This window comes from Pholcus phalangioides, unplaced genomic scaffold, assembly GCF_987345545.1.
Source record: "Pholcus phalangioides strain wild (caught in Gottingen) unplaced genomic scaffold, Ppha-v1.0 ptg000002l_1, whole genome shotgun sequence".
In the NCBI taxonomy this organism is placed as follows: Eukaryota; Metazoa; Arthropoda; class Arachnida; order Araneae; family Pholcidae; genus Pholcus; species Pholcus phalangioides.
The window spans coordinates 7942497-8063503 of NW_028301595.1; the positions used below are offsets into that span (position 1 = coordinate 7942497).

Consider the following 121007-nt stretch of genomic DNA (forward strand, 5'->3'; position numbering starts at 1 on the left):
GAAAGCTTTTAGAGATAAAGTGAATGCTCTCAGAAATATTCAGATCATATATTCAACTTTAGACACAGTTACGTATCCCCAGCGACGAGCCAGGAGGGATGGCCAATTGTGTATGATTGTAGGATTGTCCCGTATTTTACGGGACATTCCAAGTTTTACCATATTATCCGGATTTTGGGAGGAGTGATTATTCCCCACCCTACTTCTGGATCCACGGATAGATTCAACATTGTGTAAAATATATGTAAGGTGGGGGACACCAAAATCATTTAAATGTTTAGGGCCTACAAACATCTTATTCCGGCCCCGTCTCCGGGCCCATGCGTTAAGACACGACACTCCTCATCATATAGTTTTTAATTCACGACGAAAATCCTGCAAGAAAGAGCATCATGTTTTGACCCGCATCGAAATGACAGGCTCGACCCCGAGATAAGATTCCCGAGTTCGAATTCGATTTCGTATGTCCGTGTTTTTTATTTTATCGCGTTTTCTTCTGTCGACTGGTCACTTCCTCCGTTGGTGGTTGCGGTCCCTTTCATATCCGGTAACAATTTCGACGTACAATCATTTCAATAATTCGGACTTCCTTCGAGCTCTCATTCAACTTCCTCGATCCAGTCATCATCATAATAACAGTGAAAAATAATAATGGACATGCTTCTCCTTGGTGTGGTGGTGGTGATCGGCATATTCGTCGGGGGCGGACGCGGTAAGAGGAATCTTTTGTATATATTTGATCAATTTTTCGATTTCATGTCTGCAAATAATTTTGTGTATGGGATGTAGTTCAGAGGCCTATTTATCGAGGGGACCAAAGGGCCTTAGCGGGCTTTATGTAAGAGAATCATTAAAAACCATTTGAAATCGTTAAACCTGAGGGTATAGCTTACAGGAGGTAAAACAATAAATCTGATTCTGCCTAAGAGCGAGGAACTAACTAGGACAGTGAGTGACCGCAAGCATGTGAGTGACCAACGGTTGAGGAATGAGAAAGATGCTTTTGAAATTTCTGTTCATGAAGAAACAAAATTGTTCAGACGTGTTAGTACAGTCGGCCCCCCATATTCGCGGGGGTTACGTTCCGAGGTGACCGCGAATACGGAAAATCCGCGAATAACCGAAACCATGGTTTTTCTTGTATATCTCGTTTATTGAACAGCATGAGAAAAGCAAGGTAACGTAGAGGTACATAAGGGAATGTAAAAGAAGGTACAAAGATTGTTGGCGATGTTTTCTGAAAGAACATTGTGATTTCTGTTTGCCGTTTCTTCTTCATATGATCAAGTATGTTGGAATATGATGACAAGGCGTCCTCTACCAATTTTTCTACATGTGAAGAGCCTATCATAAAAGGATTCTATGTCATGAAAACAATCTATTGCTAATTTGAACGTGCGAAGCCCTTCCGCTATGTTACTCATGGTGTGAACTAGTTTTCTACTTCTTCATCTGGTACCGCTTCAGTTTCAGGAGCAGTCAACTGCATTAATTTCTTCTCGGTCAATACCTCTGCATTGCTATTAATTAGCTGTTTCACTTCTATATTCGTATCATTGAACCCTTCTCCACCCACCTGTTTCGCTAACGTGACAGTCTTTTATAGTCTCTTCAGTTGGCTCTGTAGAAATGGTTGTGTCCTTTAGCGCACATTGTGGCCAAAGGTTAATTCACCCCGAGGTGACTATTTCTCTCTTGGGAGCTGCCACGGCTCTAGTAATGACAGTAATGCCATTAGCGAGCCATCCTAAACATGCACAACTCAAATTTTGTAAACAAAACACACATGAATGACGATTTCTGATTGTTGCAAAAAAAAAAATTCCAATAAAAAAGGGGAAAAAAACCCCGCGAATACGGAGGGGGGGGGGGCGACTGTAATGGAAAACAGAAGAATCGAATGGAAATTGCTTCAGCGCTTTATACCCCAGAAAAAATGCTGAAACCACGTAGTATGTATATATATTCTCAGGACATAGCTGATGATATGCTACCCAAAAACCCCAACATTATAAATATTTACATAATCGAGAGACACTAACCAGAGATGTTTGAGGTACTGTTGAACCCTCATCAGTCATATAACCATAATCAAGAACGTCAAAGAAAAAGTTATAATGAAGACATGACACATACCATCTCTGTATTGTAATAACATCAGTTTCAACACGACACGAACCCAATGCACCATTTTATGCAAGCGCAAATTATGAATAAATGAGAAAAATTATTAATTGCGAAAAAAAAAAACAAAAAAAAAAAACATATAAATGCCTCTGAATTGCGATCACAGCATCCGCAATATCAAACAAAACTGATATTAAATTGATAAATTGTTTGGAAAAAAAATCAAAATCATGAAAATGTTCTGAAAATTACATCAATTCGTCACCCAATCCACGCTCAGCAAGTCCATTGGCCTAGAGTGTACTGTGGGGATTCTAGGGTCATAATAGACAATTTCTCTAAGATGCGGGTGTTCAGAAGATCGTAGCCTGTCAAAATGAGCATTGGCAAGCGCCTTGATATAGTCCAAGATTAGTGGTAAGTCAAGATCTTTACGGATGTTTTTTCCTCTGACATACCAGGGAGCTCTGGTAAACTGACGAAGAATGATGTTCTGCTGTGTCTGTAAACGTTTCATATTTGCAAGACTGGCATGAGCCCACACTGGGGCAGCATATGTCAGAATAGGACGAATAATAGTTTTAAAAAGAATTACTTTATTCCTCAACGTCAGCCTGGCCTGTGGGAATGTGATTCTGGATAGCATCCCAACTGCTTGTGAGGCCTTATTTCTTACGTACATCACCTGAGGAGAAAATGAGAGCGACTTATCTAGTATACAACCTAGATATTTGACTTGGAGTTTTCTTGTCAACACCGTATTGCCGATGTATATGGGAGTTCTTGGAAACTTGTACCGTCTTGTGAAGAGAATATATTGACATTTTTGATGATTCAACTTTATATCGTTGTCTTGGCACCAGTCCTCAACGTCTTCAGTTGATTCTTGTAAATTTTCAATACATTTTTTCCCTTTTTTGTGATTGGTCAACAGGATGGCATCGTCAGCAAATAGACCAAGCATTCCGCGCTGAGGAGCTGGGAAGTCATTGATGTATAGCGCAAAGAGCAGTGGTCCCAAACAAGAACCCTGCGGGACAGACGCTCTTATTGGTCTAACAGTTGAGAGACAGTTGCCATTTTTGACTTGGAATCTTCGATTGGAAAGGTAACTGTTTAAAAAGATGATGAAATAGTCAGGCAAACCCAGGTCAATTAGTTTGGATAATAAGATCGTGTGATTCGTTTTGTCGAAGGCCTTACATATATCCAGACAGAGAGCACAGACATGTTCCTTGTAGTTGAACGCAGTCATCACGAACTCGGTAACTCTGTGCAGCTGAGTAACGCAAGAATGCCCCCGCCTGAATCCGTGCTGCTCACTTCGAAGAATGCTGTTGAAGGACAGGAAAGCGTCAAGACGTGAAATATAGATACGTTCAAAGACTTTAGAAATGTTACTGAGTAAGCTGATAGGTCTGAAGTTTTGAGAGAAAAGTGGGTCAGTTCCAGATTTATGAAGAGGTTTGACAATAGAAAGTTTCCAGACATTAGGAAAATAGCTTGTCTGAAGCATGCTATTAAATATATTAGTGAATGATTTGAGGATAGAAAGAGGAAGATTTTTAAGAGCGAGATTTGAAATTTCATCATGACCAGAAGCTTTTTTAGTTTTGAGTTTGTTAATCATGCCCCTGATTTCGTCAACATTGGTCAAACCGGCAGCACCCATTCCGCGCAAGGCATCCGAGCGAACTCTATCCAGGAATTCTTGCACTTTTCTATGATGAGCTGAAGCAATACTTCGAGATTGCAGACTGTTTGGCATGAATTGCTTTTCATAGTTATCAGCAAAATTATTTCAGGCCGTAATTCTTCCGAAATGCCAAATCTGTTTTCTTTTGCCTTAATCTTCCTGGTAGAGGCTTGAATAGCTGTTTTAATTTGTTCAGTCACATCAACTACTGCATTTTCAATACAGTTCGTCGTCAATTCCGCTGAGTTCCACACTGGTAATGTTTCCAGCGTAGAGCGGAAGATTTCCCAGTTGGTAACCAGTTGATATGGAATATCCTTTGGTCTAGTTATATCGATGGTGAAAATAATAGGGTTGTGAGTTGAATTAAGTTTGGCAGTTGTTTCGAAAAAGATGTTGTGCCTAAAGTTTTTGGATATTCCATAGTCCAGAACATCGGGTCGATAAAATCGACTAGTAGGATAATTGGTTGGAATGTTCGATGAATGAATGCACAAGCAATTATTCCTACAAAATCTTTCTAGAACTCTACCTTGTGTATTTGTGGAATGGCTGAAGAATGTAGGGCTTTTACAGTTCTAGTCGCCAGCAATTAGTACCGGATTGTTGATATTAACGAGATAGTTTAGGAGATTGATATCAACATGGTTATTAGGTGGTTTGTAAATTGCACAAATGGCTATTGGTGATCTGTTGATGAAGATGTTTACTGCCAAAGCTTCCATTTCAGTTGAAGAAGGAATCGAAAGTTTTTGGTGAGGAATGTCCTTTTTAACGAACACCGCAATTCCACCACCCCTTCCATGTAGACGGTCTTCACGTAAACAGATAAAATTAGAGATATTGGAAGTATGAGAAGGTTTTAAAAAACTTTCACAAACCAGTGCTACATCAATTTGTAGGTCATAGAGTAACTGTTTGAATTCTTGTAGTTCCTGTTTAAGCCCAGTGGCATTCCATGCCAGAATTTTCAGCGGTTTGCTGATAGTTGACACTGGTGTATTAATTTTTGAGCGCTGAAATAAAACCAATCAGAATTTGAATAAGGTTATGAGCCTTATCTTCAGAAATGCCCATATTGACCAAAAGTTCTCGCACAACATTGGAAAAGTTCTCGATGTTGTTCTTCTGTGAATTCTCCACTGTTTCATTAGTAGTTGAAGACATACGAACTGAATGTACAGACTCATCAGTGACATCAGTTTCATCAATGACAAGATAAGGTTCTGGCATTTGCCTGTTTACAGAATTATTATAAGATTTGGAAAGTTCAGACGGCTTAACTATGTGATCGCCGAAAGAATCATCACGATTATTAAGATGTTTGTTGAATTCATGAATTACATCTGTGAAATTAATTCCAAATTGATTATTTTTGTAATCTAATATTTTCACTTCCTCGGCTTCGTTATACTTTCTGTTCAGCTCCTCGACCAGTTCGGCTTCCGTGAGATGCACTTTGCCTATTCCAAGAATATGTGGTCCCTTTAAGACTTCGTCTACAGAACGTTGTAATACCAACGGGATTGTACTAGCCTTGACCCAAGGATTTGACTCCGTTTTAGTAGACAACTTATTTTCAGAAAAGTTGTTTTCCCCATTTCTGTCTTTTCCTCGTTCTAAAACTACGTTATTTCCTACGCTGCCTAGAAGGGGGAAATCTCGAAGCGAAGGTGGAAGCTTGGAGATGAAGGTTCTTCCAGATTCACCTGTGGAAGCAGGTCTGGCAGGGCACTTAGAATACGTTCCTGTATGAGGGCTTCCACAGAAGTAACACTTTATCTTGTTCAGATCTCCCTTAACCAAGCAGCTTCTAGTACTGTGTCCTTCTGAACAAAATGCGCATATGGTTTGATTATGGCAAAAATAACTTGTATGTCCGAATTTCATGCAGTTTCTGCATTGCAAGGGAAAACGATTTCCTCTATATCTTTCAATCTCTATTGGAACCCCGTCGATGTCGACCAAGTTTGCAATTTCTTTAGAGTTGATCGGAACTTCCACCAAGAAGAGCGGGAGTACTCTTCCTGAAGTATAGTTTTTGAGATTGCATAATTTTATCACATCGAATCCTTGTTTTGATAAGTCATTAGTGATGTCAGAGTGGTTAACATTTGCTGGTAGACCACGTATTACAAATTTTAAGGACCTTTCACTATTCATTTGGTACGTATGATACTCGAACCTGTTATCGTCCAAGAACCTTGTGACGTTCCTGTGATCATTTTCACTAAATAAATTTAACATATTTTCTTCCAAAATGACGTTTTCAACGTAGTCGGGGATACCTTAAATTTTTTTTCTTCAAATGCTTGTCATTAAAATTTTTGCATGAAATGAACATTTTTGGGAACCAAAAGGTCTAATGAGCGTCATAGTATTTTTCCAAATTTGTTTGCAATGAAATTTGGTTTTTATTTTAACGGTTTTTCGAAAAAATGAAATTTCAATTCAGATTTTCTGTCTGAAATTTGTTTTTTTCCTGACTATGAACAGAAATAGTTTTTTTCGTCACAAAGTTTCAAAAAATTATAATTATTAATTACGTATTTTGATTGAACAAAATATAATTAAGATTAGTTAAAAAGTTAATTAATTGGAAATTTACATTAATTACAAAAAAAAAAAAAAATGCTAAACTGATGCCCAATTTTGCCAAACTTCGAAAATATGTTATTTAAGTGTAGCCAGTCATCATATATTGAAAAATTGTGTGATTTGTGGTCACGAATGGTAAGAGCGGTCAAAAATGGGTTAACATGAATGTTTTTATGGGGTTTTTCCATTGACCAAATGATTTCAATTTTTTCCAATAGCCGTCGAAATTCCCAGAATTTTATTATCATTATCTTTATTATTATTTTTTTTTTTTGTGGTTCTGTTTTACAGTGGGGGAAAAATTGCTGCCGTGGTCGGTTTTATCCACTTTAGTCTATGGTTTTATCGGTCAGAATAGTGGCGCCATCTGTTGTGGAAATTGGAGAAAGTTACGTCACTAAGGCCTCCTCCCTTCTCAGTTTTCGAATCTACGTGGGGGGGGGGGGGGGGTTGAAATCTCTTATATAGACAGCGCCCTTCCTCTTGCTGTGAAGATCAAGAGTAAAAATTTCATCAAGATCGGAATAAAACTGTAAATTTGTATGAATCACACACACACACACACATACACACGCGGAGAGAGACACACTTCCTTATATATGCTATCGCCAAAGCCTGAAATTGTCCAGTTCGTGAAGTGGTCGGCCAGATCGCGAATTGACCAATTTCGTTGTAAATTGCCCCGGCCAATGTCCGGATTCCGGGCATAGGCTAGGCAACCAAGCTGCAGGAGAGGTGTTGTGTTCCATCAGGACAACGCCAGGTCACACACGTCTATAGTAACTCGCCAGAAACTCCGGAAGCTTGGTCGGAAAGTTTTTGATGCATCCACCATATAGTCCAGACCTGGCACCAAGCGATTACCATGTTTTTTTTGTACTGCAAAACTTTCTTAGTGATAAGAAATTGGCAGCAAGAAAAGATTGTGAAAATCGATTACTAGAGTTTTTCGCCAATAGGGACCAAGGCTTCTATGAGAGAGGCATTATGAAGCTACCTTTAAAATGGCAACAAATTATAGAACAAAACGGTGCATATTTGACCAAAATTGGTAATCCGAAATACGTTAAATAAAGTCTTGAAGTTCACGTAAAAATAATGGATTTCTTTTTCCCCAATCTAATATATAGATTTCCGTTGGTCCCGGTTTCTCATTACCCTTATAATGCGAAAGCAATATACCTATGTTTTTTTAGGGTGACCATACGTCCCGTATTTCCCGGGACAGTCCCGGTATTTTCTGTATTTTTGGTCGTACCGACTTTTTCGCAAAAGTGTCCCGGTTTTTCCCGTATTTTACACGACGCTTACTTGAACTTTTATTCTTTATTGAAGTCAAAGATTGAAATTATTTTTCAACTAATAAACTATATTATGATAATTAAAACTATAAATGAGAATATTTATCTCCCACATTTGTCTTGGTGAACGTTTTTTTCGTGAAATTCATTTTAATCCACTGCAATTTGCAGTAACGTTTCATTTCCTGCCATTGTGATTTTACCGTAATTTTAACAATATTTGGCAACTTTGCTCGGTTTTGGCGTCATTTTTGGCGATAATTGGCGATGTCCCGTATTTTACCGTATTTTAAATCTCAATGTCCCGTATTTCTCTCGAGGAAATATGGTCAGCCTACCTATGTTGATATTTACATGCCATGTACTACAATAACAGGAAAAAAAAAATTAATTTAATTCTTCTCAGTGATTCAGCAGTTTCAGCAATAATTAGCAAATTCTACATAAATTCAATTTTTTAGATACAATTATGTCCCGTATTTAGAATCGTATTTTTCCCGTAATTTTTATTGTTGACATATGGTTACACAAAGAAGAAGGTCTAATTTTCTATTTTAAACCATGTGCATATTCTTGTAGTTACAATTCAATTGCAAAAATTCAATAATTTTTCGGTCAGTTGGTATAAAATTACCAAATCTACCTGCGGATCACCACCTGGGCCATCGTCGTGGACTACTTCTGGGCCGCGGACCGTAAGTTGAAAAATGCTGCTATAGAGTATGTCTGGAATGATCTTGGGAGGCAATTTTGTAGTGTAGTTCTTTAACACCCCCCCCACCTCCTAGAATGATCCAAGAACTGAAAACAACGTTTCTGGATGAATAGACCGACTGTAACAGGGACGCCTAAACAGTCTGATTTCCAGTATAAAATCACGTTGTGTGACCTGTATAACACAGTGAGAGGGCACTATACCAGGGCTACATTAGCAAGGGCTCTCTCGCCACAGAGAGCACCAGGTCTACAACGGCACAAATATTCAAAAATTACACTTCATTCGGAATTTGAACTATAGATGGTGCAATTAAAAACTGACACACAACACTATATAGGTACTCAGACTGTTAGGTACACACACGCACACACTCGTACTTCCGGCACAACTCCACCGGCGGTAGTAAATTGCCAATGACACCCTTCGCGCGTTGTGCGATCTCAGAAAGGAAATTCAAGGAAATGAAGGAAAGGCAAAAAAAAATCTATTGCCAGATACCTTCGCGGGAGTGTACTCAACAACTTCCCAAAGTTTCATGGTGATCGGATGAATGGTGTAGTAATGCATAAAGGACAGACAGACAGCCATACATTCGTTTTTATATACAGGGTGATTATAAAAAAACTATCCCGACATATGGGCCCCTAACTATCATACCATTCACAGAAACTGAATGAAATTTTGGCATAAGGTATTTTGAGGTATGCGCTCAAGAATGATGTGGAAAACAACAGTGTCACTCTAACAGTTACGGTTACAGTGAGAAAATTTCGAAAATATCAAATGGCAACACCAAGTTTTTTGTACTGGAATGCGATCTCCATTGTGAAAAACCCTAAATAGCGTTCGAACGGCAACTGTAGCATGAAAATCACCGGCGGTAGATAGGCTAAAAGTGAGGACAACCAATAAGGATAGAGAAGCAGCATAAAATAAAGCATTTTATTGTGTTTCACAAATTTTCCACATGACCTTGTGGAGGACTAATCAGGCTGGGAAACTAATCAGCCGAAGAAACGGTGTGACGAATGAGACGAACATTAATGCTTTGGGGCACGGCAAAGTCCTTTTTACTTTTTCCTTGCCTAGCTCCGGGGATTTTCGTGCTACAGGTACCATTCCAACGCTATTTAGTGTTTTTCAGTATGGAGATCGCATTCCAATACAAAAAACTTGGTGTTGCCATTTGATATTTTCGAAATTTTCTCACTGTAACCGTAACTGTTAGAGTGACACTGTTGTTTTCCATATCATTCTTGAGCGCATACCTCAAAATACCTTATGCCAAAATTTCATTCAGTTTCTGTGAATGGTATGATAGTTAGGGGCCCATATGTCGGGATAGTTTTTTTATAATCACCCTGTATGTATCATAGTACTTTACCTCAGTACGTTGTTTTACCTCAGCCATGAATCGACGGCTGAAACTTTACAAACGTTTCGGACATAGAATGGATTGAAGAACTATGATTTGCTTATTTCCAGTGATTTCCTTTCGTGCAGTGTCCTCTATCAACAAAAAATTTAACTAATTTTCTCCTCTGCATCAAAAAAAAAATCCCCTTCGTGAGAATGCATACAATATTCAAATTTACAAATTCCTGCAATTTTTATGAATCTTTAAACTATTTACGAGAATTTATGTAAATAGTATGTATTATTTACATAAACACGAAATACATAGTTACAATGTATTCAATATCATGATCTTGCACATCGAAAAAATGTTAAACTATATTGTAATTCTGTAGAGAGAGAGAGAACCGCGTTTTTCTCAACCTTTCCGAACCCAAGGACCAGTAAAATTTCTAAAATAATTTCTAAATTAACTGTTAGAGTGACACTGTTGTTTTCCACATCATTCTTCAGCGCATACCTCAAAATACCTTATGCCAAAATTTCATTCAGTTTCTGTGAATGGTATGATAGTTAGGGGCCCATATGTCGGGATAGTTTTTTATAATCAGCCCGTATATAGACTACTAGTTATATCGACGTAAGGGAGAGGAGGGGCAAGTGGAGATCGGATGAAACGGGATTATTTTCATTTAAGGATGAATCGGGAAAGGACGAAACAGTACCTAACCTTTCAGAGTAAGCACGTGAATTTGATGGGAAGGAGCTTTCGGCTAGTTCGGGGGCATGTTTGTACCTCGATGAATTGACACTGCGACAAACTAACATTACTAACATTAACACACTCTCACTCTGCCTGAGGAGGGCCCCCACGGTATGCTTGAACACAGTGTAAGGATCTAACTCGTACATGTTCGGCCCATGTCTCGCGGGCCAAATGTGGCCCTCGGGGTCATCTGGCCTACGACCTCAAACGTAATTTTGCAAAAATGAATTGAGTGACGTTTTTCCAGATAACTTAAGCGACCCGTGGTGCATTTGTTCTACATCACTTGAATGGCCGTTACATATTACCAGATCACTTAAATTGCCTTTGGCACATTTATAGATCACTCAAGTGTCCTGTGGCTCATTCCTAAATCACATGGTGACCCGCTGCCCAGTTCCAGAGCACTTAAGCCGCTTGCGGCACATTAATAGATAAGTGATCCGTGGCACAGCTCGATAACACTCAAACGGCCCTCGGCACATTTTCATATCATTAATCAACTTGCTGCGCTGCTCCAGATCGCTTAATTAAGTCTCCCGCGACACGTTTTCAAATCAATGAAGTGGCCCACACACACACCTTCTAAAGGTTGAACACCCTTGATCCAAGTTTTGGAATTACTGTAATATGCATGCGTACATTACTCTGTGTATCCAACTTCTACGTATGCTGTTTCATGTTTTTTTCCTCAGCCCAGCAGTGCGAACCGGGGTTCGCTGACAGCTGTTTCTCGGGAGTGGAAAGCGACTTGACGTATATGTTGAACATCAACGAAGGACTTGCAGCAAACCTAACTTATTCGGCGACCCACGAATTATGCCTGTAAGCAACAATTTTCTAATTCATACCATATGTATATTTGAACATGAAAGCTATCCGTTTGATTGCTGCATCATACAGGGTGTCCCATAAATTCGTAAATAGTTTAAAAACTCATAAAAATTGAAGATATCGGTATATTTGATTGCGGTTTACGAAAAAGTTATTCTCTCAAAAGGGATTTTTTAGAAATAGAAAAAAAATTCATATTTTTGTCGATAGAGAACGCTGCGAGGAAGCAAATCAATGGAAATATGCAGATCAGAGTCCTATAAAGTTCAGGGTGTACGATTAAAAGCTCATGTAATCGTACAGTCATGCAACAAACAGCTCCTTTCTGGATTTTCCTATTTTTTTTTGCTGGAGCTTACTTACATAAGGTTTTCATTGTGATGTGGACATTGGTGTATATAAAACACTATTGGTGGAGTTGTTTTACCTCAGCCACGAATGACCGGCTGAAGCTTTACGTAGGTTTCGGAAACACAAGAGATGACAGAAAGGTTCAGGTCCGATCACTCCAGCCGGACTGGCTTACAGCACGAAGACGCGTGGTCCAGGACCTGGTCTGGCCAAGGCGGAGGCTCACCCGAGCCAACAAGCCAGTGAGGGAAGACGTGGTCACGGACCTGGCCACGGCGGAAGGCTCACCCGAGACAACAAGCTTAGGAGGGAAAACGCGTGGTCCAGGACCTCACCTGGCCACGGCGGATGGCTCACCCGAGCCAACGAGGGAAAACGTGGTTCAGGACCTGGCGCCTGGGCACAGAGAACAACAAAGGGCTCACTACAAAGACATCATAAGAGCTCATCGATGTAAATTTTGTATAATAGAAATATTTAAATTTGTGTATATGCCTTTTTTTTAAATAACGTGTTTATATATTCATGTAATGTATTTTATATGCATAATAAAGCACCCGACATCGTCCAGCCCCCTCATCCGGGGCAATAATTGACAATGATCGATAGAGCCTGGGTGGTGCACGGTATGAAATGAAATGAAATGGTTTACAGCACTCTCTATCGACAAAAATTTAAACTAATTTTTTTTTTGTTCCAATTAAAATCCCTTACCGTGAGAATAACTTTTTTCGCAAACCGCATTCAAATATACCGATATCTTCAGTTTTTATGAATTTATGGGGCACCCTGTACATCGAAACTTATCTTTTGTAATTTATTTTTATATGATAGGGCCATGGACGACGCTCTGAACTGCACTTCCGACGTCATCGACAGCGACTGCAGCGGAAGCGAAGGCAGGGACCTGTTCGATTCGTGGCTGTCGGCCATCAGGGCCTCCCAGCGTTACGTCTGTGACTCGAACCACCAAAAGATGATTGGTAAGAAAAACGCTCAACAAGACATGTTATTATGATATTGCTGCGAAGGGTAGAAATCTGAAAAGGCTTGTGAACGCACGCAAGGTACGCGTGGCATGCGATTGTTAGAATAGAAGAACGAGATTCTATAAATAAGACTCGTCCAGTAGAATTCGAAGTGAGAACACGTACGTTTGGAAGGTTGGCTGTAGTTTTAGCAGGGCTTCTGGTTGATGTAAATGACACTTTTGTTCTCAAATCTTCGTTCCTGTGAGTTTTTACCCATCTTCAAGTCCCCGGCGAGGAACCCGAGAGTTACGCGCGACGGAACGATCTGGTGACAGAAGTTCGACGAGCCCCTGCGGCGCAACAATATTTTTGATCCCATGAGGACATATTCACAACTATGTGCACTCACTTAAAAAATAATTGGTTATGGCTATACATCGGTGCGACATGCAAGCGCGGATCCAGAAGGGGGTGGGGACGATGGGGGGGATCACCTTTCCTAAGATCCGAATAATATGGGAGAAATTTATCTGTCCTGTAAAATACGGGATGATCCAATACACCTACACAAAAAGTCGCTTCTCCGACACATCGCCCTGGATCCGCCTGCCTTCGTTTCATTCGCAGTTGAAAATGCCTGCCTCCTCACTAACCTGGTTCTCCGCTTTCTAGGTGACTCTTTTGGCCACTCACATGGTTAAACACACTTTTGGCCATTCACATGGTTGCACACATTTTTGGCCTCTCACATGGTTGCACATTCTTTTGGTCACTCACATAGTGTAAAATACTTTTTTGGTCACTCACCTGCTTGCACACTTTTTTCGTCACTCACATGATTACACACTGGTGACTCACATGGTTGCGCATTCCTTTGGTGACTCATACTTTCACACCGTCTTGGCAACTCCCATGCTTTCACACTCTCTTGGTAACTCACATGCTTTCACACTTTCTTGGTCATTCGTTTGGTAGTTCACTAACCTTGTCGTTTGCTCTCTAGGCCACTCTTTTTGTCACACACACATGGTTACACACTCTTTAGGACACTTTACAGTAAATCGCCTCCTCGATGCAAAGGAGGATCCGCAGGTGTAAAAAGGATCTGCACTCCTTGGCGGATACAAGCTCTTTGCGAAAGGAGGGAAGGGGCGGATTTGTAAGAGGTTGTATATAATGGATGCTCCCCGTGATCATCCCCCCCCCCCCAATCAGCCTATGATTTCACTAGAGCAGTGGTTCTTATCCGAGGATGATGCCACTCTTCGCTATGCATACGAAGGTTTTCAATGGAAGGCTGATGCGAAGATGAATTTAGGAAAGAGAGGAAGTTCAACTGTTCTTGCAAGGAATCGAACCCACGTTCTCTGACTTGCCGGCCACTCACACGGCAAAGCGAGAGGACATGGGTTCCTTCCCTCCCCCCATGGTCAGTTGAATTTCTCTCTGTCCTAAATTCATCGTCACATTAGCCAGCTGTTGAAAACCTTCGCAGTGGTTCTTAACCTGAGGAATTTGCCCCCCCCCCCCTCCACCACTGCTAGAATATCCTAAGGAAGCCACGGGTGAAAATCAAGAGAGAAGGGAGCCATGACCAGGTCCGTCTGAGAGCATCATAGGTACCGGGCCAAGTTATTTTTACCTACTTACCTGCGTAGAAATACCTGCCTTCCAATTCAAAATCAAAAATTTACCATTCGAAAATTGATATAAATCTGATTATTATGAGGGCCTGGGTAGGCTCATGCGTTAAGACGACACTAGCATGGCAGGTGGTTGAGGGGGCCCACAGAGAGCTGTATTTGAAATTCGGCTGTGTGTGTGTGAAGAAATACAGCTTTTGAGTGAAATAAAGGTGTGGAAAAAATGTGACCACTTTTTCAGAATTTAGCAAAGCTGCCCGTGTATCATGGAGCACACACTGTCCATCCGAGTCATACTAGGGCAGAGACGCCGGCATGAGGAAAACATTGAGGGGGGGGGAGTTGAAAATTGGCATTCGTACCATATACAGGGTGTCCCATCAAGACCGCCCAAACTCTGCGCAGCCAGCTTCCTCGCTTGGAATATATAAAAAATGCCCAAAGAAAACGAACCATAGTTTTCGAGGAAAATGCTAAAGAAAAGTATGACGTCATATCCGGTACAAAGGGGGAAAAAAAAACTTTATTGGAAACATCGGTAAAACAGTAAAACTTCGTAACAGCCGTCACTGTCCGAACTAGGGCTATGACGGACAATCGAATAGATGGATAACAGAAATCTCTTAGTACATATGTACAGTAACGTGGTTTCACCGTGGGCTTGGGGCGAAAATTAAAATAAAATTTCTTTCGCAATTTTTCTCGAAAACTATGGGTCGTACAGTTCTTTAGGCATTTCTTATGTATTCCAAGCGAGGAATCTGGCTGTGCACAGTTTGGGCGGTCTTGATGGGACACCCTGTATATGGGACGAATGCCAATTTTCAACCCCCCCCCCCTCAATGTTTTCCTCATGCCGGCGTCTCTGCCCTAGTATGACCCGGATGGACAGTGCGTTAAGATGGCCCATCATACAATGGCAGCTTTGCTAAATTCTGAAAAAGTGGTCAAATTTTTTCTCACCTCACTCAAAAGCTGTATATCTTCACACACACACGCAGCTGAATTTTAAATACAGCTCTATGTGGGTCCCTCAACCACCTGCCATGCTAGTGTCGTCTTAACGCATGAGCCTATTCAGGCCCTCATAATAATCAGATTTATATCAATTTTCGTATGGTAAATTTTCTATGGTAAATTGGAAGGCAGGTAAGTAGGTAAAAATCACTTGGCCCGGAACCTATGATGCTCTTGAGACGGACCTATATATAGACATGGCTCCCTTTTCTCTTCATTTTCACCTGTGGCTTCCTTAGGATATTTCTGTAGTGGGGGGGGGGGGTAAAATTTTTCAGGATAAGAACCTGAGTATTCGAAAGGTACACTCGGAAGACGCATGTCAATATTAATGTCTTATATATATAAATATATTGTCATAGTATTATATCATTTGTGATTGGAATATTTACGATTATTACGATTATTTAGACTATTTGTTTTTTGTTTGGGGAACGACAGCTATTTTTCAGAAGATCCGCTGTTGGAACGTGAATGATTTCTTAGTTTGCACCAGGGAGAACGCCAATTTGGAGCACATCAGAGACCTCATGCACGCCGAGCTCGACGACGATGAGTGCCGGTGAGTCAGTTGCGTTAATCATGTTGTTGCACACGAGTGAGAAAGTGATAGTCGTCGCGGTCGTTTAGAGATATTGGACGATGATTCGCAGATCCATTTTGATAGCAATTGGCAGCTTAAATCAGTGTTCTTCAATTGCATTTTGTAACTTTCTCCGGCACGACCACGCCCTCCGGGTCCATTGCAATAGCGACAGAGCCTGGTCGTGCTCGGTTCATTCCGTTCAGTGTTCCGTAACCACTGGTCCGCGGATCGGTCCGTGGGAATTTCCTGCCGGTCCACGAAAAATTTCGCTGAATTCTTGAATTTGCCGTAATATTCATTATTGCGGGGTGAGAAGAATGTTTTGAAATTAGTATTTATGTGAAAAATGGGTATTTAATGTTCAGCAGTGTCAGTAAAAAATATCACAGAAACAACGCTGAAGCTACTTATTGTTACGAAAATTATGTAAATAGTCCTTATTTATTGTCATGTTTCGCCTGTAAATAGTCGTTTCCTTGTGTAAAAACGAAAATAACGCGTTTTCCAGTATATCGTGCCAAGTTGGCGACGAATTTGGCGAGTTTCGTTTGGTAACAGCACTGTGGTTCCGATGACGTCATGACACCAAGAAAAATTTATAGAAAGGAAAGAATGGGATCTTATATGAAATATAGCTCCGGGGATTACACTATGAGAGTTTTATGAAAGTTCTTTTTACAAAACTTGAAAACCGGAGGGATTTATGCCGGGGCCCCGCTCGTATGGGCTGTTTGCCGGCTTCAGAATTGGGCCCCCCCCTTAGGGACCCTTGTGAAGGGAAAGACTAGGTAGCAAATGAATGTATTTTGTGAAGTGCATGTAACCGCTCTCAGGCCGGGACTACACTATTAATGTTTTGTAAAAGCTCTTTGTTAAAACTTGAAGAATTCAACCAATAAGATAACCGGTTGCATTTGCTCGAATGCAACTGATGCGCTTATTGGTTGAATTTTTCAAGTTTTATAAAAGATCTTTTATCGAACTTGAAAAATACCACCAATAAGATTATTGGTACATTCTAGAAAATGCAACCGATGACCCTATTGGTGGCATTTTTCTAGTTTTATAAAAGCGCTTTTATCAAACTTAAAAAATACAGCCAATAAGACTATCGGTTTCATTTGCGCGAATGTAACCGGTACGATTATTGGTTGAATTTATAGTGTTATCCCGACCTTAAGACAGCATTACACTATGGAAGTTGAATAAAAATTCTTTTACAAAACTTGAAAAATGCAACCAATAGTCGTACCGGTTACATTCGCGCAAATGCAACCGATGCTCTTATTGGCTGAATTTTTTAAGTTTTATAAAGGAACTTTTATCAAACTTTCATAGTTTAAAACTCGGCTTTGGAGAAACTTCTCGAGTTTCCCCCCCCCCCCCCCCAACCCATGTAATAAGCGCGTGCCAAGCAGAAAGTTGTTATTGAAGAAAAAAGAAACAAATTCTTAATGTACGCACGAGAAGCCAGCTTTAAGATGCTCCCTGTTTTAGATCGTATAGTCAAACCTCTACTTGTGAATACGTGCAAATAGCTGTTACAAATAAATCTGTGACGTCCTGCATTTCGTTTTGTTCTTTACTGATTTCAGGAACTCGACATTATCCGGGGAGTAGTATATGAAATTTTTCAAGAAAGAAACTGCGGGTGCCAAACTAGTACTAACAAAACGGAAGTGCGAATCTTTTAATTTGTACATTGGGGGTGCCATAGATGAGACTATGATAGCTCATATATATTATGACAGGCATGCGAGAGGGTAGATCGGATGAACATTTTGTAAGGACTTAGTTTGTTGTGTTGACCGACGGAGCCGAGTTTATATATTTTGCTTAAGGGCCCCTTTGGCTTTCTTGATGACTTCAGAGCAGTGATGTGTCAATGGAAGACGTTTGTCAAGATTACTCAGTGTCAGAAAGACAAATTACGTTGCCTTGGACATTGAGAATGAAACGAGTTCGAATTCTGAAAAGAAACACGCATAAGTGTTTCTTAAAGTACAGAATTTGAGCAATATTTATGCGCATTTCCCTTCTACTCCAAAAAATATAGGGAAAAATATTTATTCATAACAAAAATATAGGATTCTGCTTCCACCTATCGAATAAAAGCAAAACTATCTGTTATGATTTTTTTTTTCAAGTGAAATTGGCTGTTGGTTATGAAATGGTGTGCGGTATGAAAACGAACGAAATGAGTTATGATACTATATATTATTTATTTTCATGCTGCGCGCACAGGTATAAATTTTATGCTCCGAAATACCGGTTACAATGTTTTTATGTATGGCCGCAAAATCAGTTTTTGTAAACACCAAAAATTGGTATTTCGGCCTAGTATACAGTATAAAAACAAGTAATATATTTTGCATCACAGCACATATTGTTAATTTTCATGCTTCACACCGGTTTAAAACCAACAACCAATTTCACTTAAGGATAGCCCTAGTATTCTACAGGGTGGGCATAAAGTCCGTAGAAACTTTAAAAATGAATAAAAACCGGGAAAATAACCGAAATAAAAAAAAACGGTTTGCAGGGTTAGCATCACTAGGTCACGGGAATTTTTTTAAGACAGGAAAAAAATAAAAAAAAACAACCGATAGGTGGCGCTGACATACGCAAGTCAAAGAAAAGATACGCAAATAACGAGCAGAATGCCTTTAAATCGTTTATTACAGCAGTATGTGTCCCACATGACCACCACCACAGCAGATACATATAACACATTGCAGGAGAGTCACAAATCCAGCAGCGGCAGTGTGCAGCAGGTCCACATACACGGTGTACAACGGTGAACTGATTGTGGATGCGCAAGTTCTTATAACCGTCTTATTTGCATATTTCCACCGAAGTCGCTTGTACCAGTGCCACCTATCGGCTGTTTCCGAGTTTTTTTTGACTGTCTAAACTAATTCCCGTGACCTAACGATGCTAACCCTGCAAACCGTTTTAAAGTTTCTACGGACTTTTTGCACACCCTGTATAATACAGATGGGAAAGGGGGGGGGGAAAGACTTAATTTTTTCTCCTCCGTAACTGCCTTTGACTAGAAGGAAGAAATTTTCCTGTTGTGCTTCTTCACAATGCGTGAGCAAGGTTTCCATATTTTGGTGAGTTCAGAAATTGTGTGCGCAACGCAAGTATCACTCGCGAATAAGTCGGTTGGATGCTTCGTTTCATTATCCGTCTTGATGTGTACTTTCACTCCTCTGATTTTGGTGGTAGAGTTCTGGGGCAACCCCTTTTCCAGTGTATTACTACTGCTACTACTACTACTCAACCGTACATGCACCTCGTACACATTGCTCTGGGGGAAATTTCTAACGAATCGGTTCAAGCCGGAATGTGTGTTTTGCGTTTTTTTCCCCGCCATCTGTCTTCCATATTTTGAACACCCTTTCCTCGTGGTAAATATGCATTAATCCGTCTTGTTCTTTTTCTGTGTCCAGGGGGCTTCGTACCGTGTTCGAGGCTTGTTACAAGATGGCACAAGTCGGTTCTTGCCGCGAACAAGAAGGCATCCAGCAGGAGTTCCAGGGTCTCACCACAGCTTTCTTCGACGCGTCCCCATGTCGGCGATCCGTCGACAACCAGGACGGAATCCGTTCTAGTTCGGCTTCTCCGAACCAGGACGTAATACGTTCTAGTTCGACTTCTTCGTCACTCGACGTCGCTACTTTGATGGCTGTTTTCGCCATATTGCTCACCAGCAGTCGCCAACTGTGATCGAGGATAAGGACAGATTATGGACGTCTACTCACGATCCTGTTTCAGTGGGAAAACCGGTGTCACATCATCATTGCATGTCGGATTTAACAGCCCCAACACGGCTGTTCAGAAAGAGTTTATTATAAGTTTTCAATCAATAATGAACAATAATTGACTGTTTAATTGAAAAAATCAAATAAACATCATGCAAGTATCTATTGTTGATTTCTCTTTGTTATCATTTAATCGATTTAGGTTACTACGTGTTACAAAGGAAGAAAAATTGTTACTGTGGTATATTGGTTATATAGTTCCAGTGTTTTTATTCTCATCCAGGACTACCAACTTTTCTCTTGAAAGTTCATCTCGGCATCAATATCCATGCCCTCCCCCCCACCTCCACTAGGTTAGGCTGGATATTCTCAATATCTTGTTCTCAATGTATATTCTCTGGGAAGATTCTCAACATTTTTTCACGGTGTACATCACATATGCTCAACCCATGGCTTTCGGAGTCCTTTGATGAGGCGCTGTGACCCGCTGAAGATTTACAGATAACTTGAAGGACCTGGGGTGCTGTTTCAGATCACTTAAATAACCGACAACACATTCTCACTCTAATTATGTTGTCCGTGGCACATTTAAAGATCACTCGAGTGACCTGCAGCACATTTAAAGGTCATTTAAGTGATCCACAGCACATTTATCGATCACTCAAGGTGACCGGAGGATCTGTTGCAGACCACTCAAGTGACCAGAGGCGCTGTTCCAGATAACTTGTGTTTCGCGGAACATTTCCATATCACTTAAGTGAGCAGAGGCACATTTATAGATCATTTAAGTGATCATTTACGAATCACTTAAGATCTCACATATCTAGATTCCTTAGTTACCCGCAACACGTTTTCAAACCAACGAAGTAGCTCGCACTCTCAAAAAAGTCGAGTGCTCTTGGTGTGAATTCAACATGGGGGGCGGGAACGCCTGGCATAGGGTGGCAATCGAAGATCTCAGTCTAGACGCCCTTCTCCATGATGCGGGGGGGGGGGGCATGTGTTGATATTCCCGAAAGTCTCTTTCCTTGGAACGGACTTAAATTCCTGACGGTTTGCCTAGGATGTTTCCGCCTTGCCTGGGGATAGAACTGCATAGCCGAAAGTTCACATCAACCCCGCGACTGCTATTCGAACGTGCGAAGCAGGCTCGAGTTCCAGAGGAGGTTGATGGTGATCAAACCTCCTAAAAACGAGAAATAGTATGCAAAACACTGGTTCTTTCCTATAAAATACGGGGCGAGTGATTACCATTAGACTCTCACGACATACAGCCTTGGACCCACGTTTGCTTCGCAGTAGCTCCATGCATTCCTAAAACTTTTTGATTAGCAAGGAATTGTGAAATGTGGAGTCGACTCACATTGATATATATATGACATGACCACCTATTAATATCAAGAATAATCAAATTGTGGAGTGGACATCGCCTTGGCAAGCTGGGAGGGACCCATTAAGATTCTAGAGACATGGATACGGAGTCATGCTGACTAGAGCTGACAGTACAGTTGAGAGTTGTTAAAGATTGCGTGGCGGTAGTGGGGAGGTCTATAGATCGGAATGCTTTGGACACACTTGTGGTAGTCCTCCCCTCCCCTTCGGTTTTGGACAATCAGTTGCACCATTACTACTACTCAACCGTACATGCACCTCGTACACATTCTTCTGCCGAATTTCTAAGGATGAGCACATAGTGCGGTAACCAAGAGGTGCGGGAGTGCATAATAGAGACTAGCGGCGAAAGCAACTGTATTGTTTTGTTCTACACCGCACACACTCGAGAAGCGAGGTGAAGGAGAAAAAGATGTCACTCAACGAGGTGCGTGACTTGAACAAATCTGTTTGTTTTAACTTCGATTTGCTGATTACTCCGTTTCTCCCTTTTTTTTTCCTTCCCTCTTCTGCGGAGGGATCATCATCATCCCGCCCTTACATTTCAGAACCCCCCTTTTCGGCCATTTCCTCTATCTTCCTCCTCTTTTACTCTGTGCGAACATCTCTTCCTCCCCCTACGCATTTTTTCCTTCCCAGTCGCAATTCTTGGAACTCGTGCCTCTTCGTTCCACTATGGACGCAGCCTAACGAATCGGTGCATGTCGGAATGTGTATTCTGAGTGTATGTATGGACTCTAACGTATTTTTCGTGTCAAAGTTGTGCTTGTTTCGTGTTCTTGCTGCTGGCACCTGTCGTCCATATTTCGAAATGAAGATGATAATTATTCGAATTTTCATGTTATGAAAGTATCGTGTTGAAGGCATTCTGCTCCGCTGCAGAATGTTGATCGGCCGAAGCCGTAATCGCGTTCACCTCTCCCACCAGTTGACAAACTGCGCAGTTTCTGAAATATTGCCAAATAATCATTTCATTTTGTAAGTCTAATGAAATCACTCATTTTATACATGACAACAGCGCGAGCACGCACGCACGCCGTGTGCGTGCGTTTAGTAGTAGAAGTAGTAGTGGTTATTTCGTACTGACGTCAGAAATATAAGGTGGTCACATTAATGTGACTTGACTGTTTATCTGCTCTGTGATGAAGTGTACAATAGCCCAATGTAGTATTAATACAATAATTACGTATGAATAAGGTGCCTAGGAAGAAGAGCGGACTCATCATTTGCCATTTTTGAACATAAAACTGGTTTTTGCCGCTTCAAATGATGTCTAATCTATATATATAAAATTGATTTTCTGTGTGTCTGTGTGTGTGTGTGTGTGTGTGTGTATGTTCTCTATACAAATCTACAATTTTAGATCGATCATCACCAAATTTTGCATATATATACCAAATGGGACCCGACTTGAACGATAGGCTACTTTAAAATTTCGTCAGACCAGGGCAAATGCCCCAAATGGGCAAAAAACTGTCCGGCAACAATGGTTTTTGGGCCTCAACAATCACTTTCCGAACGTTTACTTTGGTTACCGTGGTTCCCTAGCAATGCGTTTCAGACGTGTTTATGTCTTTACAATGGTTTGTCACTTCTTTAATGCTGTCAGTTATGTATAATATTTTATGCCTTTATAATGGTTTGCCACATTTTCAATACTCTCAGTAATGAGGCTTTTTGAATAGACGTCATAATCATCACCATCATCGCTTTGAGGGTCAGGAAAAGGGTGATCCTCACAGAAATCACTATTAAAATTGCCGATTTAACTGCATAAATACGGAAATTTAGTGGTGGGGGGGGGGGTTTCCTGCCACATCAATAATTTTAAAAATTAAATTTAATTCTCGATTTTTGAAATATTGAATTCACTTGGAGATACGAAGCCCAGAAAATTAAAAATATGAATAACTTGCCGGATCTACTTTTGAGTTTGATATCCATGTAATAACATTGATTTCACCTTTTTATTTATATCTTCTCAAGCATGAAAATTAATGTCTCCGTATTGTCTTTTGATATTTATTTGCATAAATTCATATAGTTTAGGATGTTTTTAAAATTAGTTTTGGGCCCCGTAAAGTGCATCGAAAAAATTCCACAGCTTTAATTTAGCATTTTTGGAAGCTCAAACAGGCAGAAATAGATAACTTGAAGTTCAGGGGGAGGGAATCGAAATACCTAACACCCATCAAAAAAAAAGGGGGAGGGGACTATTCATTTCTATGTTTCTTTAAATTTAGATTTGTTTATTTCATGAGTCGCGCAGGACGTCGCCATATTGGTTATCTTTAGACACGGTTTGCATGTCCCTCAAGGAAAGAGGGAGATATCGCATGATCCAAAAAGCCTCATTGAAGAAAACCCGGGCAGCGCCGGGTATTGTAGCTAGTCTATATGTATAAAATTGATTTTCTGTGTGTCTGTGTGTGTGTGTGTATGTTCTCTATACAAATCTACAATTTTAGATCGATCGTCGCCAAATTTTGCATATATACCAAATGGGACCCGACTTGAACGATAGGCTACTTTAAAATTTCGTCAGCCCAGGGCAAATGCCCCAAATGGGCAAAACACTGTCTGGCAACTATGGTTTTTGGGCCTCAACAATCACTTTCCGAACGCTTACTTTGGTTACCGTGGTTCCCTAGCAATGCGTTTCAGACGTGTATATGCCTTTACAACGGTTTGTCACTTCTTTAATCCTGTTAGTATATGCATGATAGTTTATGCCTTTATAATGGTTTGCCACATTTTCAATATACTCTCAGTAATGAGGCTTTTTGAATAGACGTTATAATCAGCATCGCTTTGAGGGTCAAGAAAAGGGTGATCCTCATAGAAATCAGTATTAAAATTGCCGATTTAACTGCATAAATACGGAAATTTAGTGGGGGGGGGGGGTTCCCTGCCACATCAATAATTTTAAAAATTAAATTTAATTCTCGATTTTAGAAATATTGAATTCGCTTGGAGATACGAAGCCCAGAAAATTAAATATGAATAATTTGCCGGATCTACTTTTGAGTTGGATATCCATGCAATAGCATTGTGATTTCAACTTTTTATCTATATCTTCTCAAGCATGAAAATTAATGTCTCCGTATTGTCTTTTGATATTTATTTGCATAAATTCATATACAAATACAAATACAAATACAAATACCCGTGGGCATAATGGGCCCCGTAAAGTGCATCGAAAAAATTCCACAGCTTTAATTAAGCATTTTTGGAAGCTGAAACAGGCAGAAATAGATAACTTGAAGTTCAGGGGGAGGGAATCGAAATTCCTAGCACCCATCAAAAAAAAGGGGGTGGGGACTATTCATTTCTATGTTTCTTTAAATTTAGATTTGTTTATTTCATGAGTCGCGCAGGACGTCGCCATATTGGGTATCTTTAGACACGGTTTGCATGTCCCTCAAAGAAAGAGGGAGATATCACGTGGTTCATAAAGCCTCATTGAAGAAAACCCGGGCAACGCCGGGTATTATAGCTAGTCGTTGAATAAAATTAAGACGGGGAACACTGATCGATTATATATGTAGCATTCACGTCACACTTGCACTCAAAGATGGTGGGTAAGTCAGCTTGGGATTTCAAGGAGCCTGATTTCATTTCTGGGGCATAAGCTAAGGCGCTTAGAAATGAAAGCAGACCCATCGTCCTCCATCTCTGAATATAAAACTACTACTACTACTGCTTAACCGTACATGCACCTTGCACACATTCCTCTACGAAAATGTGCGTGTTATGAACCTAACGTGACATTTGTTTCTGTGTAATGCTTGTTATGTCTAGTGCTGCTATCTGCCATCAGATATTCTAACTGTGAGTGAAGTGCAATGATTGTACCGTGCAATAACTGTACCGTTGTAGGCCTGAATATAAAACTGGTTATGCCACTCCAAACGACGTCTAACCGTTAAAAAGAGGGTGGGTAGGGGAACTGCGATAGGCTATAGCGATAAAACTTCACTCAAAGATGGCAGATGAGTCAGCCTTGGGGTTTCAAGGAGATCTACGTATGGTTAATCGCACATGCAAAAAACAATGAAGATCATTTTTCAATGAGAACTTTTTATTGGAATGAATTGGGAAGCGAGTTTTCCGTGGCGAACAAGGAACTTGAACTTCATACAAAAAAAATGTCTTCTTAAACGTATCTTCTTAATGTATCTCAAGACGGGCACCCACAGGTTCGAAACACTTCCGACGCCCCTGTTGCCGATGCTGTATCGAGACGAGACATTCGCCACAACACACTTGGTGTCAAACTCTGGTTGCTTTAAGATATCCCACGTCGATGATGGATTTCTCCGTGAAGGGGCTGTTGCACGACCACCTAGATAACTAGGTTATATAGGAGGTCGTGGCTGTTGTCGATGCTGTATCGAGACGAGACATTCGCCACAACACACTTGACGTCAAACTCTGGTTGCTTTAAGATATTCCACGTCGATGATGGATTTCTCCGTGGAGGGACTGTTGCCGATGCTGTATCGAGACGAGACATTCGTCACAACACACTTGGCGTGAAACTCTGGTTGCTTGAAGATATTCCACGTCGATGATGGATTGTGCAGCGGAGGGACTGTTATCAATGTTGTATCGAGACGAGACATTCATCACGACATACTTGGCGTCAAACTCTGGTTGATTGAAGATATTCCACGTCGATGATGGATTTCTCCGCGTAGGGGCTGTTGCCGATGCTGTATCGAGACCAAACATTCGTGACGACGTACTTTGTGTCAAACTCTGGTTGCTTGAAGATCTTCCATGTCGATGATGGATTGAGCAGCGGAGGGACTGTTGTCGATATTGTATCGAGATGAGACATTTGCTCTCACTATATCGGTGGCGATGTTTCCTAGAACGAGTCGATTGTCCTCGACGTCGGATCGCGTCGGCGGCGCCGTCCACGCCTTTATCTGGGAATTGGAATCGGTAGAGACGCGGAGCGACCCCCTGCTTCCGCTGTCTGGCTGCGATTCCGGAGACAAGGGAAGGCTGTACCGTCTCTGCATCTTCGCCGTGGGCAGTTCGCCGAGTTTGGCCTGCTGCGACGGGTCCGGTGACTTGACGACGACGCTGCTGTTGTGGTTCTGCTGGTCCCTCATCATCGCCTCTCTCGCTGTCAGAGACGAGTGCGTCCTCTTGACAGCGCGTCCTCTAGACTTGAAGCTGCGTTGCTGGAAAGACCCAATGGAAACATTAAATTGTAATACAGTGAAACCTCACTACAACGATACTCGATACAACGATAAATTCCTCTACAACGATATTTTTTTTCAAATCGTATTTGAAATTGCCTATAGTCCAATGTTAAACTCCTCTTGACACAACGATATCCTTTACTACGATCTGTTAGGGGGTACTAACCTTCTATAACAATTTTTTAGGAGATTCCGAAAAAACTGCGACAATATTTTTTATACTTTGCTCAAAATCCCTTTTCTGGATTATTCACCATTGTTTGTTCTTTCGAGGATGTTTAGTAACATCGGTATTTTGCACTATCTTTCTTTAACACGTTCATGTACAGGCTTTTGACAGCAAATCTGTATTTGAAATAACGGTGATAAATACCAAATAACTGGTTTCTTTCTTCGCATATTAGAAATAGAAGGGGAAAGGAAGATGAGTGGCAGTAGATTTTTCTTTCGTGATCAATCGCATCCGCCACCCTTCTTTACGTTTTCTCTGTCTGTGTCACATAAGTGTGTATATAGTAGAAAGATACGTTATATGTGAGGTAGGAGAGGGGTCACTAAACAGGTGTACAGAAAGAACGGGGAGGGGAGGGCAAAAAAACTTCCGTTACGGTCAAAACAACCTTCGCCATGGTGAGAAAAGAGGTTGAAAAAAACCACAGAAAGCTGAAATGTATTTCTTCCATTTGAGTTGGGAGGAGATATCTCGGTCCTGAGTGTTAAAAATGTCGCCGTTAAGTTACTTTTTGTATACACATAGAAACGTCCTCTCCACTTGCCAATACAAGATTCATCGAAAGACTGGTTATTTGTGGAGATGAAGATTACAAGGAAGAAAATTCATCACTGCCCCCACGGGGACTCGAACCCCGGTCTCTCGCTTGCCGGACGAGTGCTCTACCATCTAAGCTATGGAAGCAGATAGAATATTTCAACCTTGGAGCGTATATATATGTTGAAAGGCACACCGTACATGGACGGTGTCAACAATCAACTAATAGCTCGTGAATGACAAAGGCCAACCAGATGGCCATATGCATATAGAAACGTCCTCTCCACTTGTCAATACAAGATTCTTGTATTGTATTCTTCACATGAATCTTGTATTGTATTGTATTGTATTCTTCACATGAATCTTGTATTGTATTCTTCACATGAATCTTGTATTGTATTCTTCACATGAATCTTGTATTGTATTCTTCACATGAATCTTGTATTGTATTCTTCACATGAATCTTGTATTGTATTCTTCACATGAATCTTGTATTGTATTCTTCACATGAATCTTGTATTGTATTGTATTCTTCACATGAATCTTGTATTGTATTGTATTCTTCACATGAATCTTGTATTGACAAGTGGAGAGGACGTTTCTATATGCATATGGCCATCTGGTTGGCCTTTGTCATTCACGAGCTATTAGTTGATTGTTGACACCGTCCATGTACGGTGCCTTTCAACATATATATATACGCTCCAAGGTTGAATCCATCTGCTTCCATAGCTTAGATGGTAGGGCACTCGTCCGGCAAGCGAGAGACCGGGGTTCGAGTCTCCGTGGGGGCAGTGGAATTTTCTTTCTTGTAATCTTCATCTCCACAAATAACCAGTCTTTCGATGAATCTTGTATACTTTCTGTATAGTTCACGAAAGGGTTGTGCGGTAAACGACTTGCAATTGCCTAGGGGCCGTTCAAGTATTACGTAAGCAAATATTTAGCCATTTCTGAGCCCCCCCCCCCCTTGTCGGCAAAATTTCGTCATCAGCTCTGCCCCTCTGAATCCTAGAATCCTAACTCATATTTTCATAAAGGGTGGTTGATGACGTAAGCATTATCCAACCCCCCCCCCCCGCCATCAAAAGTCAGCAAATCGGACCCCCCCCTCCCACTATCGATGATGACGTAATACTTGAACGGCCCCCTATTTACAAGTGTTTAATCTCATGAGATTTAAACACCTATAAATGCATTTTATGGTGGTACTAACAAAACCAATTCAGAAGCGATGTCAACAACGAATCTTTAAATTTTGTTAGAATACGATCAGGGACCCGCCAGAACCGGATGACAAAAGGGCAATTGAATTCTCTGCCTTTTTTGGAAGGGGGGGGGGGCATTTACCGTTATGATTTCGATTATGTATCACATACCCAATAAGTCGAGTTGTCTTGAGATATACAGGGTGAACGAGAAGTCCTGGACTCATTTTGAAAATCAATAACCAATCAACCAATTGACATAAAAAAGGTGCGGTTTGCACTAAAATACCTATCATGGCCGAGAATTTTTCTTTTGGAAGAAAATTAAAGAAAGTTCAAATTTCACTCACAAGTGGCGCTGTGAAACGAAAAACTCGACATAACACATGAAACGCAACACAAACAGTGTACAATCAATGTGTATGACAATTTGCGATACACAAAATTATCACATTTTAATCTAAGCGCCCTTTTTGGCTCGGGCTTCTACATCTGAAAGGGTGCTCATGTTCAAGTAGCGTTTGGTTCTCACAAACATTAGTTTACACTGTTTGTGGCGCATTTTACGTGTTATGTCAAGTTTTTTCGATTTGCAGCGTCACCTATGAAATCTTTTTAATTTTATCAAAAAAAACCCTCAGGCCTTTAGTGCAAACCGTGCACCTTTTCATGCCAATTGGTTTATTTGTTATTGATTTTCGAAATGTTTCCAGGACTTTTCACCTACCGTGTATTTCATGTTCATATTTGTCCCCTGTCTAAGGTTTTTGGTATTTAGTCAATTGTTGGATTCATAAACAAAATCCTGTTCATCGGTGTAGTTTTACTTGATTTTTTACACACTTGTTTGCAAATTTTGATCAATCGCAATCCATATTCGCAGAAGAAAAGACGCACATTGGCTCCAAGCAGGACAGATTTCATTCTAAGCATGTGGTCCTGCATACTCCATAAATTTCTAAGGCCGGGTATTACACTGTGAAAGTTTTGTAAAAGCACTTTGATAAAAGTTGAAAAATGCAACCAATCAACTTATCGGTTACATTCGAGCGAGTGCCACCGATAAGCGTATATTGGTTGCTCAACTTTTATAAAAGAACTTTTAGAAACTTTTATAGTGTAATCCCGGCCTTTTACACTATAAATGCTAACACTATATTACTCAAGCCTACGGCCGGGATTTCCTATTAAGCCGGTTTTACACTATAAAAGTTTGATAAAATCCCTCTTATAAAACAACCAATAACCTATGAGCTTTATAGGTTGGATTTTTTGAGTTATATAAGAGGGATTTTACCAAACTTTTATGGTGTAATACCGGCTTAAGAGGAAAAAAACTCAAACATTCATCTCGAGAGCACCATTGTGCGCTTTCAGCAACAGCTAATGTTGTGCACTGGGAAGGAGTAACCCAGGACTGCCTCAACAGCATCATGGTGCCTGCAAGCAAAGTAATGTTACGGGACAGCTTCTACCTTAGCTGGAAATTTCGACCAACCAACTTATATGCGTTTCAAAATCATAGCAATATTTCGGATCTCATTGTCATTGAGTCCTCCTATGCACCTAGGAGAGCCTTTTCTTCATCCTGAACCCACAGGGTGATTCGATTTACCTTTCCGGACCCCATAATATAATGAATAATGTATTGTTTATTTGTTGATTTCGTTTTTTTGCAATTATCAACTAATTAATTGCGGAATCACATAGCGATTCGCAATTGATTCGCAAAATCATCTGAAAATTGCATATCAGTGTGTGTTCCAGCCCGTAGCCAGAAATTTCGTTCGGAGGGCGCACTTTTTCATTTCGGGGGGACTAAAGTGATAGAAAATAGATTTGGCCATCTTTTTCCCTTTTTTCGGTCATTTTCTCACATTTCGGGGGGGGGGAACAAGACCCCAAAAGTCCTCCCCCCCCTCGCTACGGCCTTGGTGTGTTCTATAAATTCTTTCAAGCTGGAAGCTTTAAAATTCTCACCACACATTTCGGCGTGAGAAAACTTTAAAATGAGGCGTTAAATGTCGGTATGACTTATATTGTTCAAAGAATTAGAAAAATTATTTTTTCCGACATTTTTGATCTTTCTGAATCCTCAGTCAACACGTTATAACTTTTTTTTCTTAGCTCGCACCCCAAAAATACTTTCCCGCACCCCTCCCCGTTTCCCGGTTAAGAACTACTAACCTAGGCCATGCCTTGGGTGGCCCGTGTGTTGAGATGGATGACCTTGGGGATGGATTGACCTCTTCCATTCAGAATCCCATATTAAAAGCGGCTTTGCTTTGGTTGGAGAACAACCGTTCTTCTTTATTGGTATAATGGCACCATCTGTTGTGAATATATTCAGGTGACGTTGCCAAGGATGCTAGCGTATGCCTCCTCATTTCTAACTCCTCCGGTAAACACGCAAACAATTTGAAACACGTGAGGAATTAGTATTTTACGGCATTTATCGACGACATATACATATACGTACCCTGTGGATGTCGTGTATGATGCTGCAGACGTCGTCGATCCTCTGACCCATCCTCTGCTGCGTGTGGTGGAAGTTCTTGGAGAGCTTCCTCTCGACTTTCCTGAGCTTGTTGCACCGCATGGCGCGCGAGATGTAGTTGAGGATCATGGCCAAGTATCCCAGGCCGAAGATTATCCACAGCAGCACGATCAACTTGTACAGCCATATATATTGCTTCTTGAAATTACCTGTCGGGCAAGAAACGATTGAGCGGTTGAGCGAACGTGTGAGCAAGTAAGTGGGAAAATGAATGACTGAGTAGGTGAGTGAATTAGCAAGTGACCGAGAGAATAAACAAGCGAATGAGCAGCTAGGCGAGAAAGTGAATGAACGAACGAAAAAGGGAGTCAGGAAAGAGTTGAGCGATTGAATGATCAAATGAGGGAGCAAGTAAAAGGAATGAGCTATAGCAAGTGATAGTCAGTGAGAAAGTGAGTGAGCAAGTGGATGAGTCATAAACAAGGAAATGAGCAAATGAGTAAATGAACGAATCAGTCAGTGAGCAGGTGACAGTGTAAGTCAGTGAGTGACCGAGTGAGTGAACGTAATGAGTCAGGAACGAATTGAGCGAGCGAATGATCAAATTACCAAGTAAGTGAGCAAATGAATGATCGAATTGAGTGACTGAGTGAATGAACAAGTGACTGAGTCAGTGAGCAAGTGACCGAGTACGTCAGTGATCAAGTGACCGAGTAAGTCAGTGAGCAAGTGACCGAGTAAGTCAGTGAGCAAGTGACCGAGTAAGTCAGTGAGCAAGTCACCTAGTACGTCAGTGATCAATTGACCGAGTAAGTCAGTGAGCAAGTGACCGAGTAAGTCAGTGAGTGAATGAGCGCAAGTGATTGAACGAGCACGGAAGTGAATGAGCGAGCGAATGAGAAAATTAGTGAGAAGTGAACGCGTGAGTGAGAAAATGGGAGTGAGTCTGTGAACAAGTGAATCAGCAAGTGAGTGAAGGAGCGCAAGTGATTGAACGAGCGAGGAAGTGAATGAGCGAGCGAATGAGAAAATTAGTGAGAAGTGAACGCGTGAGTGAGGAAATGGGAGTGAGTCTGTGAACAAGTGAATCAGCAAGTGAGTGAATGAGCGCAAGTGATTGAACGAGCGTGGAAGTGAATGAGCGAGCGAATGAGAAAATTTGTGAGAAGTGAACAAGTCAGTGTGAGAAACTGGGAGTGAGTCTGTGAACAAGTGAATTAGCAAGTGAGTGAACAAGTCACTTGCTCATAGATGACTGAGCAGTTAAAGGGTTAAGAAAGAGGAACTCTTGCCTGCTACGTAATCCCCGAATCCGATCGTAGACAGCGTTATGAAGCAATAGTAGAATCCTTCGAGGAACGACCATCCCTCCGTAAACATGAAGAGCACCGTCGGCAGGACGAGGAAAACCATCAGCCATGGAACCAGGCACGTCATCCCGGTCACAAGTTGCGACAGCCTCGGGTTCCTGGACTGCCTGGCCTTGAGGAGCTGCCTCACCAGGTGCTGGCTGTAGTGACCTCCGATGGCCGCCAACAGGATGCCGGTCAGTGGAATGCCTACGACTGCGTACATGACGCAGAACAAGCGACCGGGCGTCGTCGACGGAGCCAAGTGGCCATACCCTGCATGCAAAAAAAAACATACCCAATCACAGTTAGCAAATCTGGGCTTCTCGACATAATTTGCGGCGATTCAATACAATAGTCGGGTCTGGCATTAATGTGTATTTCATTTATTTACCGATGGTGGTGACGACGGTGATGGCGAAGAAGAAAGAGTTGTCGAAGCTCCAGTTCGTGTGTGTATCGTTGGCGTCACCATCGCCGAGAAGGAAGCTGTTGCTCCGGATGAGAGCCAGTCGGCGCATCAGCTGCTCCATGTCCGCCCTCGACAAGTTGGAATTCACCTCCAGCAGATCCAGCTTCTCTGTGTGTGATTGAAATACCGCAAACGTCAGTTTACTTCACACAACCGGAAATAATACTGATCATACAACAACTGGGCACCTCTTAAGGCAACCCCACACACGTTCCGGTAATCCGCTGAGGAAAAACTTATCGGGACGGCCTGTCGAGATTTCCGAATGCGGCTTGAATACATCCTCCACATACACTCCGGTCGGCTTGTACAGATCGAGACCGCGCAGTTATTCACAATTGTTTATTCATCAGGCCACCTGAACAGTCCGCCAAGTTTGCGCAGTTCTCCACCATACATGTTCCGTTCCGGAAATACCGAAGTCCAGGACTGAACAGCTTTTCCTCAGAGGATTTCCGGATAGTGTGTGGGAGAGTGTGTGTAGGGGCTCCTTTAGGCCCTCCTCACAAGAAGATTCTGATGTTGCCTAAATACCAGAAAACCTCGGTATCCAGGTGACCCTATTCGTTCATTTCTATGGTGCCAATCACACAGAGGATATTGGAGTATTGGCGACGAGAAAACCTACGCGAACGGGTGACTGGTGACTTTGCGTGCTAGTCGTACCCCACTCCAGTATCACAACTGCCCAAACATTTGTTCAAATTCCCGTGATCGAGGATGAACGTCGAATTGAACGATGGGCGATCAACTGCTCAATTTAAAATTTTTTAGGTGAAGTAGAAATGTACATGTTGTACGTTCATTCCGGAATACAGAAGGCATTAATGTCCCCGGAATATGAGACATTTTCCCTCACCTGGCAAATATAATTATATGAAACCATACGGGGTTCCCCGAAGGAAGTACGTACATCATTCTATAGGAATGTTTCCTCAAGGACCCCCATACTTTCTCTCTTGACTGAAGCGTATGTAATGGCCAGGTATTGTCAGAGAGTATATGGAAAAGCTATAATACACCCTCCAAGATAAACGCAGTTGGATTTTGCCTCTCGGAACGATGACAGGAACTCTATGATCTTCAGCTCTTCATCGGATTCTTCATCTTATAAAAAAAACGCTAAAAATTCTACTTTCCAACTTCCTCTAAACAATGGGTATTTACTACGTGAATTTGATTACCTCATGTGTAATTAGCGGTCGTTCAACAGGCCTAGCACATTCCTTTATTGTGGTGGTGGTGTCCCTACAATGTATAGCATGAATAATGAACCTCGTTAATTCCTGGCAAGTCTCATTCCTCATTCCGCAGAATGCGATGAATTTGGAATCCGATTCCTTTAGGGTTTTTTTTTGCCATCACGAATAGTCTACGATGAATCATTGAATGGATGAACCAACCCATAATGTTCTTCTATTTCTTCTTTTATAGTGGAGATAATGGTGTAGGAAAATGGTATCATCTTCATCGCGGCTAGAATCGCTGAAAATTTGATATTTTTCCAACCCGGTTCATAAGTGCAGGAAGATAAGGAAGTGGACGAGTAAATAATATTCTTTGCCTGTTATAATCACAAAACAAGAACAACGAAAAAAGGCAAATACTCTGAATATTAAGAAATGCCTAATGCATTTTGACACACTATTAGGTGCCGTCTTCAGAGGATAAATATATTATAACCACTACCCACACTGACCAGGAATCCCACTAGGGGGTTGGGTTAAAAATTCAACCCAACTAACTCTTGTTTGCTCGGAGGAAAAAGACGTCTGATCAAGTCAAACGTCATGGTCAAAATGAAGCTGATCGCGTATAAGTCTCATGCAACGTTCTGATTGGTTGGTTGCGAAATGGAGCTATTTTTGATTGAGCTATTTGAATTTTCTTACAGTTCCTTATCGTAATGAACCTAAGCCATGGCGTTGTGATTGGTGGTGGTGTTGATTTATTATCGTTTATTTACTAATGCATTTTTGACGGCACGAATGTACGTGACTTCATAGAAGTCAAAATCAACATTAGACTTTGGAAAAACTCGGCTTTATGAAATTTGTGGCCCCTCTTGACCAATACCATTAGTAAGCAATAATAATCCAACACCACTTATCGCAACGCCATGTCTTAGGTTCATCACGAATGGGAATCGTAAGAGAATTCGAATAGACCAATCAAATAGCTCCATTTTGCAAGCAACTAATCAGAACGTTGCATTAGACGTACACGCAGAGAGGCGCTAAGTTTCCTTCCTACCACGACGTTGACTTGTACGGAGATATATTTTTCTGCTGAGCAACCGAGAACTAAGATTTGGTATCCAAACCAAGTAGTAGGATACCTGGTCAGCTTTGATAATGGTTATCCCGTTAACAGTCGAATCCCGATATAACGAACTCCAAGAGACCGGAGGAATCACTTCGTTATAACTGAATTCGAGGTATTTGTATTTCTCCTACGTAAACTAAATGTGGGACTAGAAAAGTGTTTGTTAAAACGGGATTTTCGCTATAATGGTATTCGTTAAAACGGGATTTTCGATATAATGGTATTCGTTAAAACGGGATTTTCGATATAATGGTATTCGTTAAAACGGGATTCGACTGTATTGTATTTACCGTCTGAAGACAGCACCCATAGTGTGTCGAAATGCATTAAGAATTTCATATTATTCGGTGAGCCTTTGTTCGTGAAGATAAAGAAGTGAACTAAAATGGTGTATCGTTTCTCGGGTTTTGAGATTTTATTTTTAGTAGTACCGTGTGAGGGACAACGGGCTACTTGAGTCGTTTAGTTTCTCGGTTGCCAGGCTACTCGTGATCGATTTCAGTATTCAGTATATGTGAAGAGGGTTAATGTTTCGGCCTGACCTTAAAAATAGCATTCGAGATGATAACGATTGGTTTTGGTTCCTTAAAAAAGTAATTGAATAATCGATCGATCACCTTGGAATTCAATCCTAAGCTCAGCCAATTCTTGGCGGAGTTGATATTCTCTCGGGCTCTCGAGCAACATAAAGACGGCTCCACCAACCAGAACGTATACGATAAACAGCAGCAAGATGAACAGGAGCTCTTTCTTGCTCACCGCTATTCCCTATATATATTGCAACGGAAAAAAAACAACTATCAGATATTTCATTCATGGGTGATGCTTCGTGGTGATACATTATTGATCATGGGCTGACATTCTACAGAGTGAACATAAGAATACAGCTCATTTTGCATTCTCTAACACAGTGTTTCTTAAACTTCTTTTCTCCCATGGGTCCTCTATAGCCTATCATTTTTTCTTGCGGCCAAACCCCCCCCCCTCCCTCTGTCTTAAACAGTATCTCTCACATCCAGGAGCGAAACCTTTTTAAACTGTTTGCTTTTGGATGATGCCCTTGGTGGCCTGCTCAATCATTTTCTGATGATTTGAATTCGTTTTTTAGGTGAAATTTTTTAAATGAATTATAGATGGCGTACGAATATGTGTACTGTTTCCCCCTCCCCCTTCCGTTCCGTTCCGTTTCAAAAAAGAAGTAGTGGAAATGTTACGTTTTGATTAAAATTGGAGCTGGTCAAGTCTAGAAAATCGGAAATTTCTACACTACTTGTTAATTCAGAAGGTTCCAAGGAAGATACCTTTACCGCCCTCTCGTGAGTAACATAAGAAACGCGATCATTCTACAGAGGAACCTCCCATAACGGACATTCCCGTTAGCCGGCACCTCCACTAACGGACACTTTTTTTGAATTGCACAGACGGGACTTGATGTACTTTATTATTTACTAACGGCCACTCCTAGTTAGCTAACAAAATTTTCGGTCCCATGGGTGTCCGTTATCGGACATAGGGGGGAAACATTTTCCGTTAGTTTACACTGTTTTATCTCTTTTTTTTTTTTTTTCAAATCAATTTCTTTTACTTGAAATATCTCAGCGAATATTGCACTTAGGGGTCATTCAAGTATTACGTCAGCATCGGGGGGGGGGGAAGGGGGGTTTTGAAGGTTGCTTACGTCATCAACCACCCCTTTTTGAAGATATGAAATATTCTAAGTTGCTGACGAAATTTCGCTGACGGGGGGAGGGGGGGGTCAGTGTTTTGCTGACTTTTGCTGACAAGGGACTGGGAGGGGGTCAAAAATGGCTGAAAATCTGCTTACCTAATACTTGAATGGCCCCTTAGGAAAAAATTGAAATTTTTTGTTGGCCTCAAAAAAGACAGGGGAAAACAACTTTCTAACTGGAAGTTAGAGGACGGGATGGACCGTATAAAAATTTAAACTTTGTAAATTTTTCATTAATAATTTTTTTTTCATTTGAACGGCTTTTAAGATGACGGGAAACATCATTTGAAACATTTTTTCTAAATGAAAGTTATCTCTAAAATCAACGGTTCAGGAAACAGCCATTAGACAAAGATAAGAATAGACACCCTGTATATATGATCTGTGTTGTGTAAAAATTTAAAAGATAAGTTGGATCTCCGGATAGATACCCATAAGCCTGTCACCCGTGGGGTTGCTATACGGGTAACTCTACTTCAGGGATTCTTAACTTTGTCTTTTAGCCGCGATCCATAACCAACGACAAGATCAACTTCGCGAACCATGAACCCATTCTTGTTTTCGAAATTAAGGATGCAATAAATGCATTTATAACAGGACTGCAAGTGAATTCGTATCACCCATTTCGGAAGTCCCTGCGACCCAATGTTCCGGGTTCCCTAAATGAAAGAAAATAACTAATATGGAGCTGCGTGATTGAGTTTACTTTTCGATCGCTGAATTACTTTTCTAAGGGTGGGCAAAAAGTCCGTAGAAACTTTAAAAATTCATAAAAACCAGAAAAATAACCGAATTTAAAAAAAAAACGGTTTGCATTGTTAGCATCGCTAGGTCACGGGACCTTTTTTAAGACAGGGAAAAAAAACTAATTAAAAAACAGCCGATAGGTGGCGCTAGTACGAGTGACTTCGGTGGAAATATGCAAATGAGAGGGTTATAAGAACTTGCGCTTCTAATCCACAATCAGTTCACCGTTGTAAACCGTGTATTTGGACCTGCTGCACTCTGCTGTTGCTGGATTTCTGACTCGCATGCAATGTGTTATCCCTTGTGGTGGTGGTCATGTGGAACATACACTGCTGTAATAAATGATTTGGAGGCATTCTGTTCGTCATTTGCGTATCCTTTCTTCGACTTGTGTACGTCAGTGCCACCTATCGGCTGTTTTTAGTTATTTTTTTCCCCGTCTTAAAAAAATTCCCGTGACCTAGCGATGCTAACCCTGCAAACCAACCGTTTTTTTTTATTTCGGTTATTTTTCCGGTTTTTATGAATTTTTAAACTTTCTACGGACTTTTTCCCCCACCCTGTACATCTCACCCCGAAAGAAATTTTTGGCTACTGTCATAACCTAAAATCATTTGGATTGGCCGACAATATAGCAAACGCTGTTTGCAAAGAACAGACAGACTTTTAACACGACACTTACATAACACAAAAATACAGGTACAATTTAATTTACCATTTTCACTTAGAAAAATGACAGCACCGGAAAAACACGAAATATAAGCATAATTAACTACATAAGTACATTATATAGGGCCACGCATACATACATACCACACGTTCCGGCATGTACCAATTCGTCAGAAATTCTCCAGAGGAATTATTCGAGATACATTGTACGGTTAAGTAGTGGCAATGCTAACATTTCGCTATCACTTCCCTAGGAAACAACTGGTTTTAAATGAGCGCTCGCTGCCGTTTTTCCTTTCCAACAGTTTTGAAACATAGTTTTGAACTAAGTTTCAAAAAACCAGAAGGGGAAAAAAAATGCTTAATCCTCTTTTGTTGAATAAATCATTAAGAGAAACAGAAAGTTTCTTTTATGTTTCGTTTGGTGTTCCGCCAATTCTGATCACGGAACACGCGCAGACAATGCGGGCAGATAGCCATTGTCTGTTTCAGCCCGTCATTAGCGCCATCAACAATAGCAAGACGACTACGACAATCGAAATCGTAGTAGTGGGTTTCGAACCCGGTTATTAAAATCACTTTACATCGATGCTCATTGCGTCACGATGCTAATTTCTACTCTGTACCCATTTTAAAAAAGCGCCATAATGTCACAATCACAACCTGACGGCCTTATATTTGTGTATATGAGAAAACATTGCATTCGTTGGCGGAAAGACTTTTTCCTAGATTTTATGTTGAGGTGAGCCAGCACCTCCTAGATAGAAGGCCTCCGCAGTCTGCTTATGACGTCAGTAAGTAGTCCATTTCGCCTCAGAATATTAAAGGAAAAAAAATTCCCTGCTCGTGCCAGTATCATCGTTGTGAGGAAAAGAAATAATCGGGCTCAGAATTGGCGATTTCTATGCCCCACATCCAATCATCACTATGCGGTATTTGTGAGCCAATCAGGAACATTCTAAGTCAAAATAACAAGAAACGGAATAGGATGATGTAGCATACTTGCTAGGTAGTCGGAATGACCTTTATGGCAAACAGTGCAGAGGCCTTCTATCTCTAGGAGGTGCTGGGTAAACTCGGAAAGAAGTCAACTGGTCTTCCGTCAAGCGGCTATTAGTCCGATATTCTCTTGTGAGCTCGACCTATTACAGAGGAGAATAAATGAGTCACTCTTGAACCGGTCGAGACTTCGTGGGGAAAAGAGTTACTCTTGAACTTCGTGAGTTACTTTCGAACCGTAAATTTAGCGACGTAAACACACTATGGGCGGTATTCACCGACATGGTTTAAACTACTATCACAATTTTTTGATAAGAGATCGACACGGATTGGTTAAATTCAGGTTTTTAACCAATCTATGTTGATCTTTTCTCGGTTATCGCTGGGGCCCCCAGATATCTCAAGTAGATAGGTGATTCCCAAAATAGGATCCTCGTAGACAATGTCAGACAGGATTAAGTGTGTTCATCTCTCAAAGGATTAAGGCACTCACGGAAAGACGGATGACACAGCGGTAACAAATAACAGGTTTACTGCAACAATTAACAATTAAACATAATTCCGTTAGAAGTTAAGATATGCTACACAGCACCAAGAGCTGTGAGCAGACAGAATATAAATTTACATTTTTGAGAATTAACGGTTACAACCAGCGAGTGAACGGAGTAAAGCAGCGACGACCTAACATAGCTCAGTCTTTTTATACACAGCACACATCTCCGAGAATATGCAAATGACAATCCATGCAACAACCGTGGATCGGTTGTGACGAAGGTTGGCAGCGACTCCTTGTACGTCACTACGAGCAGAACATCCCCGAAGCGATGACGTCGGCTAGTAATGACAGAATTAGCGTATCGCCACAATCTCTTATCCAAAAATTGTGACTACAGTTTAAATCATGTCGGTGAATGCGGCCCTATAAGGTGTAAACAACAGAGCGAAACCTTCCCAAGCTGGCGAAAGTTAAAAACAGCTCAGACGTTAAACGGAATATAGTTAGCTCATGACGTTATGAGAACGCGTGTGCGCATTGCATCGTGGCACGTTTCTGAAGTTACGACAATTTCCGAAGTCTTGCGCACGAAATCACGACAGTTTCCAAAGTATTGCGCACGAAGTCACGACTGTTTCTGGTCTTTCGCACGAAGTCACGACAGTTTCCGAAGTCTCGCGCACGAAGTCACGAAAGTTTCCGAAGTCTTCCGCACGAAGTCACGACATTTTCTGAAGTCTTGCGCACGAAGTCACGACAGTTTCCGAAGTCTTGCGCACGAAGTCACGACAGTTTCCAAAGTCTTCCGCACGAAGTCACGACAGTTTCTGGCCTTCCACAGGAAGTTACGACAGTTTCTGGTCTTCCGCACGAAGTCACGACAGTTTCCGAAGTCTTGCGCACGAAGTCACGACATTTTCCGAAGTCTTCCGCACGAAGTCACGACAGTTTCTGGTCTTTTTCGTTCCTCTGTGATTAGTCGAGTTTACTTGAGAATATCGGACTTATAGTTGCTAGTTTGTTATATCTTATCTTGACTAGATATAACGTAAAGGATTCAGGGACCGACACCGCAACGTCATAAGGGACGTCACAGAGGAGACGTTAGTTTGTTATATCTTATCTTTACTAGATATAACGTAAAAGATTCTGGGACTGACGCCGCAACGTCATAACAGACGTCACAGAGGAGATTCAAGTTCTGCGCATGCGCTTTGAGCAATATTCCATTCCATTTCCAGATCCCCCAACGTCTTGTGAGTCTTAGTACCCTCCGTTAACTTCAGCAAATGCCTCTCCCCCCCCCCCCCCCCAAGTGGCCGCAGTAAGTAAGGAAGGAATGGCCGTGTCTCCTGCGGAGTGAATGCAGTGATGCGATTTACGGAGAAGCGCGCTTTCCCGGTTTGCAAAGAGGATTGGGTTTGATTCCCGGTGGAGAAAAGCAGACTTTTTTTCTCGTGTTCATCTCAGCATAACATAAAAAAGGAAATGAAGGAATGAAGAAAAGACTTTTTGTCTTTCATTCATATATTTAGGTGAGAAAAAACAAAAATCATCTCACTCTCTCCCGCTAGTGCATCCGTTTTCCTTCCCCGCAATCTCGAAGGACAGTGGCAAGAGAAAGATGGGTTTTGTCCATCGAGGTCCTGTGTCAAAATGTGGCCCTCGGGGGGCCATCTGACGTGGCTCGCGACTTCAAACTTTTGTAAAAATGAACTAAGCAGCACATTTAAAGATAACTCACGTGACGTGCGTCATGTTCACAGATCACTCAAATGGCCCGCGGTCCGTTTTCAGATTGCGTAAGTGATCCGCGACATAGTTCCAGAGCATTCAAGTGATGCGGTGCATTTCCAGATCACTTGAGTGACCAACGACACAGTTCCCGAGCACTCAAGTGGCCTGTGTCATAAGTCCCCACATCCTGCAGAAGGGGCCCACTGACTAGGATATTTGGAGGGGGGAGCTCCAGTACAGTAAATTTATAGTATGAAAAACAGCAAAAAAAAAAGACAAGAATCTTCCCGGGCCTCCCGGGCTGTAACCTGTTCAGCTCCACACTTGTGGATGTGATAGTCCGCGCCACATTTCCAGATCACTTAAGTAACTCATGACACAGTTCCATATCAATTAGGTGACCCGCGATAAATTCCCATATCACTTAGTTAATCCCCAGCACATTTACAGATAACTTAAGTGATCTCCGGCATTGTTCCAGATCACTTAAGTGACCAGCGAAACGTTTCCAAACCAATGAAGTGGCCCATGGTGCCTGAAAGGTTGAAAACACTTCCTATCATGCTACATCTTACAGGAAAGGGGGGGGGGGGGCTATGCAGATACACTCCATAGCTCAAGGCGATGAATGCTGAGGGAAGGCAATTTTAGGAATTGGATGGTCAAGAAAATCTCTGAATAGAATGGGTATAAAGGACGCCAAAACTTGCACCTATATATACAGGCGGAAAAACCATAGACTCGGCTATGCTCGCACCTAATATTCTTGGGGGGGGGGGGGTCACCTAAGCGAGGGCGCAAGGGGTGCGATGCATACAGGTGGCAAGTTGTAAGGGGAGAAACAAACAAAGAGAGCTTTCTGTGTAAACACATAAATTTTTAGAAGTTTTCGAATAAGGAAAATTCACACAATACACCACGTGCTGTCATTCTTTTGAGCTAACTTTGACAACGAAAATGTTGAGAGAACTTAAATGGAAAGACTGGGCATGGGGGGGGGGGGCGTAACACCAGGAAAGAAGAATGGGCTCTATGGCTGCGCTAATAGTGGAGCGAAGAGGTACGAGTTAAAAAAATGGATAGCGGGTGAAGGAAGAGATGTCCGCACATAGCAAAAGAGAAAGGGGATAGAGAAAATGGACGGAGGGGTTCTGAAATGTAAGGGTGTGATGATGATGATGTCTGCGTAGAAGGAGGAAAGAAAGAAACGGACTGCCTTATCAGCAGAAAGCGAAAATGAGCAGATCGAGGTGAAAACAAACAGGTTTGTTCAACTCACGCACCCCGTTGAGTGGCCTCTTTTTTCTCCTTCTCCTCGCTTCTCGAGTACGTGCGGTGTAGATCACGGCGTATCACGCGGCTATAAATTCTGATTGTACTTTGCACTCATATATCACGGCATCTTGAAATATTTTCAAATATTTTTTTCAAATTCACAGCCTTGTATCGTTCCGAGTTTCTAAGATACAGATATAGGATCCAAATGAGTTGTAACACACACACACACACACACACACACACACACACACACACACACACACACACACACTTCTCTTCAAAACGACAATTGGTTACAAGATTCATCGAAAGACTGGTTATTTGTGGAGATGAAGATTACAAGGAAGAAAATTCATCACTGCCTTCAACCTTTCAACCCGTCCCGTATAGAGGACGTTTCTATACGACAATTGGTTCACTTAGATAGGATGATTAGCCTTTGAGATACCATCCCATTTGTTGACACGTGTCAAATCCAGCAAGGTGCGAATTTCACCCTGTAACCTCTCTTTCAATATTAGAAGCAGGCGTCGAAATGCGTTCTAACCTTGCGCCAATGAGGCGATGTAGCCAAGGGATCACGAAAACCATAGCCGTTTTTTATCTAGAGGTGTGCATAGCAGGAGTCACACGAGAACCATATGTACCAGCAGTTCATTGCAGTAGGACTATGAGAGCTATGTTCTATCGATCAGGAGGTGTTCATAGCAGAAAGACTATGACAACTATACGATATCTATCACGTACATATAGCAGAAAGACCACGAGAACCACATAACCTATCAACCACGAGGGGCACATAACAGAGCCTGACCGGGCACGTACATTTTTGGAAATTTGTCCAGCCCCGCTGTACAACGATATTTTTCTCAAGTCTTGTTTGGAAATGCCGATTGTCAAAATGTTAAACTACCTCCTCTATATAGATATAGTAATATTCCCTCTACGACGTTTTTTATTGGTCCACAGCATAGGCGGAGATAGACTTGGAAGTCTGGGGGGGGGGGGGTGGCACGGTCATTATTGCTCGGGGGGGCACGATGATGATGATGTGTCAATTACATATATGCATTAGATCAGTCGACTCCACCTGGAGGGGGGGGGGTGGAATGTCCCCACGCTCCCCCCCCCCATATCTCCGCCCATAGTCGACAGGGACGTTATATCGAGATTTCACTATATCTCTTTCACAAACCACAAAAAAAAAACCTGAAGATTCATTGTAAAACATTTTATTTTTCTCCGTTTGGAGAGTACGTATATTTAGAGAGGAGGGAGAGAGAGCGTGGGGGGTGCCTCTCTTTCTCTAGATCTCCGAAATGTTATTTTAAGGTTTTTGTGTCTAGTTGTGATACACTACAGAGATCACAATACACTTTGTCGTGCTACAGAAAGAAACTGAAACAAACAACAAATGCATTTAAGAAGAAAAGTAACTATATTTAGCTTCAGGAAAAAAGAAAGAATTCAGTTTGATTTTTTTTTTTTTGTTGCCGCTGGAATATCCTTCTAATCATTCCCATTTGTCCCATTTACGAATTTATACTAATACTACTACTCCGTACATGCACCTCGTTAACCTTCCCTTGCTGGTGCTAGTTACACGCCGGAAGGTGTTGTGTGTGCGTGCGTGCGTGAGCGCTATGTGTGGTCCTAGCGAGTTTATAGTGTCAGAGTGGATGAGTGTTTCCATATTCGAGAAGTACTACCATCTGTCTTTGGAAGTGAAAGGGGCAGATGCCTGAATTATCGTGAAGTCTAGCATCTTCGTGAAGTGGTCAGCAACTGATCGGTCCCTTAGGTCTGATGTCTGATGTCTGGGTAATATGAGAATCTGCCGGTGTCTGGTTTCTGGGTAACGTGGGCGGTACCCATCTCGAATCTGTGCAACGCGTTCGATGTTTGGGTTATATGCGAAGTGACCAATTTCAGGAATCTGAGTAATGCGGAATGTGTCCAGTATTGGAAATTTAGGAAATATGTGAAGTGTCCAGTATTTGAAATTTAGGAAATATGTGAAGTGTCCAGTATTGGAAATTTAGGAAATATGTGAAGTGTCCAGTATTTGAAATTTAGGAAATATGTGAAGTGTCCAGTATTGGAAATTTAGGAAATATGTGAAGTGTCCGGTGTCTGAAATTTTGGCAATATGTGAAATGGCCGGTGTCGGAAATTTTGGAATTTGTGAAGTATCCAGTGATTGAAATCTGGACAATATTTGAAGTGATCGATGTTTGAAATCTGGATAATATTTGAAGTGGCCAGTGTCTGATTCGTGGGCAACACGTGGACTTTCAAATGTCTGAAGTCTTGGCAATGTGTGACGTAGCCAATGTCTGGAACTTGAACAATGTGTGAAGTGGCTAGTCTCTGAGCAATATGTGAAGTGGCCAGTGTCTGCACAATGTTTAAAGTGTCCGGTGTCTGAAATCTGAGAAATATGTGAAGTGGCCATTGTCAGGAATCTGTGCAACGTGGAACGTATCCTGAATTAGATATCTAGACAATTTGTGGAATGGCGATGTCTAAAGTTTTTTGCAATGCGGTGAAGTGTCTAGGAAGTATGAATAACGAGTGTTAGTGTGAAGTTACTGGTATCCAAATTCTGGAAAACGTGTGAAGTGGCCACGTATTGGAAATTTTGTCACTGTGTGAAGTGTCCAGTGTCTGAAATTTAGTGTATTTGTGAAGTGACCAATGTGTGAAATCTTGGCAATATTTGAAGTGCTCAGTGCCTGATGAGCGGGCAACATGTAGAGTTTCCAGTTTCCGAAGTCATAGCAATGTGTGGAGTTTTCAGTTTCTGAAGAGCAAGGTGTGAAATGGCTAGTATTGTAAATTTAAGCACTGTGTGAAGTGTCCGGTGTCTGAAATCTGGCCAATATGTGAAGTGGGTAATGTGTGAAATTTAGCGTATTTGTGAAGTGACCGGTGTGTGAAATCTAGGCAATATGAGAAGTGTCCAGTGTTTGGAAGCTGGAAAATATTTGAAAAAAGTCGCAAGTGCCTGATGCGTGGACAAGTGAAGTTTTCAGTTTCCTGAAGTCTTGGTAATGTGTGAAATGGTCAGTGTCTGGAATCAGAGCAATGTTTAAAATGGACAGTGGTGTAAAAGATCTGGTGTCTGAAATTTGGACAGTGGGGGCCATTCAAGTATTACGTCAGCAGCTCTTTAGAAATTTTTGGCACCCCTCCCCCGTCAGCAAAATTTCGTCAGCTCTGCCCCAATTTCTTTAGGTATATTGGGCTCAGAGACGTACGCAGGGGGAGGGGGCAAGAGCCCCTATGCCCGCCCCCCCCCCCATACAATCAAAAATTTAGTTTTGATGGAAAAAATATTATTAAAAACTTGGAATATTGAATGAAAATACTTTTAGGCTATATATTATTATAATCAATTTCGGTTTATTTCAATGCTATTTGAAGCCTAAGAACTCACAATTTTTCTTTAAGAAATTCATTGCGACCCATACCCCTGTGTCTTCGTGCCCCCTCCAAAGATCGATCCTGCTTGAGCCTCTGATTGGATTGCCATTCGAGAATATACACAAGGAGTCTAACCACCACTTTCTGACACTGCTGCAGTGACCTTTGCTATGTATGCACGCAGATTACTTCTCACATGATTATAAATTGAATACACTATATTTTTAGCTTGTGTTTCGAGTTTATTAATCACTAGCCATAATACCCGGCGCTGCCCGGGTTTTCTTCAATGAGGCTGTTAGAAACACGTACGTGATATCTACCTCTTTCTTTGAGGGACATGCAAACCGTGTCTAAGTTAACCAATATAGCGACTTCCTGTGTGACTCATGAACTAAACAAATCTAGATTTAAAGAAACATAGAAATGAATATATACTTTTTTTTTCTTTTTTAAGGGGGGCGCGTGCGCGCTAGGTATTTCGATTTCCCCCCCCTTAAACTCCAAGTTATCCAATCTGCCTGTTTCAGCTTTCAAAAATGCTTAATTAAAGCTGTGGAATTTTTTCGATGTACTTTTACGGTCCCATAATTAATTTTAAAATATCCTTACCTACATGAATTGATGCAGTTGAATATCAAAAGACAATATGGAGACATTCATTTTCATGCTTGAGAAGATATAAATAAAAAGTTGAAATCAATGTTATTGCATGAATATCCAACTCAAAAGTAGGTCCGGCTAATTACTTCATTTTTAATCTCCTGGGCTTCGTATATCTCTAAGCGACCTCAATATTTCAAAAATTGAGAATTCAATACAATTTTTAAAATTATTGATGGGGCGGAAAATCCCACTAATTTCCGCATTTCTACAGTAAAATCGACAATTTTAGCACTGATTTCTATGAGGATCACCCTTTTCCTGACTCTCAAAGCGATGCTGATGATGATTATGACGTCTATTCAAAAAGCCTCATTACTGAGAGTATATTGAAAATGTGGCAAACCATTATAAAGGCATAAACTATTATACATATACTAACAGGATTAAAGAAGTGACAAACCGTTGTAAAGGCACGTCTGAAACACATTGCTAGGGAACCACGGTAACCAAAGTAAACGTTCGGAAAGTGATTGTTGAGGCCCAAAAACCATTGTTACCGGACAGTTTTTTGCCCGTTTAGGGCATTTGCCCTGGTCTGGCGAAATTTTAAAGTAGCCTATCGTTCAAGTCGGGTCCCATTTGGTATATATGCAAAATTTGGTGACGATCGATCTAAAATTGTAGATTTGTATAGAGAACATACACACAGACAGACAGAAAATCAATTTTATATATATAGATTGTTGGTCCGATTAGTTGAGTTAATCGAATCGATCAATCCGATTAAACTTAGAATTTTCGTTAAAAGTATGCAAATTAACTTCATTTACTTGACGAAACCAATTAGATGTCTTAAATGATGTTCCTCGTCATAACAGTTTAGATTAGTGACCATATTTAGATGCTCTTGAATCAGTAATTTCATCAAATATTTTGAGATTGGTTAATACCATTCGATTCAACGAAAACTGGGGAGCATTTCTTTTAAAAGAAAACCTCTCAAAATATATTGTCTCCACTGTGAACATCAGTTTTGATGTTAAAGAAATATGCTCCCCTAGCATGTGGTTTAAGAACGAAACCCCGAAACCCTCCCTAGGTATTTCCTACATTTTCTAAAGGAAACAAACAACAGTATGAACATCAAAAGTGGTTCGGAAATCAGTGACTAACCTAAAATAATTGAGTTTCTGAAATGTCAAAATATGTTCCGCATATTAAATTGCTTCATGTGGGGGCGACCAGAATTTCTTAACCCATTCCTATATTTGTTCACCTCTACGAGGTAGGTGATTATTAATGGGGGAAATGTATTTTTATATTTCACTCATTAAATATCTCAGTCAGTTAATTTATTACTTGCAGTCACTGATATTAAGTTTGTTATGAATAGTTGGCGTTTAAAAAGGTCGGCCCATACGACGCTGATCAAGTATTTCACAAGGGAATCTATACATATAAAATGTGTCCTAACTGATTCATTCATTGACTGACTGATTTACGGATTCATCATCGCCGAGCCAAAACCGCTGAATCTATAAAACACGAAATTTGGTCAGTAGTTTTATTTCATGACGCAAAGACTCACTTAGAAGAGTTTTTCGAAATTTAACCCCAAAGGGAGTCATAAGGGGGTTCAAAGGCGAGATCACGCATAGCCGAAACCACTGAAGATATATTTATGAAATTTGGTCAGTAGATTTATTTCAAGACGTAAAGACTAGCTAAAAAGGGGTTTTCTGAAATTCGACCCATAAGGTCGTAAGAAGGATTCAAAAGTTATATGGAGCAATCTTTGCTGAAGCTATAAATATGAAATTTGGTCAGTATTTTTATTTTTTGATGTGAGGACTCACTAAGGAGGGACTTTTCAAATTTCAACCTCTAAGGGGGGTCATAAGGCAGTTTAAAGGTTATATGGGGCTATCATGGTGCCGAGCTGAAACTGTTGAAGCTATGAATATGGAATTTGGTCAGTATTATATTTCATAATGTAGATACCCACTTAGGATTTCTGAAAGTTCAACACCCCCCCCCCCCCCAAGATGATCATGATGGTTTCAAAGGATGTTATCGCCGGGTAATTTTCAGATTACAAAATCCACTCGAGCAAAGCCGTGGGTAACAACTAGTTGAAAATAAAATACGCCAAACGTTTGCTTCTTTTTTTAATATTCCACCTACTCACAAACCAATTGCGGTCACAGCTTTCACTCATACGAGAAAATTGTTTTAAGGAGTAGTAGTTTCTCTCTCTTTGCTTGTGTTCCGTAAATCATCGCAACTTGTTTTCTCGTCCGCATCACATAGGTTCATGGACGGTACAGAGGTAGCAGGGGAGGGAAGGGGTGGTGTTCCGCCATCCACGAAAAATTGTGTCATTAGCAAAGATGACAGGGCGAAAGTAGACAACTCCCTCCGATCACCGTGCACACCCTTGATGAACCACACACGCCCTGTTCGAAGAGCACGCATCCGCTTATGTACGGGAGTCCAGCAAATTACTACTACTAAACCATACGTGTATATATATATATATACCTCGTCCATATTTCTTTGCGGAATTTCTAACGAATTGGTACATGTTGGGATGTGCATGTCTGTGTAATGAACCTACTGCGAAGCTTGTTTCTGTGTAATGATTGTTGCTGTGTGCTACCATCTACCATACATTTTTTGAACTATGAGTGAAGTGTAATGTTGGAAGATCTAATTGTTGTAGGCCTGTTGCCTCTGCGACGAGGCTTTTTAATGGGGAGATCGGCTTTGCATTCGCATCTCGAAGTTAGGAACCACAGAAAACCAACTTCAGCCGACCACCACTGCGGCGACGGTGGGGTTCGAACCCGGAGCCTCGCGATTCGAGTCCCTCACTATGACGACTCGACCATCACAGCGGCAAAAATAATTTTTTAACAAATTACTCAAGAACAACGCATGTGACGCGCTGAGTTGACACAAAACAGTTTAACTGACCCCCCCTCCCCAAAAGTGAGACGGTACGTGTGGGGTGATCTGTAAAGATCTATTAAAGAAGGAAGTCTATAGAGGATTTATCAATAAAGGGGGGATGTTAGCTCAGGTGGCCACAAACTAAGGAAAAGGTTTTTTTTGTTTTTTTTTTGGCATTCCTAATAAAGATTCCATAAAAGGGCCCTTTCACACGGAGCGGATGCGGGTCCGGAAGAAGTTTTAACAATTGGAATATACTGCGCCTTTCAGACGAGCCGAAAAATCTCCGCACCTAGGAAATGTTCATGCGGGTCCGGACGTCGTCCGCATGTGTCAAAACCTAAGTGCGGGCTCCGCATCCGCACATAGAAGTTTTGACAATAGGTTTATTCGGGGCTATTCAGACGATGCGGATGCGGAGCGAATTCGTCCGCATCTTTGGCTACTTTTTGAAGGTGATTTTTCACGGAATTTTTTTAATTATTTGCCATAAATACCCTTAAAAACACCATATGATGGTCCCTGCTCATTAATATAATGTACCTACATACGTCTATCCCTTTGTTTCCTTCTGAGATGGAGATATAGCAACCTCAACTGCCTTTTGTCCATATTTCACAATTTCATACAATAAAACCTGCCAACAACGGCCACTGACGGGACCAAAACTATAAGCCGTTCTGTTCATTACGAATATTTAATTGACTACATACTTTAATAACTTTTAAATTTAATTTAAAAATTTTAATTTTTTTCTTTTTAAATTTTTAAAATTATTTAAAAATATCTGAAATATTATTTTAAATATTTGTTATGTTTTTAAATTTTTTAACTGTTAATTTTTTTAAACTTTAAAAAAAATACTTTTATTAAACAACGTTATCCACGTACGGTTTGTTCACTCAGGGCCGTTTGAAGACCCTAGCACTTGAATATTTTTGGTGGTTCCCTCGATACCTACTATATTTTACTCGATATTCAGTCTATAAACTGAAAAAATGAAATTTTATATTTCAGAAGTGACTAATCTAAGGATGGGATTTCACTCTAAAAGGTTTATAAAAGTTATTTTATAAAACTTGAAAAAAGCAACTAATAAATTTATCGGTTGCACTTGCAATTTATTAGTTGCTTTTTTAAAAGAATTATTATAAAATTTTTATAGTGTAATCCGTACTTGAGGCCGGGATTATACTATAAAGTTTTGTAAAAGATCTTTTATAAAAGTTAAAAAATTCAACCAATAGGCGCATCGGTTACATTCAAGCAAATGCAACCGGTGATCTTAATGGTTGAATTTTTCACGTTTTATCAAAGAGCTTTTACAAAACTTTTATAGTGTAATCCCGGCCTAAGACAGAATTGTGATGTGAATAATTCTAAGCACAGGCATTTTGAAAGTCCCAACCCCTCCCTTTTTTTATACTTGCAAATTCTTTGATATTTGCTGAATTTTTTTTTTTTTTTTGGAACATCGAATGTTTTGGATGTTTTTGGATTGGATTTTTCGAACATTGGATGTGTTTTTGGAATTTTCTTTCATATTTTTCCGAAAAGACAGATTTTTTTTCAAAATTTTTTGAAAATATTTTAAGATATTTTCTCCCATCGACTACTTGTGAGGATCGGAATGGAGGCATCTTTAGGCTCAATGATAAAAACCACCAAAGAATGCCTCTAGGCTGCCTATGGGCACTGAATCAGGGGTGAAGGAGAAAAATAATTACAAAAATTGCGAAAAAACATTTTTTATGCACGAATTTCGAACTAAAGATGCGGGCGATTCGTCCGCATCTTCAGTGCTCGTTTGAAAGGGTATGCGGACCCGCGTCCGCATCCGCTCCGTGTGAAAGGGGCCTTAAGAATATTTCATATTTTTATAAAGGGTAGTTTATGACGTAAACATCATTCAAACCACCCCCCCCCCATCATCGAAATTCAACAAATCCGAAACCCTCTGCCTCCCCCCCCCCCTCCCATCGATGCTGATGTAATACTTGAATGGCGCCCCCTATATGTGAAATCATCGGTGTATGGAATTTCAGCAATGTGCGAAGTGTCCTGTGTCTGATATCTGGGAAACATGCGAAGTGTCCAGTATCAGAAATCCGGGAAATACGTGAAGTGACCAATGTCTGAAGTTCTGGTCAATATGTGAAGTGTCCAGTGTTTGAAATCTGGACAATATTTGAAGAGATCAATATCTAATGCGTAAGCAACGTGTGGAGTTGACAGTGTCAAGAATCTGGGCAATCTCAGAGGCTGCCGGTCACTTCACGGAGATGCTACAGACTTCGCACTCCCTCTCTCTGTCTCTGACCGCAAAGTATATAAAAATATTTTTAAATTATCTCTTACCGTTCTCGGTATCATTCCGTTACGTCAATTCGAAAATATCCAACAACGATCTGATGGACCGAATCTCGTCGAAGCACATGTTCCCGACAGACTCAAATCACTCCAAGTATGTGACAGTCACGTTTAAAACATCAGATAACAATATCAGGCATTCCGTTCGACAGTAATTCCATTTTTTTTTTTGATTCGATGTTTCGCTCACGCGCACGATAATGGATGGCGCCAGTCAGAATCCATTAAAGCCAACAACAAGAACGCCTTTGAAGAAATTGTTGATCGGCACTGGGAAAGTAAATTTGATCACTGCACGTTGAAGGAGAATTAAGTTGAACTGACCGAGGAAGAGAGACACGACAGTGTGGTGTCGTCTCGTTGTTTGAACTTCTCATTCTCATTGGCTTCTATCCAGAGTGAAGACGCGATTGTCCTTATTTTTTGGCTCTCATTTCGAACAAAGCATGAAATAAAAGACAGGTGGATGAATACGCCGTGCCAGTAGCTCCGCATACCGCCGTCATCCAATCACAAATTACGTGCTGGGGGTGGTTCTTCATAATTAGGCGTGACCGTAACGACTAAGGTGCAGTGACAGCTTATCGCATGGGCCCACCCGGTCACGGCCCAGTGGTCTCAAGAGAAGAGGGGAGCCTCACAAAAATTAGATCTGGAAATTTTCGAGATTGTGATCGGCATGTAAATAAAGCCTCTGGGAAAATCACTTGGCCAGGTAGGGGGCATGATACTCTTAAGACGGCACTGCTAAGGTGACCACATTTCTGCGAGAAAAATACGAGCAACTGCCAATCATCACAAGAAATTATGCAAAAGGTTAGCAAAGTCGCTAATAATTGTTAAAAACCTACTGGTAAATCATCAATCGCCGAAAATGAATCGCTACTTCAAATTGCAGTGGATTAAAATGAATTCCCAAATACTAGAAATCACCGATTATCGCCAAAAATGGTGCCAAAGTTAGCAATTATGATTAAAAATCACAATCCGCGAAAAACGAAACACAACTGCATATTCCAGTGGATTAAGATCAATTCCACGAAACGAAACGTTTAAGATAACAAATATTTAAGATAATGACAACTTCTGACACCTCCTTAGAAAATTTTAAGTCATTAATTTAATTATTCAAATGGAGGAGATACCAACTAGAGATGAAATTGAATTATTTTTACATGAATTTGATGAAATTGAAAAATTAATATTTTCGGAAGCACTAATTAAAAAACGAAAAAAAATCGTCCCGTAACGTACGGCGTTATATGGTCATCCCATATTCAGGTTGACGCTCCAGTAAAGCGCCGAAAGAAAGTCTTAAAACTTTGATGGTCAGAACGTGAAAAGGAAGAAAGCGGATGGTGTTATAAAGGTTATTATATAAACTGAAGAGCCAAAAAAACTGCTTCAGGCACGTGTATGCAAATAAAGAGATATGGAACCAATCAGAGTACGGCGCTGCGGTCGGCAACGCCTATATAAGACAACAAGTGTCTGGCATAGTCATTAGATCGGTTACTGCTGCTACAATGGCAGGTTATCGAGATTTAAGTGAGTTTGAACGTGGTGTTATAGTCGGCGCACGAGAGATGGGACCTAGCATCTCCGAGGTAGCGATGAAATTTGGATTTTCACGTACGACCATTTCACGAGTGTACCGTGAATATCGGGAATCCGGTAAAAAATTAAATCTACGACATCGCTGCGGCCGGAAAAAGATCATGCAAGAACGGGACGACTGACGAGAATCATTAAACGTGACAGACGTGCAACCCTTCCGCAAATTGCTGCAGATTTCAATGATGGGCCATCAACAAGTATCAGCGTGCGAACCATTCAACGAAACATCATCGATATGGGCTTTCGGAGCCGAAGGCCCACTCGTGTACCCTTGATGACTGTACGACACAAAGCTTTACGCCTCGCCTGGGCCCGACAACACCGACATTGGACTGTTGAGGACTGGAAACACGTTGCCTGGTCTGACGAGTCTCGGTTCCAATCACTTCGAGCTGATGGACGTGTACGGGTATGGAGACAACCTCATGAATCCATGGACCCTACATGTCAACAGGGGACTGTTCAAGCTGGTGGAGGCTCTGTGATGGTATGGGGCGTGTGCAGTTGGTGTGATATGGGACCCTTGATACGTCTAGATACGACTCTGACAGGTGACCGGTACGTAAGCATCCTGTCTGATAACCTGCACCCATTCATGTCCATTGTGAATTCCGACGGAGTTGGACAATTTCAGCAGGACAATGCGACATCCCACACGTCCAGAATTGTTACAAAGTGGCTCCAGGAACACTCTTCTGACTTTAGACACTTCCGCTGGCCACCTAAATCCCCAGACATGAACATTATTGAACATATCTGGGATGCCTTGCAACGTGCTGTTCAGAATAGATATCCACCCCCTCTTACTCCTACGGATTTATGGACAGCCCTGCAGGATTCATGGTGTCAATTACCTCCAGCACTACTTCAGACATTAGTCGAGTCCATGCCACGTCGTGTTGCGGCACTTCTGCGGGCTCGCGGGGGCCATACACGATATTAGGCAGGTGGACCAGTTTTTTTGGCTCTTCAGTGTATATATGCCATTCCGGGCTCTCGGAAATAATTACCCACGTATACCGATGCTGCCATCTACCTTTTAAGTCAGAATATAATGTTGGAAAATAGTATATTCAGAGACCAGAATATCCCATTAATTCATTTTTCCCCCACCTCCCTTCTTCCAATAAACTCGTCCCTAAACGTAATTTTAACAAAGAATTGATTAACAAATTATCCACTTAGGGGCCATTCAAGTATTAATCAATGGAGGGGGGAGTGGTTTCCGATTTGCTGACTTTTGATGACAAGAGGGGAGGGTTTGAATAATGCTTACGTCATGAAATATGAAAATATGAAATATTCTTAATGGCATCTTACTCGGTGAGCCAAAATCGAGAAAAAACCTTTCGATAGCTTGTGGGCACTTGAAGTAACATTGTCCCCTATTGATAAGTGCCCTACAGAGCCACTTTAGTGATTTCTGAATTTTTCGCGGATCCAAATGATCTGGAAATGTGTCCGGGCTGCTTAAGTGCTGTTGAACTGTGCTACGCATCACTCAAGTCATCTGTAATTATATGCCATGGATCACTTAAATAATTTGAGAATGTGCCACGGGTAACTTGAGTGATGTAGAACCGCGCTGGGGTGCACTTAAGTGCTCTAAAACTACGTCACATGTCACGCAAGGGGTCTCTAAATGTGCCACGGATCGCTTAAGTGTTCTGGAACTGTGTCCAAGGTCATTCAAGTGACCTGAAAATGTGCCACGGGCCGCTTAAATGCTCTGGAAATGCACATCGGGACACTTGAGCGATCTGTAAATGTGTCGCTTAGTTCATTTTTACAAAATTAGGTTTGAGGATTGGCAGGCCACATCAGAGAACCCCCAGGGCCATATTTGGTCCGCGGGCCAAGGGTCTTTATGCGATTTATCATTATATGGCTTAGAGGGAAGGTCGCAATGAATTTATTAAAGATAAATTTTGAGTTCTTACTCTTCACATAGCATTGAAATTAACCCCCCCCCCACCTGTATACGTCTCTACGTCTCTGATCCCACCAATATACGTTAGGATTGAGAGGGGCAGAGCTGATAACGAAATTTTGCTGACAAGGGGGGAAGAGGGTCAGAGTTTTGCCGAGCTTTGCTGACGTGGGGGGGGGGGTCAAAATGGCTAAAAAATTTGCTTACGTAATACTTGAACGGTCCTTAATGTAAAATATTCTTTGTTCCCACTATACAATGATTTCCTACCCGATATTCTCTTCTAACAATATACAAACCCTTTAGCATTTGTCTATAATACATTTGAAAGTGGTCTTTCAAATGTACAGTCAAACCTCGTTAATGAGTCACTCTCGGGAGAGCAAAAATATGACTTAGTAAGCGGAGTGACTCGTTAAACGGAGTAAGCCATAGCTGTGCTAGTTCCTGCCTGTGGACAATTGGGACTTCCAAAAAGCGACCTGGTAAGCGGAGTGACGTGTTAACCGGGTGACGCACTAACGAGGTTTGACTGTATTATAGACAAATGCTTGTCTACAGCACCAATTAAAAACAGTTTCTTCCAAGTAGTTTCTTAATCCGTGGATCACCAGAGATGTTATTAATCTAAAAAAGAAAGGAAAAATCCGCCGTATCGGTTACTCGATTACCTCTCAACTGGCCCTCTTCATCCACGACCTCTCGAGATAAAAACCTACAAATTGATATTATTTTTCCTAGATTTCTCTAAAGCTTATGATAAAGCTCCCCGTGAAAGACTTCTCCTTAAGCTCTCTAATCTTGGTCTCAACGTACAATTACTTAACTGGGTGGAGGCTTTCCTAAAATATCGTAAACAGTGTGTCCATTTTAAAGATGATAACCGCCTCCGTAATTTCTGGTACCCTTCAAGGTTCGGTCCTCTCTCCGTTATTAATCTTAATTTACATCGATGACCTCTCAGAATACCTCAACAGCACCACTAGATAATTTGCCGATGACTGCGCGCAATTTACCGTATTATTTATTCACAGTGGATCTGATCAAGAACTTCTCCAATATAACCTGGTTTCCATCGCTGACTGGTGTTCATTATGGCAGATGCCTATTAATATCCCAAAAACAGTTCATAGGAGAATTACCCGCTAATTTTACTTCCTCTTTGTATACTTTTATTTCATTCAATAATTTAACGTTATCCAAAGTTTCTCAAATTAAATACCCCGGTGTCATAATCTCAGCCGACCTACGTTGAAACAAACATGTTGACCACGTTTACCAAAAATGTTTCAACAAATATTTTCTACTTCCTCTGCACCGATTTGTCCACGACTGCTGGTCATCTTTTGTTTCTGTGTGTCTGATCTTTAAAAACGAACTTAATCTCCCCCCTCCTCTCCTCATTTCTCGATTAACCCTGTTATATAAGATTTTGCACTGTCATCTCAACTTTGATACTTCTGGTATCCAAGCCAAACCATCCTACATCTCTCGACGACTCGACAATTCCCTTAAAATATTTTTGCTTCCACTTGACTGTTTTAAATACAGCTTCTTTCCTCATACCATTGGGGAATGGAACAAACTCCCCGACGCTATTGTCAAGCGCCCCCTCCCCCCATTACTAGTCTTTTGTTCAATATCATTGATCATTTTTGTCGCATCCCTGTCTCATTTCCTGCACACGAGGGCTAATTAGACCGGAACATACAATTTATTGTTGATTACGAACACGGCAGCCAATTTTTTATACTTACCGAGAGGTTGGTGCGCTAACCCCTCGATTGGGACCCCCTGCGGTAGCAATCTTTTCCTGCGGTCATATCGCCGTTTTTCAATATCAAACAGTACCTTTTGTCACTTTCAATCGCATCATCTTGTGTAGGCCTCAGTTCCAACAATATTGTACAAACAAGTAAATAAAAAGGGTATAAGTTTTCACAAATTGTACTAAACGACTGGCGATGGCAACTGCTGGAGCGAAATGAGGACTTTCAACGTAAAAAAAAAATCTCAGTTGGGCTCACTGCATAAATATTTTCAACTTTACTAATATATTCAGGATCCGATTGTGATGTGAATGGGGTGGGGGGGGGGGAGATGCAAAAACGCACAAATCCCCTGCAACTTACGTCAAAGACGCTTGTCAATGATTATAAACGTTGTTTGAATTTTGGGAGCCCCAAAATCATGAAATCTTCCCAATGAGAAAATCGGGCCCTGTCCTTATCATAAAACGCAAAACAAATTCGGGGTCTCCAAAAATTGTCTGTGACTAGTCGCCACTAATGTGAGATTAATATTCATAATTATAGTCATAATACATATAATATTCAAGTTGAGAAAACAATTTTAATCATTGTGATTTTAAAATAAAGAATAAAAATTAGCCTCCGCTGAAAACGGGACATTTTTACAAAAAATGTCAGGACGAGCCATATTTCCTGGACAAAAATACAGCAAATACGAGAAATCGCCAAATGCAGCATACAAAAATGATGCCAAAAGTAAGAAAAACTGCCAATTATGACTGAAATCAGTAGAAAATGTGGGGAATAACGGTAAACAAAACGCTACTGTTAATTGCGGATTGAGATGGTAGAAATAAGAAAATAAAACGTTAATTGTGACCGTACGCAAAGGGGGGATGGTTTGGGGTTCCAACCCCCCCCCCCCCTCAAGCCGAGATTATAGTGTTATTTTGCAGGAAAAAACGTAACCCCCCCCCCCCCCAAGAAGAAGAAAAAAAATTGAACCCCCTCCCCCTTGAGAAAATTCTGGGTACGCCTATGAATGTGACGAAATATATGTTCCGTCGGTTTGAAAGAAAAAAAGTGTTGCAATGTGTGAAGTGCCTGTTTGAAGTCTTTTTTGGAGTGTGTGAAGTGTCCGGTGTCCGAAATTTTGGCAATGTTCGAAGTGGCCGGCGTCTGAAATCTGGGCAATATTTGAAGGGGCCAGTATCTGAGGACTGGACAATATGTGAAGTGCAGTGCTGTTTTCCCGCATGTGCTCATCCGGACACGGTCCGAAGGCTTCGAGAGAAATGGGGCCTCAGAAAAATCACTTGGCCCGGGAGCCCACGATGCGCTTAAGATAGCATCCGTGAAGTGGCCGGTGCCTAAAGTCTGAGCAACGTGTGAAGTTGCCGGTGATGCAATGTGGCTGAAGTTTGCGGTGTGTGAAGTGTCCGGTGTCTGAAGTCTTGGCAATGTGCGAGGTGGCTAGTGTGTGTGGTGTCTCTGAAAAATATGTGAAATTTGCAATGTGTGTGTGTGTGTTTTGCCAGCATGGCCCAGGTCTTTTTCAACCACCTTCTCATGTCTCTTCCTTGAGACAGAGCGGCGAGCCATGATCTGATAAGGAGGAGTAGGAAAGCAATATGTGAAGCGTCCATTGTCTGAAGTGTCGGCAATATGTGAAGAGTGACCAGTGTCTGAAGTGTGAGACAACGTATGGAGCTCAAGCGGATAAAGGCTTCTCGAATGGGAGAATGACCGAAGGTGTGTATAGAAAAACGGAGGTGGCGAGTTTCCACCTGCGCCCTCCCACTTATGCTAATAAGAATTCTTTTTCACTGCACGGGGAGGGGGGGGGGGAAGGCGATCGCCCTCGTCTCGGTATCAGTTTATGGTGTGGTGCACCTAGTGTCGATGTGTGAGGTGATGGCCAAAGAAAATAATTCCATCATGCTCCCATAAATCTGACCATCCCGACTGCTTTTATAAAAATGTCCCGTTTTTTTTCACGTACGTATTTGAAACGAAGCGTATTATCAAAGATGACGATAAAAAAAAAATGCGATTCGATAAATTTTAGAATGAAATACACAAATACACGTGACAATGTCAGCTTTAATTCGCATTTCATACAAAAAAAAGATGAGAATTATGAACAGTTTACCCTAAATTTTATATGGAGATGAAAACACACAAAAAAATAGTTTTCTCATAAGTTGCTTCGATGATGTTTATGTTGTTTCCCTCCCCCATAAAGTCCAATTCCAAGATAAAACTATCTTGAAGCGCCATCTATATGCGGAAAATAGAAGTACAAACACATCCCTAAAAAAAAAAAAACTTGCTTGTCCTTCATAGCTCACAAGTTTTGTAAGTAATGCAAGACGTAGTGCAGAACCAGGTCATAGCAGTACTTGTATTCGGTCTGGAAAATTAAGATCTAATCAGTTTCAAGACATAAACAGTAATGAAATTTATATATATTAGGCAAAATTACTATACTGTGATTATGGAGATCGTGTCATAAGGTGAGGTGAGGGGAATGCTTGCCCAGAGTATCCCTGAGAGTGTTTGTGATACAGAAACGTATTTAAAAGTGCGGGGTGGGGCGGTGTTAGCAGGCTATAGCCCAGGGCAGTAAATTCCAGGAATGGGTAGCCAAGAAAATCAGAATAGAATGGAGGAAAAACCATAAATTTTCAGCTCTGCCTAGAGAGCGAGTGGACGGCCAGTGTTCGATCAAAAAAATGACCTAGAGAGCGTGCAGGCATGAGAGAGACCACAAGAGTAACATAGAAAGGTGTACAAGCGTATATGTGAGCGTAAAAGTCAATGCGGGACTAGGTCAATGAGCGACCAGAAGAGTGACCTAGAGTGCGAGCATGTGAGTGATCAAAACAGTGACTGAAAGAGTGAGGTGCCAGGTTAGGGGATGATCGAAAGCATATGAATTACAAAAAGAGTGACAAAAAGAGCGAGGTGGTGAGACAGTGGGTGATTGAAACAGTGACATAGAAAGTGAGGGGCTAGGTCAATGAGCGACCAAAAGATTGACCTAGAGAGTGTGTAAGTATGGGAGTGACCCAGAGAATTTAGAAGCACGTGAGTGACCAAGAGAGAAATGCACCCGGTTTAATTGTTTGATAATTTTTGTCGCGACACGGTCATTTTTTGCACGCGAGGGATAATTAGACCGGGACCTACAATTTATTGTCGATTCCAAACGGCAGCGCAATAATTTATTACAACAACACAGGAGTATGAACCAGGTCAGAGAGTGACCACCATAATGACCTAGAAAGTGTATGAGCAGGGGGAATGACCTAGAAAGTACGTCAGCGGGGGAATGACCTGACGAGCAAGGCACAGGTAAGTGAATGATCACAAGAGTGACTTAAAGAGTGTTCAAACATATGAATTACCAAAAGAGTGACAAAGAGAGCGAGGTGGTCAGACAGTGGGTGATTGAAAGAGTGACATAGAGAGTGAGGGGCTAGGTCAATGAGCAACCAAAAGAGTGACCTAGAGAGTGTGTAAGTATGGGAGTGACTTATGGGGAGAAAACATTAATCCACCTTTGCATAGAGAGCGAAGAAGCACGTTACTGAGTGACCTAGCATGAGCATGAAAGCATGTGAACGATCAAAATAGTGACGTAGAGACCGGGTCATATTTATTGGGGGGGGGGCGGGGGGGGGCGGGGGGGGCGGGTCGGGGTTCTAAGCGGGCTATAGCTAAAAGGGCGGCAAATTTTAGGAATAAGTTCTCAAGAAAAGTAGACTAGAATGGCAATGAAAGGATGACGTCACTCTCCGCTATCCATACGAAGGTTTTTAACAACTGGCTGTTGCGGAGATGGAAAGAGAGAAAATTCAACTGCCTTTGCGGGGAATCGAACCAGCACCTCCTAGAGATAGAAGGAGTCTGCAGTCTGCTTGTGACGTCAGTAAGCAGTCCATTTTCCCTCAGAATATTCAGGGGGAAAAAGAATTCCCTGCTCGTGTCAATATCATCGTTGTGAGGAAAAGAAATGATCAGGCTCAGAATTGGCGATTTCTATGCGGTATTTGTGAGCCAATCAAGAAGATTTTACGCCAAAATAAGAAGAAACGAAACGGGATGCTGTATTTCAAAATGCGACAAACTTGCTAGGTAGTCTGAATGACGTTTACGGCAAACAGTGGAGAGGCCTTCTATCTCTAGGTGGTGCTGATCGAACCCACGCCCTTTCACTTCTAAATCTATAATTGGGAGTCTAAAATGTAAATTAGAGACTAGGGCGGCAAAATTTGCTCATTACCATGTTCTCGATGAGTTGGGGCCGATGTCTCCGAACAGTTTTGACAGCCTGGAAAATGTCCACCTCGCCGTGCTGTACGACTTGCTCAATGGCGACGCACGCCGCACAGTACACGCCAACTCGGCCGCGACCGTTCCTGCGTAAAGAATGAGGACAAAGTATTTCACTGAGAAGATTATTTTCATGCCTTCTATAAAGTAAAATGATGATAATTTTACGGCAAAAAAATATGGAGGTTAATCTCGAATTATTGTCATTTACAGTCGAATCCCGTTTTAACGAATATCGTTATAGCGAAAAATCTCGTTTCAACGAACACTTTTATAATCCCCCCCCCCCCCAGATAAATTTACATAAGAATAATGCGAAAAACCTGGAATTCCTTAAAAACGAAATTTCATTATAACGAAGTGGCGCGGAGTTCGGTCTCGCGGAGTTCGTTATAATGGGATTCGACTATACTGTACAATGCTGATTTTTTTTTCGAAAATACATTAATTCATTTAACTGCGATTTACAGTAGCCTTACATTTCCCGCCAATTCAATATCTTTGCCATAATTGTAATTTTTTATGTTTGGTAACTTTTGACAAAAATTGGCAGTCTCGTTTTTCGTGTATTTCTATGAAATATGGTGTCGGCCTAATCATAATCCATGTAAATAATAGGCCCAATGTAGTTTTTATGTCTCATACCGATTTCTGGTGGTCATCTTTTTTTTGTAGCTAAGTTTGCACTGATCTAGACTTTGACCAAGGCATAAATCTATATTCTGACCGTTTGACCTTTCTACACCTTGACCAGGACACAACAAGATTTGATTCATCCATTTGTAACTTAGTTCATACCATTGCCCTTTGACGAGAACGCAACGCGATAAGATTACGGCCATTTCGGATTCAGTTTGTAACGGTCTAGTTAGAGTCTAGACTAGGAAACTGGTTTATACAGACCAGTGTTTCCCAACCTTTTTTGCCCCACGCCTCACGCAATCTAACCCATATAATCCCGTGTTATATCCGTAACTTCTACCAGCCTCCTAGAACTTTCAATCACCCCCAGGGGGCGTTAACGCCCACGTTGGGAATCACTGGACTAGACCATAGTTTCCTAACCTTTTTTCTCCATTACTCCTCCCCCCCCCCCCCGGTCAAAAAGTTTTTCTTCTCATTGTCCCCTCAACTCACACCAACCCATAGGATCCTATACTAGAACCAAAGCTCATACCAACCCCGGACATTTCCATCTCCTTCCAGGGGGCGATATTGCCCACTTTGGGAAACACTGTTCTAGACACTGACCAGGACGTACATTGATGGAGGGTCTATCCATTTGCGACTCAGTTGACCAGGACGCAACATAAGATTCCGACATCTGTGACTCAGTTTGTACCTGTCTTGACTAACGTGTTGCGGGTCGGTGTGTATATGCGTGGCCCTAACGTACTTATGTTGTCAGAGTTGTGCTAGTTTTGTGTTCTCGCTGGTGTTGCCATCTGTCTAGCATATTTTGAACCAAAGACGATAAATGCTCGAATTTTAATGTTATGTAAGTGTCATGTTGAAGGCCTTTCTGCTGTCGGCTGAGAGGCTTTTTTAAATGGGAGACCGGTTCGCCCGAATTCACACCTTAAAGTTAAAAAACCGCAGAAAAGGTGAAAAGATACTGACTCTTTGTGATCCAGTTCGCAACAGGAATGGACAAATCTCCAAAAATTTACATGCCCGGTCGTAACTTAAGATAATGGATGCTTGAATCATATTATGCTGAGGTGAATTCGGAACCTGTCCCACCTGGGGGGCCATTTCCTGAAGTTGGCTACGTCTTTACTTCAGCGCCTCACACAACAGTAAACGAAGGCAGGGTCGTGTCTCCGGTCGTGTAGATGGTAGCATGCTTGCCCGGTATGCAAGAGGGCCTGGGTTAGAGTCCCGGCGGAGGCAAGATGACTTTTCTTTCCGAGTTCACCTCAGCATAATATCCAGAAAATAAATGTTTCCTTGATATCTTGGGCTGAGAAAAAGCCATCTATCTCTCTATAAATGGATTTATATTTTGCATAAAAAATATCGAAAGCGGTTCAATTTTTTAAATCGAAATTTTGAAAGAAAAATGCGAAAATTCAAAAGGAATGTGGACTCGAAACACTTAAAATCAGTGATCGGACTTGGGCAGGCATAGACCTAGGATAGAGTGACCAGATCACGCGACTGAGAAAACGGGACAAATCCTGATAAAAACCGGGACATCTTGAAAAACAAAAACAAAACTTTCTGAAGGCATTGTATTGTCGAATCGAATTGTAAGGGCAATAAATACAAACTGGTTTCGAAAAGTGATAGACAGGAAAATAGTATACGCGAAATAAAAGGGGGAAAATATGTTGGAGCTACGTTGACTATGTGCGCTTTTTATAGGTAATAGGTAAAGGATGGTCATGTAAATATCTTTGCCGATATACGATCCCCCGGGCACGCAACTGGGAAGGGGGCGGGGGCAGGGGGGGGGTCTGGTGCCTCGGGCGCTGGATGAAAGCTAGGGCAAATTTTACTCCTTAATCTCTCCTTCAACATTACGGGAGGCACCAAAATGTGCGCTTGCTCCGGCTTATCAAGCTTTTAGTTGCGGTCCTGCGAGCTCCCAGCGGCCGCAAAAATAGGTGTTCCAGAGTACGTATACGCTCAAGAATGAGAAGAAAAACAGAACCCTTGTTCTCACGGTTATATTCATAGCCAAAAGATTTCGAAAGATTCGATGGCCATCACTCATTTTTATGCATTGCAAAGTGATTGGCGCAGTGAAAAACCATGAATGGAGTTGGCACGGTACCTGTAGCATTATAAACACCGGCGCTAGACGCAAACAAAGAAACATGTTAAAACAACCGATGCAGATCGCATCACTGCCGCACCATATGCTACACCAAGTGGTGGTTAGCACACCAGCCCCTTGGTGAGATCTTTGTCCGCGTCCTGCACCGGCGTTTATGGTTGTACTGGTACCGTTACAACGTCATTCATAATTTTTCACTTCACCAATCACTTTGAAATGCATAAAAGCGAGTGTCGACGTTTGAATTTTTCGAAATTTTGTTGCTGTGACCGTAAGAGCTGGAGCTTTGTTTTTCTTTTTATTCTCGAGAGCATATTCGGAAACACGTGTATCTTGAATTTCATTATTAACATTCGCAGACTTTTGCGGCCGCCAAGGAGCTCATTTATCGTCAAAGTTATTTTATGATAACCCTGTACATAAATTAATGTGTACACTCGACTCGTGCGACTGGTGTGATAATAATGAATAACAAGGTCAACAACTTGAACTTACGTGGATACGACTAGAACTGGTCCGTAAGTCGATCTCTGCCGCCATCTCTCGACCATGTTCATCAATTCAACGACCGCGTTGGTCGATGTAGGAACTTTGTGTCCCAAAGGCCAACACGTCAGCTGGAACAATTGAGTCGTTTTGGGCTCTGCTTTGACGCCTGCCATCAACTCGGTCAGCGAGACGACCTGAAGATCAAGATTTAAAATAGATTGATAGTCTCAGATCGTAACTGCATATATATTAACCCTTTTTTTGTTTGTCCTAAAAACTTCGGTGAAAGCGTAAAATCTCGGTTACCTTCTTTAGGATCTTGAATATCCATGTCTTGATGTTGGGGTAGTGATTGTAAGACACCAACTCTACGGTGAACACTGGCCCATACTTCTTCCTCTTCTCGCGTGCCGTCGGCCAAAACGCTGGGAAAGTCTACATTCAATTGGAAAAGTATAGATCAGTTTTCATTCCAATGATTACTTTAAAATATTTTCTTGAGAACAGAATTGAAACTTCTTCGTTGCGTTAAATCCAACAATGTTGGATAACAACGACGTTATTAAATCGAATGTCCGCTGTTTTCTGTCTGCTACAAGTCTCTTTGGCCCTTTAATCACTTGTCTTTTTTACTCTAACAACAGTGGGCGGATATACAGGATGTTCTGTTAATGGATTGACAAACTCAGAGGGTTGTTACTAGACACATCAAGAGGAGCAAAAATTGCAATGGAACATGGTGCCGCAAACCACGTTGAAAGGGTGAAAATCGCGAAAAACGCGTGCAGGTTTCAACGTCACGCTGGAACGACAAAAAGTACAAAAATAACTACAAAAAGATTTATTTGATTAATTATTACAAGAGTTGTTGGAAGTGACGGCCACTGACGTTATTACACGGTCTACAACGACATAAAAACGATTCTCGGACGCTCTCGAAGACACCAGGTATGCTTTTGATGTCGTCCGCATAATAGCGCTAATTTACGTCGTCCGCAGTGCGTGATCCTACCCCAGCGCATAAGTTTCACGACGCTGCCCACGTCAGATATGGTGAGCGAACCCAGAGAACGCATTCAGCGATCAACTGACATCCACCTTTCGTCTCCTCTGGACTCAGAGCCTGCACACCTATACATATATTTCAAAAATTGCTTTATTTTTGAAATATATGACATCCATATTTGTTATGGGCATCTTTTTCTCAGCCACCTCGCTGGGCATTTTGCCTGTTGTGGTGTTGTATTTGTATGCATTTTTTGCGATTTTCACCCTCTCAACGTGGTTTTCGATGTCATGTTCCATTGCAATTTTTGTTCCTCTTGATGCCTACGAACAACCCTCTCAGTTTGTCGGTCCATTAACAGAACACCCTGCATAATATACAAGGTGTTCTGGTAATGTACTACACAGTGTATAGTATAATCCTCTGGGCTTCCCCTTAGATCGTTCCAGCACCGAAGACCATATGGCGTTCCATTTGAGAACCACTGCTCTAAAGTGGGTGAAGTTTGAGCGCGTCACGTGAGAGGTATGACGGGATGGAGGGCGCGGTAGTCCAGGTCGATAAGATACTCGCCTAATGTACCAAAGGATGTGTAGAGGTGACGTGAGTTCGATACCCGGTTCGTCCTTGTCAGAAACTTTCCTGACACGGGAGTACAACAGAATCGGCGACATCACCAGAGAAAAAGATTGCTACCGCAGGGAGTCGCACACCGAGGGGGGTTATCGCACCAACCTCTCAATGGGTATAAATGAAAAAAGCAAAATTTTTGAACGCTGCCGTTCGGAATCGGCAATGACTTGTAGGACCCTGTCTAATTAGCCCTCGTGTGCAGGAAATGGCCGCGATGCGGCAAAAATGATCAAAAATTGTTGAAAACGAACCCGAAAGCCTTATTGGGGTAAACTGACTAGTGCTTTCGAAAATTTGTGCATCTAGTAATGGCTCTCTCTCACAACTATCGACGCAATACATGAGCTGCTTTCTTATTTGCGATCTTCAATATCATATGAAAAATTTGGAGTTACCACCCTTCAAAAAGCATTTAAATTGACCGAAAATGATTAAAATGCTATACAGGGTGCCCTGTAAGTCTCAATATAGCCTTTATCTCATTAACCGTTCATCGGAGAGGCGTGGTTCTAATTTAAAAAATGTTCAATACGTGTTCAGGAGCTGCAACAGTTTCGAGAGGGGGAAAATACTGTGTCATAAAATAAAACATCTAAATTTTTATACGGTCTGCATGTCCTCTATCTTCCAATTCGAAAGTTTTCGCACTGTCTCTGCTGATCCCAGCAAAAGAAATCCCATGTTTCTAAGTGTAATATTTGCTGAGATATTTTTGAATTCAAAATCAGAGAAAAGTTGGGAAAGAACAGCTTAAACTAACGGACAACGTTTCCTTCACTCATGTATGCCGTTCTTTTCCAAATTTTCTCCGAATTTTGAATTCAGTCAAAACAATTTAGTGAATATTGCATTTGGAAACGTGGAAGGTTTTTTTGTGGCCTCGGGAGAGACACTCTAAATAACTTTCTAATTGGAAGTCGAGGGACAGGAGGAACGTACAAAAATTCGTTTTTTTATTTTATGACACACTGCATTTTCACTGTCGAAACTAGCACAGAGAACTGTGAAATTCTGAACACATTTTGAGTAATTTTTAACCACTTTACGATCAAGGACGTAATATTGCGTCCAAACGCCAGCGGAATAACTTCAAAGAAGTTCTTTCTGTTTTCTTTCTTCTCTCTCCTCATCATCGGAAAGCTTTGTTGCAACCCTATAACTTTTTTTCCTCTCGGTTTTTTGTATACCCTGACAGTGATTTTTTCCTCCCACATATGATGTATCTTCCTTATAAGAGTGAAACAGCGCGAGAACAAGTAAGGTGAGGGTGAAAAGAGAAACCTAATTTGTATCTACATTTTTTTTTATCAACTTATCTGTTATACTATTTTACTCTTTCGTTTTTTTTTTTGTTCCTTTTCTCTTGAACTTTTTTTTCTTCCCTTTTTCTTTTTTCTAACGTGCGGTTAGGTTAGGACAAGGTTACCATATTTATCTCCGATCCGTCTAATATAGAGCACCCGAGTAAGGGTTAAAATTATAACCATACCCCTTTTTTTAAGAAGAATAGTTGATGAGATAAAGGCCGAATCAGAACTTACAAGACTTAACTTTTCTTTCGATACTTTAATTTTTTCACAGAAATATGAAATTTTTTTCTAATTTTTGGTTGGCTTGGGTGAGGGGGCACGAGAGTCCTATTCCTCCCCCCCCCCCCCATCGCGTACGCTTTTGAATTATACAGTGTGCTACCTCCTTCAAAATTTCATTCCCGATTCATTCACGCTGGAGTATGATTAAAACTTGTCAAATTATGAGTGAAAACCACGGAAATATAAAGACGGCAAAACTCACGCTCGAAGGAGGCGGGCTGCCCAGAACGATGATGGAATTGCAGTCGTGGTCGTAGGCCAGCGACCACAGATCTTGTACAGTGCTCTCAAGAGGCCATTCGGTGGCGATGTATTCTTTCGATCTGGTATAGCCCTTTATACGGACAATAACGAGAGGAAAAATCACGATCAAATTTTTAAAAAAAAATTATCGTACGACACACAAATAAAATTACAAAAAACACATTAGAGTTCACTTACGTCAACGAAGACCGCGTTGATGTAGTCGGTGTTGTCATTGCTTTGGAATGATGTGAGGTAAGGGCGAAATTCATCGGCTGCCAAAAATAGAGAATATCAATATATTTGAGAGCAGGGATGTGGTTTTTTTTTCACCAAAAGTAGCCAAGAGGACTAAAAATTCTACGGTTTATTTCAAAATTGAAGTAAAAATATAAAAAAAATGATTAGCCAACAGAATTGTTCTGTTTTGATAGTTCGACCTTTAAGTGGGGGTATTTGATATAGGAAACATTAAAATTCTTTATACAGCTCACACCTTAAAAAAAAAATTAACAGGTCTTTGAAGAGGTTACGCCGCAAGTTTCTAAGAGCGTTGAATATGTAGAGTACGACATTTATTATCGCATTAAAATGTTTACTCAGCGATGCTTTTGAAAATTTAACAACTGGAAACATTTGACATTGCATTCCGGAAAATCTTGGCATAGCTTAGGACGCGGGGGCGTCGGAAGTGTTTTAGACGCATTTGTGGGTGAACTTGAGTTCTATATGGGGAAATTTCATGTGCGAATTAACTCTGGGGTTCCTTGCCATTACCTCCTAGAGATATATGTATTTAGGAGGTATAATGGCTTGGCCCTGTGCTCCAACACCATTGTTGATAATGAGTACTCGCAGACCCTGGGTCATTACGCCATTGCCGAGAGGGATCAGTTACAGCTCCGGCCCTGATGCAACTGATGAGGACGTTCACTCACTGACGAGCATTATCGACGCTTGCCGGTACAACAGTATGATTTTGTGTGTGTGTGTGTGTGTCACATACGTTCTCTCGTACACACATTATAGGTACAGAAATGATCGACTTACGCGGAACGATAGCTACGTCTCGATTCTTGTCTCGGTTTTCCGGCCGGTGTCCACCGGCACAATCTCCAATCGATAATTTCGACGCCAATTTGCAGACTTTCTGTAACGACAGAAAAAATAATAATGCATTTGAAAAAAAAAAGATATACTGTATTAGTTTAAAAAAAATGGCACACGTTATTCAAAAATATTTCGCAGCTGATATTGAATGTAAGAAAATCAAAACCTTATGGAATCCTCTTTCAGAGAAATTGCACTTTACGTGTCAAAATATACCTGGTATTCTCTTTGGTATTCATTTTCACCCGTCAAAGCATTTTTCAAAGACTTGTACTTTAGCTGCTGGGATAAGGCGTTGACTGGAAACCACGTCGAGCCGCATATGTTGGCTTCTTCCAAGGTTTCGTAAATGAACCTGTAGTGTTCCTGTTCAGATTACACGGAAAAAAAAAAATCATTTCCAAACGGGCATAGAACCTACAAACGCCGAAATATTATTTAACTCGTTAGGCGGTTTTTAAAATTTTCCTCATCCGCATTATCACTGCCACAGTAAAAATCACTAAACTTTCTAGAAATTGTTACCTATTTTCAAGAGAAGAATATATATACAACCTCTGACAATAAAGTTCGGTGAATAGTCCTGTAACATTAACGTAGATGAAATGTTAACGAAAGTTACCTTACTGTCCTTCGAAATAGTCACCTCCCATTACTATGCACCGCTGAGATCTCCTATACATGTCCTGGAAACTTTGCAAGAAGTCTTCTTTTGGGATGGAGTTCAAAAGCCTCGTCACGTTTCGTTGGATGTCAGGAATATCGTCAAATCTCTTTCCTTTCAAAGCGAGTTTGAGTCGTGGGAATAGGAAGTCTGGAGGATTGAGATCTGGCGAGTATGGTGGATGTTCAATTTGCACCACCCCCTTTTTTGCCAGAACGATATTGGCTGTGTGAGGGCGAGCATTGTCGTGAACAAGAAACCATGAACCTTATTGTGCGTACTGAGGTCGTACCCTGCGTAGACGTTTCATGAAACGGGTCAAAATTTCAATGTACCTTGCAGCATTCATCGTCGTTCCCTCAGGTAAGAACGCACTAAACAAGCACTTTGTAAAACAAGTCTTTCACGGAACACAAACGACGCTCAACTGAACAACGGTGGCGGCAGATCAAAGCTGTATAAAGATTAAAGCAGATGGTCAACACCTGCCGCTACGCATGTTGCCAGATCGGCCGTTCTGACTTCATTCACCGAACTTTATTGTCAGAGGTGGTATATTTTTTTGATTGCGGGAGCTGATAAATGCTTTTCCCCTCGAACACAAAATATAATAGTTTAAAAAAAACAAAAAAAAACTATAGTTTTCTGTTATTCATGCTGTACACATAATCGTAAACTACTTCAAAGAGAAAGAAACCCCCCCCCCCACTCTCTCCACTTCTGTTATCAGACTTTGAACTATAGCTGACTCCGCCCACTGCACTGGCAGTTGATTGACAGGGCGGTGGAAGAAAAACGTGTTACCAGACGAAAATGCTCTCTGGGCAGAGTTAGCTGGGCTCGGGATTGCAGAAATTGGGAGAGGGTTTTTAAGAACACGAGAACATTCGGGATTGCCACTGTAAGGGTAAACCTTTCCTCAAATCGTGCCAGTAATATTTGCTGGTATATGGTCCATCTAACAAGGAAAGGGTCCCAAGGTGTCAACCCCTCACGAAATAAAGAAAAACACTTATGGGCATTCATATTTCACCCAGAAACACATAAAAACAAAACAATTACGGGGAATGCAATTGTTAAAGCTGCAAAAAATTATTAAAAATTATAACAGTTAGCTACTCATCGCCTCTCGCGTTTCTTAGCGATATATATAAAAATTTATATTCTCTTTCTTTTCCTTTCTTTCCTCTAGATTCGGTTTCTACAGAAACTATAATATAGTTATAACTATTATAGTTATTTATCTTTCTTTATCTGTACTACTTGATCATGCGTTGATAGGGGCTAACGAGAAAGAGATTATTTTTTTCGTTAGCGTCCGGTGTTGATAGAATGACGTCACTCTGACACTCCAAGGTTGTGGGATTTCTAAATTCATTCTTGGCCACTATTGGCATTCGAAATTGTAATACAGTCAAACCTCGTTAGTGCGTCACCCGGTTAACACGTTACTGCATAAATCTTTTTACCAGGCATAAATCTTGAAGGCCATGATGTTATACCCGGACTTGACAAATTCTTTCTCTCATTCACAACACAAACATGCATACACTTTCTGACTTTCAAAACACAGTCTCTTCTTTCCTATTCTTCATAGGCCAACCTGGCCCGTTTTTAATCCCACAATCGGCCCTCTGGGCATGGGGGGGGGGGTATAGTCTAATGCTGGTCTGGTCCGCTTACCGCGTCACTTTTTGGAAGTCCCAATTGTCCTCAGGCAGTAATTGGCACAGCTATGGCTTATTCCGTTTAACGAGTCACTCCGCTTACTGAGTCATATTTTTGCTCTCCCAAGTGTGACTCATTAACGAGGATTGACTGTTTTTACATTTCATTTTGTGAGTGGTGACACATTATATAGTTCCACAAATTTAAATGAGTAGAGACAATGCTAATGTTTTCTTCTGGTCCTTCTTTCCTTTGAAACCTGGCTCAAACTCTGTGCCATGTGCAAACTCTCACAACGGACAATTTACTACCAAGTGAGCTCCGGGAGTCTACCTAACAGTCTGAATGCGTATCCAGTGATATGCGGGAATGTATAGCGCTGCTATCTATTTTTTTCAAACTAAAGTGGAGCGTCATGATCGAATATTTGTACCGTTGAAGCTCTGTTGCTCTCTGTGGCGAGCCTTCATAACGAAGATTGGCTCACATTCACGAATCGAAGCTGCGAACCACAGAAAACCAACTTCAACCGTCCACCACTGTGCCACCGGTGAGATTCGAACCCGGATCCTCGGATGCTAGTCACTATGACGAGACTACCGCACAAGGGTGCCTTTCTGAACTGAGTATAATTGCATAACTTAGTTTTAACACGACCACGGCTCGCTTTCTATGATCTAGTTCACAAACGTTCTTGACAAGGAGTCCACGGACCCTTTGGTGGTCTTTGGAGAGGGATAATCCCCATCAAAATTAGTTGTAATGAACGTGGAGAGTTGGTTTCAGCTGAAGTGACGAAAATACAGAGCGGACTCATCGTCCTCCATCTTAGGGGGCGAACATAGCGGGCTTCCGATTCTGCAAGCCTGCGCCGTTACGGATTGGTTAAGAAACCTGAAATTCAATTTTTTATATACGATCCGTGACGGCGCAGACACGTGACATTCGTGAATTTTCAGAATCGGAAACCCGCTTGCACTATGTTCGTACGCTTAGAGTGAAAAAACCTGTTCTACGTTCAAAGAGACGTCTAATTATTAAACGGCATACGGAACAGCTTGCTGCTGTAGTTATAACACCGAAGTGACACTTTGCACAAATATAGCCAGCCCGGAACTCTAGGCTCAGCATCACCAATCGGTGAGTCACACAGCCAAGCTTCACTAGTTTCTTTAAAGTATATACTCTTTTATCATTTCAAGTGTGAAGGTGCTTCGATTTGCGACACTCTTGGTGTTCAATGTCTATTCGGTTACTTACCACGTTTTCGACCATTCCTCTCCTGGCTTGCCTCAGGCGTTTAGTATACCCGTACACATCGTACACGTAATCCTCTTCGGCCAGCTCCAGGTTCGCATCTATGCATAAGTACGATCCGGTACGTCCGCATCCGTCACTACAGAGAGAAGAAAATATTCACACGATTGAATTCAGCTGATAGTGACACGCGCGCACGCGCACACGCTAGCGATTCAATTCAATAGACCATCACCAGGGCCGCAAATTGATACTTGGTCAGCCCGTACGCACGTATATTGCAATTAAGCTTTGACAGCTAAGCTTAAGCCCTGCATGCTCAACCCAACGCCCGCTGTCTAAATGTGGCCCTCGAAATCATCTGATGTGGCACGCGAATTCAAACCCAATTTTGTAAAAATGAACTAAACAACACATTTACATATCACTTGAGAGACTGCGACGCAGTTACCACATAACTTAAGTTATCCACGGAATATTTCCAGGTCACGTGAGGGACCCGCTGCACATTTCCAGATCACTTAAGTGACCCACGGCATTTTCACAAATCAATTAACTGGCCCGCGGTACAATTCCACATTACTTGAGAGACCCGCAGTGAAATTCCACATCACTTAAGTGGCCAGCAGCACATTCTCGGATCACTTGCGACACGCGGCCCATTTACAGCTCATTTAAGTGACTTGAGTCACCGTTCCAAAGCACTTAAATGGCCCGCGGTGCAATCCCACATCTCTCAAGTGGCCCGCGCTACATTTCCAGATGACTTAGGTGATCTGCGACACTCTTACAAATCAGTTAAGTGACCCGCGACACGTTCACAAACTGATGAAGTGGCCCACACTCTCCTAAAGGTTGAGCACCCTTGGCTTCGACTACACACATATTTCATTTGGATGCAATTAACAGACTACCTCGTCTCCCTTGGGGTGATTTGTAATGAGCGAGGCATATCGGTAAAGAAAAGTATATGTTTTTTGATTGATGTTGTCGCAAATTATGAAATTACTGGAGTGGGGGGGGGGGGGGAATAATAATTCGTGACGAATCAAATTGTGGGGATGATAATGAGTAGAGAAATACTGAACATTTTTTTTATATATATATAGGCGTCTTTACCCCTTTACGACGATTATGGGACGAAATATTGCGTCCAAACGATAGTCAAAGGAATTCAAATAAAAGAAAGTTCCATTTTTCGTTGTTTTTTCTTCACCATCGCAAAGCTTTATAACAACTCTATAAAAACTCAAGCTGCTTTTTTTCCCTCCTTTCTTTCTATACTCCTTATAAATGATTTTTTTCGCTCACATATAACGTGTATCTTTCTACTTTATGCATGTAAGTGCGAAAGAGAACACGTAGGGTGAGGATGAGAAGAGAAATCTACTGTATACTCTCTTATCTACCTTATCTATTACACTTTTTCCGTTTTTTTATATATTGTTTTCCCCCCCTTCTCCTTCCTTTTTCTGACGTGCGGTTAGGTTAGGACTAGGTTACCAGATTTATGCACCGCATAGAAAAAGTCAATGTAATATGATATTGATAAATACTTTTTGAGCAATAATATCAGTTGAAATGTGAAATTTGTTTAAAAATTTTAACAGTTGGTGTTTGTGTGCGGTAAACACTAGCATTAATAAGAGATGCGCAAAACTTTTTGTGTTTGCAATTAAAAAATATATAAACCGGTATCAAATTGGGTTTCCTTCTTCCGCATCTTAGGCCCCTTTCACACGGAGCGGACGCGGGTCCGCATACCCTTTTAAACGAGCGCTGAAGATGCGGACGAATCGCCCGCATCTTTAGTTCGAAATTCGTGCATATAAACTGTTTTTTCGCAATTTTTGTAATTATTTTTCACCTTCACCCCTGATTCAGTGGCCATAGGCAGCCTAGAGCCATTCTTTGGTGGTTTAATCTAGAACCACATAGAATATGGGAATAAAGATGTCTTCATTTCGATCCTCACAAGTAGTCGATGGGAGAAAATGTCTTCAAATATTTTCAAAATATTTTGAAAAAAAAAATCCGTCTTTTCGGAAAAATATGGAAGAAAAATTCCAAAGATATCCAATGTTCAAAAAATCAAATCCAAAAACATCCAAAACATTCGATGTTCCAAAAAAAAAGAAAAACAAATTCACGAGATATCAAAGAATTTGCAAGTAGTAAAAAAGGAGAGGGGTAGAGACTTTCAAAATGCCTGTGCTTAGAAATATTCACATCACAATTCTGTCTTAGGCCGGGATTACACTATAAAAGTTCGTTTATAAAACTTGAAAAATGCAACCAATAGGCGGATCAGTTAAGTTCTCTCGAATGTAACAGATGTGTTTATTGGTTACATTTTTCAAGTTTTATAAAATAACTTTCATAAACCTTTTAGAGTGAAATCCCATCCTTAGATTAGTCTCACTTCTGAAATATAAAATTTCATTTTTTCAAGTTTATAGACTGAATATCAAGTAAAATATACTTGTAGGTATCGGGGGAACCACCAAAAATATTCAAGTGCTAGGGCCTTCAAACGACTTAATCCGGCCCTGAGTGAACACCGTACGTGGATAACGTTGTTTAATAAAAGTATTTTTTTTTTAAAGTTTAAAAAAATAACAAATATTTAAAATAATATTTCAGATATTTATATTTTTAAATAATTTTAAAAATTTAAAAAGAAAAAAATTAAAATTCTTAAATTAAATTTGAAAGTTATTAAAGTATGTAGTCAATTAAATATTCGTAATGAACAGAACGGCTTATAATTTTGGTCCCGTCAGTGGCCGTTGTTGGCAGGTTTTATTGTATAAAATTGTGAAATATGGACAAAAGGCAGTTAAAGTTGCTATATTTCCATCTCAGAAGGAAACTGAGGGATAGACGTATGTAGGTACATTATATTAATGAGCAGGGACCATCATATGGTGTTTTTAAGGATATTTATGGCAAATAATTAAAAAAATTCCGTGAAAAATCACGGAAAAATCCGTGAAATTCACACGATGAGGATCGCTCCGCATCCGCATCGTGTGAATAGCTCCGAATAAACCTATTGTCAAAACTTCTATGTGCGGATGCGGAGCCCGTACTTAGGTTTTGACACATGCGGACGACGTCCGGACCCGCATGAACATTTCCTAGGTGCGGAGATTTTTCGGCTCGTCTGAAAGGCGCAGTATATTCCAATTGTTAAAACTTCTTCCGGACCCATCCGCTCCGTGTGAAAGGGCCCTTACTAATGTTAATTTACCGCATACAAGCATCAACCGTTAAAATTTGGAAGAAAACTTGACAATTCAATTATTATTATCGCTCAAAAAATATTTATCAATATCATGCTATACTTACTTTTTCTACGCGATGCATTAACCAAAAACCGGCCATCTCTCGACTTCAATCGAAAAATCACAAAAGTCGTGTTTTTTATTTGATAGCTGTATCTTTCTACTATATACATGTAAGAGTGAAAGAAAACAGGTAGGGTGAGAATCTACTTTGTTTACCAACTCTCTTATTTTCTTGTCTGCTTTCATTTGCTTTATTTATTTCCTTGTTTTTCTCTTCAACTTGTTTTTCCGTTTTACTTTTTCTGACGTGTTGTTAGGTTAGGACATGGGTGCCGTATTTATCGCCGATTCGCCAAATGAAGATCATCAGAATTTGTTGCCAATCGCTTGTAAGCGAAGGGATCAAACAACCTAGAAGTTTCACTTCTATCACGCGAGATTCTCACGCAGATTTTTTTTTTTTTTTTGCTTCCTTGCACTGATGACTGAATTAAATAATTAACTAATGAATGAAGCGGTGAAATTTAAAAACAGGATAAAAATGAAAGACAGTGTATTCAAACACGTGAAAAAGAATAAATAACGGTAGGCAATAGTAAACGGTAGTCTGCCTGCCTGAGGACATGATTATGCTCACCTGCAGTGAACGACGACAGGTCCATTGGTGGGATAGCGCATCATGAAGACTCTCACCCTGCGTCGGAATTCCAGCAAAGCACTCGGAAACGGACAAGTGTGCGATGGCCAACTCGTGTAATGCAGCTGCACGACTTCGCGTTCCTCTTCGCCTTCCTGGTGACGTACAAAAAAAAGACATGTAGGCAATCTTGACTTACCCATCCATCTTACTTTATGCATAACATCATCAGATCTAGAACACTCCTTTGAAATCACCTTAATCAGATCGAACCAGTGACGCCGGAAGGATGGTTTAGACCTGTATGTGCTGCGGGAATGCTCAGTGCTTATTACCGCCCAATAAAATACTATTGACCACACGCAGCACCGATTCCATTGATTATCCCAGCACAGTGGTTCTCAATCTTCTGTCCCCCAGTGGCTACCTTGCCCGATTCATAATTCATCTGCGGCCCCTCAAAATAGTTTAGTAGATATTTTCACTTATAAAAGAACTACAGGGTTTGTGCACAAACAAATGACACGATTTTAAAAATTTATGCACATTTACAAAATTATTACACATAATATAATCTGTGATACATAAAAATAAAGAAAAACATTAAAAGTTTTTTCGACTGCGCTCAATAGATGGCAGTACTTCAAAAGAACGCAGTAACTGAAACATTTATTTTTTTTTTTTTGTCCAGTAACGAATTTCTAAATGTACGCTGCATAGAGAAGTAGCAGAATCATCCCTTGCATATTCTAATACACAAAAATTTATTTCTCTCATTGTCACCGTTTTTAATTTCAGACGCTGCGTTCTACGGAAATGCTGCCATCTATTGAGTGAAGTTGAAAACTGTGAATGCTTTTCTTTATTTTTATGTATCACAGATTATATTATGTGTAATCGGTTCTCGTATTCACCTAATAGTTTTGTAAATGTGTAAATTTTCAAAATCGGGTCTTTCATTTGTGCAAACCCTGTACTTCAAAGCCTGAGAACAGGCACACAAATCGATATCCCCAGCTCGCCCCTGAGAAAGATTGGCGTCACCCCTTGCCTTCCATATTTTGAAGTGAAAATAGCAAATGTGCTTGAATTTCCTTTTCTATAAGTTTTATAAGTATCGTATTGTAGGTCTGCGGAACGGTTCATATTCGCGCCTCGAATTTGGGAAAACCGCAGAAGACCAACTTCGGTCAACCACCATTGCGCCGCCGGTAGGGTTCGAACACGGTTCCTCGACGAGTCCGACAACGAAACGCTGTGGGTTAGTTCACCCTCGGCCCCGACGCCATTGGATCGAACGAACATTAGAGAACGGCATCAATCCCTCCATAAGCGGAGTGACTTACTTTCCTGATTTTGAGCGTCCTGATGAAGAAATTCGCGAGCTGCTCCTCCGTCAACAACGTCAATTCCAAGTCTCCGTATTTCTCCGGGTGGTCCAATTCAACTGGCCAGTACTGTACGCACATCACCTTCAAAGAACAAAGAGCGTACAATTTTAAGTTGTCGGAATTACTTTAACACAGCGAAATTACTGAACGGAATCACACCGAATGACAAAAAAGTATGTGAACTGACCCTTATGAAATCGAAGACTTTGGTCAACATGACGATGACGTAAGAGTCGTTTTCCCAAACCATCCTCCAGAAATCGGCTATCGTGAACTCGTTGGGACCTAGATGGGACAGTATAATAATCACTTCGAATTCATCGAGCGTAACAATGTATTATAGGGGCAGGAGGTGCACAACCTTTTCAGTCTGCGGGCCAGACATGCGGTTGTTTCTGCCAATAGTGGGGAAGATATTTGTATATAATATAATAGAGTGACCATATGCCCCGTATTTTACCGAACATTACCGTAATTTCGACCGTCCTTATGTCTCAGAAAAAATGTGCTTTATTTTTCCCTTATTTCCAACAAGGCTTAGATGAATTTTTGAAATAAGGAATTAAGATTATTTCACATATAAGCTACGTTATGATGATTATGACTATCATAATTAATTATAGTCAAATATATTCATCTCATATATTTGTCAAACATAAACTTTTTTTTTTTTTTGGTGAATTACATTTTTGACCTGCAATACCCAGTTTTGGCAATTTTTCAGCAATCCTAAGATAGTTGGCAACTTTATTTGCCTTTGACAAATTTTTTTTTGGCTGTAATTGGCAACTCTAATTAAATTTGAATTAAATTTCGGTTGTAACTGACAACTGTACTTGCCTTTGGGAATTTTTGACTGTAACTGGTAACACCACATGCCTTTGACTACTTTTTTGATTATAAATGGCAACTTTACATTCCTTTAAAACTACTTTTTTTGGCTATACTTCACTACAACCTGACTTGCCTTTGACAATTTTTTCGGCTGTAACTGGTACCTTTAACTTGCTTTGACAACATTTTTTTGGCGATATCCCGTATTTTTTTTTTTATAAAAGAAATATGGTCAGTCTAGGTATTTAAAATAGTGTTGTGTGCATTGACACTTTTCTACTGGAACAGCTTTCGTAGACTGGATGGAACCTTAGAGGAAATGGATGGAACTCCTATGCGGACTGGAGGTTGTGCACCTGTCGTACACCTGCCATCGTTATCCAATAGCGAATTCCTTAACCGTTTGTAAGTGTGTTCAAGTGTTACGTCGCATCGATGGGGGGGGGGGGATTTGGTGACTTTTGATGACAAGGGACGGAGGGGGGGTTCGGATGATGCTTACGTCATCAACTACCCTTTATAAAAATATGAGATATTCTTAATGGCATCTTGCTGGGTGTACCAAAAACGAGAGCTCTCAAGTGAGCTGGAAATGTGTCTGGGCCACTCAAGTGTTCTAGAAATGTGTAGCGGGCCACTCAAGTGCTCTAGAAATGTGCAGCGGGCCACTCAAGTGTTCTAGAAATGTGCAGCGGGCCGCTTAAGTGCTCCGGAACTGTACCGTGCGTATTATCACTTTAATGATCCATAAGTATGCCACGGATCACTTAAATAATCTGGGAATGTCCCGCGGGTAACTTGAGTGACGTAGAACTGCACTGCGGCCGCTTAAGTGCTCTAAAACTGTTTCACAAAAGGGATCTCTAAATGTGCCACGGACCGCTTAAGTGCTCTGGAACTCTCCCGTGGGTCACTCAATTGATCTGTAAATGTGGCGCGGGTCACACAAGTGATCTCTGAACGTGCTACGGGCCACTTGAGTGATCTGAGGAGGAGGCTTTGGAGGCTTTGTAGGACTAGGAGGCTTTGTATTTGTATTTGAAGATGTGCTACGGGCCTATTTGAATGATCTCAAAATGTGCCATGGGTCGCTTAAATGCTTTGAAATTGTACCGCGGGTCACTTAAGTGATCTGTAAATGCGCTGCTCAGTTTTCATTTTTATAAAATTAGGTTTGAGGTGGAGGGCTACATTTGGCCCGTGGGCCAAGGATTTATTATTATATGACTTAGAGGGTGGGTCGAAATGAATTTATTAAAGATAAATTTTGCGTTCATATAGCCTTCAAATAACATTGAAATTAACAGAAATTGAGCCCCCTCCCGCGTACGTCTGTGATCCCAATATGCGTTAGGACGTGGGAGGGAATTTACTGACAAGGGGAGAAGGGTCAAAAAATGGCTAAAAATCTGCTTACGCAATACTTGAACGACCCCTAAGAGGTAACTTCCAATTTCAAAGATTCCTACTAATGGTCTCAGGAATTTGCTATTGTTGGACGCTAAAATTAGAGGGGGTTATAGTACGTGTCGAGACGAACAATTTTCCAATTTGAGCCCAGGGTCGCAACCCATTTCTTTGAGAAATACAAGCATTATTCCTCTTCAGAATGCGCCAAAATATGGCAACCTTGTTTACGTAGGAACGACAGGGATAAATTTCTTCATTTCAGTGACAGGCAATTACGGAGGGGGAAAAAAAAGTTGTTCCCCCCCCCCCCCATCAGTGTTACAGGGTGCATGTATGTGATGGGAAAAATATTTTTTCCTCTTTACTCCCAGGGTCACAGGACCACTTTAAGATTATTTTCCCTCCCTTTTTTTGGTGCTAGTGACTAAATTGCATGTCAATATGCGCGGAGGGAAAAAAACATTTACGACCATAGATCCTATTGCAAAATTTGTTTGTCTTGCCATCTCATTTTGGCGATGGTTCAACCAGTGTTTGGTGAGAGTTCAACCAGTGTTTGGTGAGAGTTCAACCAGTGTTTGGTGAGAGTTCAACCAGTGTTTGGTGAGAGTTCAACCAGTGTTTGGTGAGAGTTCAACCAAAGCCTCTTTGAATACTACTAGGGGCTAGGTTTTTCCTATTCTATTTTCTCAAACCGAGAACACAATTCAGGTCTATCGCCAATTTACTACATAGTGAGTTGTGCCGGAGGTGTAAGTGCGTGTACCTAACAGTCTGAGTGCGTATCTAGTGTTGTGTCTGATTTTTCAGTGCTGCCATCTATATTTCAGAAGTGAAGTAAGTGGAGTGTAATGACTGAATACTTGTACTGTTTGAAGGCCTGTTGCTCTCTGTGGCAAGACTTTTTAACCCAGAGATCGGTTCGCATTTGCACCTCGAAGTTGGGAACCACAGAAAACCAACGTCAGCCGACCACCACTGTGGCGACGGTGGGGCTCGAACCAGCGCGATGCGAGTCTGTCACTATGTAGGATCTATCTAGGAGGCTTCGGTTCTATACGGTGTTTATACAATAGGAGCAAGATAAACGTACATACGAACCTTGTGCGGCGATGTAAGCATTTGGCTTCAAAATACTCTGAAAAGGACGCCAAAAAAAAACAAAAAAAAACAACCACATCGTATCAGTTAAGTCATCTCACTAAAAAATGGAATGATAACGAACAAAAAATATTCTAATAATTAGAAACAGAAACATATACAGTAGCTTTCGTAGGACGTTATTCGTGTCGAATAAATTAGAACATTATCTACACAAGCTTCAATATGACACTAAACATGAAACTAATGAGCCACTAAGCAAATTTATTTCTCCCATTCAATTTGAGAATATCGACTATCCAGCCTGGTCTCTTGGCGTCATGACGTCGCCAAATCACTGGAGATGTCACCAGACTTTGCTGAGTTTGTTGCCAATTTGGCGATATTTACGGAGGAATGCGTCAATTTTCATTTTTACGTAAGATAATTATTTACAGGCGAAAAATGACATAATAAATTTGCATAATTTTCGTAACAATATTTATATTCTTGGACTTTCTTAAGTCCATGCAATAAATTTTTAAAACGAACTACACTACATAACAAACATTTACATTATGTATATATACATTTATGTATAAATTACTGATCTTGGTCACAAAATATGAATAGGAGCGGTTTTTGGTATTTAAATGGTATTTTTTTGATGGTGGAGGTAAGAAGTGAGCATTTATAGAACTCCGGCCTATGTATCCGGCCCACCTTTCCGCGCCACATTAGGCCGGATTGTCCAGATTCCACTGTATTTATTTATTTTTTGTACGTCCGCAAATCATTCTTACCATTTAATTATTTTCAGTCGATGCACAAATTATTCTTTTGTGAAATTATCATATTTCTCTCATTTATTTCTTTTTCGTTTTTCCAAGACATTGTTCGACTGCTTTCATTGGTCCGCGGTTTTAAATAGATTAAAGAGCACCTGCTACCAGTCTATTGGGACCAGTCAGCTGTGTGACGAAAATAACTCGTTCACATGTATCCTATCACTCCTCAAAGACTTGCCCGTGAGTTCTGAATCGCCCTGCGTAGTGATGGGACGCGGAACTAGAACTAATAAAATATGTTATACTCACGTCTACGTACGATGCATTGATGTAATCCGAGTCCGGGACTCCTGATAACGGTTCCAACACCACTCTGTTGTAATCAACTGAATCGATAAAGTAAATTTACATCGTTCCGGTATCATGCTCATTCATTAAATAAATAAATATATATATACAGGGTGATTATAATTAAAGTTCCCGTAATCTGAGTAGTTTTTCTCAAAAATTGCTTACCCGAATACAGCCAAAATAATTAGGATATCTTAATGAGACCATGGAGAGCGATTTATGAAATAAATAAAAAAAAGTTCAATTTTCGAACACCAGGTGAAAAAGTGTTGTTTTTTTTAATTGAATTTTCTTTTATCCCATGGATCATATAGCGTATACCAATATACCAAGTTTCAGTGGAATACGTTTTCCGGAACGGGTGTAGTGGAAGACAGACCAATGTAGACCACATTGGTAGTGTCGGTAAATACTGAAACTACAATACTCAGGCCTGTATAGCGCCTAGGTTCTGGTAGACGTATTCCATTGAAACTTGGTATATAGGCTGGCTATATGAACCGTGGAAAAATGTGACATGCAATAAAAAGCGCCACTTTTTCACCTAGTAGTCGCAAATTTAACTAATTTTTGATTTCATAAATCTCCCTCCCGTGGTCTCTCATTAAGATATCATTTTTACCCTAAAAATTTGGCTGTATTCGGATAAGCAGTTTTTGACAACAACCACTCGGAGTATACGGTAACTTAATCACCCTGTATGTTTTAAGAAAATGAAAGAATGATGATGAAAACTTTTTTTTTTGCCGAGTTTGTCGTAGTGCTCTATGCAGTCAAACTCGGTTGTATAGGTTGTCCCATAAATTCGTAAATAGTTCAAAAACGGTAGGAATTGATATATTTCAATGCAATTTGCGAAAAAGTTGTTCTGGAGAAGGAGGGTTTTTCTTTTATATTACGGGGGAAAAAATAGTTCACATTTTTGTCAGTAGAAGGCACTGAACGGAAACTAATCACTGGAAGTCCTATAAAATGCAGAATGTACGATTAACAGTTCATTTTTGAATTTTCCTGCTTCCGGCTCTTACATGTGTTTTCATTGGATCACGAAAACTACACCACCCATTTTTCAAGAATTAATATAGCGTTTCTCCAACGTGCGCGTGCACAATGTGGATCATGTTAAATGCACACTACGTTACCGTGACATTACGCATTTATCTTCGATATGAGAAAGCTGGCTGTGGCCGTTCATTTCATTCTCAGATCTTCAGCTTGGAAGATCTGAATTCAGACCGAAGATCAGTGCTGATTAAGTTCTTTGATCTCATCGCCTAACTTCATACTTTGTATTCCGGCATTTATGAGATATATCTGGCCTTTTCTTGAAATCCTTCTATTTTGGCGATATCAAGGTGTCTGGCGTATATATCAACGGTGTCTGACGAGTCCAGACTCCGTTGTAACTTCGCTTCACCTAAGAACATGTTTTCAATCGTCCTCCCGAACCTGTCAGATCAACTGCCAGTGGGCAGAGTCAGCTTTTTATTCACATATTGATAACAGAGAAAGAGAGAGACGGTGTTTGAAATCCCCCCATTCCTTTGGGGAGTATATATATGAATACGCGTGCAGTGTAAATAATAGAAAAAGCTAGAATATTTACCTTCCTCGGTTAGTTATTCTCTGACTTTGGAGGGAAAGCACTATCACCTGTACAAAATCGTAAGGAAATCTTCCTCTTGAAAAAAGTCGTGGCATTTTACCCAGGGTTTGATCATTTCCACTGCGCCATGGATCAGTGAAATTTAAAAAACCGAAGAAAGGGTTAACGGACACTCCCATTAGCGGACAAACTTTTCGGTCCCGCCCGAGGGTGTTTGTTATATTTCATCATCAAGGAGTTTCTTCCCCTGTTGTTTGTTTAGGTATACCCCGATTTCATTTTGTTACGTCATCAGTCCTCTCAACCTAACTTCACATATCTTGACTATCCACCGCCACACCTGAGAAAAAGTACAGGCAGCGTAAAAAACTCGCAACATTTGCCCCTCCACGTACCAGAACAAGAAGAAGAACATCAATGAGAAGCGATTTAACTGTAATACCAATGACGACCAGAATCAGACGATCCAGATCGCGATACAAATGCCAAATTGTGATCTTGTACTTCTGATTGGACGATTTTACTTAGCAGACGCTGAAGGGACGCTTATGACTCAATTTATCAATTCATGATTATGATATTTTTTGAAGCACAAGCATCTTAATAAGCGCTCCCCATTAACACAAACACTCACAATCTTGTCTTTACCCCCTATTCATAGCCAGCAAGGGACGTTTGTAAGTCGCCAGGCAGCCACCTCGGGCTAGGCAGCGACGGGGAAAAGTCAAATTAGGTAGGTATTGTGCACCCGCGCTGAGTTGGCTTCTGGCTACGTCATGAAACGTCACGATGGGCGATTCCATTTATCTTCTTTCGGTTGAAAGGTCGCAGGGAAAAGAAGCAGGTTGTTATTTTCCGTCGGCGTCTTTTACGCTATTTTAGCGGGAGTTTTTTTTTTTTTCCTTTTTCCCACCGTTTCCCCTCCTTGGAAAATGAACCCTCCCTTCGCGCGTCAAGGTCAGAGGCCAACTCAGTATGGGCATACAATAGGTAGGTGATATCTTTTGATTTGTTTCATATTTTCCCCTTTTGATAATATTACAGCTTTTTTTTGTTGCTGCTTTTGCCCGATCAAAATAAAGGAACTCAGATTCGCCCATCCTCCGCTTAGATACCTTGCAAAAGATGTGAGGTTGGGTGAATCTGGTCATGTCATCAAAATTTTCAACCCATGGTGTCGTTAGAGATCATATCAAGGTGACGTAATGATAATGATGAGTTACGACGTTGCAAAGAACGAATCGGTTAAAAGAAGAATCGGCTTACAAGGAACGAGCTTTTCGTAACTGTTCTTCGTCTTGTTGGCAGATTTGGATGCGTGTCGCACACTGTGAGACTCGGCCTTCGTTGAAAACTATTTGGAAAAAGACAAAAGATCATTCGAGAAACGTGCGTCAAAAATAGCCAAACAGCGTATCAATTAAGGCAGGGGGGTCTTCAACCCATGGCCTGCGGGCAAAATGTGGCCTTCCGAGCTTTTTGTGTTGCCCGAAGACAGATTTTTAGAAAATACCTACTTTATATAGAAAAACGATTAAATTCCAAAAAAAAAAAAAAAAAATTATTAAAAGAGCTCTTCCCACTGTGAAATCTGTTCTATTTATAGCTGTTAGATACTTTCCAGATTCAATAGTAATGCATTTATTACGTTAAAAGGGCCGTCGCGGGACCCTGAGCTAAAACGGGTTTTGAGGCCTATGATTTCATATAGGCTACATGTATTTTGATAGGCCGAATTCGGCTTCCAAAAGGTATACATGAAGGTATACAGAAACGCTAAGAAACATCTTAATGAAAGAAATAATTTTAGAATTATTTAAAAAATAATAATTTCATAACAGTGAAAAGCTGTAATTAATAAAAAAAATTGTTGCAGAATTACCGATAGAAATATTGAGAATAATTTGAGAATTGCCAAATATTGTTTAAAGGCAATAATTCATGAAAGGAATTAAGAATTTTTGAAAGAAATAATTTCACAGTTGATGATAATGAAAAAATAATTTCAGAATTATCGGGACAAGTTTCAGATTTAATGAAATAAAGAATTGGCTCGAGAGAATTAATTAATGAAAGGAGAAGTGTTATGAAAATAAATAATATATAATTCACTCTTAATGAAAAAAAAAAGATAAATTCGGAGTGAATAAAAGCGTTCAATAATTAGGCGAACCCCGTTCAATAACCGAGAGTACCATGGTATGACTTGGAGGCCCGCGGGCTTCGTTGAAAGTTCAATTTGGCCCGCAATGTCTAAAAGGTTGAAGACCCGTAACTTACGGAGTTGACTAACCAACACTTCACTTGCTGTACAAAGACTACAACTAAATGCACAGTAATCACGGAAATATTCCTCTGGATAACTTTTAACTTATTAGCACATGCCGGATAGCATTGTGTATGTGTAGGCTATATATATACACAGGGTGTCGTGTAAGCAGGGCTGGACTTGGGAAGGTGAGAAGGGTGCGACCACACCGGGCAGCTAAATTTTTGGGGCCGAAGAAGTGGATAAAATTATTTCGTGATTACGTTTTGATTTCTTAACCAAGCAATAGCTTAAAATTCAGTCAAAGATGAAGAATCTCTAACATTCAGACATTGAACCATTTTGGCGTAGATCTTGACAGCGAACCTTTTTGACAGACCCCCCCCCCCCACACACACACACACAAGTCACGAAGCACGAAGGGTGATGCAGGTGGATTTGGTATCCTGGGAGCTGGATAGCCCCGTAACTAGGCTAGGCCAACCGGGGTCCCGAATTGAATTGTCCCCACTGGAAATGTACACTCAGTTTGCATCACAGTAACCGTTTAACCGTTCAAGCTCTCCCCCCCCCCCCCAAAGAAAACGTCTGCCCCGAGAAGGCATTGATGCTGGACCATATATAGGGGGCGTTAAATTCTTCTTTTAACCACTTATTCAAAATTACATGACAGAGGCACATTGCGGGCTTACCCAGTTGAAAGTACATCTAGTTGAAACTCTGGGGTAGATAATCGGTTTTCTAGCTTTGACAGCTCCCAACGAATACGTGTCTGGGGGGGGGGGGGGGGGGCACACTTGCAATTTTTTTCGCTAGGCAACGGACACTATTGTCCATATTTATTGCCGAATGGCTTTTTTTTTATGAATATGAAATAGTAGTTTGATAGTTTCTCGATAGATTCTCGGTAGCCCATGGGAATCTGCCACCAGGACATCGGGGTATTGAGAAACCCCTGTTCACTGGGCCGCAAAGTACTCAAGCCCGTCCCTGCCTATAAGTCTTATTTCGGTCTCTATCTCATCAACCGTTCGTCGTAGAGGAAACACCGTAATTTAAGAAAGGCTCAAAATGTGTTCAGGAATCACTTGGTACCAGTTTCGAGAGTGAAAATACAGTGTGTCATAAAAAAAGTAACTTTTTATGCGGGCATCCTTTCCTTTAACTTCCAATTAGAAAATTGCTGCCCTCCTTCTCACGAGGTCAACGAAAAAAAAATACACGTTTCTAGGTGTAATATTCGCTGAGGTAATTGACTTGAAAAAACAGAGAAAAGTTGGAGAAAGGACACGTTGGGAAAAATCAGGGGAAGGAGCGTTGTCAGTCAGTTTATGCGGACTTTTCTCAAATATCTCAGCGAATATTCGTATGTCTTCTTAAGAACAAGAAATTGTTTTGGGTGGCCTCACGAAGACAGTACAACAAATTTCTAACAGGAAATTAGAAAGCGGAAAACCGCATAAAAAATTGGATTTTTCTTTTGTTGTTGTATGACACACTGTATTGTCACTCTCGAAACTGATACAGAGTGATTTTTGAATATATTTTGAGCATTTTTCCAAATTGAAACCACCACACCTCTACGACGAACGGTTGATAAGATAAAGGCCGAATTTGGACTTACGGGACACCCTGTATATATTTGGTGCAAACGTTTTTATGAGGTCAGAGTTATGTGTTTCGTGTTCAAAAAGTGGTGCCATCTGCCTTCCATATAGGAAATTAAAGAGGGATTTAAGAACGGATAAATTTGGGTGAAGGGGGGAGCTGGTTGAAATGTGTTCCCACACCTCTGTAGTGTCTACCAAATAAAGGCAACCAGTCAAGTGTTAGTTGACGAGGGGGGTAGGGCGGAGAATTAGCAGAATGAATGGTCAAGAAAGGTGAAAACATGGGGAAAGTCCCCAGGTGACAAAACCGTAGATCCGCCTCTGTCTAGAGCAGGCATCTTCAACCCGTTGCTCGCGAGCACCACGGTGCTCCCTGAACCACTCAGACTGCTCGATGCTTGTGTCCGATTTCGTACTCGTGAGCACTTAATCAACAATTCCAATTAAACACCTTGTACACATTTCATTCAAGGATTGAAATCATCCTGATTCCATGCATTCGTATGTCAAACTTGCTGTAAGGGTGTGTTACGATATAAATGTGAAGCCTTTATAATGGCGGGTTATGCCAAAAGCATGAAGAGTATTGTAGTTCTCCCTTTGGCAACATGTTAAGTGGAATGTCTCCCGTAAATAAAGTGATGAAGAAGAAGGACGTGCGTTTCCTTGTGTGATTAGAGTATTTCACTTACACGATGTATCCAGTCCACCCACCCCGTTGTTTCGCAACACGTTATCAGCACGATGGCTCCTGGATAGACGTTTCATCGGTAAGTGGGAAGTAGATAAGTTAAATCTAATTTCACAAAGGATCGAAAAAAAATTCTACACGCGCGGAACTAAGCCTAACAGAGATGGAGGAATTGAAGATTCCAAAGCTCAATAGGGACAATTACAACGCGTGGAGTATACGAACGCGCGCCGCACTGGTGCAGAAAGACTGCTGGGATGCCATAGAACCCGGATACGGACCAGAACTGAGGGAGGACGAGAGGAAAACCAATGAAAGGGCCCTCACGTTTCTGTTTTTAGTGGTCGAAGATGACTTTTTAGACGATATCGCGGACTGTGCGAGAGCGAGGGACGCTTGGGCATCCTTGAGGGACATTCACACGAAGTTCGGATTATTACACGCACTGCAGCTTCTTAGAGACTTTTTTAATGTGTCGATGAGGCCTGACGAATGCGTAAGTGCATACTTGGGAAGATTGATGGACTTACATCGAAAGGTAGCGTCCTGTGGATATGGTTTCACCGACAGGGAAGTCGCTCTTGTGATGTTAATGGGTCTACCCAAAGAGTACGAAGGTCTGATACTGAACTTGGAGCGTGATGAGAACGAACTGTCCACAAAAATGGTAAAATCGCGTCTGATTGTGGAAGAGAAGAAGTTACTGCGTGACCATACGCAAACGAATCGCGTAGCTGTGGGCGATAGAGCTCTTAAAACTGATGATATAGGAAAAACTCGCGTACAATCAGGGAGATACTCCAGACATAATGAGAGAAGAATTCGGTGTTTTTCCTGTGGTGTTTGGGGACACATAGCCAGAAACTGCCCGTCGAAGAACACGTCCCATCGGGCCGATAAGGTTTCGCAGAACGCGAATCGGACACTGACTGCCAACGCTGGTAACAAGAAGCCTAGCTGTGATTGGTATCTAGACAGTGGTGCAACGGAGCACATGTGTTCACAAAAATATAAGTTTCTCAACTTGACAACTGTGAAGTCCGAAGTGGAAATAGCTAATTCCGAAAAAATGGAAGTGGTTGGAAAAGGTGACGTTGTTTTGAAGCCTGTTAAATCCTGTGGTAAAGAAACATTCTATCTAGCCGACGTTCTGTACGTACCAGAGCTCGACGGTAACCTCCTTTCAGTGGGAAGAATCGAGGAGATGGGAATGACTGTTTCATTTCAAGGAGGCAAGGCCATCGTCAAGGTCCCTAATGAAAGAAATAGAGTAATCCTTACTGCATATAGAAGTGGGAGACTTTATAAGGTTGAAGAAGCGAGGACTTATAAAGCGCATATCTCAAGGCATGAGGATCTTATCCACCGACGCTTAGGACATTTTCATTTGAATGCAGTGAAGAAGCTCATGAAGCAGGATGACACTGTAAACAGTTGTGCAGAAGCAATAGAAGATGGAAATATTTGCTCTATTTGTGTCCTTGGAAAGATGAGAAAAATTCCTTTCCCTAAAGGAGAGACCAAACGTGCATCGAGGCCACTTCAGCTCATTCATAGTGATGTCACAGGACCTATCTTGCCTACATCTAAAGGAGGGTCAAGGTATATTGCCACTTTTGTTGACGACTACTCAAGGTATGCAGTAGTGAAGCCTATGAAATCCAAATGTCAAGTCCTCGAGAAATTTATTGAGTTCAAAAGGACTGTTGAAAATTTCCATGGAGTTAAAATCGCTACTCTACGAAGCGACAATGGAGGGGAATATATCAGTCGTGAATTTGACGATTTTTTGAACAAAAATGGAATATCGAGGCAGCTCACGGTCCCTAGAACTCCAGAGCAGAATGGGGTAGCCGAGAAAATGAATCACACCCTGTTCGACATGACCAGATGTCTTCTTCTAGACTCGAAGGTTCCAGACAACTTGTGGGCAGATGCCGTCGTTACCGCCAGTTATTTGCGGAATAAATGCCCATCTGAAGCTATCCAGGGAGATATACCCGAAGAACTTTGGACCAAAAGACCTGTCAAAACTAGTCATCTTAAAATTTTTGGTTGCAAAGCGTATGCGCACATGAATAAAACGCAAGTAAAGGGAAAGTTAGGAAAGCGCTCACAAGAATGCGTTTTCATTGGATACCCTGAAGGAGGCAAGGGATACAAGTTGTGGAACGTAGACGAAGACATATTTTTCCCCAGTAAGAATGTGAGGTTTGATGAGACTGTTTTTCCATTCAGGAGGAGCCAAACAGATTGTCAGTTGAAAGGAAGTAAATTAATAGTCAATCTAAATGACCAAGAGGTACAAGTGACACCTCCTGGAGCCTCTCTAAGGGATGCATTGCCCGACTTGAAGCATGCAGAGCAAATGGTTGGACATTCGAAACAGCCTACAACCACTGCGAATCAACCTCCAGATGCTAGAAGAAGCAAGAGACAAAGAAGACGTACAAGTTTTTATGGGAATCCAGTGTCATACAAAGCTGTCAATGAAGCGCAGTTTAATGCTGATATTCGGATCGAGGATCCCGCCACCGTCGAAGAAGCGATGGAATCATCTGATGCAGAAATGTGGAGAGCAGCTATAAAAGAAGAAGCAGAACAAGTGACTCTTGAGGAAGCTGGCAAAGTGAGTGACGCTGTCGTTGAAGAGAAACCGATAACCAGGAAACGTGGTCGGGCAGCTAGATCGGCTAAGAAGACGACTGATAGCGACGATAACTCTAGTCGGAAAAGGCGCGAGAGACCCGCTAATGCAGCTGCCAAGGAAAGCGACCAAGACGACTATTCCGACAAGGATGGTACCGCCGACGTGAAAGCCAGTCCGAAAAATCGCGAGCGCAAGGCGACGATGACAAAAGCTAAAGATGACGAGCAAGAAGGTTCCGAACACGAGGAGGAGGACAGTGATGACGACACCGGTTCGGATTCAGATTACGAATCAAAGTTACTGAAGCGAAAGGCTGTAGGCCGGCAGACAAAAGAGGACGAAGAAATGGTATTGGAGAGAAAGAAGAGGATGAAGTTTTGCCGTCCAAGAAACACGGTGATGGTCACCAAGGTAAGAAATCGAAGAACTATGAATCCGACGTCGATAACGGTGCCGAAGAGGACGAGAAGGAAGAGAATGAGCCAAAGACCCGCAAGTCCAGCAGCAGCAGCAGCAAACCAGCTGCTGGAAAGGAGGATGAAGCGCATCAACGTTATTTTTCCTTTCGTCATGCTTTGGCAAGGAGGAGTGTTACGATATAAATGTGAAGCCTTTATAATGGCGGGTTATGCCAAAAGCATGAAGAGTATTGTAGTTCTCCCTTTGGCAACATGTTAAGTGGAATGTCTCCCGTAAATAAAGTGATGAAGAAGAAGGACGTGCGTTTCCTTGTGTGATTAGTGTATTTCACTTACACGATGTATCCAGTCCACCCACCCCGTTGTTTCGCAACAGGGTGCTCTTCTTTTGATGATGAGTACAGGCAGTGCTTGCGTTTAGAGAAAGGTTGAAGACCTCTAGACTCTAGAGTGGGAGCGGATAGGTCGGTGAATGCCCTATAGAGTCAATCCACCCTGTATAGGTGACTCTATATAAAAAGGGTGAATACTATCGACTCCCCAATAACTACACACGTGATTCCTTGTGAAAAACTAATACGGAAAAGTGTTTTCAGTTTTCTGATTTGACCAATAGTTATGGAAAAACTGATGACGTCGCTTTCGAATCCTGCCAAATTCACCGAGCGTGCACCAAACGTATAACTTGGCGTTTTAAACCTGATCGTAATGCTATAACACTGAGAGTAATCAGGAAATCTAAATCTTTGCAAATCAGTCTTTTTTCCTTGTCCTTTCCGTCAAAAAATTTCACTTAACAGTGAAGGAAAGAAAATTTACCACATTTTGGCAAAAAAAGTGTTGATTTTTTGATAACAAATTTTCCAATGGATCCCTTTTGGCTAACGCTTTACAAGTCTAGTGATAAATTTGCCAATGTAGTGGGGCGAATTCATTATGTAACAGCATCACTATACACAAAGAGGAAAAACAGCCAATTGTACAAGAAAATAACCGAGCTTGGCTTCTAACGGGGTCGAATATTAACAGTTCATTTTCAATTGGCGGCAACCCGCTGTATGGGGGAAATACTTTTTTTTTTTCGTTGGGTGTTTGGCGAGTAACTGACTGTCAGAAAACTGACATGTCACAAAATTTCAAAACGTTATGACTTCCTTAATATTCGCCCGATCCAAAAACGGAAAACATTTTTCCATATTAGTTTTTCACAAGGAATAATTGTGTGATTATTGAACGGTCGATAGCATCCACCCTGTTTGGTGAGCAAGGGTGACCCATAGAATGTGCAAGCATGTGAGTGACCAAAAGAGGGACCGGGTCGGTGAGCAACCAAAACAGTGACCTAGAGAGGGGAGAACCAGGTCAGTGAGCAAAAGATTGACTTAGAGAGTGTAAACAACGAAAAGAGTGGCCTAAAGAGTGTTACAAACACGTAAACAACCGATAGGGTGATAGGGTAACTTAGAGAGTGTGTAAGCACATGAACGATAAAAGATTGATCTATCGAGCAAGGAATAGGTGAGTGAGTGGCTAAAAGAGTGACCAAGAGAGTGGGAAAGCATGCAAGAGACCAAAAGAGTGACCAGGAAAGTGTGAAAGCATGCGATTGATCAACTTCGAAACAGCGGCGCATCGACGGGGGGGGGGGGGGAATTAAGCGGGCTATAGTCCGCGGCGGCAAACTTAAGGAAGGAGTGGTCAAGAAAATTAGACTGAAGAAGCAAAATCCGTAAGTCCTCCTATGTTTTTAATACAGTATGTTGCTTACCTGGAATTCTGTCCTAAGTATGACATCATACTTCCTGACCGTTTCCATGTACTCCGGGAACTTTGCGAGCTCGATGGGCTTCTTGGGCAAGAGCACGGCTGATGCCCTCTCGGTGCAAGCCTTTCTTAGGAGGTCGTTATTCAACACGGACAGTTGGAGTTTCTTTAGGGACGTCATCGTACTCTTCGGTGGTGACGAAGCGGCACCAGACCCACCACCACCACTATTACCACCGCTTGCACCCGAACGGAGCTTGTTCTTTTTTGGCAATTTGGCCATCTTCGAATTGAAGTCCCGATTTTTCTTAGAATATTCCAGGTTTTCTGGTAGTTGTTTTTCGGTCAAATGTAATAATTATATAGGTATCAATTTTAGACTTCGTACTGTCAAAGCAGCGACATGGTGAACAGTATAAAAAGACACATACGGGAACTATATTCGTGTTTTTCCAAAATCACATTGTATGCTGAAAATCAATGGCTATACGACAACTGAGATCAGAATACTCGTTATACTTGCTGACATCAATCAGTATTTAGTTCTAGAAAACTCTTCGCGAAAACAATTCGACATGGTCCTTATGATCTCGATTGAAAAACCATTATTCCCTTCGACATCGGGATCTGATCACTCACACTAACTCGCGCGCGATTTTACACATGCGTGTTATCCAAAAATCACTTGAGTGACTTTATACGTGACTAAAAAGACGAAATTTGCATAGTCAGACTTTCCTCGGACAACGTGATCGTGCATGATACGCGTTATCCGAAATTAACTTCAGTGACTGTTTACCTGACTAGAAAAGCATCCGCGAAATCACCTCTACACTGGTGAAAAGTCAGACTTTCATCGAATCACTCGATCTTGTACACACACACGTGTTATCCAAAATGCACTTTCAGTGACTTTTTACGTGACTAAAAAAGACACACACCCGAAATCACAACCTCTACACCGATGAAAAGTCTACGTTACGTCTCTTATTAGACAATCCATGATTAGATCCGGAATCGACGGATGCGACGGTGAATCTCAAAACTTCACGCAATTTTTCAATGGGGATTTACCGAAGGAATGTGTCAACGAACCGCGGACATTTCAACCGCGTGGATGTTATCCTAATAACGTGAACAAGAGAGAAAGAATAAAGAAAAAGGCACTTGAATGTTCTGTTGCTTGGGAAAGAGCGCGTTATATGTGTATAAATACATTTGCCAACCCGAAAAATTCCGAGTTTAAAAATAACTTGTGGGGGAGGAGGGCCTCCATCACTCACATTTCTCATCTCACGAGAGCACATAGAAATACCTCTTCTCTCCAATAAACTCTTCTTCAGGCTACTAAAAAAATATGGTGGGTTTTTTTCTAAAGAGAAGCGAAGCTTTATCTTCATCTTAAACCGATAGAGCAGCGTGTTTTCAAGTGGTGTGCCGCGGCACACTGCGGTACGATGAAGGAGGATCGTGGGTGTGCCGCGAAAAATTCTATAAGACGCTAACGCCCATTATTTTCTAACGAAGTCCAAAACCTGACGAGATCAAATTTTATAATAGAAATTGTAGGAAACCCAAATTAAGATCTTTTTATGATATCGGTGTATGTATTTAACTGAAAATGTAGAATTCCAAATACAGTCGAATCCCGTTTTAACGAATATCGTTATGGCGAAAATCTCGTTTTAACGGGCACCTTTCTAATTCCCCAGATAAGTTTACATAGGAACAATTCAAAAACCTGCAATTCCTTTTATAACGAAATTTCGTTATAACGAAGTGATTTCTCCGGTCTCTTGGAGTTCGTTATAACGGAATTCGACTGTAATATCTCCAGAGACGCATTTATGGTTTTGTCGCCTACGGGCTACACGAATTTTGCTGAACTTCTCTTATTTCCTTGACCACTCATTCCTCGAATTAACACCGCTCCGTGCTTTAACCCGCTCGGCCTCCACCTCCTGTAAGTACACCTGTGTCTCTAAGTCACTTTTTTGAATACTCATATACTTGCGTGCTCTTTTGTCACTCACACATGCTTGACACTGTGCTGGTCGTCACTCACACATGCTTGACACTGTGCTGGTCGTCACTCACACATGCTTGCACACTCTTTTGATCACTTCTATGCTCTCACACACTCTCTAGGTTACTCATATGATCATTCACATGCTTGCACAAACTCTACATCACTCTTTTGGTCAGTACCATCCTCAAACACTCTCTTCACATGCTTGCGTACTGTTTTCGTCACCCACATGCTTGGTCGCTCTTTTGGCAGCTCACTGTTCTGGTCCTCCGCTCCCTGCGTCACTCTTTTTGGTCATTATCATGCTTGTGCAATCACTAGGTTACTATTTTGCTCACTTGTCAGGTTCTTGCTCACTCTTTTGTTTATTCATATACTTGCAAACTCTCTAGGTGACTCGTTTGATCACTCATTGACCTAGTCCCCTCGGTATCAGTGCAGAGGTGGATTTATGGTGGGCCATATAAATGTTGCCAGCCTCCTTAATTTTCTTTCTGCCACTCATTCCTCATATTTGCCATCCTTCCGAATTTGCCGCACTGGCCTATAGCCTGTAAGCCCACCCTCCCGCCCCCCCCCCCGTAAATACGCCACTGTTTCTGAACCCGATGACTTGATCAAACAATGAAAATCAGCGAAATTCAGCGGGAGTGAAAAGCTCATTAAAAAGATTTTGGCAGTCTATTTATTGAGTTCAAACATGACATTCATACACAATCAACAACTTGAAATGTCTCGGTTTTGGGTCGCTCCATTCCCCTGAAATAAAACGAGCAAAAATGTACGAAAAAAAACGAATCCAGACCCTTTTCTAGAACGTTCTGGTCTGATCTACGGCTATCGTCCGCACTCAGGCATACTTGGCAGCGGTCTTTTCGAGCCCGATCATCTCGACGATGCCGTCCTGCATCTCTTTGACAGCTTGGAACTCGGTCAGTCCCAACCGGCGCTTGTTGGAGATGTCGTAGACGCCGCCCTCGCTCTCGGTGTGTTCGCCGCTGGTGCCCCTGACCTGCAGGTTGTAGTCCGCGGCGACCTTCTCGAGCTTGGCCTTGTCCTTGGCGAGCTTCGGCACCTTGATGTGGACCGAGGCCCGGATTGTGGTGCCCAGGTTCGTCGGGCAGAACGTCAGGTACCCGAGACGGTCGTCCCTGGCGAAAGGGAGCGCCGACTCGATGGCGTCGACGCCAGCCACCATCCTCTCGTAGACCTGCTTCAGGTCGCCGCCCTTCTGCATCGAGATGATCCGAAGGTGGTCTTCTTCGTTGACCCACACCAGGAAGGTCTTGCTGTCGTTGAAGAAGATCCCTCTGCCGGTCGGCCAGAAGCGGTTGGAATTCGCGGCCTGCAGGAACCTGTCGCCCTCTTTGAAGAGGAAGTGATCGTCGATGAGCTTCTGCTGGGTCGCCTTGTCCATGCCTTGCAGAGGGTAGTAGGTCCCCTTCAGGTCTCCAGTCAGCGAGCCCAGGACTTTGCTGACCTTCTGCTCCATCTCCTTGTATTGATCCTCCGTCAGGCAAGGGTTGAAAGGATAGCCCTTCAGGCTCCGGCCGCAACGGACGCGGGTCGAGACGACGAATTTGCCGTCCGGATCCAGATCGATCAGCTGCTTGGAGTCTCCGAAGTCCTTTGGAGGATGGGAGTCCTTGGATCCGAACCCGACGTGGTATTCCTCGATGACCGGGTTGAAGAGGTCGGCGAACAAGGTGTACGATTCGGCGTCGGGAGCGTAGATGCCGACTCCGCTGTCGAGGTTCTCGATGCCCGACTGGATGACGTCCATCAGCGTGGCTCCCATCGACGTCTTCTTCCCCTTGAGCTTGTTGAACACTTCGGGTGTCAGGTGTTTCTTCAGCAGAGACTTGCACTCCGTGGCCGATTCGAGCTTCTTGGCTGCCGCTTCCAGTTTGGCTACCGTGTCCTTATCGGCCATTTCTAACAATCTGACTTCTTGCTCCTCACTCTTGAAATCAAAACGATTAACGAAATTTTACGTCGCGAATTTTCCTGTCAGCACTACTCGAATGGCGTTTCCAGAACAAATAATCGCGCCGAATCATTCGCAACGAGCCGCAGCTTCTATTTTTCAGAACGTCTATCGTGTCTTTGTAACGGATTCCTAAAGCCACTCAAAGCAAATGGCTTCAATAATTAATCGACTGTTCAGTGTTGGCCTCCTATTCGGTATTGCTATAACGATGCGCACCCACGAATAGCCAACGTAGGTATCTGAAAAATTTGCTTCTGACATTTCGTCCCCAAGACGTTTCACCCCGGACGAGGACAAGTGAGTAAGTGAGTGACCGTATCAGTCAGTGAATGACCATATAAGTGACCACATTAGTAGTGAATTGTGCGTTTCTGGGCCGTAGAAGCTCCTATGGGAAAACCCTAATTTCTCTACTATTGGTGAGTGACAGTACAGTGAGTGACAGTTCTCTACTAGTGACTAGGAAATTGGGGTTAGCCCATAGGAGCTTCTACGGCCCAGAAACGCACAATTCACTACTACTCACATGGGAGTGACCGAGTGGGCAATGGATCGTATGAGTGACCTAGTAGGTGAGTGATCGTATGAGTGACTGCATGAGTAATCGCACGAGCGACCGTATAAGTGACCAAGTGAGTGAGCGATAGTGTTAGTGATCAAATGAGTGGGTGAGTGACTATAAGAGTGACCGTATCAATGACCGTATGAGTTACCGAGTGGGTGAGTGACACATAAGTGACCATATGGGTGACCTAGTATGTGCGTCACAGTATGAGTGACACATAAGTGACCATATGGGTGACCTAGTATGTGCGTCACAGTATGAGTGACACATAAGTGACCATATGGGTGACCTAGTATGTGCGTCACAGTATGAGTGACTGCATGAGTAACCTATGAGTGACCAAGTGATTATAGGTGAATAACCATATCAGTGACCGTATTAATGACCAAATGAGTGGATGAATGACCGTATCAGTGAATGAGTGACAGTATTAATTACCAAGTGATTGGGTGAGTGACCATAAGAGTGACCGTATCAAATACAAATACAAATACAACGCCACAACAGGCAAAATGCCCAACGAGGTGGCTGAGAAAAAGATGCCCATAAAAATATGGATGTCATATATTTCAAAAATACAGCAACCCAATTAAAAATGCAATTAATAAAAATTATAAACAATATATACATTGACCGAACAATGACCGTATGAGTTACCGAGTGGGTGAGCGACACATAAGTGACCATATGGGTAACCTATTATGTACGTTACCGTATGAGTGACTGCATAAGTAACCGTATGAGTGGATGGATGACCGTATCAGTGAATGAGTGACCGTATCAATTACCGAATGAGTGGAGACCAAGCGAGTGGATGAGTGACCGTATGAGGTGCCAAGTGAATGGGTGAGTGACCGTATGAGGTGCCAAGTGAATGGGTGAGTGACCATATGAGTTATTTGGTCCTTCATACGGGCACTCACACACTCGGTCACTCAATCGCATGCACACTTAGTCATTCATACTGTCATAAACCCACTCACTTGATCACACATATAGTCACCGACTCATTCAATCATTCCATCACGCGTTCATCCACCGGTTCACTTACACGGTCACTCACCCGTGGCCTACGTCCGAGGCAAAAGGGTCTCGCTGAACGTCCGGGAGCTGGACGCTCCCCTGCAAATTATTTTCTCCGATAACACTTGGCGGGAGGCTATGTTTCCATAAACCGTTAACGTAAGACTTCTTAATGCAGTCTGTGATCAATTGAAAGGAATTTGTAAAATTGATTTTCCTACTCCCCAATTTCAAAACTACTACACATGGTGTCCTAATTGTGTTATACAAGCACAGGGACACTACTGGAAGACCATAAAAACAAGGGACAGATTTATACGGGACAGAATTTTTCAGAAATGGGAGGAATAGAGATTCAGTGAAAGGGCGTGGGGAGTAAGACAGAAAAGAAGGGACAATTGATCATTTGTGATCATTTTTGTCGCACCACGGTCATTTTCTGCACACGAGGGCTAATTAGACCGGGACCTACAATTTATTGCCGACTCCGAACGGCAGGCTTGTTTTTTATACTCATCGAGAGGTTGGTGCACTAACCCCTCGATGGGGGACTCCCTGCGGTAGCAATTTTTTGCTGCGGTCAAGTCGCCGTTTTTTGTTGCACCCCTGTGTCAAGAAGGGACAAAAGGGGAAGGGAAGCAGGTAGAGTAGCACAGAAATGCGGAAAGGGGGCTTAGGGGGGAGTGGGACTGACTGACATTAACAATAAACAAACGATAGAAATTTGCGGAAGGGCAGGTGAGAGGCAGGAATTTAAAAAAAAAAAAGGTAGAGGGGAAGAAATTCAGGAAAAAAGGGCATGGGAGAAGCATAAAACTGAAAAATAATACAAAAGGGGGAGAGAAGTTAATTTTACATCCGGAGAAGGGAAGTAGAAGGAGCAGGCATAAAGAAAGGAGAAGATAAAAATCCGGAAAAGGGCAATGGAAGGGCAAGCATTAAGAGAAGAGAATAATATAGAAATCCGGAAAAGGGCAGTAGAGAAGGGGACAGGCATTGACAGAAAATAAGATTGAAATCTGGAAAAAGCCAGTGTAAAGGGTAAGCATAAAAAAGAGGAGAAGATAGAAATCCGGAAAAGGACAATAGAAGGGGAAGGCATTAAGAGAAAAGAGGATAGGAATCCGGGAAAAGGGCAGGGATAGGGGCAGGCATATTAAGAGAAGATAGAAATCCGGAAAAGGGCAGTGGAAGGAGCAGGCATTAAGAGAAGATAGAAATCGGGAAAAAGAGTAGGGGAAGGGGCAGACATTAAGAGAAGAGAAGGTGACAGAAATCCAAAAAAGGGCAGTGGAAGGGGCAGGCATTAAGAGAAAAGAAGATAGAAATCCGGAAAGAGGGCATGAATGAACGCCAGGGGCTCTGCCACCGGACTTATCCCGTTGCCGAGATCTCTTCCAGCCCAGCTTCGTGGCAGATTCTGGGACAAAGTGAGTGCACCTAACAGTCTGAGTGTGTAGCTAGTGTTGTGTTTGGTATTGCAGTGCTGCCATCTATAGTTCAAATTGTGAGTGAAGTGTAATCATTGAATATTTGTAACGTTGTAGGCCTGTTGCTCTCTGTGGCGAGACGGGAAAGAGGGCAGGGGAAGGGGCAGGCATTAAGAGAAAAGCAGAAGATAGAAATCCGGGAAAGGGCAGTGGAGGGGGGGGGCAGACTTTAAAAGAAGATAAGAAAGGGATTCCAAAAAGGGCAGGGGAGGACAGGGCAGACATTTAAGAAAGAATATAGAGGTCCGGAAAAGCGCAGTGGACGGAGAAGACATTAAGAAAAGAGAAGATAGAAATCTGTAAGAGAGATAGAGCAGTAGGAGGGGCAAAAGCATTGCGAAAACAGAAGATAGACATTCAAAGGGGGAGGGAAGGGGCTGGGTAATGATTAAGAAAAGAGAACAAGATAGAAATTCCTAAAATCTCAATGGAACCGGAGGGGGGGGGGGGCAGACATTTAGAAAAGAGAAGATAGAAATCCGGAAAAGAACAGTGTGGGGCGGCAGGCATCAAGAAAGAAAAAAATAAGTTTGACGTACGAACGAATGAGACACCAGGATTGATTTCAATCCTTGAATGCAATATCTATAAGGTGTTTGATTGGAACAAATGCTCGCGAGCACGATATCGGACACGAGCATCGAGCACTCTGGGTGCTTCGGGGGAGCACCGTGGTGCTCGCGAGCAACGGGTTGAAGATGCCTGATCTAGTAGAAGATAAATGGGTTTTACTGTCTTAGCTCAACCGTGTATATAATTGGAATTTCATAAAATTGATAATAATGATTACAATAACCGGCATCGATGGAGAAAAAATCAAAAAGAAAATGTCTTCGAAATACCAACGGAAATTTTCAGTTGAAAAACTTACGAGAATTTTTTTTTTTTCGTGGCGATTCAAGTACTTTGCGGGGAAGTCAATGAGAGGTACAAGAAATGTTAATCCAAAGTAATGATCATAATCCCCCAATAAAGCGTGTGATTTAAGATTGAATAGCTCTAATGATGATAATATCAATTATGAAACCCCTTTTTACGTAAATTCTTATAAAATGATTCGATACAAGAGTTTTAATTTGAATCAAGAATAAAATTAGAATCCAATAGTTCCCTATAGAAGGAGTTTTTCCCTGTTTGCATTGCCGACCAGAGACGAGACGACCCGAATCATTTGAAATACGGTTTCGAATCTGGATTAAATCGAGATCTAGATTTAGATCAATTCCGCTTATAGTATTTATAGTTATCTTTAGATAAATCTGAAAAGAAGAGGAAAACGAGAGAGCGAAAGAAACAAGAAATATTGCTCTCCATCCTTTCAATCAATCCCAGAAGTCTTTGCATTCGCGGTACCCCAATATTAGAAGTGCAAGAGTTACGGAAACTTCACCGACGGAAAAAAATCACAGCCACGCAATTTCACCGATAAGAAAATTCACCGACTGAAAAATCACCACTGGGAAAATTTACCGGCAACAGTTCGTCACCAGTGAGTGAATGACCGAGTGATTGAGCAAGTGAGTGAACGTGTGAGCGAATGAATGACGGAGTGATTGAGCAAGTGAGCGAATGAATGACCGAGTGATTGAGCAAGTGAGCGAATGAATGACCGAGAGATTGAACAAGTGAGCGAATATGTGAGCGAATGAATGATCGAGTGATTGAGCAAGTGAGTGAATGTGTGAGCGAATGAATGATCGAGTGATTGAGCAAGTGAGCGAATATGTGAGCGAATGAATGACCGAGTGATTGGGCAAGTAAGCAAATGTGTGAACGAATGAATGACCGAGTGATTGATCAAGTAAGCAAATGTGTGAACGAATGAATGACCGAGTGATTGATCAAGTGAGCGAATGTGTGAGAGATTGAATGACCGAGTGATTGAGCAAGTGAGTGAATGCGTGAGCGAATGAATGACCGAGCGATTGAGCAAATAAATGAATGTGTGAGTGAATGAATGACCGAATTAGTTGGTAAGTAAGCTCGTATGATTGAAAGAGTGAGTAACTTTATGAGTGACCGTATAAATTACTGAGTGAGTGGGTGATTTACCGTATAAACTACCGACTGACTATGAGTGGCCATACGAATGATGAAGTGATGGATCGTACGAGTCATCAAGTGAGTGGGTGAGTTAGCGCGCCAGCGGTTGTATGATTGGTCGAGTGCGTGACCAAATGATTGTATGGTTGACCGAGTGAGTAGGCCTGGGTGGATGACGTGATTGACCGAGAGAGTGACCAAGTGAGTGGGTAAGTAGCAGAGTGAGCGAATAACCGCATACGTGAAGGAGTGAGTGGGTGAGCGCTAGTATGAATGACTGAGTGGGTGAGCGCTAGTATGAATGACTGAGTGGGTGAGCGCTAGTATGAATGACTGAGTGGGTAACCGACTCACCAACTCCCTGATTTGATCAATCACTCACTTGTGAAAGTGCACACGAGCTCCAAGGAAATATTTGGGAGATTCGTTGCCTTTGTAGTCTAGTTGTCTAAGGCAGTGGTTGTCAACCTTTGCGAGCCCGCGGCCCGGTTTCATTCATTTTTGTGAGTTGAAACCCAGTCCAACACACGACCAACAGAAAATGAATGAGGAAAAAGGAAACGGATAATCACTCGCGGCCCGGTATGAATGATGTCAGGGCCCGGCGGTTGAGAAACACTGGTCTAAGGCAAGTGAAAAGACGTGAGTTCGATTCCCCCCCCCCCCCCCACAAAGGCAGTTGAATTTTCTCACTTTGCAGAAGAAATTCGTCTTCTCAACAGCCAGTTGTTGAAAACCTTCGAATCACTCACTTGCTCATCCATTAAAAGAAATCACCTCAGTGGCTCGCGGCACATTTACAGATCACTTTAGCGTCTCCAAGCCCATTTCTAAATCACTTGAGTGACCTGTGGAAATGGCCCTCACAAGGGTAGGGCTGACAGGGCTGCTGCCCTGGGGCCCGGGTAACACCATAACTTTTTTTGTAATTTCATGCTACAAATTCGCTACTACTACTACTAAACCACACATGCACCTCGTCCATATTCCTCTGCGGAACTTCTAACGAATTGGTACATTTTGGAATGTGCGCGTCTGTGTTGTGGACCTAACGTGAAGCTTGTTTCCGTGCAATACTTGTTATAGTGCTGCCATCTACCACATAGTTTCCGAACTATCAGTGAAGTGTAATGCTTGAAGATTTTACCGTTGTAGGCTTATTGCTCTCTGCGGCGAGAGCTACAAATTCACTAAAGAATGTTCCGTGAAACGTCTGGCTTTGGGGCCCCGCTATAGATATCAGCCTAGGGGCCCCTGCTCCAGGATGTGGTGGGGGGGGGCATGCCCGTGGAACACCTCCACTTCACTTAAGTGACTCGTGGTATGTTTACAAATTACTTAAGTGGCTAGATGGCACATTTCTAGACCCCTCGAGTGACCCGCACCACATCTCCAGATCACTCGAGTGAACCATGCCCCCCCCCCCCCCTTACGGATCACTTAATCACTTACGGATCCCGCCTTCCAGCGGGTTGCAGCTTTTTGAAATGAACTGAACTACTCAATCCTTAGAAGCCAAGTTCGGACTGCTTTTTGGTCTAGCGCACTATATTTTCAGTGAAAGTGCAAGAGAAAAATATAGGTTTGCACATCTTTAGCTTTCTTCATTTCTCTCAGGATTAATATTTCTGAACAGATTTAGTGGTTTTCTTAGCGAGCTTTTATCCGCCAACTCGTTGCCATGAATACCTGAATGACTTCGCACCCAGTGCAGCCTGACATTTCTGTTGGTGGTCAGGCAGTTGCGGATCTGTCTGGCATTGTGGTGTCGTGTGAGCGGGTCTCTTATCGCTTCCAGGCTAGCTCTGCTATCCGTGTAGATCTTTATTCTGTCCTCTGTTTTTATGGCTTGCTCTGTAGCCATTTTGAGGGCCCACAGCTCTGCTTGGAAGACACTGCACCCGTCCTGCAGCCTCGCGAGCCGTAACTAGGCTGGGGCAACCCAGGCACCGCCCCGGGCCCTATAAAAAAAACGTACACTTATTTTGCATAATTTTTTTCTTCTTAAGGGGAGCCCCCCCCCCCCCAATAAAATGTCTGCCCCGGGAAGGTACGCTATGGCCCTGCTTTTCATCCACTGAAGATGCCTATCGCAGGCAACAGCGATGACAGAACGTCTTAACCTTTTGCTAGCCATAGGCTACAAAACCCGCAAAAAAGACTACTTTGCCATGTTGTCATATCTGTATGTAGAAATATTACGAATATGCTGGTATGGTGATTCTCTGTTTGTTTTAGACAGGCCTGTCATTTAGACGGGCTTTTGAAAATACACTAAAAATGGTATATATATACATACATTGAGTACACGTGCTTTGCCCCCCCCCCCCCCACGGAAAAAGTTGAAATGACGGCCCTGGGGGGTTTTAGAGGAGCCTTCTTTATTGCGGGTTTGGGGGGGGGGAGTGCTATAAATTATGACCTACAGTTGAAGTTGCTTGATTCTAAGTCCAACGTCACTGGAAAAAAATTATTATCCAATCCGAATTATCCAATCAATCCATCCTGGATACGTAAAATGACTACAAATTGTAACTTAATCATCAACATTCACATAGGATAATACAGTATATAATAATAATATCACGCTATTATTTTTGATTGACAAAATAAATGCTCCCTTCGGGAAACCCCCGTATGGCGAATCACACCCCTTCGCCGGGTCGGGGTAAGTAACTCATAATCACGCTACGCGTTTGTGTTTTCGTAGCGAGACGCATCAGATCAGAGGGCCGCTATATAAAGTATACGGCTTTGGCATCAGCTACTCTGTCGCCTGCATGCTCCGGTTTGAAGGGAAGGGAAAGAAAACACACAAGAGTGAAGAGCATATCGGCAAAACCACAGCGCACGACGCATTTGACTCCTCCAGAAGCAGTCGGCCAATCACGCCCGACGTAAAGCGCTGTCGTCAGGTGTATTGCGCTCTGTAGGAAAACAGTCACGCTGCTTTTCTTACTGGCGAGTGGACGGCGTGTCGCGCAGGGGGAATCACGTTGCGCGCGACACAGGAAACCTGCTCCTAGGAAAACCCGGCTTTATAGCTAACCCCAATAGATCGGACAAATCGCTTCTATGAAATGAAATTTCGTTATAAAGGAATTCCATGTTTTTGCATTGATGTTATGTAAACTTATCTGAAGGATTAGAAAAGCGTTCGTTAAAACGAGAATTTCGCTTACGGTATTCGTTAAAACGGGATTCGACTATAACTGGGAAATTGTTTCCAAAATTTTTAAATTTATATTTATAATATAATTGATCTTAGATTGCTAGAGTATCTTATTGCGTACACAGTCTCGATGCACTCACTGTAACTGAACAATGTTAAAATGAGCATTAAATTATCAAAAAAAAAGAGTTGAAGCACACATAGTTTTCCAACTTTTATTAGTCTTAAGGGGGTGTCACCAGTGCCGTCTTAACGCATAGGCCCACCCGGGCACGGCCCGGGGGCCTCAAGAGAATGCGGGACTCACAAAAAATGAGACCCAATTAAAATTTTCGAGACTATGCCAGGTGGGATCTCAGAAACATTACTTGGCTCGGGGGTCCATGACGCTCTAAAGACGGCCCTGCCCAAGACAACCAAAAATTAAAATTATTTGTTTCAATAAATTAAAATATTGAAAGAAAATACCTTTATGTGTGTGCGTGTGTGTGAGATATTTTTCAATATCTGTTAATTTAAAATGTGTCTGGGACAGATGCCCTGTGCCCAGAGCCGTCTTAAGAGCATCGTGGGCCCCCGGACCAAGTGATTTTTCTGAGGCCCTACCGAACAAATTTTCGAAAATTTCAACCATATCTCATTTTTGTGAGGCTCTTTTTGTCCTGAGGCCCGGGTGGGCCCATGCCTTAAGATGGCACTGGGTGTCACGACCCCTGAAGTCGAATTTTCAAAAATGAATTCAAAAAATATTTCATTCGATTGCAAATAAAATGCTAAAAATTACGTGACAAATTTGTTCTTTCAAAATAAAAGAAAGAAATAATGAATCATAGAGTAAATGTATATCAAGAAAAGACACTTTGAACGTGGTTTCCGCAGATTGCAGTTTTTAAGTTCACACGTAAGATTAAAAAAAAACAAAAAACTATTACAAATACAAATACAAATACAACGCCACAACAGGCAAATTGCCCAACGAGGTGGCTGACTTAAGAACATCATGAATCCCCGAGCCCCTACCTACTACTGCTACACCCACACATGCACCCCCCCCCACGGAACCCCCCAACGAATCGGTACATGCGGGAATGTGCGTGTACGTGTAGTGCAACCTGACGTAAAGTTTGTTTCTGTGTAATGCTTGTTATGTGTAGTGCTGTCATCTGCCCCCAGTTTTTTCTAACTATGAGTGAAGTGTTATGATTGAATGATTTATCGTTGTAGGACTGTTGCTCTCTGTGGCGAGACTTTTTAACGGGGAGATCGGCTCGCATTTGCGCCTTGAAGTTGGGAACCACAGAAAACCAACTTCAGCCGACCACCACTGTGGGGTTCGAACCCGGATCCTCGCATCACGAGTCCGGCACTATAACCGGCACTATTACACACCAAAAATTCTGAAATTTTGCAGAAAAATGTTTATTCGACACGTGTTAGTGAAATGGGCCTCGGATTAAGCAATTGAATAATGTATGTTGTAATGTAATAAGTATTCATAAAATTCTAACGAGTCTTCTGATATTCAAGTTCGAGGTTCATTTTACATGTCTGCTAAATTTAAGAGTTTTTAGTTTAATAGTTTTTTTTTTATCTTACGGATGAACTTAAAAACTGCAATCTGAGAAAACCACGTTCAAAGAGTGTTTCCTCTTGTATACATTTATCACACTATAATTCATTACTTCTTGAAAAAAAAAGTTCGAATTCAACAAGAAATTTCAACATTAAATTAGATGGAAAACTGAAGGGGAGTTCGTAAAATTTCGAATTAATACAAAATTGGAATTAATCAAGTTCTACTCTGTATACCAACGAACTGACGAAGGAACGTTTGGACACCAAAGGGTCGAGTGACTCGAAATGTAAAGTGACCATATCACCCGTATTTTGCGGGACATCCCTGTACTTTTACATAATTTTCAAAGTTGATTTTGAAAAGTTGAGTAACAAGTCACAGAACACGTCCACACTTATATAAAAAGTCCAGCAGCACGTGTTGCGCAACATGTTGCTGAGTGTGGACGTACCTTTAGTTCGTAGGATCGCCCCGTATTTTACAATACAGACCAATGTTTTGTATATACTTCGGCTCTTAGGATCCACTCCTAAGTCTACCGTGGTCATTTGTCAACCAAAGAGACGACAAAAAGGTTCAAATGATTGTACAAGACACATATACTAATTAGGTTTCAATATTTTATTTCTGAACACACGGTACATGAAGTAAAAAAAAACAAATAACATAATTGAAATAAAACAACTATCTACAATCGATAGAATCATCTCATCGATACGCGGAGGAATTCTATAATGACGATCGGCACATTTTAATGTTCAACGATCATCATTTCCATGCGAGGATGTGCGAAACTGGACTCCATGAAAGTGTCCTCCACAGTCCAAATCTTGCGTATGGATTACACGGAGCTGCAAGCTTTACGATAATTTGTGATCATTTTAATTATTACACACATATATTATCAGAGGCGTATTTACAGGAGGGCTAAGCGGACTATAGCCCAGGGCGGCAAATTTGAGAAATAGGTAGTCAAGAAAATTAGAGTGGAATGCGAAAAAGGTGCAAAACCGCCTCTGCTCAGAGAGCGACGGACAGGCCACTGAGCTACCTAGAGAAAGATGGATAGGTCCTTGAGCTACCTAGAGAGTGCGCAAGCTTTTGAATGACTTCAATAGTAGCCTAGGCACTGTGCGCAAGCTTTTGAATGACTTCAATAGTAGCCTAGGCACTGTGCGCAAGCTTTTGAATGACTTCAATAGTAGCCTAGGCACTGTGCGCAAGCTTTTGAATGACTTCAATAGTAGCCTAGGCACTGTGCGCAAGCTTTTGAATGACTTCAATAGTAGCCTAGGCACTGTGTGCAAGCATGTGAGTGATTCAGAGAGTGCAAGCATGTGAGTGATCTAGAGAGTGCAAGCATGTGAGTGATCTAGAGAATGCAAACATATGAGTGATCTAGAGCGTAGTTTCCAAAACTTTTTGTTCCATCGCCCCTCTTTCTTCAGAAATTATTTTCTTCATCGCCCCCAACTCAAGCAAATCCATAGGATTCTATGCTATACCCATATTTTCTATCGCCCCCCCCCCCCCGAACCATTCATGCAAGCATGTAGTGATATCCCCTGGTGGGCGATATTCCCCACTTTGGGAAACTCTGATCCAGAGTGAGTAAGCCTTGAGTGACCAAAACAATGACAGAGAGAGAGTGAGGTGCCAAGTCAGTGAATAATTGAAAGGGTGACCTACAAAGTGATGGACCAGATCAGTGAGTAACCGAAATAGTAACTTAGAGAGTGAGAGGTCAAGTCAGTGAATGATTGAAAGGGTGACCTAGAGAGTGAGAGACCAGGTCATGACTGAAAGAATGAGAAGCCAGGTGAATGAGGGACCAAAAAAAGTTACCTAAAGAGTGTTTAAGTATGTGGGAGTGACTAGAAGAGGAAACAAGTGATTGAGTGACCGAAAGAGGTACCCAGTGAACGAGGGACAAAAAAGAGTGACCTAGAGCAATGTTTCTTAACCGCAGAGCCTTTTGACCGGGCCGTGATTAATTCACCGTTTCATTTTCCCCCCTGTAAATGACCTGGCCTTCCACTCGCAAAGGAAAGAAAGGTTGAGAATCACTGATCTACAAAGTGTGAAAGCATGTGAGTGACCAAAAGAGTGACTCAGATGAGGGGGGTGGGGGCTTAAGCTGGCTATAGCCGATTGCGACCAATTTCTCAAGTAGTGTTCAAGCAAATCAGACTGGAATGGGTAAAGGGCAGCGAAACCATAAATCCGTCTCTCCATATGACGAGTGTGTTTATCACATTGATTAGCGTATCACATTGTCCGTCATCCTTAAGAGGAACTTACTGACGGATGAATCGCGTCCATCGACGACTTCCCGGTAACGATTCTAGTACGCCCGCGTCGGCCCTGCAGTAACGTCATCACCAAGTTCAAGCCCCGCGATGCCTGGGCCCAAGCATCGGTATCCAGTTAGTGGAAGGATTCGTCATAGGGACCCATTTTACTCGCTGCATGACCGGCAGCCAGCTCTTGGCGCCGTTGCCGTTGTTCCTGGCGCTCGCTCGGACGTCCTGGAATTGCTTGAACAGCGATGGATTCAGTATCACGGCGACTTTAGGCCCTTGCTCATTTCCTCGCATAACCTGGACGTTAGGTTTCGATAGGCCGCCGTGGCGACGGTAGAACTTGGGATCGCCCGGATGAGTAGAGGTAGGCTTGTTAAAATTGAGACCTGGAAATAGATTATTAGCGTTGGGATCGTTCCCTGGACTGCCTGCGGTTCCTTTCAGCAGGTCGGATACCGTCAGTGTACGGATGGCTTCACCGAATCCTCCAGTAAGGTGTTTTCCAGACGGGATCATTATAACTAGGTCGTCGTTGGTTTTTTTCTGGCCTACGGGTTTTATGTACGACACCGGATATTTCTGTTGATCCGCTCCTGGAAAACCACCGTTGGGTGAGCCCTGGTGCTCATTGGCTAGCGGTGCTTGGGGTGCCGCTTCTTTACGGAGAAGATAGCTTACAGGGTGACCACCGGGGCCTAATGTCACCGGGCGATCGCTGGCGTAATTGGACGCCTGTTGACCGTGGACGTACGGTGTATCGTGCTGTATTGCGTCCGGAAAACCGCTTTGCTGAGCTCCGGGAGCCCCTGGGTTGTAACTTTGTGGGTGGTTTATAATCAATTCTTCTGACCCAGGGGGATATGGGGCATGCTTGTTACCCCCACCTTCAACTAAGTACGATTGTCCATCGATTATGTCTCGGACATCCAGCTGAGAATATTTTGTTGTTTTAGTTGGTCCTGCTTTGTCGTAATTGGGCAGCTGCATGCCCGAATTCGGTGGTAAGGAATAATGACTTTCGGGACCGATCGGTACCGGATAATTGTTTCCAGGACCTTGTGGATGACTGTAATGACTTCCAGGACCTTGTGGAGGAGTATAAGGGCTTCCAGGACTCGGTGGTGCCGAATAGTGGTTTCCCGCGTTGGGTGATGTGGAGAAATGGCTTGCAGTTCCTCTCGTGTTGTCGATATAATATAAGGGCACGCCGGGTCCGTCGTCCTGATATGAACTATCTGGTTTGGTTAGTATTCCGGACTGAAGACCAGCCGTCGGAGGTGCATTTTGCCCGTGATTCTTTTGCATAAGTTTCATAACTCTTCCTCCTGTGTTATCAGGTACGTACCTGTACTTCTTATCACCGTTATCCTTCGAGATTCCCAACAGATTGCTGTACTTGGGTGTCTTCTTGTAGTTACTGGTGATGTCACCGATGTTCTGGGGATAGCCAGGAAGTTGGCCAACAGCTGGAGGGCTTGGATTCAGCTCCGCGTGTTTTCTAGGTTCGCTGGGTTTCTTATGGCTGGTGGAAGAGTATTCATTTTGGAACGGATGAGAGGGTTGTTTCTTGGCTCCTCCGAAAGGATCGAAACTCCCACCTTGGACGAGTTGCTTCTCGGAGTGCTGACGAGAGTTACCAACGTTCAGTTCCGAACTGTGCTGCGGTATTTGAATATCCGAATGTCTATGGTCCCCGTTGTAATATGAAGATGGCTCGTCGGGGTTGTTGATTTCACCAGAATGAGCTCCGTGAGCCCCGTTGTATCCTGGATTCTGGTACGGTCCACTTTCCTGCGAGTCTTGCGAGTAAGAGTTCAAACCTATTTCACCTGATTGATTCGGTTCTACGGAACCTGGTTCAGACAGCGTGCTTGATGGCGGCTGCTGCTCCATTGGCACGAGGTTATACGTTTTCGAGATGTCCACGTCAGCGGGGTCATCGTTAAGCACGCCAGGTTCGTTCGTGCGTATGTTCGCCCTGTAGCCGTTGTCGTCGGCCATGTAGTCGACCTGCCTGAAGACTCCCCGAACGTCACGGTAACCGTATCGCCCTTCTACTCGACCGGTGTTGTCCATCCGTTCCTGTCGGAATTGCTGACTGTTGTACGGGTCGTGAACGGCATAACCGAAGTCATACGATCCATATACCTGTATGAAAACAAAACAAAAAATGGATTGGTTCTTGATTATGCCAAAAATGAATATATGGCTCAAGTCCAGTTTTTCGCAACTGAACACTGTCATAGGTAGGCATTCAATACTGGGGCCACAGGTTGGTGCAATTACTTTTTCGTTTTTCGCCAATTTACTTTGAAATTCCTTGAATATAATGTATAGTCGTTCTACATGTGCTGACATATGAAATAAAAAAAAAACCTGCAATTTCAACGACCGAAATTGACAGCTTATTGACGTTGGAGCTCATTTTATGTAGAAAAGAAAACAAACTCTTCCTCAATTCAAATGTGAGCAGATGCGTGGGATTGAAAATTGATTATTTTTTAGATTAGCGTTTTCTGAAGTAGACAATATTGCTTCCTAGAGAGCGAAGGAATCGCCCTCTAGGAAGCAATATTGTCAAGGGGTGGTACAAGGGGTGGTAGAACCTATGGGTTGTTAGGATGTTGGGTGGTGAGAATAAAAATATTCCTGAAGAAGGGGACGGTGAAAAAAAAAAAGCTTTAATACTGTTTTAAATGTAGCCCGAGCTATTAAGGGTGCTCACATTAAAATGTGGTAGTTTTATGCAGCGCAAACCTAAATAAACTTCAATTATACAGGGTGATTACTTAATTCCTCTTCCAGCATTTTACTGGCGAACCGTTGATCCTAGAGACATACTTCCAATTAGAAGAAAAGAATCCAAATAAATAACGTGTAGACCTCAGGTAGATGCGTCATTCATGTCGCAATGGATTGTGCAGTTATCAAAAGATGAAAATTAACTTTTTATACGGGCACCCTGTCCTCAAAAACCCAATTAGAAAGTTGTTGCCCTGTCTTTTTGTTGAAGCCAACAAAAAAACTTCCACGTTTCTAAGTGTGATAATCACTGAGATATTTTATTTCAAGAATCTAAGGGAAGTTGGGAAAGGACAGAAAAAAAAAAAACTAACGGACAACGCTTCTTTGTTTATGCTGTTCTGTCCCAACGTTTTTCCGATTTTTGAATTCTAATATCTCTGCGAATATCGGACTTAGAAACGAGAAATTGCCTTTGTTGGCCTCAGAAGAGACGGGGCAACGACTTTCTAATTGGGTTTTTGAGGACAGGGTGTCCGTGTAAAAAGTTAATTTTTTATTGTAATAAGTATACAGCCCCCACGCAGCATGAATGACGTATATCTGAGTTCTACTCGTTGTTTGGGTAATTTTTCTAACTGGAAGTGTGTCTCTACGATCAAGGGTTCGCCAGTAAAATGCGGCAAGTGGGGGGATTGAGTAATACAGTTTGTGTCGGTATTTTGTGTTATATTGAGTTTTTTATGATACGAGTATTGTGCCATCTGTGAGTGAAATTTTTAACAATTTTGAAATTAAAGAAAAACAACCATGAGATAAGTATTTTACTTCAAACTACACTTTTTAATATCAATTTTTATTCATTTATTACCCCTTTGCGATCGGCAAATTTCTCTGATGGGAGTACCAGCTAGTCGGAGCAAAGTTAGTTTTTCGGAGTTATTTCTCCCGAAAAATGTGCTGTCATCTGCCGGGGGAAATACGTAGTAGTCAAGTATTTTGCAATAGGAAAAGTATTGCACTGCACCATCAGTTACCATCACTGCAAGCCTCGTTCACCCTAATAAACTTGAGGCGACCACCAATAGACCGCGACTTCATTTCCAACCCATCTCATCAATGGCAGTAAATTGCAATATAGCAATATGGCCAGAGTTGGTGTTTGGTGAAGTAGTAGCCTCGCTCGCCGTACCGCTCGCTAGGCGATCAAGAATGACTTCAGAAACAAACCGTATCAAATATGATTCAAACAATCGATATATTTTATTTTTTCAAGAAAACAGGGGGAGGGGGGAAACTAAAATACAGGAAAAATAGGGGGGGGGGGAAATTGCCAAGAAGCCGACTTGGCCCATACAATCACAGCATCATAGGGAAGATATTTACAGAACATTCAGTGCAATTACAACAAATAATAATGATATACAGTCGAATCCCGTAATAACGAACGCCAAGAGACCGCTGAAATCACTTCGCTATAACGAAATTTCGTTATAAAGAAATTCCAGGTTTATACATTGTTCCTATGTAAGCTTATCTGGGGGAATTAGAAAAGTGTTCGTTAAAACGAGATTTTCGCTATAACGGTATTCGTTAAAACGGGATTCGACTGTATATAATAAATGAAAGGAGGAGGTGCACTGACGGTGGCAGTTGTGGTGGGAGCAATATCTCAATGGCTTATATGAATTCTTAATGTAAATTTTTACAAGAATGAGAAAAAGGTAATAATTTTAAATTTTAAAAAGAGGAAAAATTGAAAACGAATTTGTTATGAAGAGGTGATTAGAAATGACTTGGCAAGAAGGGACTGTGGATGCGGCCGTTCAAGTATTACGTCAGCAAATTTTTAGTCATTTTTGACCTCCTCTCCCCCTTGTCTGCAAAATTTCGTCAGCACTGTCCCCCTGCTTCCTAACGCGTATTGGTGGGATCAAAAACGTACGCGGGAGGAGAGGGCATGGGGGGCTCCTGCCCCCCTCAAGACTAAAAAAAAAAATTTTAATGCAAAAAATATTTTTTTTAAATTAATCTCGGCAAAAAATACCTTTATATGTTATTTATAATGAATTTCTACTAATTTCAAAGCTATTTGAAGGGTAAGAACTCTAAATTTCTCTTTAAGAAATTCATTACGACCCACCGTTTAAGTATGGTAAACCTTTGACCCCCGCGGACCAAATGTGGCCCTGAAGGTTATCTGATGTGGCTTGCCCCTCAAACCCAATTTTGTAAAAATGAACTAAGCGGCACATTTACAAATCGCTTAAATGACCCGTGGCCCAATTCCAGAGCATTTAAGTGGCCGGTGGCACATTTTCAGATCACTGAAGTAGAGCTCAAAGTCACTTAAATAAGAAGAGGTGATCACTTAATATCACTGATATCGCTTAAATAAGCCGCGGCACAGTTCCAGAAGACTTAAACGATCCGTGGCACATTTAGAGATCCCTTGAGTGACATGTGGCACAGTTTCATAGCACTTAAGCGGTCCCCAGTGCGGTTCTACATCACTCAAGTTGCCCGCGGAACATTACCAGATTACTTAAGTGATCCGCGGCATAATTACGGATTACTTGAGTGATGCGTTGCACAGTCCCACAGCACTTAAGCGGCCCGGACACATTTCCAGAGCACTTGAAGGATCCGCGAAACATTTAGAGATCACTAAAGCGGCTCTGTAGGGGACTTATCAATACGGAGAATGTTAGTTCAGGCGCCCAATAAATATCGAAAGGTTTTTTCCGTTTTTGGCGCAACGAATAAGATGCCATCACATATATTTGCACAACAGATGGTGCAAACATTTTTTTTAGAGAGGATCGTGAAACTCTCGGTCCAATTAATACTGAAAATAATGACAGCAATAGTGTTTTTTTTTGGATTATCCAAACAAAAACGAGGGGCCTTTAATATTTAATGTATACCATATTTGTTTGTTTTTTAGTTTTTGGAAGTGTTCTTTTCAATGAAGTGTAAGTAAATAAGCTCTGAGTTTCCCCAAAAAGCGTAAATATGTATGGGGAAAAAAACCAAATACATATTACACACTGATAAATAGATTTTTCCTTCACAGTGTAATTTTTTTTTCAAATAAAAAAGAGGGGAAAAAATTCCGGACCTATGAAAATGAGGACAAAAGGGAGAAATTTCGAAAACTCGAATTGTGAGGGTGCTCAGAATGACATCCAAATCAAAGTACGTTTGGTAACCCTACCTCAATGTCTGATAGCCTGCAGACCGCTGTCCTACAACACAGAAGTCTTCAACCTTTTTCCAGTCGCGAGCACTGCCTGTACCCATCACAAAAAAAAAGAGCACCCTTACGTCTAGTTTCACATACGAATGTATGAAATCAGAATAATTTCGATCCTTGAATGCAATTTATATAGGGTGTTTAATTGGAACGGGTGATCAAGTGCTTGCGAGCGTGAAATAGGATACGCGTATCGAGCACTCCGAGTACTCCAGAGAGCACCGTGGTGCTCTCTCACGAGCAACGGGTTGAAGATGCCTGTCCTACAAGATCTATTACTGAGATGAGGATGGAAAATAAATGTTACACACGTCAACAAATTTAATGTCAAATATTTCTGGGGTTCCAAACGGATACGATCTAATTAAACTTTTACTAATTAAGAATAAATTTTTAATCAGGAGATTCATATCCTTTTATGCATTCTCTTCATGCGGAAAAAAAATGGCGCTCAATCTCTATATGTAATTATTTTAATCATTAAGGATTTCTTTTCAGTAAAAATTTAATTAGACCTTCTATTATTCGAATGAGTGACCGCTCTCATTATGACCAGGATGTAATAAAAAAAGTGGTCATTCCTTTAAAATCCTTCCAAGAGCCCAGATTCTAGCATTGCTAAGTAGGAGAAAGGCTCGTTAGATGAGATTGCATTTCTTCTCATGAAAGACCTTGTGATAATTCATTTTTTTGGGCAGAATAAAATAGTCCGCAAAGTATTGCAATCTCTGTATGTTTTCGCCGACAAACAATTTTCATTCATAAGAGAACTTAATGGTGATCCATATCTTGCCATTACTCGCTTCAATGTGTTTGCTGGAAGTTGAATAACGTTGATTTAATTCCAGTAGTATATTACCATTTAGTACATTATCACATACCACCACGTCACCATTTAGTGGTATAATTAGTGTTAACTTCCCTCACTGGAACCGACAAAGCCCAGGGACCGTAAAATTAGATTTTAATACAGGTTGGCTATGATTATTGAAGTTGCGATTTCAAAATAAGAGCCCACTGGTCAGAATGACTTGAAAATTTGCATGAGAATACTCCTGAAGAAATGAAATTTTATTTCGCGAGGGGGGAAAAAATGCTCATAAATTTACCAATAGGCGGCGCTGTTCTCCTGAAACACGGGAAAATTCGCTCGCAGAATGGAAACACACACACACACAGTAGACGGCCGGGGCAAACTTATCGTATTTCCTCTGCATTAGCCGGGAAACAGCGAGAAAGACCAACATGGTGGTAATACCCGTATTTTTCAGCATGCCGAGAAATTCGAGACACAGATTCTTCAAAATTCTTAAATATCTTCATTCTAAAAATCTATTGAATTGGTTGAGTACATACTGTGGTCCTTGTCAAACCTCGCTTTTCTCGGAATGCCAGGAATGGGCCAGACCCACCGCCCAACTTTCAAAAAGCTGGTGTCCCTAGAGTTTTACTGCATGCAGGCTAATGCGGGGAATATAGTAATTATCATCGCAAAATTTCGTAATTCAGGAAACAGTACAAAAGCGAAGTCAGAAAACAGACCTGGAAACATGACCTACGACAGTCATCTGCAACTTGTTGACATTGAATACTGACCATGGACAAGGATCACAAGTTTCCACGTGGAAGACCAGTTGAATATTCAACCTGTTTATCGCGAGCACCATTGTGCCCCTGAAGCACCAAGAATGCTCAATGCTGTCCGATATCGTGCTAGCGAGAATTTAATCAATGCTTCAATTAAACACCTGTAAAAATTGCATTCAAGTATTACAGTTATGCAGATTTCAGGCCTGGCAAACATATGTGAACGTTGCCGTAAGGATGCTTCTCGTTTGATGATAAGTATACACACAGTGCGTGCTCGTGACTCAAAAAAGGTTGAAGACCCCTGACCTACGACTTACGCAAGAAATGTTCAATATGTTGTCCACCGTGTCCTGGTGGACAACATTTGGAAGTGTAAAACTGCATGTTCCTCAAACAGATCAGAGTGGAAATACAGTTGATATGATGCGCAATGCAGGCCTTCAACTCAGCCAAGTTCGCAACCTGACCACTATACACAGAATTCTAGGTATCTCCACGGCATTGTCACCCGATCTTTGTGGAACACGCACTCCGATCGGTTGAGCTTCCAACTCGAACATTTCTTGCGTATGTAGTAAGTATTTGCTTTGTGACTTCACACTTTTGTGCCGTTTTCATGAATTATGAAATTTGAACATTGTTTCTACTCAGCGAGCGAATTTCCCCGTGTTTCACGAATACAGCGTTTCTGTGTAGTAAGTGACAGTAAGTGACAGTAAGTGAATAATCAAAAGTATTCTACAAGTTCAAACCACTGAGATGTGGCAGTTTTTGAAGTAAAAAAAATTGTTTGATAAGAGCAGAAACCTCTGATTATTATAACCGATAATTTTCCTATGTTAAAACAGCATTCGGTTTTCGTTTTGTCTATTTGATTCTTATAAGCGGGGCCTACTGTATCTTCGTTAATATCGCATTTAAAAATCTCAGAGCGATGTTTGTATTTCACTAATGTAGCATTTCACTAATTGGAAATTCTAGCATACAGAGTTTGCATAAAAAGTTGATTTTTGATGCTGGATACGCCATTGTGTGATTGACGTCAGGCAAACAAAGAAAATAATTGAAAAAATCAAATTTAAAATGAACTCTTACAGGTTCATGAGAGTTGGGTTCTCCTCCGCTGTCTGTCACGTACGGGTCGCGATGAGGAACTTCATCGTCATGTTCCTGAACCTGCTGAGAACCGTCGTAAGGTCCGACATCTTCATTAATTTCACCGCTGTGAGAGTAATAAGGGCTCCTTTGAGCAGTTTTAGCCGGTGTTGCTGCTGAACTTCTGCTGGCACCATCACGGGAATCTATGGCAAGTTTCAAGCCGGGATGGTCAGAAGTACTCACTACGGCATCCACTAGTACAAGGAGAGCAACGACGTAACACAATACCTATGAGTCAAATGGGGGAAAAAAAGGCCAAATTATAAATATACTTACAGTCAAACTCGGTTATAACGATATCGAGGCAGACCGGACTTGAGAAGGTGCGAAAGACGAAGCTTCGTTAAAAAAACGGGACATTTGTATGGAAATTTTCTTGGAATTTTTTTTTGAGAAAGGGAAGATTTGTCGTCCAACGGAAAATTTGCCGTTATATCCGAGGTCTTTGCGTTTCCATGGACGTTATAAGCAGGGTGGTAACTAGGACGGGACAAGCAGGTCTGGTGCTCCGGGTGCCGAACCAGAGGGGGAGCAAATGCCACTCTTTAACCAGTGCCGTCTTAACGCATACGCCCATCCGGGCACGGCTCGGGGGCCTCATGGAATCATGAAAATGGGATCTGGTAAAAAAAATTTTAAAGTAAGCAGTAAACTGGTAGGTAGGCATTTTTAGCAAAGTAGGAGGCCCCAGAAAAATTATTTAGTCTATGGGCCCACGTTGTCCTAAAGACGGCCCTGTCTTGAACTCCTCCTTCAACATTACCAGCGGGTGCCAAAATGTGTGCTTGCCCAACACCCACTAGAAACCACTGAAAATTCTCTAGTAGGTGTTGGCTTGCCCGGCTGATCAAGCGTCCAGTTGTGGCACTGATTATAAGCAAGATTCATTAACATTATTTTCCATAGGAGAGACGAAAAATGATGGATGTTATATCCAAGTTGTCGTTATAACCTAGGTTGTTATAACCCAGTTTTACTGAGTTACTGATAATTACATGTAAAAAGAATAGCAGGAAAATTCGCTAATGTTCTAATCTATAGATAGATTTTGCCATAAACTATAACTATATGGATAGATTATATAAATTACAGAAGATTTTGAATAGTTCGTGTATATCTTGATGCCCATCTTTCCTCTTCTGGAGTTTCTTCGTTGATGGAGGGGGTTCACCGAGAACTACCACCGATGGTGAAATTTAGTCATCCGTTAATAGAGATAATGGAGACTAGTTTTTGTGGTGAGGTCAGTGTCTCAGTTAGATCGCATATCACCGAGAATATATCAAGAGAGAGAGAGAGAGCTCCACTCAGAAGAGGATTATTATTAGAGAATGAGTTCCACAACTGCAGTTTTGCGTGTAATCCTTCACCAAAAAAGTAACGATCGAAAGCATGAAGGTGCTCGTTTCTTTGCTTGCTCAAGCATTTGATGATTCAGTTTCGAGCAAAGAAAATGGTCATCACTCCACAAAAAAAAAGATCATTTCATTAACAGGAAAACTTTCTTTTTTTTCAAAAATTTCTTAATTTAGGCCTATATAACTTTTTTTAATGGTAGGCACTGGATCGTTCAAGCCACCAGCTACAATACAGGGTGTCCCATAAATTCTTAAATAGTTTACAAAAATTTATAAAAATTGAAGGAATTGCTATACAGTAGATTCTGGACTATCCTGCCTAATATGGTGAAAGGGCAGGTCTGATAATAAAAAAGCCGGATAGGCCAGAAATCTATAAATGCTCTCACTTCCTATACCCCCGCAAAGCATACCATTAAAACACACTTTTTTCCCCCAAATCCACTCTTATTCATTTATTCTGACCGCTTAGTTACAGGCTAGCACTTTATGTATTTACTTATTTACAGGCCCACTGTACGTTTTAAAAATTTATTATAATAATAACAAAATTTATAATAACAAAAAAATAATATTATACAAATACAAATACAATGCCACAACAGGCAAAATGCCCAACGAGGTGGCTTAGAAAAAGATGCCCATAACAAATGTGGATGTCATATATTTCAAAAATACGGCAACCCAATTACAAATGCAATCATAAAAGCTAAAAACTATGTATACATGATAAAATATGCCCATAAAAATATTCTCTCTCTCATGTTTGTCTTATAATTACATAATTTAAGATAAATTTTTACGGATAAATTTCCCCAAAAAATATATATTTTACAAATTTCAGAATACGTTTTTACAGATAAAACTTTAT

At 41.6% G+C, this 121007-nt stretch overlaps 4 protein-coding genes, 1 non-coding gene and 1 pseudogene across 6 annotated transcripts in view; 1 reads left to right on the forward strand and 5 right to left on the reverse strand.

Moving 5' to 3' along the window:
• The first annotated feature begins 542 nt into the window (after positions 1-542).
• On the forward strand, positions 543-19892 carry LOC149089319 (uncharacterized). The gene is made up of 5 exons (XM_089237857.1): positions 543-712; positions 11258-11387; positions 12582-12730; positions 15820-15940; positions 19420-19892. The coding sequence occupies exons 1-5, from the start codon at positions 652-654 to the stop codon at positions 19694-19696; spliced, it is 738 nt and encodes a 245-aa protein (XP_089093983.1). The 5' UTR covers positions 543-651; the 3' UTR covers positions 19697-19892.
• A 5299-nt stretch (positions 19893-25191) lies between these two features.
• Positions 25192-52317, reverse strand: LOC149089320 (potassium channel, subfamily K, member 16-like). 2 transcript variants are annotated; one of them, XM_089237869.1, is made up of 6 exons: positions 51960-52307; positions 35580-35730; positions 32560-32745; positions 32109-32441; positions 30799-31025; positions 25193-26318 (listed from the first exon to the last, which is right to left on the reverse strand). In XM_089237869.1, exons 1-6 carry the CDS (start codon positions 51972-51974, stop codon positions 25878-25880), a joined length of 1353 nt encoding a protein of 450 aa, XP_089093995.1. In that variant the 5' UTR covers positions 51975-52307; the 3' UTR covers positions 25193-25877. The 2 variants fall into 2 exon arrangements, with proteins under 2 accessions (XP_089094004.1, XP_089093995.1); XM_089237878.1 differs by lacking the exon at positions 35580-35730 and having other exon boundaries at positions 25192-26318; positions 51960-52317.
• On the reverse strand, positions 27187-27258 carry TRNAA-GGC (transfer RNA alanine (anticodon GGC)). The gene has a single exon. It is a non-coding gene; the product is annotated as a tRNA-Ala (tRNA).
• A 7037-nt stretch (positions 52318-59354) lies between the features above and the next one.
• On the reverse strand, positions 59355-94991 carry LOC149089322 (receptor-type tyrosine-protein phosphatase kappa-like). Its single transcript, XM_089237890.1, has 16 exons — positions 93846-94991; positions 85705-85792; positions 82791-82867; positions 81715-81751; positions 78557-78654; positions 78325-78450; positions 76979-77133; positions 73055-73190; positions 69679-69828; positions 69403-69502; positions 68551-68627; positions 68312-68443; positions 65185-65313; positions 64885-65072; positions 61558-61693; positions 59355-59682 (listed from the first exon to the last, which is right to left on the reverse strand). Exons 1-16 carry the CDS (start codon positions 94122-94124, stop codon positions 59617-59619), a joined length of 1974 nt encoding a protein of 657 aa, XP_089094016.1. The 5' UTR covers positions 94125-94991; the 3' UTR covers positions 59355-59616.
• A 1729-nt stretch (positions 94992-96720) lies between these two features.
• LOC149089323 (arginine kinase Lit v 2.0101 pseudogene) lies at positions 96721-97824 on the reverse strand (annotated as a pseudogene).
• Positions 97825-108335: 10511 nt separating this feature from the next.
• The window catches only part of LOC149089324 (uncharacterized), a 15614-nt gene continuing 2942 nt past the window's right edge, over positions 108336-121007 (reverse strand). The window contains exons 2-3 of the mRNA XM_089237902.1: positions 118716-119006; positions 108336-112180 (exon numbers count right to left, since the gene is read on the reverse strand). Of these exons, the coding sequence (XP_089094028.1) occupies positions 110117-112180; positions 118716-119006 (2355 nt within the window). The 3' untranslated portion in view covers positions 108336-110116. The remainder of the gene's footprint in view (positions 112181-118715; positions 119007-121007) is intronic.

Excerpts from the sequence above, each read along its gene's own strand:
- LOC149089319 (XM_089237857.1), top strand. The coding sequence starts at position 652 with ATGGACATGCTTCTCCTTGGTGTGGTGGTGGTGATCGGCATATTCGTC. Across the intron at positions 713-11,257 it reads ATTCGTCGGGGGCGGACGCG|CCCAGCAGTGCGAACCGGGG; the intron begins GTAAGAGGAATC and ends TTTTTTCCTCAG. Across the intron at positions 12,731-15,819 it reads GAACCACCAAAAGATGATTG|CTATTTTTCAGAAGATCCGC; the intron begins GTAAGAAAAACG and ends GGGGAACGACAG.
- LOC149089320 (XM_089237869.1), bottom strand. Across the intron at positions 32,746-35,579 it reads GCTTAGGATTGAATTCCAAG|AGAAGCTGGATCTGCTGGAG; the intron begins GTGATCGATCGA and ends AATCACACACAG. Across the intron at positions 32,442-32,559 it reads CACCGTCGTCACCACCATCG|GGTATGGCCACTTGGCTCCG; the intron begins GTAAATAAATGA and ends TTTTGCATGCAG.
- LOC149089322 (XM_089237890.1), bottom strand. The coding sequence starts at position 94,124 with ATGGCCAAATTGCCAAAAAAGAACAAGCTCCGTTCGGGTGCAAGCGGT. Across the intron at positions 78,655-81,714 it reads TGCTTACATCGCCGCACAAG|GTCCCAACGAGTTCACGATA; the intron begins GTTCGTATGTAC and ends TGTCCCATCTAG. Across the intron at positions 61,694-64,884 it reads CCAGTTCTAGTCGTATCCAC|GAACGGTCGCGGCCGAGTTG; the intron begins GTAAGTTCAAGT and ends TTCTTTACGCAG.